Consider the following 120514-nt stretch of genomic DNA (forward strand, 5'->3'; position numbering starts at 1 on the left):
TTTGAAAAAAATGATGGCTAAAATGTGATGGGAAACACATCCAAGAAGTTCAGGGAACTCCAAGGAGGATAAATTCTACACATCCAAGAAGTTCAGAGAACTCCAAGGAGGATAAATTCTACACATCCAAGAAGTTCAGGGAACTCCAAGGAGGATAAATTCAAAGAGATTCACACCTAGACACATAATTAAGCTGTCAAAAGACAAAGATAATTTTGGAAGCAGAAAGAGAGGTAACTCTCAAACAAAAGGAATCTCAAAAGATTAACGACTGATTTCTCATCAGAAACCATAGGGAACAGAAGGCAGTTGGATGATATGTTCAATGTCCTAAAAGAAAAAAGAACTGTCGATCAAGAATTCTGCATCTGGCAAAACTACTCTTCAAAAATGAAGGAGAAATTAAGATATTACCAGATAAGCAAAAACTGAGATTTGTTTCTAGCAGTCTTGCCCTGCAATAAATACTAAAGGGAATCTTTCAGATTAAAATGAAAGGACACTGGGGTACGTGGGTGGCTCAGTAGGTTGAGCGTCCAACTTTGGCTCAGATCACGATCTCACAATTCTTGGGTTCGAGCCCCACGTCGGGCTCTGTGCTGACAGCTCGGAGCCTGGAGCCTGCTTCGGATTCTGTGTCTCCCTCTCTCTCTGCCCCAACCCACTCACATTCTGTCTCTGTCTCTCTCAAAAATAAACGTTAAAAATTTTTGGGGCGCCTGGGTGGCTCAGTCAGTTGGGCGTCCGACTTCGGCTCAGGTCATGATCTCGCGGTATGTGGGTTCGAGCCCCGCGTCGGGCTCTGTGCTGACTGCTCAGAGCCTGGAGCCTGTTTCAAATTCTGTGTCTCCCTCTCTCTCTCTGACCCTCCCCCGTTCATGCTCTGTCTCAAAAATAAATAAACGTTAAAATTTTTTTTTTAATTTTTAAAAATAAAAATAAAATGAAAGGACACTAGTTAGTAATTCAAATCCACCTGAAGAAATAAAGAGCATCTGTAAAGATACTTTCAAAGGTAACTTTGGTACTCAAAGGTAAATATGAAAAATGGAAAAATGTGTTTTTTGTTTGTAACTCATTTTTGTCTTCTGACTTAAAAGGCAACTACATAAAGCAATAATTATAAATCTATGTTGAACATTGTGTGCCCACACAATGCATAAAGATGTAATTTGTGGGGTGCCTCAGTGACTCAGTCAGTTAAGTGTCCAACTCTTGATCTCAGCTCAGGTCTTGAGCTCAGGGTCATGAGTTCAAGCCCCATGTTGGGCTCTGTGCTGGGCATGGAGCCTAGTTTAAAAAAAAAGATGTAATTTGTATCATAACAACTTAAAAGGTGGGAGAAATGAAGATACACAAGGGCAAAGTTTTTGTAGAATAATGAAATTAAGTTGGTATTAATCCAAACTAGATTGTTATATATTGAGATGTTAATGGTAATCTTCAGGAAACCACTAAGAAAATGACTAAAATATATATACAGTGAAGGAAATGACAAAGGAATTAAAACGGCACACTAGAAAACATATATTAACACAAAACAAGACAATGATGGGGGGAATTGAGGAACTAAATAGACATAAAACATAATTTGTTTTCTACATGATCAGTGATCACATTAAATGTAAATGGACTAAACTCTCTAAAATCCAGAGATTGGCAGAATGGATAAAACAATATGATCCAACCGTATGCTGTCTACAAGAGTTTCATTTCATTTTATTTATTTTTTAATGCTTATTTATTTTTGAGAGAGAGAGACAGAGACGAAGTGTGAGTAGGGGAGGGGCAGAAAGAGAGGGAGACACAGAATCCAAGGCAGGTTCCAGGCTCTGAGCTGTCAGCACAGAACCCAATGTGGGGCTCGAACTCATGAAGTGTGAGATCATGACCTGAGCCAAAGTCAGACGCTTAACTGACTGAGCCACCCGGGCACCCCTACAAGAGTTTCATTTTAGATTCAAAGACACAAATAGGTTGAAAGTAGAAGAATGGAAAAGGTCTTGCCATGGAAAGAGTAACCAAAAGACAGCTGAGGTGACTATGCAAATTTGAGACAGAATAGACTTTACGACCAAAAAAATTGTTACTAGAGACAAAGACATTTTATGATGAGAAAAGGGTCAGTCCACCAAGAAGATATAACAATTGTAAGCATACACACACTTAACAACACAGCCCCAAAATACATGAAGAAAAAGAGGACAGAATTGAAGGGGAAAATGGACAACTCAAGAATAATAGTTGGAAGGGCACCTGGATGGCTCAGTCAGTTGAGCATCCGACTCTTGATCTCAGCTCAGGTCTTGATCTCCGGGTGGTGAGTTCAAGCCCTGTGTTGGGTTCTGGTGGGTGTGAAGCCTACTTAAAAAAAGAAGGAGAAGAAGGAAAAGGAGAAGGAGAAGAAGGAAGAGGAGGAGAGGAAGAAGGAGGAGGAGAAGAGGAAGAAGGAGGAGGAGGAGGAGGAGGAGGAGGAGGAGGAGGAGGAGGAGAAGGAGGAGAGTTGGAGATTCCAATACCCCACTTTCAATAATGGATAGAACAACCAGACAGAAAATCATCCAAGAAAGAGAAGTTTGAGCAACACTGTAGACCAACCATATCTAGCAGACATCTATAGAACATTCCCCACAACGACAGCAGAATACACTTGCTTCTCAAGTGCACATGGAGCATTCTCCAAGATAGACTATACGGTAGACCATAAAGTAAGTCTCAGTGAACTTAAAAAAGATTGCAACCATGCAAAGTATGCTCTCCAACCACAATGCAGTGAAATTAGAAATCAGTAACAGAAGGAAATTTGGGAAATCACTAAACCGACGGAAATGAGATAACGTGTTTCTAAATAATAAATAGGTAAAAGAAGAATTAACAAGGAAAATTAGGAAACACTTTGAATGAAAGAGATTGAAAATACAAGTCACACTACTGCAGAGAAAAGACCATCACTTCTTCCATGTTGACTCATACCTTGAACGGCTTCTGTTTGATAATCTCGTCCTCAGGTCTCGATAGGCGTCCTGCCTGCTGATTCACATTTACCTCTTGCTTATTTTATGTCCCTCTCGCAATGCAATGTCTGAGGGATCATGGTTTTATTAGGAGAGCTTTAGAGTTGGTCTTTTGAGCCAGCCTACCAAAATGCAGGAAGAAAAACAGGACAGGACTGAAGGAAAAAACAAGTTCTCTCTGCCCTCTTCAGGCCTCTCTCCTTGTAGATTAGACATCTTGTGCTTCATAGGAGAATGAGACTTGTGACCAAGGGACTCTTTGAAGTTGTAAGCCTTTACATTTTTTAACAGGGCTTAACCTCCTAGCCAAGCCTTCCCTTTCTACTGGCTCCTAGGGTAAAGTCAGTAGGTAATTAAAAGCTCCCAGCACAATGCCAGGGACCTGGGAATGACTCCGGGTGGAACTGCCACCCTACCAGCCTGGCTAGCAGAGCAGGGATCTACCACCAAAGGTCTATTGTCCCCTTTCGGTTTTTTATCCAGTTTCAGAGAAAGGAAAAAAAATACAAATCTATTTATGAATTTAAATCCACAAGTTCCTTTTTAAAAATTAAATGCCATTTTTATAACTAGTGGAATATTACCTTAATAATAGTAAGAGGATTTAGAACACAGTTGACAGGAGAACCACTTGTACACGACACACAATTGTATCGTCAGTATCTCAGGCTCAGGGGCAGCTTGTCAGTCTTTATTCCAGCCCCTATTGATTTGTTTTAAGAATCTGAGGTGAGAGATCGTGATGCATTACTCTGATGTGAAAGAAAACCCATCTGGCTTTTGGCATGCCCCCATTTCCCAGACAGATGGATAATGTGGTTAGCTGGAAGTAACTGCCTTTATAATATTCACATCTGCTCAAGGATGTCTCAAAGATCAGAGGTCTGAACAAACATGGGTCGTATTTTTCTTGGCAGATGATCTAACCCGGATACAACTTTAGAACAGGGGGGCCCAGTATGGTCCCCAGAGCAACAGAGTCAGTGTTGAACCGGGGAGCCTGTTCAAAATGGAAACTCTCAGGCTTTCCCCCAGACCTGCTGGATTAGAAACTCTGGGGGTGGGGGACAGCCATCTGCATGTTAACAAGCCCTCTGGGGGGCTACCGACTGACACGCGAAGGTGAAAGCCACTGCTTTAGAAAGCTATAACCATATTTCTAAGAAAACAGAGAAAACATTAATTCTGTAAGATCTTTTAAATGCCTGTGATGTGCTAAGTACTGTTCTCCCAGCTCTGGGGGTTGCGGGGGGGTGCCTCCAAAGTCTCCAGAGAGCAGGGAGGGAATCTAAATGTGGGAAGCTTGCTGTAGGCTGACTGCAGCCTTGATAGGGCCCGGCAGGCTGCCTGGAGGCCCCAGTCGCTAGTGGCCAGAGAAAAAGGCAGACCAATGGTTGAGGAACACAACTTCCCTCTTCCCCAGGAAGCTGGTGATCCTGCTACGTGAAATCTCTCCTTTTAACTGTTGAACAACTTGGAAGCCAAATGTTGTGATTATTAAAAAATTATTATTTTTTTAACAAAAGAACAGCTCTATTGAAACGCAATTACATACCCCACAATTTGCTCTTTTTAAGCATATAATTTGATGACCAGTTGATGAACATTTGCGTTGTTTTCCACTTTTCGGTATTATAAATAATGATGCCATGAACATTTGTGTACAAGGTCTGTGTGCACTGCGTTTTCATTTTTTAGGGGCACATACCTCTAAGTGGTATCACGGGGTCATGAGATAACTCAGTGTTTCCATTTTTGAGAAACTGCCGAACTGTTTTCCACAGAGGCTGCCCCATTTTACCTTCCCAGCAGCCGTGGATGAGGGGAATGTCCAGTCCCACATGCTCACCAACACTAGCTATTGTCTGGCTTTTTAATTTTAGCCATTCCGGTGGGCGTGGTGGGATTTGTCACTTTGATTTCCATTTCCCTCATGACTAACGATGTTAAGCATTTTTTCAAGTGTTTATTGGCCAGCCACACATCTTCTTTGCAGAAATATCTATTCGTATTATTTGTCCGTTTTTAAATTATGTTGTTGTCTTTTTTACTATTGAGTTGGACGAGTTCTTTATGTTGTTTGAAGTAAGTCTCTTATCAGGGATATGATTCGAGAATATTTTCTCCCGTGCCATGGGTTGTCTTCTCTTAATTGTGTCCTTTGTGGCATAAAAGCTTTTAACTTTGATATAGTCCAACGTATCTAATTTTTTCTTTTGTCACTTGTGCTTTGGGTGTTGTGTCTAAGAAACCACTGCCTAACTCAAGGTCCTAAGGGTCTACTCCTATACTTTCTTCTAAGAGTTTCATAATCTTAAATCTTTATCTTTAAAGTATTCTTGTTAACCCTTCAGACTACTCAAAACACATCTCTGTGTGGATCTACCTTACAGTTGTGGAGTAAACGACTGTCAAGATTTGTCTGGGACTCAGGGCTTCCCAGGACCTGGAATTTCCAGTGCGAAAACTCAGGGTCCTGGGTAAACCAGGATGAGTTGGACACCCTACCAGGGCGCCTCCAACTTGCCACCTCTAATAGAAACCATTTCCCTGGCTTTCCGTGGCTTACAATAGATACTGAATCCCTACTCACCTGAATGAAAGATCAGTTTGTTTTCAGTTTAAGGAGCATTTATTGAGTGCACACAATGTAAAACCCTGGGGTTGAGTTTAGTGAGGGATATTAAATTCCAATTTCAGTGCCCATAAATAAAGTTTTATTGTTCTAGGCCCTTGGGGTGCATCAGCAAACCTTTATGGAGCTTAAGTTCTAAATAGGGCAGCTATTCTAGCAGGAAGGGAATGGTGAAACAGAGAGGGAGGATTTTTGAAGGCAGGGATTTGGTTTTATTAATCTTTGATTCCCCGGTGTCAGGGCTATAGAAATCAATAATGCTTGCCGAATGAATGAAGTGAGTGATCTTTGGCCTTCTCATATTTAACTTTTTTTTTTTTCTTGATTCATTTCACTGGACCTGGCAGCCCCCTGATGACAGTGACATGCCTAACTCGTCGTCTCGCATATGCCCCAGTGCCTGTTACAATGCCTGGCATGCAGTAGGTGCTCAATAAACAGTACCCTAACTCATGCGTACTGTCTTTACATTTTTCATTCCCTTCGTGTGCTATACCAGCCTGGGTTTCAAGAATATCGAACTGAAAACAACATAAACGAATCCCTACAAATAAACATTTAGAGAGGCGGTGTCAGCCGAAGAGCGCTCATTGGTACCTCGACAGCCATTTCACAGGCTGGTGTGCCCTATAGGCACCCAGTAAAACATCACCAACCACGGAGAGCCTGTAAATTCCTCTAACCAGAAGGGCTCTCCCCGCCCCCTCTCCCCGCGCTGCCTGCTCTGCCCTCCGCCTCCTCCTCTCCGCCCACTCTCCTGGCGGCGGCGGCTTTGTCTCGTGGGCTGGTCCCCGGCGGCTCCCTCCCCCGAACAGCTGCCGCCGAGGGAGGAAGCGGCGCGGGAGCTGTCCAGCACCCCGGTGCTGAAACCCCGACCGCGAGCCATCCACCAACACCATGTAAGGGCCATGAAAAGGGCTCGTCCTGGCGCAGCGCGGACATGGAGGAGGACTTATTCCAGCTCAGGCAGCTGCCGTGAGTATCATGGGGGCGAGTGCGAGGCAGACAGGCTTTCCTTTAAAAAATGAAAACCTGCAAGGGGGCATCTCTGCATGGCTTCTTGAATTGAAAAGGAACTGTTTGAGAGGAAAGAATTAGGCCCAGAGGAGACAAGCCATTTTCCTACTCCAGGAGCCCAGCCTCTGTATCTCTGATTCAGTTCTATTTTTCAGATCCGTCAGAGTCTTATGGGGAACAAGGGGTGTTATGTTTTCCCTTTTAATTGCTCGCGATCCTAAAGGGATTTTTGAGGTCTGTGTTTTAAGAAAGCGTTAGCTGCTGTTTTGAAATGTGGACTGAATTGATGAGTCCATATGCAATGACATCGGTTTTTCCCAGCCCTTCTCCAAGGCTGTGAAATCCCTAATTTTTCTGCAAGGTCTTTGGGAAGGGAATGATACCGATGTTGCAAAGTGGTGTCTAAAAAGCCGGAATACCTTCCTAGAGGGGAGGCTTGGGCAAAGTCTTGTTGTTTATGAAGTGTGTGAATGAGAGGGCTGTGCACGGTCGCTGAAACCTCTTGCCTTCTTCTGAATGAAAAGGTTTTTGTAACAGCCAGCTAGAGTGGGACTCGCTGTCGATGGCTATCCTCAAGAACATCAGGAATACAAAGCTAGAGGATGGGAATTTGTAAGGAATGTCAAATTTGCTCTGAGAATCTTGGGGGAATAAAACCAAGCAACGGAAAGGACAGGGGCCTTGTAGAGGGGGCTTACGGATTTCTCCTACTACAAGCCGATGGTGATCTGTTAAGCAAATCCCAAGACTATGAGATGGGGCATTAACAGGGATTTCTGTTTTAATTTTTAGAAGCACCAGCTATTTGGATGATACAAGCAGACATTGTTTGGATTTGTTGGAAAGGATACATCGTTGTTAGTATACGTGTGTTTTCTTGGCTTAAAAATTTTTTTCCTCTCTAAGCCACCGAGAAATTCTCCCAAGTGACTTTTAGTGTGACTGATACAGCTCTCTGAGGCTCTGAAACCTGAAGGGTACTGTAATGTTTACTTCTCAATCAGTGTAAAATTAATTTTCATTTAAAAATTTTAATTATTCTTTTACGTTTTTATTAATTGATCCACAAACAGGGTATCTTATGTAATGTAGGGTTATTTCACAAATGCTAAAGGATGCTCAGTGTTAGAATTTCCAGAGGTCAATGTATGAATACGTAAAAATATTCATACCTGAGTGTAAATCTCTTAAGGGAAACATACCACTTTCGTTGAAAATAAATAGGTCCAAAAACCAACCTATTATCGCAGAATAAAAAGTAATTCAGAAACTGAAATATGAAATCTAGTACCTAGAATAGGAATACAATATATATTGGATCTGCAGTTTACTGAGATAAATTTTCAAAAAATGTCAGAGCATGTGAACTTTGCAGATTACTCAGAGACTCAGGTATAGACATGACACTATTGTGACAATTCTTTCAATTCAAAAAAAAAAAGGCAAAAATAATCAGAGGATTTTATTTATTTAAAATTTAAAGTTAATTTAGTTTTTTATACTAATGTACAATATAAGGCACTAATAGAATGTGTACGGAGGATAAATAAAGTTCAAAAAGAAGCTCAAGAATAAAAAGTAAGTCTCTCTCTTCCCAAACTGCAGGTTAAGTTTCTTGATTGTTCTCCCTGATATTTTAACAGATAAATACATGTATTATCCATTAGAGAGGCCAAATTGTGTACCAAGATCGCTGGCTCTTGAGTGAGACAGCCTTGAGTTCAGATCCTGACTTTGCCACTTTCTGCTTATTTGACTCTGAGCAAGTGACTTAACCTTTCTGAGATTGAATTTCCCCAGCCATAAAATGGGGCTCATAATAGTACTTGATTCACAGAGTTGCTGTAATGATCCAGTGACATGACGTGTGCTGAATGCCTGGCAAACACAAAGCATTTGACGTATACTAACTGATATTATTATTACATCTTAAAAAAATCATTTATAAAAATATATAGAGGCTCCCTATGCTGAAAGCTTCAAAACTGTAATCTGCAATTTGAATGAAGTCAAAATTAGCCCTGAAATGTGTTGACCACTATTTATAAAAAAAGAAGTGAAGTAAAAGGAACAGCCACGTGAATCTGAGTGGGTTACAAATCACGACTTAGATGTTTTTTAAACCACACCCTGTGTATATTGTGCACAGATTGCAGGCAACAGATTTCCTGAGAGCAATATGGCTTAAAGAAAAAATCAGAATGCCTTGTAGAGGGTTGGCAAGAGTGAACTTTGGAACAGGCTCAGTCTCATGGGAAGCCAAGTGTTAATAGATTATAAGCCACTAAGTAGTTTACAGGGTTTGGGGAGGGGGAAAGGGGATAAGGATGCCTAAGAAAACAGTCCCGCCTTGCAGTTGGAAGCTCCTTCACACAGCTCTAGGATGGTTCATTTCAGGCTCCAAACAACCTCTGCTTTTCACCTGCTGTCCATTCAGGCGCAGCACCATGTACAGGAGATTCAGGAGGCTGAGATTTTATATCCAGTTCTGCGTTATTGCGTGTCCTTGTGCAAGACTTTTCTGGGGCTCTCCTTTCTAGGATGATTTCTTGAAAGCAACTTTTGCAGACTACATTGGTTGACTGGGTGATTGATTCACTCATTTTATTCATTTGGGCACCACCCTAGGTACAAGGGATTCTACGACTGAATAAGATAGACATGGCCCTTGCCATCAAGGAGGTGACAATCTAAAGCTGCAATGTCCGATATGGTAGTCACTAACCATATGTGGCTATTTACATTTAAACTTAAATTATGCAATTTGTACGTAAAATCATTTCTATAGTATAGTATATAGCATAAAATATAATTTGTAAATCAAATACGCGGAATTTGAAAAAGTCAGTGTCTCAGTTGCACCGATGACATTTCAACTGCTCAATAGCTACATGTGGGGACCCCTGGGTGGCTTAGTCGGTTAAGCATCTGACTCTCGATTTCAGCTCAGGTCATGATCTCACAGACTGCATCCCTGCGTTGTCAAGCTGCATGATCAACAGCACAGAGCCTGCTTGGGATTCTCTCTCTCGCTCTCTTTCTGCCTCCCCCCACCTCAAAATAAATAAATTAAAAAAAAAAATAGCTACATCTGGCTAGTAGCTACCATATTGGACAGCACTGGTCTAGTGCTAGGAGAGAGGCAGACCTTGAACACATCTTGCACAGTAATTATGAGAATTGTCTTTTTTTTTTAAATTTTTTAATGTTTATTTTATTTTTGAGAGACAGCGTGAGCAAGGGAGGGGCAGAGACGGGGCCCCTGTAGTGTGTGACAAGGAGTTGGAACTTCAGACTGTGTCTGCCCAGTTCACTTTCTTCCTCTCTCCTTTCTTACCAACTTTGTCTTCAAGATTAAACTCAAGTGCATTACCTCAATGAATCTTCCACTGACTTCTCCTGAGCTTCAGCAACAGCAGGGGTAAAAGTGTGGGCTGTGAGGTGGGCAGATGTGAGTTTGAACACCTGGGTGGCCTCGGGCCAGTGACTTCATCTCCCAAAAGCTGGGTGTTCCTCTGTCAAGTCAGGATAATGGCCGTATCTGCAGGGCAAGGCTGTTGTGAGTGAGAATCAGAACAGTCATCACTGAGAAGCTCTTAGCTCAGTGCCTGGCTCCGAGTTAGGGCTCAGCGAATGGTGCTGGCGTTATCTGTCTTCCTTCACTCTAGATTTGTTTCCCTTATCCTCAAATATCACCTGGAAGCCATGGTCTCTTTTCTCAGAACACGAAGAAAATGCTCCCCAAAGGGGGAGATTCCTGGCCAAGGAGGAGAGACGGAAGTTCATTATCTACTCACTTCAGGCAAAAAGCAGAGAGTTGTTTTAATAGCCTAGGGATCCTCAAGGTCAACCCACCGAAACCTTTTAAAACCTCAAGTTCAAAGCTGCTCACACCCCATCATTTCAAACACATGCCAGCCTGCCTTACCTCTAGGGGATATGTGTTTTAGTGACTTAAAGGGGAACAATCTGGAGGCCAAAGAAAGAATGTCCCCTTGCAAAGAGGCCATTGCTTGGGTGATCTTAGGTTTTAGGGAGGATTGTCGCAGGGTCTGCTGGCCCGGAGAGTGGTACTCCAGCCCCTGTGAATCTCTTCTCCGTCTGTCTTTTTTTTTTTTTTTTTTCTTTAATGTTTATTTATTTTTGAGACAGAGACAGAGCATGAATGGGGGAGGGGCAGAGAGAGAGGGAGACACGGAATCGGAAGCAGGCTCCAGGCTCCGAGCCATCAGCCCAGAGCCGACGCGGGGCTCGAACTCATGGACCGCGAGATCGTGACCTGAGCTGAAGTCGGACGCTCAACCAACTGAGCCACCCAGGCGCCCCCCTTCTCCGTCTGTCTTAAAGAATTATGCAGATCTGACTGTGAATCACTGTGTGATCTTAGGCAGCGTATTTAGTTTCCTGAGACCTAAGGGGTTCCCCTGGCCACCTTGAGAGGCATTCTCAGCTTTAAGATTCTAAGCTCCCTAGATGGGTGCCTGGTACCATCCTGGCTTATGGAAATTATTCTGCGATAATTACTAATCATATCTCTTTCACTCTGTAGTACGTGGTTTCTCAACTTTGACATTGTTCACATTTCAGACCAGATGGTACCTGGTGGGGGGGGCGTGGCTATGCATTATAGGATGTTTAGCAGCATCCCTGGCCTCTACCCACTAGATGTCACAACCTGTCCCCCCAAGTTGTGACAATCAAAAATGTCTGCCGACATTGCCAGTGTCCCCTAAGAGACTAAACTGTGCCCCGATGAGAACCACTGCTCGAAAGTGTTTTAGTTTAGGTAATAAATTATTCAGTGTCGCATCTTTGGGTCTCTCTTCCAACCTCATTTCCTCTGACCTTAGTCCTGTCAGGACCCTAGTACGTGCTCTTTATGCGCCTCCTTCCACCCTCGGTATACTGTTGGTAAAAAAAACCATGAGGTCCATAAGGACAAGAGCTCCGTCTGACACACAGAAGGTCCTTACAGCATGCTTGCTGGGTGAATGCATGAGTCAGTTACAAAGACAAACTACTTGGAAAGGTGTAGCACAGCTCTCTGCTCCCTGTCCCCCCTCCACTGAGGCCATGGCACAGAATGAGCAAGTGTGGGGGCTCTCGACTCAAGCAGACCTGGATCCAAATCCTGACTTTCCTGCTAAACTGGAAGGCCATCTTTTCTTCTCCAGGCCCCAGTTTCGAGTGCTTGGTAGAGTTACCTGCACAGAGTAAGGGCTAAATAAATGTTAACCGTTGTTTATTTGTGATCGTGGCCTTTTGTCCAGAATATAAGCTAGTGGTCCACTACCCAGGGAACAAAGTCAATGCTATTCAGGTCGATGGAGGTGGTAGGAAAATACAGAGAACTAAAATCCACGGAGAACTAAGCTTTCTTCTAATTATGGACGTCTAGAGATTCTGGAATGGAAGGGATCTTAAAGGCCATTGCATCCAACCCCTCATACCTTATCGCCCCAACCCAGGGCAGGAGGGCATCAAGCGGTGGCTTTCGAACATCTGTGGCCACCCTCAGTGGGTTATTAAAATTCAGATCCCTGGGCTCTACCCTGCAGAGATGCACAAGCCTTAAATCAGGAGAATGGCCCAGGAACTGGCATTTTAATCAGCTCCCTAGGGGTGTTCTTGGCCGCAGAGAAGCATCGGCTAATTGGTTAAGACTGTGGGCTGTGGAACTTCTCCGGCCAGGGACTGTAGTACACTATATTCTCTCCAGGGATCCTGAGCCAATTGATGTGATGTCCCCGAGCTTCTATTTACTTGTCTATAAACTGGGCATATTAATAACACCTCCTTCCCAGGGTTGTTGAAGAGATTATAGAAGATTGTAAGTATATATAGCATTTAGGTGTGCTGAAACGCTGCGTGTTAAATATCATTACCCTTAGGTCCACTCGTGGATACCCACCCACCTCTCCTAGACCGTCTCTCATAAAGGAGAGGCCCACTGCCTTCGAAAGCAGCCTTTTTCATCTCTGGACTTCTTGGCCTAAGAAGGCTCCCCATGCTGTGCTGAAATCTGCTTCCCTCTCCTCTATCCCCAGAAGCTCAAGCTCTGGTCTCAGGGTCCGAGTTGAACAAGTACCATCTTTCACGTGCCTAAATTTGAAATATTTGAAGACAGAGGTCCAGCTCCTGAGAAGACGCTTCCCGAATCGCACGGCTCAGGGAGTGCCCAGGTCTTATCTCGAAGGGAAACAAAAAGCGAGTCCATTTTTAAATAACCTCGGCAATCTCCATTGCACTGGGCCCACGGTATCGAATCCCATTGGCCAATAGGTCTCAGATTCCTAAGAAGCCCCAACGCCACGCCGCTGAGCACGTGGGACAAAACCGAGGGATGCTGGTCCTCAGCGCTGACCGACTGCGTTCCCCAAATGAGTGGACACTTGTTATGCCTTGTAGACGGGTCTCTCAGGGAAGGGGTCTTCCTCTACTCATCGGTGGGGGGTGGGTAGGGAGGACAAATAACAAAAGCTTCACCCCCACCCCCTTCCCCGGTTTAGTCCCCCTAATCCAAGCCACCATCACCTCTCACACAGCCAACTGGACAGCCACCTCCCTGGTCTCCCTGCTTCCTTCCTTGCCATCTTTCTGTGTTAAACATGCCTCTTATTTTCTATATTCTAGTGTTTTGGCATCTTGGGGCCTTGCCGATCCTGGAGGGATTGTCCCTTCCGGAATTAACTAGTCATGATTCATCTGCCAGTGCACTTTTCGTACACAAGGTAACCAACCCAGAGCCACTATCCACCTGTCCTAATCACCCCAAGGCCAAGTACCAAGCACCCCCTGTGCCCCAGGACCTGCTGAGATTATCCACACTGAAATTACTCAAACCTCAGCCCGCCTACCCGGACTCGCCTACTCCTTCCTGTGGAAACCAGGATACGGGCTCTTGCCCACCTTTCCCCCTCACCCTCCCTGCCTTTTTACCAACTCAGGTGCGTCCCCATATGGCGCCTGAGGTGTGGCAGGCTCTTCTTGTGATTTGGGAGAACAGAGTGTATTCTTTACCAACAGTTGTCTCCTGGTCCGTCGGTCTTGCTCTCCCTCAATAATATTATAACCTGTATTTTAAACCACCCTCCACAATCTGTTCTTCCTCTTGTGGAAACATGTGCCTGAGTGACCTTCTCAAAACTCAACTCTGATCATCTTCCACTGTCTCTTGCCTGCTTGAAACCTTTCAATGGCATCCCCTGGGTCTTGGGATAATGTGGAAAGTCCTCACTGTGGTGTCCAACGCTTTGCATGACCCAGCCTGTCTCTGCGACCTCCATGCCTTGGCCCTGCCTCTGGGCCTTTGCACCAGCCATTCTCCCTGCCCTCTCTCCAACTGTGCCCAACTCTCCTTGCCCTCTTGATCTCAGCCTCCTTAGGGAGGTCTACTCTGACTCCTCCTTCTGCCAATTCTTTACCTTCCCACTCCTTTCCTTTCCTCCTCAAGATCCATTCATTGGCAAATGTATTATAATTTCTTCGCTTACCATCTCCCCAACTAGAGCACCCACCCACCAACTAGAGCATGAGGGCAGGGACCACATCTATTTTGTGCCTTTGGCATCCCAGCACCCAGCACACCGTCAGCACTCAGTAAACACCGAAATTACCGAATGATTGTGCCGGGCTGTGCAAGACGCTCTTGTCTATATCGACTCCTTTCATCTCCTTGGCAACCCTGTGGGGTGGGGATTACCATCTCCATCCAATCAGGGAGGCAACCAAGACTCAGAGAGGTAAAGTAACCTCCCTAGGGTCACACAGCAACTAAGTGGCATGGACAAGGAATCCAACCACAGGTCAGTCTGCTTGCCAGAGTTGGGCTCCCTTCCTCCCTAGGACAGACCATGTCTCTTCATGACGGGACACTATCTGCCACCCTGTGAAAATCACAGTGAGGTGTAAGCTTCCTTTTCAGTCTGGTAGATTCGCTAACTCGGGGGATAAAAGCCCAGAAGCTCAGATGAAAAGAGAAAAAACTTCCGTATCTGAAATACCCTAACCAAGGCTCAGACCCTAATTTAAGGAACTAGAGTGAATTACATGATGGTACAAATAAGATTTTTGACAGCCATTTCCTCAAGCTCTTCTCTTCTTTAAATAGCAAAATTATGTGAAATAAATGTTCCCTGCTATTTTGGTAAATTACATGCTGTATATACACAACAAATGCCAAGAAATTTTGTAAGCCAACCTGTTTCCAAGCCCTCATACATTTAACATATGTCATTGCGATTTTCTTTATCTTTCCTATCACATTTCCCCCCTTGGGAAGTCTTGACTCAGAGAGTTGATAAATACTTTCAGGAACCCGACCGAGTCGAAATGTAGTCTGGTTTTCTGAGAGTCATTTAGTGTCAAAGGTCTCTCTTTATGTCTGTCTTAAAACAAGTTTTCATAAAGAAAGATGCGCTGGCTTCTTGGGGTTTGCCGGAGTGGGGATGTGAACAGATCCTGGTTTAAACCTGCGGGGAGCTAAGTCACTTTCTCAAGGTCATATTTCACAAGGGTCAGTGTCCTCTGAGCTCAGGCAGAAAGGCGATCCGAGCGGGACCAGGTGGAGGGAAGGTGGCATTTACTCAATGCCCGTGATTTTCCTGTTCCTTCCTCAAGCTCAGTTAACCTCTATAGCGGTCCTGCAAGCTCCTTGTCATTCCCATTCCACAGATGAAAGTGTCTGCACCGTGCTTAGCAGGTGCCACATTATCAACAAGAGCTCTGGAAAGAGTTGCTGTTGTTACTTATATTACAAAAGCAATAGATGTGCAGGTTTAAAATTGCAAACGTTAGAAAGGTCCAAAATGAAAAGTAGAAAAATGTCCTGCCCATCCAGAAAGTCCCCATTTCCGTGCAGTCCTTCTTCCCAGAAGAGACCAGTCTGTGGTTTCTTATGTATCCTTCCAGAACGCCCAGCACAGTGGAAGAATACTCTATAGCATCGTTTGTCCAACAAAGGTGCACACAAATTATCTGGGGACCTGGCTAAAATGCAGATAGATGCTGATTCAGTAGCTCTGGGTCAGGGCCTGAGACTCTGAATTTCTAACAAGCCTCTAGGGGATGCTGGGGCCCCTGGTTCAAGACCACACTTAAATCTTAGTAGCAAAGAACCTAGATCACGTAACCATATTCTAGCATATTTAATAACGAACCCTGACAATCTTTTCCTGTTGGCTCTTAGAGATCAACTTGTGTGTGTGTGTGTGTGTGTGGGTGTGTGTTTATTATGGCAAAATATACGTAAGATAAAATTTACCATTTGGACAATTTTAAGCATATGGTTAGTGGCCTTAAGTACCTTCACGCTGTTAGGTAACCAACACTACCATCGTTTCCAGAACTTTTTCATCTTCCCCAGCTGAAACTCTGTCCCCATTAAACACCAAATCCCCCTTCCCCCCAGCCCCTGGCAACTGCTATCCTACCTTCTGTCCCTGTGAACTTGACTATTCTAGGCCCCCTCGTATAGGCACACTCGTACAATATTTGTCTTTTCACGCCAGACTTATTTCATTTAGCATAATATCTTCAAAGTTCATCCATGTTGTAGCGTGTCAGAATTTTCTCCTTTTTAAGGGCTGAATAATATTCCGCTGTATGTCCAGACCACATTCTGTTGATCTGTTCGTCCACTGATGGACCCTTGGATGGTTGAGATATCATGATAGGGATCAACAAACAGAATTTTTTAAACATTCTCTTAAGTGGATGCACCATAATCTATGTAATTACTCCCCTCCTGATGATTACTGCACACAGCATGCCAGCACCAGAAGAGAATATAGCAGAGCGGCTGGGAGTGGGGACTCTGAAGTCAGATGGCTTTGCCAAAGTCTGGCTTAGACACCTGCTGGGTGACCTTCGTGCAGCTCCTGGCCCCTCTGGGCTTCACTGTCCTCATCTGTGAAATGGGGTTAGTGACGGTGAAAAGTACATAAGGTAATCAGTGCAGAGCACAGGCATGGCACCCGACACCCGGCAGGCTAACAACCCTTATCAGCCGTTGTTTGTATCGTAAGCCATTGCCTTCTCACGTCTGTCCCTGCAACGAACTGCCAGCAGCATAATTCTGTGTGGGAGCACAGAGCACTGAACATTTTGAAAGCTATCACAGAATACCTTCCCCAGAGTTGCAGTGGTCCCTTTAGTCACAGAAAGAAGTGTGGAGCCCTTGGATGGTCCTTGAGGAGAGGATACGATACAAGCAGGATCCCGAGGAGATTGTCGGGCTTCATGGTCATTCCCTCTGCGATGTTACCTCGGAGTCAAGGGTGATCCATTCATCTTCCCTTCATCCCTGAAAATGAGGTGATGACACATGTAAATGTCCATTTCCTTCTCGGGGAGCCTGGGTGGCTCAGTCGGTTGAGCGTCCGCCTTCAGCTCAGGTCATGATCTCACGGTCTCTGAGTTCGAGCCCCGGTTCGGGTCGCACTCTGTGCTGACAGCTCATAGCCTGGAACCTGCTTTGGATTCTGTGCCTCCCTCTCTCTCTGCCTCTCCCCCGCTCACGCTCTGTCTCTCAAAAAGAAATAAACGTTAAAAAAAAATTGTTTTAAATGTCCATTTCCTTCCCTTTTCTAATACTTCTCTATATTTCTATCTCCCATGAATACCTAGGGGACTGTTTATGTTTCTGATGTGGGGGTTGCTTCTTAGGGACAGGAAGTCCCACTTACTTGAAATTCCTTCCCATTTAATACCACCCCTTACTCAGAGGGTTGCAGAGTTGAAATGTTACCCCCGCACACGCCCCTAGCTAGCCTTTCAAAGGTGTTTTTTTTTTTTAAGTTTATTTACTTTTGTTAGAGAGACAGAGTGTGAGAGGACGAGGGGCAGAGAGAGAGGGAGACATAGAATCTAAAGCAGGCTCCAGGCTGTGAGCTCTCAGCACAGCCTGATGCGGGTCTTGAACCCACAAACGGCGAGATCATGACCTGAGCTGAAGTCAGACACTTAACCGATTAAGCCTCCCAGGTGCCCCCAAGGCATTAAAAAAAAGTTCATTTATTTATTTTGAGAGAGAGACAGAGAGAGAGCACAAGCAGGGGAGAGGCAGAGAGAGAGGGAGAGAGAGAATCCTAAGCAGGCTCCGAGCTGTCAGCATGGAGCCTGACACGGGGCTCGAACTCACAAACCGTGAGATCATGACCTGAGCCAACGTCAAGAGTCCAACAGTTAACCTACTGAGCCACCCAGCCGGCCCTCACGGCACTTATCTGTAGCCTTTCTCACAATGTGTAAGACAGCTACGTGTGGGCACACACACCTTTTTCAATGCCCGCCTCCCTCCCCAGCAGCAGACCATGAGCCCAGCAGGAAGGAACTCGCTACGAGGCAGGTGCTCAATAAATATTTGTTGAATAAATGAACAAATGGATTCCAGTAACATCGACGGCAGTATTAAAGATTGAGGGATTTGGGTTTTTTTGATGGTGAAATACACAAACAAAATTTATCGTTTTAATTATTTGTAAGTGTACATACACTCGCCTTGTTGGGCAACCGAGGACTATTTTGTCTTCTCAAAATGCAACTCTGACCCCCTTAAACACGAGCCTTCCATTCCTTCCCAGCCCCGCCCCCACCACCCCTGGCGATTGCTATTCTCCTTTGTCTCTGTGAAATTGATTTCTCCAAGCATCTCGAAAGTCGAATCATGCAGTATTTGTCCTTTTGTGACCGGTTTGTTTCACTTAGCATGGTGTTTTCAAGGTTCGTCCGTGTTGTAGCATGGATCGACGCTTCACTCCTTTATAAGACTGAATAGTATTCCATTGTGTGGCTAGGACCCCGTTTTGTTTATCCATTCATTCATCAGCTGAGAGACACTTGGGTCGCTCCCACCTTTTGGGGCTCTCATGACTCATGCGGCAGTGAACTTGGCATATATTCACAATGGCACGCAACAGTTACCTCTATCTGGTTCCAGGGAATTTCCACCGTCTCAAAAGGAAACCCGGTACCATCAGGCAGCCACTCCCCCTTCCCCCACCACTCCCAGACCCCGGTGAGCGCTAACCCACCTTCTGTCTCCATGCATTGGTCCATTCTGGATACTTCACGTAAATGGAATCATGCAATATGCGGCCTTTTGCGTCTGGCTTCCTTTGCCCAGCTTCACATTTCAACGTCCATCTGAGTTGTGGCAGGTGTTGGTGATTTGAGGACTCTTACGCAGCGGTGGGCTATCGACCACTCAAACCAGCCCTAAGAGCAGATTGACTGTTCAACGTTCAGAACATTTTGGAGCCTGTTATTTCACCATCGGCATGTTGAACTTGGTCGCATATACACCCTGGATATTGTCACATGTTACACATCCTTATGGCCTGGGGGGTTTTAGCTGAGATTCAGTCTATGGGCACACCACTGGCCTGAGAACAACCCCACGGTCTCCCTCAGCATGCCCCCCAAAGCTATCCCCAAGGAAATGCCTGGTCAGAAGAAAACAGTGTTCTTGCTGCTTCAGCAAAGCCCCAGACCCCAGCTTCTAACCAGATTTCCGGGCCCAAGGCCTTTGCTCCCAGGGGACACCTACCTCCCAGCTCCAGGCAGGGGCATCTATCTGTCCTGTATCACAGGGGTCCTGGGCCTCTCGGACCAGGTAGAGGGGCTGCAGACACCCACCTCCGCCGACAGAGTAAGGGCTCCGATCCTCGGCACGACTGCTTCCTGATCGGTACGGGGCAGGCGCGCAGCAGAATCGTTTGTTTGGCTCTGTGGCACGAAATCAGTCCGCACATCAGCAACGGCAGCACCACCTGGGAACGTGTCAGAAATGCAAAATCTCAGTTCCCAGCCGAGACCTTCTGAATCAGACCCTCTGGCCGTAGGGCCCCGCCATCAGGGTTGTGACCAGCCCTGTAGGGGTTCAAAGACTCCATTCAGCTAAAACGCCCTGCAGCAGTGTGATGACCTGGGAAGTGGTCAGCCAGGCTGGAATAGAGCTGTGCCTTCTGATTCCCGCTCTAGAACACATCGTTTCCCACTGCCTGGCAAGTCTCCTACATGTAGGCCAGCTCAGTTCAGGCATCACCTTCCTTCCCCAGACGCCTTCTCCCTGGGGAGAGAAACTGATGCCCAGTGATTAGGACCTAGGGCTCTAATACCAACGCCAACCCGGCTGAGGCCTCAGCTCCTTCAAGCTGTGTGACTTTGGATGAGAGCCTTCACCTCTCTGGGCATCGGTTTCCTCATCCGTGATGTGGGGATAATAGCGGTACCTAATTCATAGGCTAATGGTCAGGGTAACAGGCGAGAATGTAAAAGGCTTATAGCATAGCTCTTAGCACATAGCAAGTGCTCAGTAAAAACAGCTCTGTAGTTTGAGAACTAGTATCTAAGAAGCTTGAGGGAGGGGAATTTGAGGTGTGCACAGTGCTTTAAATTTGTTTGCACAATAACTCTGGAGGGGCTTATTTGTAGCAGATACCATTGGTGCCGGTCCCAGATCCCCTCTACCAGGCTGGTGAATCTCCCAGGTGCCATTAGGTTTGGCTGCTTATAGCTCCCAGCTGTGGTCCGCTCTGAAGAGTGCCCTCAGCTGAGGGGAGCCGCCTCACCTGGGGACACCTAGGAGGCTATGCCCTCCGCCCCTGTGGTGACGTGCTAATGACTGACGCGAGCCCAGCCTCCAGACCTCCGGGTGGGACCATCCTGGTGGCATAATTCCCACTCCAGAGCTCCCCAATGGATCAGATTTCAGCAAAAACCACATCCCCGCCTTGTCCTGCCTCCCTCACTTCCCAGTGGAAGTACTTCCTTAACAAATCATCGCGCAAGAATCCCCAGCTCATTTTTGCAGCGATCGAAGAATTCATCATGAAATTCATCCGGAATCCCATGGAACCCAGAACGGCCAAAACAATTTTGAAAACGAAGAACAGAATTGGAGGTCTCACACTTTCTGATTTCAAACCTCACTACAAAGCGACAGCGACGAAAACAACGTGGTACTGACCTAAGGAAAGACATATAGACCAAGGGAATGGAGTAGAGAGCTCAGAAGTGAACCCAATGGAATGGAGTAGAGAGCTCAGAAGTGAACCCTAGGGAATGGAGTAGAGAGCTCAGAAATGAACCCTCATGTGTAACGGTCAAGTGATTTTTGACGAGATCATTCAATGGGGTGAAGGGCGGTCCTCTCAAACAATGGTGCTGGGAAAACTGGATGTCCACATGCAAAATAAAAGCCGGACCCCCACCTTATGGCATATACAAAAATCAACTCAAAACGGATCAAAGATCTAACCCTATAAAAAGCTCTTAGACAAAAATATAAGGAAAAAGATTCATGGCATTGGAACCGGCTGGACCATATCACAATTAAAAACTTGTGTACATCCAAGGACACAATCAACAGAGTTGAAAAGGCCACCTGTGTAAAGGGAGAAACTATCTGTAAATCATATATCTGATAAAGCATTGATATCCAGAATATATTCCCAATACACCTGATTTAAAAATGGACAAGAGCCTTGAACATGTTTTCAAAGATATACACATGGCCAACAAATCGGTACTCAATTTTAGGGAAATTCAAATCCAAACCACAACCAGATACCATTCCACACCCATTAGGCTGGCTTTTATTTAAAAAAAAAAACAAAGAGGGGCGCCTGGGTGGCGCAGTCGGTTAAGCGTCCGACTTCAGCCAGGTCACGATCTCACGGTCCGTGAGTTCGAGCCCCGCGTCGGGCTCTGGGCTGATGGCTCAGAGCCTGGAGCCTGTTTCCGATTCTGTGTCTCCCTCTCTCTCTGCCCCTCCCCCGTTCATGCTCTGTCTCTCTCTGTCCGCAAAATAAATAAAAAACGTTGAAAAAAAAAAAAATTTAAAAAAAAATAAAAAAAAAACAAAGAAAAGAAAAAAGAAATAGTTAAGTATTGGCAAGGATGTAGAAAATTGGAACATTTGTGCATTGATGATGGAAATATAAACTGGTACAGCTGCTGTGGAAAACTATATGCAGGTTTCTCAGAAAATTAAACATAAGATTACCCTATGGTCCAGCAATCCCACTTCTGGGGATAGAACCAAAAGAAGGGAAAGCTGGGACTCAGATACACGCACACCCACGGTCCCAGCAGCGTTATTCACAACAGCCCGAAGGTGGAACCACCCAAGCATCCATGATGGGCGGATAAAAAAAATTGTGGTATGTCCATACCATGGAATATTATTTACCCTAAAAAAGGAAGGGCATTCTGGCACGTGCTACGACGCGAATGAAACCCGGGGACATGATTCTGAGTGAAAGAAGCCGGTCACAAAAAGCACAAATACCGGACGATTCCACTCACGTGAGGCACGTAGAAAAATTCAATTCATAGAGACAGAATGTGGGATGGTGGGTGTCAGGGACTGGAGGAAGAGGGGAACAGGGAGTTAGTGTTTAGTGGGTAGAGTTCCAGACCAGGAAGAGGAAGAGCCCTGGAGATTCACGGTGGTGATGGTGGGACAACAATGTGAATGGACTTAATGCCATACGATTGTACACTTACACGTGGTTAAATGGCAAATTTTATTTTATGTGTGTTTTACCGCAATCGAAAAGGAAGAGAATCCCACCGTAGGGTCTGTGTCTCAGGCATCTGGCTCATGACGCAATTATCACACCCAATTTATAGAGGAGGTAAACTGAGGCTCAGAGTGATTGTTATATCTTATCGGCCGGGGATGATAATAGTCACTGCCATTCAGGGTTTTGTGAGGATTAAATCAACTAATGACGCGTGTAAAGACCCCTGATCAAGGAAGAGAGTTACCTAGGAAGATGTGGGAGAAGGAAATCAGAAAGGAGTCACGGCAGCTTCCACTGAATTATGGCCAAACGTTGGCAATCTTATGTCGTGCAACCTGACAGTAATGTTCGGCCCTTAAGCTGGACAGTGGAGCAAAAATATTTCTGTCATTGTTACCTATACGCTTGCATATGTTTTAAATATTTCAAAATAAATTTTTTATGGAACGAACGTCAGAGTAGGTAGGGAGCAATAGAAGGGTTTGGAGAGAGAGCGTCCCGTCTTTGGCCGGGAATGCAAGGTTTTGATCTGACAGAAATGGGGTTGAACCTTGGCTCTGTGTCACTTTAGCCATGGCTGTGAGAGAGTCACGTGACTTCTGGGGCCACAGTTTCCTGGTCTAGTAAAGAGCTGGTAAGGATCCCAACCTCGACCGTTGTGCGGATCCGAGCGCTTGGAAAACAACACCCAGAATGAGGCACGGAACGTAAGCTCGGTGCTGCCAGCCGGGGGTGGTGATGCTAGACGGGATGGAGTGAGAGCTCCAGGCTTCAGTCAGACCAGACCAGCCTGCAAACCCTGTGTTCTAGGTCTGCCCCAGGCGAGCCTCACAGCTCAAGCTTTCCAAGCCCAGCCTTGTCCGTGAGTGGTGTTTCAGGTATTTGCAAACTCGCTGTGATTTCATCTGCTTTTTCTCTTCTCCAACTTCGTAAGCAGGACGTGTTCCCCCTGCTTCTATGCCAGAGCACCAGTTATTCTCGGTGAAATACAGGGGATCGTGCAACAATTAATAATGATAATAGTAACAGTATGTTTTACTTAGATATTTCTTCTTTTCTACCTCTTTATTTTTTTTTAATGTTTATCTTTATTTTTGAGACAGAGAGATGGAGCATGAGCGGGGGAGGGGCAGAGAGAGAGAGAGAGGGAGACACAGAATCTGAAACAGGCTCCAGGCTCTGAGCTGTCAGCACAGAGCCCGACGCGGGGCTCGAACTCACGGACCACTAGATCGTGACCTGAGCCGAGTCGGACGCTCAACTGACTGAGCCACCCAGGCGCCCCTCTACCTCTTTATTTTTTTAAGTTTATTATTTATTTTGAGAGAGAGAGAGAGAGAGAGAGAGAGAGAACCAATGGGGGAGGGCAGAGAGGGGGGGACAGAGGAGCTGAAGAGGGCTCTCTGCTGTCAGCACAGAGCCCGATGTGGGGCTCAAACTCGTGAACCATGAGATCGTGACCCGAGCCGAAGTCAGATGCTTAACCCACTGAGCCACCCAGGCGCCCCTCCTTTTTTAGCTTTTTAAAGCATTGCCCAAATTTGCCCTCTAGGCCTTCATGCTCATGACTTCCCAGACTTCTTTTTTCAAAGCCCTAAGAGCAACGGGCATTACTCATTCAACATCGCTCTCTCCCGTGACCCTTGGCTGAGACGCCTCTGTTCTGTCCCCACCGTGACCCCAAAACCCACCACAGGGCTGGCGGACGGTAGGAGTTTTGTGTTTGGGAGTGAGGGAGATGGAAGGACACAGGTAATTTTACTGCTGAGCCCCAGATGAAGAGATCGCCGCTCAGAGAAACCAAGACTTTTCCAGAGTAACAAGAAATAGTATCATTTGAAGGAATGTATTGCAGAGCGGAGTCTGTGGGTCTCAAACGCGAAAGCCTACAAGCCCAGACAAAAGGGACAAGTGCCAAGTAAGAGGAACAGAGAACGGGTACACGTGGCAAAAGACCCTCCAGGCTGGAGGTAATTTGGAGAGGAAGGGACTGTGATCAACCATGGAGTGTGGGTCCCATCTACGGGGAGCCCACTACCCAGATTGAGCCACATGGCTCCCTTACAGGAAGATGAGCCCCAGGTGACCAGTGCTCCACTCTTTTTTTTACCTAATCTCTCCACCCAACATGAGGCTCGAGCCCACAACCCCAAGATCAAGAGTCGCATGCTCCACTGACTGAGCCAGCCAGCTGCCCCAGACACTCTACTTTTTGAAGGGACATGAAGAATCTGGCTTTCTACAGTACTTCTCCCAATTAAAAAACTTGGGCATCCACTTTAACTATAAAAAAAAGACTGTAAGGGGAACTTTTTTGTGGACATAATGTCACCCCTTAGGTGACCACAAATTGTTACCCCTGACACAGAGAGAGGAGTCTAAATTCCGAAACACGTGTGATTCCAAACAGTATTTACATCTACAGCAAAGATATCCTCTTTCACATAGCCTAGCTCGTGTATAGGGTCCCCCTGGAGTTGTGCAGTGCCCAACCTGTACAAATGTACGTGGCAGCCCTGATACATTAACTCTTAAAGCTGTCACACACACACCCCCACCAGTCCAACTCAATGGAAATGCCACCCCCTACCTGCACATCCATTCGATTCTCCGGACCATGAGAAAAAGCCTTTCACCTGTCTTGGGCACAAGAGCTGTTCAGCAAGGGCATTGAAGGGAAGTTCTAGCCATCATGACCAGATTTGCTCTGTTCTCTAGGGTGGTGAAATTCCGTCGCACGGGCGAGAGTGCCAGGTCAGAGGATGACACGGCTTCGGGAGAGCATGAGGTCCAGATTGAAGGGGTCCGCACGGGCCTAGAGGCTGTCGAGCTGGACGATGGGGCAGCTGTGCCCAAGGAGTTTGCCAATCCCACTGACGGTGAGGGGGCTCTGCATTTGGGATGTCAGCCTGGGCCACAGCCAGGGGCTCTGAGGTGCCAGCGTTACCTCCCCAGATAGCACTCTCAGAGGTATCTAGGGAAGGGACAGTTAGGAGGGCCCAGAGGGCCCAGAGGTGACACTGGGAGTGTGGGCAGGCCTCCATGGCTGACTCCAGCAGATAAGGTTACATCACAATCCCTGCCAGTCCGCTTCATTGCACAACACTCAGCTGAGGACAGCAGCGACGATGATGATGATGGTGATGATGGTGATGCTAGTGGTGATGGTGATGATAGTGTAATGACGGTGGTGAGGTGACAGTGATGATGATGGTGAGGAGGAGGAGGGGGAGGGGGAGAATGATGAGGAGGAAGAGGATTCTGATGATGATGGCAATGATGATGATGGTGGTGATGATGGTGATGGTGATGGTGTTGATGAAGATGGTGATGATGGTGGTGATGATGTTGATGATGATGGTGATGATGGTGATGATGGTGATGATGGTGGTGATGATGTTGGTGATGTTGGTGATGAGGGTGGTGATGGTGATGGTGGTGATGGTGGTGATGAGGGTGGTGATGGTGATGATGATGGTGGTGATGATGGTGATGGTGATGGTGATGGTGGTGATGATGGTGGTGATGATGGTGGTGATGGTGATGATGGTGGTGATGTTGGTGATGATGGTGGTGATGGTGATGGTGGTGGTGATGGTGGTGATGATGGTGGTGATGATGGTGATGTTGGTGATGGTGGTGATGTTGGTGGTGATGGTGATGATGGTGGTGATGGTGGTGATGGTGATAATGTTGGTGGTGATAGTGATGATAGTGTAATGATGGTGGTGAGGTGACGGTGATGACGATGGTGAAGAGGAGGATGATAATGGTAGGAAGAGGATGATGATGGTGAGGAGGAGGAGGATGATAGTGATGATGGCAAATGATGGTGATGGTGACAACGGTGATGGTGGTGGTGATAAAGAGGATGGTGATGATGGTGGTAATTATGGTGATGGTGGTGATGATGGTGGTGATGATGGTGGTGATGATGGTGATGGTGGTGATGATGGTGGTGATGATGGTGATGGTGATGATGGTGGTGATGATGGTGGTGATGATGGTGATGATGGTGATGGTGGTGATGGTGGTGATGGTGGGGATGATGGTGGTGATGGTGGTGATGATGGTGATGGTGGTGATGATGGTGGTGACGATGGTGATGGTGGTGATGGTGGTGATGATGGTGATGGTGGTGATGGTGGGGATGATGGTGGTGATGGTGGTGATGATGGTGGGGATGATGGTGATGGTGATGGTGGTGATGATGGTGGTGACGATGGTGATGGTGGTGATCGTGGTGATGATGGTGGTGATGGTGGTGATGATGGTGGTGATGATGGTGATGGTGGTGATGATGGTGGTGATGGTGGTGATGGTGATGATGGTGGTGATGATGGTGGTGATGATGGTGATGATGGTGATGGTGGTGATGATGGTGATGATGGTGATGGTGATGATGTTGATGATGATGGTGATGATGGTGGTGATGGTGGTGATGGTGGTGATGATGGTGATGGTGATGGGGGTGATGATGGTGGTGATGGTGGTAATGGTGATGATGGTGATAATGTTGGTGGTGATAGTGATGATAGTGTAATGATGGTGGTGAGGTGACGGTGATGATGATGGTGAGGAGGAGGATGATAATGGTAGGAAGAGGATGATGATGGTGAGGAGGAGGAGGATGATAGTGATGATGGCAAATGATGGTGATGGTGACAACGGTGATGGTGGTGGTGACAAAGAGGATGGTGATGATGGTGGTAATGATGGTGATGATGGTGATGATGTTGGTGATGATGGTGGTGATGATGGTGATGGTGATGGTGGTGATGATGGTGATGGTGATGGTGGTGATGATGGTGATGGTGGTGACGATGGTGGTGACGGTGGTGGTGATGGTGGTAATGGTGATGATGGTGATAATGTTGGTGGTGATAGTGATGATAGTGTAATGATGGTGGTGAAGTGACGGTGATGATGATGGTGAAGAGGAGGATGATAATGGTAGGAAGAGGATGATGATGGTGAGGAGGAGGAGGATGATAGTGATGATGGCAAATGATGGTGATGGTGACAACGGTGATGGTGGTGGTGACAAAGAGGATGGTGATGATGGTGGTAATGATGGTGATGATGGTGATGATGGTGGTGATGATGGTGGTGATGATGGTGATGGTGGTGATGATGGTGGTGATGATGGTGGTGATGATGGTGATGGTGGGGATGATGGTGGTGATGGTGGTGATGATGATGGTGATGGTGATGGTGGTGATGATGGTGGTGACGATGGTGGTGATGGTGGTAATGGTGATGATGGTGATAATGTTGGTGGTGATAGTGATGATAGTGTAATGATGGTGGTGAGGTGACGGTGATTATGATGGTGAGGAGGAGGATGATAATGGTAGGAAGAGGATGATGATGGTGAGGAGGAGGAGGATGATAGTGATGATGGCAAATGATGGTGATGGTGACAACAGCGATGGCGGTGGTGATGAAGAGGAAGGTGACGATGGTAGTAGTGATGGTGATGGTGATGATGGTGGTGATGACAGTGATGGTGATGATGTGGTGGTGATGGTGATAGTGAGGATTATGGTGTTAGTGATGAAGAGGATGGTGATGGTGGTAGTGATGGTGATGATGATGATGGTGCTGGCGGTAATGGTGGCAGTGGTGATGAAGACGATGACGATGATGGTGATTATGGTGATGGTGATAATGGTGATGGTGCTGATGATGTGATGGTGGCGGTGGTGATGAAGAGGATGGTGATGGTGATGATGGTGATGATAGTGATGATGGTGGTGGTGGTGATGATAATGATATTAGTGGTGGCAAAGATAATGGTGGTGGTGGTGTTGATGATAGCATAATGATGATGGTGAAATGGTGGTGATGATGGTTGTGGTGGTGGTGGTGATGGTGATGGTGGCAATGATGGTGATGATGCTGATGGTAGTGATGATGAAAGTGGTGATGGTGGTGATGGTGGTGGTGGTGGTGGTGATGATAATGGTGGTGGTGATGATAGTGTAATGATGATGGTGATGACGATGGTGATGATGGTGGTGGTGATGGTGATGATAGTGTAATGGTGATGTAATGATGGTGGTGATGGTGGTGACGGTGGTGACGGTGGTGGTGGTGGTGGTGATGGTGGTAATCATAGTGTAATGATGATGGTGAGCTGGTGGTGATGACGACGATGATGATGGCAATGGTGATGTTGATGGTGGTGGTGGTGACGGTGACCATAGTGACAGGAGCAGTGGACATTGGCTGAGGATTACTCTGGGCCAGGCGCTGTAAGTACCTTGCCCAGGGTCACACACCCCAAAATGAGCAAAGCTGGAATGACAGCCAGGCAATTCCCAGAGCCCACCTCCGTACCCATGATCCTGTGCTCCTCTGAGTAGAGCTAGTCAAACAAGAGACACCTGAGGTGATGCTGTGGGACCTGGTCTCCCCTCACACACAATGCTGGTGGATGAGAACATCCCATGCATTCCTGGAAGGCCCGAGATTCCCAACATGAGAGAGGGCTCGTGACTCAAACCCAAGGCCTGTTGTTGGCAGATCTAAGGAGGCAATGACTGGGGAGGGGGCAGGCAACGGTTGGGAGCAGTGGCTTTACTCCCAGGCTGATCCGACTCAGCTCCAGGATCTACAGTGTGGCAGTCGCATGCCACTGGGCAAGTCCTTGTCCTGCTCTACAAAACGGAGCTGGGACTGGATCTGAATGGGTGAGACGGGGATGAAAAGAGACAGTGAACGTCAAGGTCTTCATGCAGTGCCTGGCCCGTGGTGAGCCATGAAACATGCACCATTATTCTGTTATTACTGTTCTTACTACTGACGATGCTGTAGGACTTACTCGCTTTCTCCTCTGTATTTTTTTGCTGGAGGAAACTCGATCCTGCCGGTGTGATAGACACCAGCTCACACTTCTGGAGAAAATTGTGATTGATGTAAGAGGCCCATGATCGAAACTCGAAAAACATGACAATCCCAGCAGGGGCTGATGAGATCCTCAGAGGCAGCCCACAGAAGGGCCACCCAGTGTGCTCCTTTAGTATTTTTAGTTTGCAATTAACGGGTTTTGGAAACCACTTTAGATTCACAGAGAAGTTGCAAGCGTAGTTCAGAGAGCTCCCTCAGACCCTTCCTGCAGCTTCCCTTGACATTAACATCTTACCGGGCTACGGTGCATTTGTCAGAACGAAGAAATGAACACTGATGCGATACCTTTTACTAAATCCCAGACTTTTTTTTAAGTTTTTAAATTTATTTTTTGAGAGAGAGAGAGAGAGAGAGAGAGAGAGAGAGAGAGAGAGCACGCTCAGGCTTGCCAGAACAGGGGAGGGACAGAGAGAGAAGGAGAGAGATAATTCCAAGCAGACTCCGCGCTGCCAGTGCAGAGCCCGACGCAGGGCTCGAACTCACGAACCATGGGATCATGACCTGAGACGAAACCATTGAGTCGGATGCCCAACCAACCGAGCCTAAACCCCAGACTTTTGATGCAGATTTCCCCAGTTTTTCCAGCCGTGCTGTTGCAGGGCTCAGTCCAGCCAACTATGTTGTCTTTAGTCTTTCCATATTTTTCAAAAACACTTACGAGCTGATCAATTATATCCTATTTTTTTCTGAGCACACAAATAACATATGCTGCTTTGGAGAGCATTTTCCACATGCTAGAAAGGCACAAAGTTGGAAAGTTACAAAGATGACTGTGAACAGTTTGTGGACACTCAATCTTACTGCTCTTGGAGAGCACACACACACATACCTAATTTTATCACAACCACAGCCCTTAAGGGTGCACACCTATCTCCAGTTACCTTTTTCACTTAAGCATATAATGCCGACACCTTTCCACCTGAGTGCAGCGGCATTCTGCTTTCGAAAAGTCTTTCTTTCCTGACTCTGGAAGCAATACGTTGTGGAAAAAAAAAAAAGCCTAAAATCTCAGAGGATTTCTCCCTTCCTCTCTCCAAAGACAACAAGAATGAAACCATAATGTAAAGTTTTGTATGTATTCCACGCATATACACATACCTACATTCAAATGCATACACATGCACACAGGCATGTGATTCCAAGAAGAGAATCACAATAAACATGTTTTCCATTTTACTTTGGGTTTTTTAAGTTTATTTATTTATCTTGAAAGAGAGAGAGAGAGAGAGAGAGAGAGAGAGAGAGAGAGAGAGGGAGAAGGCATGTGCAAGTGGGGGCAGGACAGAGAGAGGGAGAGAGAGAATCCCAAGCAGGCTCCGTGCTGTCAGCACAGAGCCCTACGGGGGGAAGGGGGGGGCTTGAGCCCATGAACTGTGAGACCACGACCTGAGCCAAAACCAAGAGTTGGACACTTCACTGCCTGAGCCACCCAGGCGCCCCTGTTTTGCTTTATTTTTAAAAAAATTAACAATATGTTGTGTGCATATGCATATTCTTTTTAATAGGCAGGTCATATGTCATAACGTCAATATATACAAAGGTATATACAATCATGATCTACATAATAGTTTATTTAACCAACCCCTGTTGGTAGACATTCTGGGTTTTCCAGTTTTCCTTTTTACAAACCATGCTGCAGTGGGCTTTGTGGCCAGAAAGCTCTTCATATTGGCTGGAATGTTTTTCTAGGATGACGTTTCTAGAAGTAGTATGTGCTGCCTTTACTAAGCTTGGCTGTGGACCCTCCCCCTTCCCAGACACCCCCACACGAGGACAACTGCAGGGTGCACTCATTCCTTCGTCCCCTCCCCTTTTCTCCTTTTCCAGATACTTTCATGGTGGAAGACGCAGTAGAAGCCATTGGGTTTGGAAAATTTCAATGGAAGCTGTCGGTGCTCACGGGCTTGGCCTGGGCAAGTATTTGTGGGCGTGGTGACCTCACCTTCAGTCTCCAAGACCCCGCCCCGGGCTGCTCAAGGGGCTGTACAGAAGGACATAGTTGTCTCCACCTGAAGCCTTTGCTTGAATCAATAAAAGTGTGTTGCATGAACTTGGTGATCTGAAGATCTGCCCTTGGGGGTAGTTTGGGTATGGTTGGCGCTGGCCCTCAAGGTGGCTTTGAAGCTTCTGGCTAAAGAAGTGGTTCTCAACCCTTTGGGGCTCGGGGTTGCTATAAGATTACGGTGTCATCTGTGGAGCTCACCCTAGGTAAACACACACAAATAAAAATGTGCTTTCTGCTTCGAGAGGCTCATGGTCCCTTGTTAAAAATCCCCTAATCTTCCTCTAGCACAGCGCAGCTAGACCTTTTTTTTTTAACGTTTATTTTTGAGGAGAGACAGAGTGCGATGGGGGAGGGACAGAGAGAGGGGGAGACATAGAAGCCAAAGAAGGCTCCAGGCTCTGAGCTGTCAGCACAGAGCCGGATGTGGGGCTCAGACCCACAAACTGTGAGTTCATGACCTGAGCCGAAGTCAGACGCTTCACCGACCGAGCCACCCAGGTGCCCCTGCAGCTAGACCCTTAACACAGCGGAAATGGATTTTTGTGAATGCTGCATGACCTATTTTTTCAAATGGATCTCTAATTTCCCCACCTCATTCCTCCCTCCTAATTTGAAAAGCCTCCCATATTATCCATCACATTCCCGTGGCTACACGGGGCTGCTTCTGAACTCTCATTTCTGTCTAGTCTCATAAAGGTACCATGGTGTGTGATCACGGGAGCTTCCTAGTATATGTTAATTATTAGAAGGTCATACTTGTTAACGAAACTGACAATTCTGCATGAACAATGACCTATAAACCAAAGCCAAGCTAGTCTTTAACTGAGCCAACGAAAAAAGATCATGGTCTGTCTGCCTCTACGAAAAAGTTTTTCTGGGATTTTAGAAGCATAATATTTCCCCACTTCATTTGGGGGGAGGGGTGCCTCTGTTTCTTCAACACAGAAACACGCAGAGAGAATGTTACACGCCCCTTTGTCAATTCCCACATGGTAACATTCTCTTTTAACTACCGGAGTTTGCAGTGTGTTTTGGTGCGTGGTGGGGCGCTCAGCAGCCGCCAGGGGAAGAGGGGTTTTCTACGTGCTCTCCTAGGGGTCATGGACTTGGTGAGGGCGCAGCCGCCCCGCCCCCCGGCGCCGGGCAGACCCGGGCTGGCCTCACCGTGATTGCTTCCTCCCTGCAGATGGCCGACGCCATGGAAATGATGATCCTGAGTATCCTGGCTCCCCAGCTGCACTGCGAGTGGAGACTCCCCAGCTGGCAGGTTGCGTTGCTGACCTCGGTAGGCAACCCCCCCCCCCCCCCCCCCCCCCCCCCCCGCCCGCGGGTCTCCTGTGGCCTTCAGGACACCCCCTAGGGTGCTCTGTGGGGTGAAAGGCTCAGGCTGAGCAGGAAAAAAATAAAACCCGGGTTGGAAATCACTGATCCCAGCTTCCCTAACTCCTCTGTGCACCTCAAACATCGGGGGGGCAGGTTTGTGGCAAATACTGCTCCCCCCAGGGGGTCCCACGACGTGAGGTCCCAGACATTCTGCTCAGTGGCTGGGAAGCTGGAACCCACTGGGGCATAAACCTTTTAAGCCTCCCGGCAAAAAGGAGATGCCGGTTCCTCCCACGACCAGGGAGATCTGCACATTGGAAGGACACAGTGCCTGACACATAGTAGGTGTTCCGTAAATGGTAGGGAGCGTTGCTCCCTGGAGGCTTGAAGGAGAGTGAGGGAGAACCCTCCGTATTTGTTAGGGGAGCTCAGCAGCAGCCCTCTACAAGGGAGGGGAACGGCCAGGCTGGATAAGAGGATAATAATGGCACAAAAGCTAATATTTATTAAGCTCTTGCTATGCAAAGGGCTTTACATATATTGTATGCAATCCATGCATACTATGTATTGTACTCTTTAATCCTGACAACCCTAGGAGGCAGGTACTATTGTTAGCAGAGGAAAATGAGGCACAGAGAGGTTAAGTCACTCACGAAAGGTCACACAGCCTAGCCACTGGCAAAGTACAGTAATTGCTAGCTAGGAGCGCCTCCAAGAATGCTATAACTGTTCTGGAATGGCCTGAGTGCCTTCAGCAACCAGGACTGGTCCGATACCAGCAGTAAAGTTGTACAGCCTTGTGGGAGGAGTTTATGAAACTCCTGTGTTTTGCGGTTTAGTCACCTAGACGTGTGACCTTGAGTGAGGCACTTTCCGGCTCTATTTCATCACCTGCAAAACGGAGGTGATAATGCCTGTTTTCCTGCCAACAGCAAAATGCGTACAGTGCCTAGCACACGGTAGGGGATGAATGATTGAGACTTCTTTCTCACCTTCCTGATTTTCACTGATTCCCCCCTCAAGCATACCCGCAGGTCTGTGTGTTTGCAACGGGGAGCCTTTCTCGTCTTTTGTCATTTGGTTCCGCAACAATCACCACTTACCGAGCTCTCATGATGCGCCAGACTCCGCGCTGAGGGTTTGACACGCGTTATCTTTTTAACCTTCTCAACCCTGTGAAAGAGGTGCTCTTCTCACTCCCGTTTCACAGATACGGAAACTAAGGCTCAGAGAGGTGTGGTGACCTGCCCAAGCTCCCACAGCCCGTAAGAGGCAGAGGCAGAATTGAAATCCAGGTCTGTAAAGTTCAGAGCCCCCCCGCCCCCCTCCCAGCTACTGCCCCGGACTACTTCCTAATGGTATAAAATTTAGGCTCGTGGGCTTGGTGAAGCTGTGAAGTTTCGTGGTCAAGCTTCTGTGGAAAAGTTTGAGCGCAGCAGGAGCAGATTTACCTGCAGAAGGAGGGTAAGAGGGGAGGGCATTGTTGTCATAGGAAATAAACGTGGGGTTACCGTAATTACTGTGATATAAACTAGTGCTCTGCTGGGCCAAGAGCGCTCCCTTGGGGGAGAAAAACCGGGGGAAATGTGTGTGTGGGGGGGATGCTTAATTCTTCTGGGGCACAAGGATAGCACATCATTAAGGCAGCAGTTCACCCCAAGACAGCTATCTTCAAACATTTTTTGCTCTCGGTCGTTTAGAAGAGATTTTTCTAAAAACTAGGCCGGTCCCGGGACTTTTATAGGTTTTAAAATTGACATTCCGTGTCTTTATTTTCTTTTTCTTTTTACTTCTTTTCAAAGTTATTTATTTCTCCTGAGAGACAGCACACATTGGGGAGGGGCAGAGAGAGCGGGAGACAGAATCCCAAGCAGGCTCTGAGCTGTCGGCACAGAGCCTGACCTGGGGCTCAAACTCAGGAAGCCACGAGATCAGAACCTGAGCTGAAACCAAGAGTTGGACGCTCAACCCGACTGAGCCACCCAGGCACCCCTACTTTTTTTTTTTTTTTTTTTACTTTTTAAAAAACGTTTTATTTATTTATTTAAAAAAAATTTTTTTTTTAACGTTTATTTATTTTTGAGACAGAGGGAGACAGAGCATGAACGGGGGAGGGGCAGCGAGAGAGGGAGACACAGAACCCAAAGCAGGCCCCAGACTCTGAGCTGTCAGCACAGAGCCCGACGCGGGGCTCGAACTCACGACTGCGAGATCATGACCTGAGCCGAAGTCGAACGCTTAACCGATTGAGCCACCCAGGCGCCCCAAAACGTTTTATTTATTTAGAGAGTGAGCGCAAGTCGGGGAGGGGCAGGGAGAGACTCCCAAGCAGGCACTGAGCTGTCAACAGAGCTCAGTCTCACAAACCATGAGATCATGACCTCAGCCAAAATCAAGAGTCAGCACTTAAACTACTGAGCCACCCACGTGTTCCACTTGTTTTTTGATTTTTGATTTTTGATTTTTTTACTTTTTTTTGACATGAAATGTTTTTGAATTGTAGGTTGCAGATGCTATGATTTCTGGTGTATTCGAAATATAAAACTAAATAAAATTTCAAATCACTCTTTCAAATGTGTCCAATGGAATTGAACTAGTTATCTGGTACCCACCATACCAGGTTTTAAAATAACATGAATAAGGCCTTCAGAAGCATTTGGAGGGGCGCCTGGGTGGCTCAGTGGGTTGAGCGTCCGACTTCGGCTCAGGTCATGATCTCTGGTCCATGGGTTCGAGCCCTGCGTTGGGCTCTGTGCTGACAGCTCAGAGCCTGGAGCCTGTTTCAGATTCTGTGTCCCCCTCTCTCTCTCTGCCCCTCTCCCTCTCGTGCTCTGTCTCTCTCTCTCTCTCTTTCTCTTAAGAATAAATAAATGTTTGGGGCGCCTGGGTGGCTCAGTTGGTTAAGGGGCCAACTTCGGCTCAGGTCATGATCTCACGGTCCATGAGTTCGAGCCCCGCGTCGGGCTCTGTGCTGACAGCTCAGAGCCTGGAGCCTGTTTCAGATTCTGTGTCTCCCTCTCTCTGACCCTCCCCCGTTCATGCTCTGTCTCGCTCTGTCTCAAAAATAAATAAACGTTAAAAAAAAAATTAAAAAAAAAATAAATGTTAAAAAAAAGAAGTATTTGGAGATTCTGCATTGCCTTGTTTGCTTCTCGAGCTGGCATTTCCCTTCCATTTCTCCCTGTTTTCTCATAGCCGTGTTTTGCTTTGCTCAAAAGCATATCATTTATCACCTGTCGGAATTTTCTGGGACAAAATCCATAAATTTTAAATTATTGTTTTTAATTTTTCTGAGCTCATAAGGTTCTAAGTATTGAAATTTTTCTCCTGCACTGAGTTATTGTGATAATTTTTAGTAATGTGCAATAGATCAAAACAAGAAGGAATTAATTCTGATAAATATTATTAAACACAAGTGATTTTTTTCTCAGGAATGTACCTCTTAATGAGGGGTACGGAGTATCTCCCCAGTTATGTCACATATTCTTGGGTGATTACTTTCTGCTAAAATGAGACAGGGCTTGGCAACAGTTTCGTTCCCGTTTTCCATTTTTACTGAATGGATGTAAATATGAAGAGCTTTGTTTGCATATAAAAATTGAGGGGGGGGGGCGCTGAAGGCCTTGTGGAATAATCCATAAACTAATGCCACCTGGTTTTTTCAACAACTTCCGAGCTACATGCTGACGAGCACACAGCAATCGCTCGTCAAAGATTATTTTTAGTGATCTAATTTGCTGACAGCTTGATTAGGCTCTCTTTCAATTTGGTTAAAAATAATAAAAAGGAATTGGAAACTGAATGACTTGCAAAAGCATTTGTAACTGTGTCATTGGTGTCCCTTTTGAGGTGTCCTGGGGGGTTTAACCTCAGAGCCCTGCGCTGTGAGGGGTACCGCAGAGGCTGGGGCAGCGAGAAGTGGGAAGGGGGTGCTTGAGAAAGGGAGGTGAGGCAGGGAACAGACGAGCACCCTAGCCTGTTCTCAGGAAAGAGTGTGTATGGAAGCTGAGGACCTGGAAGATATTTTCTTTAACGTAGCCATGGCAGGGGGCGGGGCGCCTGGGTGGCTCAGTCAGTTGAGCATCCTACTGCGCGGCTCAGGTCATGATCTTGTGGTTTGTGAGTTCGAGCCCCGCATCGGGCTCTGTGCTGACAGCTCGGAGCCCAGAGCCTGCTTCGGATCCTGTGCCTCCCTCTCTCCCTGCCCCTCCCCTGCTCATTCTCTGTCTCTCTCTCTCTCTATCTCTCTCAAAAATAAATAAATATTTTAGAAAATTAAAAAAACAAATAAAGTAGCCATGGCGGGGCACCTGGGTGGCTCAGTCAGTTGAGCATCTGACTCTAGGTTTCAGCTCAGGTCACCATCTCACAGTCCGTGGGTTCTAGCCCCACGTTTGGCTCTGCACTGGCAGCTCAGAGTCAGCTTGGGATATTCTCTCTCTTTCTCTCTCTCTCTCTCTCTCTGTCTCTCTGCCCCTCCCCTGCTTGCATTGTCTCTGTCTCTCTCAAAATAAAGAAATAAAACTTAAAAAAAATTTTTTTAAGTAAAAGTAGCCGTGTCTGCTCCTCCCTTGGAGTGCCTGCCTCTGTGTAGCCCCTGTTTGCAGCCCGCTGCCCGAGGACATGCCTGAAGGAGTGGCTTTTGGGTCAGACAGCACCGGGCAGTGCCCTCACCTCTTTGGGCCTCAGTTACCTTGTCTGCAAAATGGGGATGATATTGGCACCCACCTCGTAGGCTGCCGCGAACATTAGGTAAGACGTCAGTATAAAGAGGTTAGTGTGCTGTCCCACTCTTGGTGAGGATGAGGCATGAGAGTTTAGGGTTTAGGACCTGGCTCTCCCCTCTCCTCCCTGGGATACTGAGCAGGTTTCTTAACCCTCGGAGCCTCAAGCTCCCCGTCTGTAAAATGGGCATGATCATTCAAACCTCATCAGCTCTGTTCAACAATAAACAATGCAACAATGACTTTGCCGGGCACACCAGTGAGCGCTTGGTGAAGGTTCCTGTTGGGAATAGCCTACAGCTCTCATTCAACCTCCTGTCTTCTGTTGTTCATATCCTCCAAACCCTTGATATTTTCTTTTTTTTTTTTTAATTTTTAAAAGTTTATTTATTTTGAGAGAGCGAGCCAGTTGGGGGGGGGGGGGCAGAGAGAGAGGAGGACACAGGATCCCAAGCAGGCTCTGTGCTGACAGCAGAGATCCTGACATGGGGCTCAAACTCACAAACCGGGAGATCATGACCTGAGCTGAAGTCAGATGCTTAACCGACTGAGCCACCCAGGTGCCCCTACCTTTGATCTTTTCTCAGCAACAGGGTGACACATTTCTTTGATGTGGTGAGAGGTTGGTTCGATGCTAGCTAGCTCTACAGCTATACTGCCTGATTCCAGCCTGTCCCGCCTACACCTGGGTGACCCTGGCCAAGGGACCTGCCCTCTCTGAGTCTCGGTTTTCTCCTCTGTAAAATGGGGCTAATGGTATCATCCACCCCACAGGATTGTTGTCAGGCTTAAAGGGTCACATGAGCGCGTAGAATACCGTTCGCACCTTAACAGGCTCTCAGCTGATGTTGGCTCGTTAGTATTACGAGGATGTGATGTCACAGGTTCAATCCGTTGTTCCCTTTCTCTGTGATGCTCCGTGTCAGTGTTTAACAGAAGCTGTCTTTCCATCCACAGGTAGTCTTTGTGGGCATGATGTCCAGTTCCACCCTCTGGGGAAACATCTCAGACCAGTACGGCCGGAAAACAGTAAGGCGACCTCTCCTAAGCGCATGTCCTCCGGGTTAATCTCCATGGTGACGCTGACAGGTGGCAAGCCAGCGCTCTGCTTAACGTTTGGGAGGCCCGATTAGCTCTGTTGAAATGCAATGAGAAGACGTGGCTCTGAGGCCATTGAAATCCCACATTCCTAGTGGGGCCCGAGCGTGCACGTTTCAGAACGCAGAAGATGCTTTGGGTGCCCTCTCCGGTCCCCTTGGCACCCCCCGTTCCCTTACACCAGGCTGGGGGCAGGCAAGGGCTGGTAGATGAAGACCCCGACTTTCTTGCCCTCAAGTGAATCATCTGTCAATCCCAGCAGGATTGAGCTCTGGGGCCCACCGTGGGAACCTGCTCATGAAGGTACCCTGAATTGTCTGCCTGCCCCACCCCTCCCGGGATCACCACCCAAATAAACTAGAATTCTTGTGTCAGTGTCTGCTGCTGGGGAGGCCCAGCCTCAGGCACGGCATGAAATGGATTTGCAAGCAAGAAGCAAGAAGGGAACTTACAGGTCTGGCGTTGCCGTGAGCTCTTACTGTTTTATTTGTGACTTCACGGTCCCCTTTGTATTTTGTGCTGCTCATGTTTTGCGGGGCTTCGCGTGGGTTCTTTGATACCTTCAGTGTGTGCATGCGAACTTAGGCCTGATGGGAGAAAACATCTGTATAGATCCAGGCAGGCTTTACTTGGTTAAGTGCCTTGCTCGGGAAAAGCCGCCCCTGCGGTTGTGCAGTCCTGGGTGATCGCACCCCCTGGCTGCTTTATCGTCCTCTTCAGCCTGCAGTTTCCTCAGAGGCAGGGTGGTATAGTGGTTACGTGCTTGGGCTCTGGAATCAGGTGGACCTGGGTTTAGTCCCTGGGTTTAGACCCCTGCCACTCCTGGCTGTGTGACCTCAGGCAAGCGATTGACCTCTCTGAGCATCGATTTCCTCAAACATGTAAAGAAAAAATAACAGCGTCTACATTGGAGGGTTAATTGAGATCCTGAATATGAATGGCTTTGTAGAACGCCAGGCACATCAGCGACACAGGACACATGTTAGCTGGCATCGCAGTGATAACGTTTCTGACAAATTCCCAGGTGATGCTGTTGCCACGGCTTATCTGGGATCCGTACTTTGATAACTATTGGCTCAGACTAGTTTAGACTCTCTAAACCAGCTTAGAATTCTGTTAGGAAGGAAGAAGGGAGATATGGATGCCGAGTAGGTAATAGGCAGGGTCCACTGTAACCCGCATGCCATGAGCTGAAAAGAAAACAGTGACTTGTATGGCAGGCCCTGTACCAACCATGATACGTGCTTGGTGTTATTATTGTTCTGATTTTACAGAAGGGGAAACCGAGGCACAGAGCATGGGCAGTTTGCCCAAGGCCACTTAGTTTGTGTGTCACAGGGCCAGGTCTTACTCTTTCTGAGTCTAGACTCTTCCCTTAACTGTGATGCCAGTGGCTTGAATGTGTAGGTGCTCAATCAATAAATGTTGCCTCGATGAGTGAATGAATGAATGAATGAATGAATGAATAAGTGGCTGAACAGTGCAGTCCAGCTGCAGCCCCTCCCACTGTGGCTGAGCCGGAAACATGTGGGCCAGCAGGCACCTGGGAGACATTGACTAATAAAACCACCAAGAAGTGGCTGGGGCAGGACCAGAGGCAGCCAGGCTGGTAAACCAACAGCGGCCATTGTAGCTCGGGGACTCTTGGTTGGTTTTAGAGACTGGGGAGGTCAGTGGGGATGACCTCTCCAGCCTCCGGAAGAGGATAGAAGCTGGATTACTCTGGTCTCCAGGAAGTAGCTCCCTAAACTCTGCCCCATACACACCCTCCCACCCGCTTCCTTTTTCTGGAGGGTGTAAGTCATTGCTTTAAGGATTTTCTGGCTGGAAGATAGAACAGACCAGAGCTGGGGTGGGGGTGGGGGCGGAGAAAGGGAAAGATAGAGGGAGGGAGGAAGGGAGGGAGGGAGGGAGGGAGGATGGATGGAAGGAGCACCCCTTAAAATAAAACAGAGCCATTTCTTGGGCAGAACTGCAGCAGTTAAAGGAGCTGTAAATGTGTGGCTGAGGCTGCACCTAACATTGGCCCCTTGCACTTTTCAAATAATCAAAGGAAAAAGCTCTTCTAAAGTCTTCACGTGGCTTCTTCCTGCGCAGACTGGGCACGGGGTGGACGACCTGTCCCACTGTCTCTGGCTAAAGAACAGTTTTTATTTACTTGCCCCTGAGGCCAACAGGCATATGCACAAAAAATGCAGGAACCCATAACAAGGAACTTTCCTCTGCCCCAAATTCTGTTACTCAATTGCTGAATCACGAAGCCATGAGGAGTACAAGGGGAAAGAAGTGAAAATACCTGAATCTGGGGCCTGGGTCTGCCCCCGGGGTGACTCAAGTTATCCCGCCCTTCTTGGGGCCTCAGTTTCTTTATCTATGTCAGAGGAGATTGGATTCAGTAATAACTGACAGTGATAGCTACCATTTACGGAATTCCCCAAACTGAAGGGCAAATGGGTTTGTTGTCCCTTGTGTCTGTTCTAATCGCTCAGTAGGGGATGCCAGACGCATGGATTTGAGGAGTCAGAAGGCTCAGTGGGACGGTGCTGTGATCGATTAGCGATGTCTGCCAGGGGCACAGGACAGGAGGATGGATAAGTGGGTGCAGTATACCCCTTGAGGAAGGTGGCTGTGCCTGCTTTGCTCACTGGGGTGGGCTGGCATTTGGGACGGCCTTATAGCAACCACTCCTCGTAAATACTTCGCGAGTGGCTGAACAGGATGGATGAAAATCAAATCTCCTTGTTGCCACTTTCTGCTTCTCTCTCATCCTCTCCAGACCAGCAAGTGACTTTACTGATGAGTGTTTTTTCTTTATGGAAAGTCCACAAAGGTCATTAGCTTGTGATCCCTGGGAAGAGGGTGTTCACTCTGTCATTAATGTCAGTCGTGCCTATGGTGTTCCCAGGAGGTAGCCCTATAGGACGTAGATGTCTTCATTTTTCTGATCGGTCTCAGAGGAGAAAACTATGGCTTATATTTTAAAAAGATTTGTAGGGGCACCTGGGTGGCTCAGTTGGTTAAGCATTGGACTTCGGCTCAGGTCACGACCTCACAGTTTGTGTGTTCGAGCCCCACATCGGGCTCTGTGCTGACAGCTTGGAGCCTGGAGCCTGCTTCGGATTCTGTGTCTCCCTCTCTCTCTGCCCCTCCCCTGCTCATGCTTGCTCTCACGCTCTCTCTCTCTCTCAAAAATAAACATTAAAAAAAAGAAAATTAAAAAAAATTTTTTTTTTAATTTTAAAAGATTCGTAGGTGAGTTTTCAGTAATGCCATTTACTGAATCTTGTGAGTCCTGAACACATTTTGGCAACTTCTAGAACAGTAGTTCTCAACGGGGTTGTCTCCCCCTTCCTCCCAGGGGACTCTCAGCAAGGTCTGGAGACGTTTGTGGCTGTCACAAGTCAGGGGAGGGGTGCTCCTGGCATCTAGTGAGTAGAGGTCAGAGATCCTGCTCGATACCCCAAAGTGCACAGGACAGTCCACACCACGACGAATTGCCAAATCCAGAATGGGAAGGGTGCCAGGGTTGAGAAACCAGGCGCCCAGAGAGAATGCACGTATCGTGAAGAATTCATTCTTCACCGACTTATTGCATAGCCTGGGACTGCTCTGCCCTAATTTCCTGTTTACCTCCAGTGCTCACTGGGACACGTGAAATGCTAAGGTGACATCCCTGTGAGAGCACGGGCTCTGAGATCTGACTGCTAAGATTCAAATCCCGGCTCCTCCGCAGACAGGCTGCTGCGTGACCCCGAGCAAGTGACTCAGCCTCCCTGTGCCTCAGTTTCCTCCTCTCTTCATGGGATAAAAATAGCCTCTCTTCCCCAGGGGTGTTCTAGGAGTAAATGGGCCCTTGCACTGAGAGCTCTTGGCACAGAGGAAGCAACTCGTAAATGTCCAGCAGTGTTCCCATCATTTGCCAAGTTCAGGGTACCGATAAATGGCAGTGCCGGTGGTAAAAATGCAGCTGTGTCTGGCTCCAGAGTCCACATCCTTGGCTGCTGGGAGACATAACTGAGTTATCCCCCGGGATTCAGTTGACCAGTTGGACATTCATCCGTTCCAAAGAGGTGAAGCTTGGGTAGAGTGGTCCACGCAAAGCTGGCACGACCGGAGAGGAGAGAAAGCGCCCCCAGACTGCAGGGCCCCCTCCTCCCTGCATGGAATTCTGGCCCAACCGCAGGGAGGACGGATCAGGTTCTAATTATAAAGCCTCTGTAGAACTCCTCCAGAAACCGAGGGTGAGCCGGGCAGCTGGCAAGCTTTAGCAAGTGCCAAGAATCTCCTCCTAGCTCCTTGATCTGCCTCCGCCCAGCTGGGAGGCTTCTGGGAGGGCGTCTGCTCCATGACTTTGCAGGGGAATCACATAAGGGGTTCGGACTCAGTGGGCCACTTTGATTCCTACAGAAGTTTCTACACCCTGCGGGCCTGTGGCAGCTGCAGAAAGGAAGGGCAGCTGCAGGCGTGTGGCCTCGTGGGGATGAAGAGACACACCCAGGTTCCTAGTCCCATGCTTCACCCCCTCTGTCGAGCGAGGGAGGCGTAGGCAGGTTTTTTCACTTCTCAGAGCCTCAGTTTCCCCATTTTCCCCTTCTGTAAAATAGGGTTGACAAGAGGAGGAGTTCAGAGGATTGCAGGGAGGGTTACGTAAGAAATGTATGTAATGCACTTAGAACAGTATCTACTAACACATGGACAGCCCGTGATCCCTGGTAACTATTATCGGCTGTGACTCAAAGAAAACACAGTTTAGAATATGATCAGGTCACTCTCTGGTTCAAAGTCTACAGATCCAGCCTGGGTGGCTCAGTCACTTGAGCGTCCGACTCTTGATTTCGGCTCAGGTCGTGATCCTGGGGACATGGGATCGAGCCCCGTGTCGGGCAGGCTCCACACTGAGGGTGGAGCCCACTTAGGACTCTCTCTCTCTCTCTCCCTCTCTCTCTCTCCCTCTCCCTCTCCCTCTCCCTCTCCCTCTCCCCCCTCCCCCGCTGGCACTCACTCTCTCTCTCTCTCAACTAAAATGAAAAAAAAAAAAAAATTCAAAGGCTGTAGGTCCATGCCCTCTATGTCATTTATAGGTAAAGGGGGGAAGGAGGGTGACAGGCAGGCAACAGGCCTCTCATCCCCATATTTTGAGGACCCCCAGGCCCCTTTGCCCCGTGACTGTTTTCCCCGTCCTTGTACATGACTGGAGAACACCACCGGGGGCCGAGTAGACGGTCTTCCGAGGCTGAGCAGTGCTCATGACAATGACATCAGCATGCTCCTTTTGGCGGTCGCAGACCCAGAACCCGAGTGGCAGTAAGACCCTAAGCCTTGGGGCAGCAGCTTGAAGGCTTTGCAGGCTGCAGGTTGTAAACCCGTGAGCCATGAACCAAGTATGGCCTACCCAGGTGTTTCATTTAACCCGTACGATAGGGGACAGGATGTGGAATCGGTTGCCTCTGTTTCAAAAATGTATTTTGCATAAAAATAAGGAGTTGTTTTTGTTTGTTTGCTTTTTGTTTTTGTTTTTTTTTGCTAATTGGGCGATCTGGCAGCCCAGGGTCCACATTTCGTGATGGCAACTTTGGGCTAGAGCTGAGTAGAGGCCGACAAGACAGGTCAAGGTCTCTTGCGTTCACTCGGACCCACCTGGCCTTGCTGCATGATACTGTCACATATGTTCTTGGTCAGAGGCAATGGGAACCGTCAAAGGCCCAGGAGGCGGGGAGGGGCTCATTGGAAATACAACCTGGCATTGGGGGTTGGAAACCCTGACTCCAGTTTTGACTCTGCTGACCTTGGACAAATCGCTAGACTACTTTGACCCTCCCTGCGCTGGTTTGTAAAGTGGGAGTGGAAACAGCAGCCTCTTTCCACCGGCTGCCCGTGAGGACCCGGTGTTACGACGTGACAATGAATTGCAAAATGCAAATCCAAGTTCTGTGAAGTCAGAGACTCTGACTGCCACGTTCCCTGTAGCCTGGGACAAAGGCCCATGTTTAGCAAACAGCAGGCACTCAATGTATGCATGGCAAAGGGATGAATGAATGAATGAATGAATGAATAACAGTATCTTGACTGCCAGGCACGTGACAGGTGCTCCATATATGCATATTGAACAAATGAATGAATGATGCATAACAGTACCTTTAGTTCTGGGCACACAGCAGGTGCCCATTACATGTATATTGAATGAATGAATGATATATAGCATTATCTCTAGTGTCTGGCATACAGCAGGCACTTGATATACGCTTTTTGTTGACTGAATAATTGAATGAGCCAGCTAACGGATGAGTAATGTCTATACTTCTATCTGTAGAGCTTGGCATACGAGGGGTGCTCAGTAAGTGAGTATGGAAGGAAGAAAAGGAGAGAGAAGAGGGAGACGAAGGAGCCAACAATCCGAAAGGCGGGACACATGTTAGGGAGAATGACAAGTGAGGTTAATGAAAAGCTCAAAGGCCTGGAGACGTTTCTGCAGAGTCCCGAGCGGTGCTCGTGCCTTTGCAATAGCCCTGACGGTATTCACGAAGGGTTGCTGAGCCCTCATTTCCTGGCCAGCTGGAAAGCCCTTGGCGTCAGCGGGCCAGTGCAGAGTCAGCTGCAAGTGTGCTGTGACCCCACAGGACAGGTCAGCATGCAGGTCTTTGCTGCCTAGCATGGGGTCCCACGGTGACCCCAGCAGGATAACGTAGCTCCCAGGTCATCCCTAGAGGGAGGCTTAGCTTGCAGGTGCCAGCCTGGGTGCCCTTTTCTCTTACCCTCTCCTCTTCTCCTGCTGTTTTCCTTCTTCCCTTTCATTTTCTCTGCTGCTAATGATACCCTGTTTCTGATTCAAGACGCCTTGGGTTCCAAGGAAGCAAACCCCTCTTAAATTAGCTTAAGCCAAAAGAAAAGGAAGTAAGCCTATGTGTGGCAGGCACTGATTTCATACTCATGGGTTTTAGGGGAGCAGAAATGGGGCTTTATTATTGTTGCAATAGATCCAGAGCTCCCTAGGCTTTCCTAATTCCTATCCCACCTGTTTTGGTATGCACTTAATAGCGTTCTTTATTAGCAACTTTGTTTAAAAAAAAAAAACACCTCAAATGCATGTTTTTGGAAAAGGAAACTTTATAGAGAGTCTTAAATAGGAAATTTAAGTAGGCATAAATAGGAAATATCTGCAAACATGATTACAGTCAAGGGGCGCCTGGGTGGCTCAGTCCGTGAAGCCTCTGACTTCGGCTCAGGTCATGATCTCATAGTTTGGGAGTTCGAGCCCCGTGTTGGGCTCTGTGCTGACAGCTTGAAGCCTGCTTCAGATTCTGTCTCCTTCTCTCTCTGCCCCTCCCCTGCGTGCGCTGTGTCTCTCTTTGTGTCTCAGAAATAAATAAACATTAAAAAAATTAAAAATAAATGAATAAATAAATAAGTAAATAATACAATACAATGAAAAAAAAATCCAATGTTACTAAATTCTAGTCAGTTCTGGTAGCCCCCCGCCCCAGTCTGTTAAAAAGAGATTGGCAGGTGTTTAAAAAGGTGTTAAAGACAGACTAGCACCACGTGGATACTTTCTCTTGTACATAATCAGAAGAATAACGATGGAAACAAAAAGAAATCGCTTTCTTGCAAGGTAATGCAGGTTATTTAAAATATTCACCCACCGCTGAAAATCATTTTCCAAGAGACTGGAAATCATCTGGCAGACCTCCAGATTTCTCCTTTTAATCAGTTTTAATTTTTTTTTTAAGTTTATTTATTTAAGTAATCTCTACACCCAGCGCAGGGCTCGAACTCACAACCCCAAGATCAAGAGTCTCACGCCCTTCCGACTGAGCCAGCCAGGCACCCCTGTCCATTTTAATTTTAAAGCTAAAACCACTGTGCTTCACGCTTCCCCCCCAGGGGGACAGGAGAGTGAACTCAAACCTGAGTCTGGGAGAAGTGCTACAGAAAGAGACCTGCCTGGACCCCATGTTGCAGGTCTAAAATCCACGTAAAATTCTCCTTTGACTCCACAACGCCTTCGGTGTTGGTGTGATATAAAAATCCTATTTTGGGGCACCTGGGTGGCTCAGTCGGTTAAGCGCCTTTGGCTCAGGTCACGATCTCACGTTCTTGAGTTCGAGCCCCACATGGGGCTCTGCACTGACAGCGTGGAACCTGCTTGGGATTCTCTCTCCCCCTCTCTGTGCCCCTCCCTCACTTCTCACTTTCTCTCTTCTCCTCTCTCTCTCTCTCTCTCTCTCTCTTTCTCTCAAAAATAAATAAATAAATATTAAAAAAAATTAAAATCCCATTTTAAATTGGATTCATCCTTAATTTTTTCTCAGTTTCTAAGAGTAACATTCCCAGCAGATGCACTGTTTGTCTTACAGCATTGTGCACCTAGGTGGTTCTCAACCCCATCAAATACAATGTCCCCTTTACTCAGAAAGTGTTATAGGGGCACCTGGGTGGCTCATTTGGTTCTGAGGCTGTTCATGAGTTCTAGCCTCACATTGGGATTGCTGCTGTCGGTGCAGATCCTGCTTCAGAACCTCTGTCCCCCTCTCTCTCTGCCCCTCCCCCCCCTCTCAAAAATAAACATTTAAGAAACTTTTAATAAAAAAAGAAAATGTTATAAAAACTTTTAATAATGCCCCTTAATTATCCAGAAATAATTTCAGAAATAAAATAGCCACTCACATAATCTTGAAAAAGAAGTCGTGTATAAAAATATTAAAAGATAAAAGAAATCAGGTATAATTCCCCAGCTGTGATAGGAGAGAGAATTTGTTTAAAGGCAGCAAGTAATTAAATCGGATTTATTGTCACAATGGAAAGGTGCACGTACGACTGCCTAGGTAATAAAAGGAAGTGGTTAACATTTGTCCCTGGTTATAAATAAGCTTGTGTGTAATTGAATTTTGTTGCTGCTTTTCTCTTTATATTTGACATTTTGAAATAGGTTTAGATGGGTCTATTCATAGATACACATAGAAACCCAGTGAATGCAGACGGATACTGAAGTGTTCTCTCAGTGACTCAAATACCATATGGAGCGTTGCCACGGACAACTCGGCTTTCTGAAATGATGAACAATTGTGTAAAGTTCCAGATACAGCCACGTACCGACTTCCTTTGATTTACCTAGAAGCCTCGTTCCTGCAAAATTAAGTGTGTGTGCAAACTCTGTCCTCCTCCCCCCCCCCCCCCATCTTATTTATATATAAAATACAGTGACGGTCAGGTTGAAAGTTCAGCTTGGGACGGTGCAGGATACAGGACCGGAGTCACGGAGTCTCAGGCACGGGGGGGGGGACATCTAACGTCTCAGGGCCGTGTACATCAAATGCCGATCATTGAGACAACCAAGAATGCCCCACAGTTTCCCCACACATGCCCCCTCCCCCCAGGGGTTGGCCCCATCGCACAGAGAACCCCTTGGATCTCCCCGGTTGTGTGGGTTACCCTTTAGCATGACGTCATTGATGGCTTTTAACATGCTCGGGGCCGCGTGACCTGGAGGTATGGAGCAGCCCTGTGACTTGGTGTCTTTCTTCCCCACAGGGGCTGAAGATCAGCGTGCTCTGGACCCTGTACTACGGCGTCCTCAGTGCTTTCGCCCCCGTGTACAGCTGGATCCTGGTGCTCCGGGGCCTGGTGGGCTTCGGGATCGGAGGGGTCCCCCAGTCGTAAGTAAATACCCAGCTCTGGCCGGGCAGCCAGGCAGCCAGTCAACTACATTCATGGCCTCAGAGGGGTGCAGAGATGGCACACTAGGGCTTCTGTCAGGGAGGCATGACGTAGCCAGAGAATTACCATCATTAGTATGGTGATGATTGACAATATAAAAGCAACACACGAGGGGCGCCTGGCTGGCTCAGTTGCTGGGCCGCGAGACTCTTGATCTCGGGGTTGTAAGTTTGAGCCGCGCACTGGGTGTAGCGGGTACTTAAAAATAAGATTAAAAAAAAAACAACAAGAACACGGCAGCGGGAAAGTCGTAAATGTGAAATAATAGTAAAAACAAGAGATCTAGCATTGCTTGGGCGTTTCTCTTGGACGCATCACAACAGCCCCAGGAGAGGTATGCTATCAAGTGATGGCAGCCTCCGTTTTTATAGTTGAAACTAAGACTCAGGGGGTGAAACCATTTGCCCAAGTCATGTGGCGCGTGGTGGAGCTAAGACCCCGAGTCTGTCTGCCTACACCGCCCACGCTCTTAACCATCATGCGTGAGGCCCCCTTCCGCGCTTCCAACCGAAGCACGAGGTGGGGAGCTGGGCCTAACCGTGTGTGAATCGAGTGTTGTTTGGTTGGTGCTGTGGTTAAGGTACTGAGAGTAGTCACAGTTGTAGGAAAAAGTCCCTCTCCCCTGGGAGATTGGCAGACGATGGCCTGTGGGCTACATCTGACCTGCTGACTGCTTTTATAAATAAAGTGTTATTGGGACACAGCCACACCCATCATTTGCATATCACCCGTGCCCAGTTTCCCGTACAGCAACCAAGTTGAGTTATCTCTGCAGAGACCATATTTGTTATCTGACCCTTTATAGACAACGTACGTTGACCCCAACCTAAACGATGATAATGGCCAAAATTTACTGTTTACTAAGTGGCAGGTGCTATTCTAAATGGTTTACCATATTATCTCATTTAATTCCGTCAAATCGCCTGGGTAAATTCTATTATTTTTTGTTTTTTTATTTATTTTGAGAGAGAGAGCTCAAGCATGCATGCACAGACACTAGTAGGGAAGGGGCAGAGAGAGAGGGAGAGAGAGAATCTTTGTGTTTTTAAAATTTTTTAATGTTTTATCTATTTTTGAGAGAGAGAGACAGAGCATGAGTGGGGGAGGGACAAAGAGAGAGAAAGGGAGACAGAGAATCAGAAGCAGGCTCCAGACTCCGAGCTGTCAGCACAGAGCCTGACGCGGGGTTCAAACTCACGGACCGTGAGATCATGACCTGAGCCGAAGTCGGACCCAACCGAGTCACCCAGGCGCCCCGGGAGAGAATCTTAAGCAGCGCAGAGCCTGACGCGGGGCTCGATCCCACAAACCGTGAGATCACGACCTGAGCCGACATCAAGAGTGAGTGGCTCAACCGACTGAGCTGCCCAGGCACCCTGGTGAATTGTATTATTCATCCCATTTTACAGATTTTTACAGATTTTACTGAACCAAAGAGAGGTAGAGCGATTTACCCCAGGTGACACAGGCAGGAAGAGGCAGAGCCAGAGTCTGAACTCAGTTCCTCTAACTCCAGAGCCTGGGCTCTAACCATTGCATTGTACCGCCTTTCGATTAAGGATGCAACCATAAAGGCCTCTTAAATACAGAGAACAAACTGAGGGTTGCTGGAGGGACAGTGGGGAGAGGGATGGGTTAAATGGGTGATGGGCATTAAGGAGGGCACTTTTTGGGTTGAGCACTGGGTGTTGTATGTAAGTGATGAATCATTGGGTTCTACTTGTGAAACCAAGGCTACACTGTATGTTAACTAACTTGAATTTAAATTAAAAAAAAAATTATTTTTTTGAAAGACCCAGAGGCAGATTGGGGAAGATACAGGATATTTCATAGGAAGGGATCTGAAGGAAAAGAGGAAGCCGTACCTGAGAGTCTGAGAAAGGCTAATTCCTTGGAAGGCCCATTCTGGTTAGCAAGTTGGGGTGAGATATGTAAGAATTGAAAGCTGCGGTTGGACAGGTAGACCAGGGCAAGTTTGCTAAAAGTCTTGAATGCCAGGCCAAAGGGCTTGTCTACAGGCAGTGGGGAGCCACTGAGAGTTCTTGAGCGGGGGGGGGGGGCACTTTGGAAATGTTAATCTGGCAATGGTGGGTAGGATGGGTTGGAGGTAAAGAATGATAACTCCTGTTGCAATAACTTAGGGAAATTTCACACAAGGACCAGTTCATTCCATCCATTCAACCAATATTTCTTGAGCACCTACTATGGCGCCGGCCTGTACTAGATGCTGGGGATACAGCAGTGAGAGAGACAGACACGGTCCCTGTTACAAGTGGGGATCCCAGGGAACAGAATGTGAGATGGAGAGTAGTGTGCACATGGTTACTGAGACCAGCACCTGCAGGGGAGTGAGAAAACCGTGAGTGAGCAGAGGGAGGAGTTGAGTACAGCCGATCCTGCAGGAGTTCCAGAGCCAGGGTGGCTCCTTAGAGTTTCCCAGATTGAGGCTGGACCTCTGCCCCCTCATATCAGCTACGTTGGACGCGGGCTGCTCTCAAGGAGGGAGCACGATCTTGGGCAAGGCAGCTACTTTGGGCTAAGGCAATTCCTGCAAGGGACTCAATTCTGAGCTCTTAGCAGGTAACGTTTCTGGTCATTCCAGGGGATTGCGTGTGGCAGTCCCGAAGGGGGAGCCTAGGTGGTCACATCACAGCACCCACGACAGTCCACCCCTTGCACCTGTTAGATCCACTTGCTGCATATAATTTCACCCCATCTGGGAACAGCTTCTCCAGGATTCTGGTTTGTCTTTGCCCTGAAAAGACCGTGTCCCATGGCTGGTGGGACAACCTACAGTCATCTGCTATCGCTGCTGGCCTCACAGCTCCAACTGAGGCCAAGTGTCTCCCTCTCCCGCTACTCGTTGCGGGTTCCCCTCGCCTTGGGCCAGCACTTCTGCTGATCGAGATGGTTTCCCTGGCAGAGTGGTCCAGACCCTATGCCTGAGTCACCATGCCCGACCCAGGCCGTAGCTGCTGCCTGTCCATTTAATATCAAAATCGGGCAGGGGATTACCAAGAGATGTCCAGTGTATCTCCTGGGTGCCCCATCAGATAAGAGTAGCCATACCACCTCCCGATGCCCCATTGCTCAGGCAGAATGCTGACTCTCTTTCTTGACACAAGGAATCCAAAGTTACTAGGTGGCAGGCATTGCTTAAAGTCTGACGGGGTTCTTGTGGTGTCCCCCAGCGGGTGAAGCATGCCCTCTCTGGGAACCAGGACCTCTAAACCCACAGGTAGGGGAAGTACAAATTCCTCCTTCAACCCTTTGAGTTCAGAACGATGTATCCTTTCTGCATAGCACCATGCGATGGGCATCGATTTAAGGTTGTGTTGTGTCCTGGAAGACAGTAACCTATCCTCACCGGGCATCATCTCCAAGCCGATGCCTCCGTGGCACCTTCAAGAGGCTCTTCCATCCCTCTCTCAGGCCAGCAGCTTCAAGGTGGCACAAGATCTGACAGGACCCGTGGGTTCCACGGTCACGTGCCTGCTGCTACATCTTCTTTGATATGTATCAGCTTCCTAGGTCTCAAGCACTATTACATGGGATTCTGTGTCAATGAGTCAAATACCCCGAAAGCCCTCAGATAATGGTGCTGGCAGGAGAGGCAAGTCAATACCCAGAATACGTGCCAGTTCCAGTCAGGACGAGTCACTGCTCCTTCCAAAATGGGAGATGTCCACTATAACTAACTTTTATATTGTGACATGGGATGTGACACGGGATTCCACCCTGGGGGCTCTGCGTTGGTCTCTGCTGCTGGCCGACTGGCCCTTCGGCCGCAAAACTAGCGAGATTGGCTTTGGTGCGTGAGGGTGTGGCCATTGCCTCTGGTGGGTTAACAGTTCACTGGTTGACTCCTTGGGCCCGTTGAGTATCACGATGGGGGACGGCTGGGAGAGGGGCTCTAGAAGGGTCGTGCTAACACTGAAGTAGAACGGCTTAGGTCCTGGTCACCAGATTCGCATCCTGACTCTGCCGTGATAGCCGTGTGCCCCTAGGCAAGTCACTAGACCTTTCTACACCTCAACTTCTTCGTCTCTCAGATGAGGACGATGGCATACCTACCTCATGGGGGTCACTGAGAATATTAAATGACAACACATGTGAAGTGCCCGCGACAGCGCCCAGTAGAGCACTTAGTGAATGTCAGCGTGTGTCTGGTCTGCCAAAGACTTTGGTGAGAAGCTCAGGTGTCGGCGTGATGGATGTTGGGCTCACTGGGTACTTATGGGAAGAATAAATGGGGACAGAAGATGTGCCCACATGGGATTTGGCCTGGGAGCTAATCCTGAGACTCTTTCTGCCACTTAGTGGCTGGAAGGGCAGTGAGTGGCTCTCAGTTCTCAGCCCTTCCCTCCCTATTCATTATTGATCCCTCCAGGGCTCTGCGGAGTAGGCATTTGACATACACTCCTGGACCTCGGATGGGTTTCAAAGCCACTAGAGCTTGAGGCAGAAACCATTAAGCCAAGCCCATAAATCTGGGCCGGCAGGGGCTTGTGGCCAATGTCCTCCACGTCTGGGCCAACTCCAGGACTTTCTGCGGACGAGGCCGCTGCCCCATTCATGAGCCATTCGTTGACTAAGGAACAGTTTTCCCCCAGTGGCTGGAAGGAACGCACTCACACAGGTACACATTCAATTCCTTTCTCAGGGATGCTCGGGTAGATGATGGCAGAACAAGTCTCCAAATGGCCACCCGGACTTTCGTCCCATCAGAGGGGAGGGAGAGGAGCTAAGTATTCAGAACGTGGTTCTCGTTTGGAATGGTGGGCTGAGAGGCGCGCCGTTTTTCTCCTTCTCCTTCTCCACATTTTCCGGAAGTGTCATAAAAGGCGTGAGAAATAGAATAGATCCTTGACAGTGCTGGAAAGCAAGAAAAGGGTGCCATCAGCCGACCAGACATTTTGAGGAGCCTCTGGAAGACTGTAAGCAGACAGGATTCCAATGGCAGAGTAACTAGCGAGAGAAAAATCACCTCCTAAAAATGCAAAGGGGAGAGATCTTCAGGGAGAGAGGACAGGACACCAGGGGATAAAATTAAGGACACAGAGCAGCTGGGCCTTTACCCCTTATTACCCTTGTGTCGTGCGGGTCCTCAGATGGCCGGGCTGCTCCCGACCCCCACCCCCCAAATGTCACGCCTCCCGTTGAGCTATTCATTTACGTAATGCGACCACAGCCCTTCCGTTTGTTTCTTGGGCTATGACTCCTTCCCAAGCTCCAGACCATGTGCTTTTGCTCCACGTGACCATTTTATTTTTTTTATTTTTATTTTTATTTTTTTTTAAATTTTTTTTAACGTTTATTTATTTTTGAGACAGAGAGAGACAGAGCATGAACGGGGGAGGGGCAGAGAGAGAGGGAGACACAGAATCGGAAGCAGGCTCCAGGCTCCGAGCCGTCAGCCCAGAGCCCGACGCGGGGCTCGAACTCACGGACCGCGAGATCGTGACCCGGGCTGAAGTCGGACGCTTAACCGACTGCGCCACCCAGGCGCCCCCACATGACCATTTTAAAACTCACAGAACTTCAAAGCATAGATACTGTTATCCCCATTGTGCAGATAAGAAAACTAGGGCTTTAAAAAAACTGAGTAGCATGGGGCACCTGGGTGGCTCAGTTAAGCATGCAACTCTGGATTTAGGCTCAGGTCATGATCTCACGGTTTGTGAGCCCCAGCCCCACGTTGGGCTCTGTGCAAACGGCCCGGAGCCTGCTTGGGATTCTCTGTCTCTCTGCTCCTTTCCTGCACGCTGTCTGTCTGTCTGTCTCTCTCTCTCTCTCTCTCAATAAATAAAACTTTAAAAGATGATAAAGTAACCTGCCCAAGGTCACATAGCTAACAAATGGCAGGGCTCGTATTTAAACATCCCTTTAAAAAAAAAAATAAATAAAAAAAAATAAACATCCCTTTTGACGCTGCGAGTATATTCTCTTAAATACTCCACTCCATGGCTCTTTGGGACGTGAGGGGAGCAAAGAAAAAACAGAAACAAAATGACAGAAGAAATATTTAGTCACCCAAGAGAGCCATTGGCTTCCCAGCACCTTGGCTCTATCCATTTACATAAAAACAATCATGCCTTAATTATGCGATGCTCTTAACTAGTTCTAAAAATGTCTCCCTTACATTCATTATTTGGAAACATTTAGTTGAAGATTTTTTTCTTAGTTGAAGATTATTTTCAGTGTTCATTTATTTATTTGGAGAGAGAGAGAAAGAGCGAGCAAGTGCAAGCAGGGAAGGGCCAGAGAGAGAGAGAGAGAGGGAGAGAGAGAATCCCAAGCAGGCACCCGACTCAGGGCTCGATCCCACGAACCGTGAGGTCATGACCGGAGCCAAAATCAAGAGTCAGATGCTTCATCACCTGGGCCACCCAGGCACCCCCTCGTTGAAGATATTTTTACGTAATTCAGTGTAACTCAGAGTTTCCCATCGCTTAGGCTTTGCACCACCTCGCAAAACAAATGGGTAAGATTTTGCTGTGTAATTTTTAAAAATTCAACAAGCAGAAGTCCCTACAGCGAATTATTAGTGTAAACACAAATGATATTATTTGAGACTAAAAATTGTTTTTCTTTCGGTTTTAGTGAGGCATAATTGGCATCCAGCACTATATATATATTCAAGGCTTACAGTATAATGCCTTGACTTACGTATCTTGCAAAATGATCACCTCAATACGTTTAATTAACATCCATCATCTTATCTGCAGACTATATTATTAACAAAGAGCCCATCCCTCTGCCCTGACGTGTATTTTTTATATGCTTCCTTCTTTCCTTCTTTCTATTTTTATAATTTAAAAAAATTAATGTTTATTTATTTTGAGAGAGAGTGTGAGCGAGGGAACGGCAGAGAGAGAATCCCAAGCAGGTGCCCCACTGTCAGCACAGAGCTGGAAAAAGTACTCCATCTCACAAACCACGAGATCATGACCTGAGCCAAAATCAAGAGTCAGATGCTTAATCTACTGAGCTACCCAGGAGCCCCTAATTTGTTTTAAATTTTAGTCCCCAACCTGAGGCTTGAACTCACAACTCCAAGATCAAGAGTCACATGCTCTACCGACTGAGCCAGCCAGGCTCCCCCTCTCTCTTTTTCTTCTTTCTTTTATTCCTTCCCCCAAAGTAGGCATTTATGTTGGTCCTTGGAGATCACGTTACTGTTGTAACATTAATAACGACAATGATGATGGGACGCCTGCGTGGCTCAGTCGGTTGAGCGTCCGACTTCGCCTCAGGGCCTGATCTCGCAGTTTGTGAGTTCGAGCCCCGCGTCAGGCTCTGTGCTGACAGCTCAGAGCCTGGAGCCTGCTTCGGATTCTGTGCCTCCCTCTCTCTCTGCCTCTCCCCCGCTAACTCACTTTCTCTCTGTCTGTCTGTCTCTCTCTCTCTCTCTGTCAAAAATGAATAAACTTTAAAAAAAAAAAAAAAAAAGGAATGGAAAAGAGGTCAAAAGTAAACTTTGCCATTAGCCAACTTCTCTCAAAAATAAACATTTAAAAAACATTTTTATAAATGATAATGATGATCATAGTAATGTCCACTGAGTGTTTACCAAGGGCAAGGGACAGATGAGAAAACAGGCTTGGAGATCGAGATCCCAAGTGACGTGTTTAAGGCTAAATGGCTATTGAGGGGAGTATGAAGTTACTTCTTGCTTTGTAACAGACCACCCCAACATTTGTGGCCTAACGACAGTTTACTGAGCTCAGGGTTCTGCAGCCGGGCAGTTGGGTTGTTCAGGGCTCGGCGGGGCTCCCTCATGCGTCTCTAGTCAACTGGTGAATTGGATGGGGGCTGGCCAGGTTAGCATGGCCACAGCTGACGCATCGATGCTCCACAAGCCTCTCAAACTCCGGCTGGCCAGCCCAGGCACCTGGTCACGTGGTCACGTGGCACCTGGGTAGGGGTCCGAGCAAGGATGCAAAAGCCGTAAAGCGTCTTGAGGCCCAAGGCACAATATCACTTCTGCAACGTTCTATTGATCAAGAGCGAGTCTCAACGCCCAGATCCAAGGGATGAGGAAACAGACTTTGCATGGAGGTGATCTGCAAGGGAGCAAGACACAGGGAGGGAAAAGAGCGGCGGGGGGGGGGGGGGGGGGGGGGGAGGGGGGCGCCTTGTGCAAACCATCTGCCGCATGGAGAAACTGGGTTCAAATCCAGGCCCATCTAATGCCAGAGCTCTTACATTTCAACAGATACTGTAGAAGGATTCTGAGCTTGTACAGTCAGAAGATGCTGATAAATCATTAATGTCCACTGGGTCCGTGATAGTGACTTGGAGATGATTCCGGAGAGGTAGAACTGGAGGTTCAGAGAAGTTTCTGTTCCCTTTAATTAAGACTGGAGGGGGTGCCTGGGGGGCTCAGTCGGTTAAGCGTCCGACTTCGGCTCAGGTCATGATCTCACGGTCCGTGAGTTCGAGCCCCGCGTCGGGCTCTGTGCTGACCTCTCAGAGCCTGGAGCCCGTTTCCGATTCTGTGTCTCCCTCTCTCTCTGCCCCTCCCCTCTGCTCATGCTCTGTCTCTCTCTCTCTCAAAAATAAATGTTAAAAAAAATTTTTTTTAAATGATCATTGCCACTAATTGCAAAATACACAGAAAATACATGGAAGAGACAGGCTGGCCCCAGGATAGAACGTTTATTATTTCCAGCAGAGGGTGCTGTGTTATTTCCGTAGAAATGCCACTTAGCTAGGAGAATGAGCTGGACACCTGCCTTAACTGGCACCCTGCTTGTGTGTTAGCTGCTCTTCAAGATTAATACTCCAGGTCGCTGCCCATCTGTTCCACCTTGCAAGGTCTTCAGAAGATTCTTCAGATTCTTGTCTAGGTGGAACTTGCACGAACCCACCCTTAGCACTGCGGTTTCTCTTTAAGACCAAGCAGAAACGGCAAAGGGAGATCACAGGTCCCTTCTTTCCAAGCATGTGATCCAAATGGTAAATCTCTAACTTGCAAGGGCTATACATTGTGAGGATTTTCGGTGGGAATTTTTTTCACGCCACCGTCAACCGCTTCTTGGCATTGCTGCTTTCACTGCTCTGCTCGTTCTTTTATTTTTCAGTGTGCTTGCAATAATCCCTACACTTGGGATGGAGGTCAAACAGCTCATTTTCATCATGAACCACTATAAATAATGGCCAAATGGGGAGCACGACAATTACAGGAAAAGAGGTTTCTTGTGGCATACGAGGCAAAGACAAGAAATTGAAAACAATCAGAGCATTAATCAACCGGGTTGCCGCTGTTTAAAAATAATGCAGTAGACCCGCGAATATTAACATGGAAGGGTTTCCCAAATGTCTTATTGAAAGCAGATCCTGACACAGAGAAGCTAGAGCAAATAGTTTACTCTGGGAGATTCTGCAACCCACGTCTCCAGATTGTCCCATTTAAGGGAGAGGGAAACGTCATTTGTTGAGAGTTGCCCCTGGGAAGTTTAAATTCCTTGGCAAACTAGACTCCTAGTCTGCCACCGAGGTTGGCAGAGCAAGCCTTAATAACCAGAGAGGGGCGCCTGGAACAGTCATCTGAGCACCCACCCGCCTTCGACTCAGGTCATGATCTCACTGCTTGTGGGTTCGAGCCCCGCGTCAGGCTCTGTGCTGACAGCTCAGAGCCTGGAGCCCGCTTCGGATTCTGTCTCCGTCTCTCTGCCCCTCCCCTGCTCATGCTCTGTCTCTCTCTCTCGCTCTCACATATAAAATAAAACATGAAAAAAAAATTTTTTTTTAAATAACCAAAGAAAGCACTCAGGATAGAGTTGCAGGAAGTGGCAGGTGGAAAACTGTATTGACAAGGAAGTTGGAAAAGTCGGGCATTTGTATGGGTTGAACTTGGACAGTATGCTGCATGTGGGAAGGAAGGAAGGAGGAAGGAAGAAGGAAGGAAGGGGAGAAAGGGAGTAGGGAGGACAGAAAGGAAGGACAGGAGGGAGAGAGGAAGGGAGGAAGAGGGAAGGAAAGGAAGGGAAGAAAAAAAGATAACATTGCTTGCATTTATTTATTTAGCTAGAGAAGGGGCTGGAAGTTTGCAAAGCAGGCTCCCGGTAGTTATGGCTTTGGGGGGAATGGAAGGGAAGTAGGGGCAATGGGGAAGAGGAAGAGGCATCATATACTCTGTATATTTGTGTATTGCTAACTTGTCTTAAACGAAAATGCATTCGTGAGGTGCTGCTGCTTCAACTAAAAAAATGTAAAAAGAAATAAAAAGACTGTGTGCTGATAGCTTCATGATAAGAAGAAATCCTTGACATCGAAGGACAGGAATAGCTCTGCCCCCTGGAACACGCCACGGCACAGTTTCGCAGTTAGTTGTTGAACTTTCCTGTGACGGAGGAAAGGTGAACATGCTTCTCGCTTTATTAGTAGTGTTTATTATTATTGATTTTTTTTTTTTGAATAATGTAAGCACACCGTGCGGAGAAGAGCATAAGGTGTCAAAGAAATCATCCATGGTAACCGCTGTGACCTCTGCAACCACTGTAATCTGGGTCCCCATTCTCAGAGCTGAGTTAAATGAGATTCCTGATGGGTTTTGCTGAGCGAGGTACTTGTGGGCATATACACTGGAACGAGTTTGGGGGGGACCACTCTGGCAATATATATCAAAAGCCTTCAAAATACGCATAGGCTTTGACACAAATTCTATTTAGCAGGGGCCTAGCCTAAGGAAACCACGTGCAGACCAAAATGTCTTCAGCCTGACGACGTTCACTGAAGTGTTGTTTATCGTCGTGAAACCATCCAAATGAGGAAGTGGTTGGTGGGCTAGAAGCTATAGACAGATGTGGGTGAGAATTTTGGCTCTCCTACTTACTGACTTACTAGCTGCGTGATCCTGGTCAACTAACAATTTATCTAACGTAGATAGACCTAGAGATGAAAATGAGAGTCAAAAGTACGCACACCCAGGGACAGCCGGGTGGCTCGGTTGGTTAAGCTGCCGACTCTTGATTTCGGCTCAGGTCATGGTCTCACGCTTTGTGGGCTCGAGCCCCGCATCGGGCTCTGCGCTGGCAGCGTGGAACCTGCTTGCGATTTTCTCTCTTTCCTTCTCTCTCTGCCCCCCCTGCCTCTCTCTCTCTCAAAATAAATAAATAAACTTTTTAGAACTTAAAAAAAAATACGTACACACATACAGAGGATTATAATTATCTACCTCATTTGAGATGTTTACTGAGATAATCCATGTAAAACATCTAGAAGAATATTTGGCATATAGTAGGTCCTCAATAAAAGGTAGCTATTATTAAGAAAAGTATGGTTCAGGGGCGCCTGGGTGGCTCAGTCGGTTAAGCGACATTGGCTCCGGTCATGATCTCACGGTTGGTGGGTTCGAGCCCCACGTAGGGCTCTGCGCTGACAGCTCAGAGCCTGGAGCCTGCTTCGGATTCTGTGTCTTTCTCTCTCTCTCTGCCCTTCCCCCATTCACACTCTGTCTCTCTGCATCTCTCAAAAGTGAATAAACGTTAAAAAAATGTAAAAAAAAAAAAAAAAAGAAACGTATGGTTCATGCATGTGATGGAATATATGTGTGTAAAAGGGTTTTAAGTGGTATGGTAATGCTATTTATAAATCAATGAAAAGTAAGGTTTAAAATTCTTTTTTTATTTTTTTATTAAAATTTTTTTTAACATTTATTTATTTTGAGAGACAGAGTGAGACAGAGCACCAGCAGGGATGGGCAGAGAGAGAGGGGGACACAGAATCCGAAGCAGGCTCCAGGCTCTGGCTGTCAGCCAGATCCCTACGTGGGTCTCAAACTCACTGACCAGGCAATCATGACCTGAGCTGAAGTCGGATGCTTAACTGACTGAGCCTGCCAGGTGCCCTAGGTTCAAAATTCTTGAGTATGATCTTAGCTAGAGAGAGAGATTGAGAAAGAGGGATAAAGACAGAAGATCAAGACAGAATATACTAGAATACTTATACTGTGAAATGAACTAGATGACATTGCCTTTTCTTCATACTTTTTTCTAAATAGAGTGTATATACCTGAAGTACTAAAGCCCTAACCTTTCCTCTGAGGCTCCTAAGAATTCTTCCTTCTCTGGACAGAGGTATCCTTTTATCATTATCCTGAGAAGGACTTCTACTGGCGATAGAACTGTTCCTAAATCTCAGTGGTATTGCTAAGACCAACTTTCAAAATGTTAGATGTTATGCAGGGAAGGACGTCGTTCATAGAAGCAGAGGTTCCATAGAAGCAGAGGTTAATCAGAGATTCTTGTGTAAGTGATTTATTTAAGGAATGCTCTCGGAAGCCCGTAAAACCGTGAAAGAGGCAATAATGTTGAAAGGGAGAAGTTAAGCAAAAGTATGGTTTCTGGTGACGTCGAGACTCGGGCTGATCCCACAGGGAACTCAGGAGTGTTCTTTGTTCCACAAGGTCTGTCCTACCTTGAGGCAATGGAACGGGACTTTTGTAAGCACATACCAGTCTGTCCTCGGGAGAAGGGTTGTAACTCCTAGACACTTCTCTGGTGAGGCAGCCACAGTTGCTCCAGAGCAATCCCAGAAGAGGGTTGCAGCATTAGCAGCAGCAGCTGGGAGTTGGACACGAACTAGTAAAGGGGCATCCCAGGAGACCTAGATGGGTCACCAGCATCCATCTGCCTCCAAAGGGTTAATGGAAATGAGCCTCTGTCTCCCCGGCCTCCCTTATGAGAAGCCAGGAGAGTCGCGTGACGCTATCTAGTAGCCCCGATGCTTGACTTAGGTGGGAGATGTGGGGAAAGAGAAAGCCTGCTCTTCCTAACAAATGGAAGGCAGCATGGGGAAGTCATTTAGAAGTTTCCTTCTCTTCCCAACGTGGCCGGCGGCTGAGGAAGTGGAAGGCAGGGGAAGGGGCACGAATGTAGTAGATGGAGGGGTCGATGCAGTTAGGACGTTCGTTACATTCAGCAAACCAATAAGTTGATTGAGCAAATCAGAAATATATTGAGGAGAATGAGGCCCCCGTGTCTCAATGTCAGAGAAGGGAATTATAGACATGGAAACCCGGGAGGGTTAGAAAGAACCCTAACCTTCTGGTTGGACTGGAATTGAAAGTATCAGTAAGAACTCATTTTTTAAAAATATATATACACAGATAGATATTGAAACATATGGGTGTATGGAGTGCATGTGGACAGAGAGAAATGGAGAGACCAAGATAGATGATAGAGAGAGAGAGAGAGATCTCTTAGCTGCATCCACTGAGAAGGCCTAGAAGCAATGATAGCCCAGCAGCAATGAGCACACTGACATCAGTATTTGGTTTCTAAATACCGTCTTCTACCAAAAGGAACCAGAACCTCTTAGAAAAATGGCTGACACCGTGGCTGGGACCAGGAAAACACACCATGAGCTTGGACATCTTGTTGTGCCAGAAAGTAAAGAAGAGTTCAAGGAATGATGGAGGCATGTAAAAGAGACATAGGGATTGGTTTAAACGGTCTTCCAATGAGAGGCACCTGGGTGTCTCAGTTGGTGAAGCGTCCAGCTTCGGCTCAAGTCATGATCTCATGGTTTGTGGGTTCGAGCCCCACGTTGGGCTCTGTGCTGCTGGCTGAGAGCCTGGAGCCTGCTTTGGATTCTGTGTCTCCCTCTCTCTCTCCGCCCCTCCGTCGCTTGTGCTCTGCCTGTCTCGTGGTCTCAAAAATAAACATTTTTCTAAAAATTAAAAAAAGAAGTCTTCCAATGGTCAGATCTGGGACAGTCTGAGCATCAGAAGAATAATGGTAGTAGTGGGTTACAACCCACTGAATAAACTAGGAATCTACAAGTTCATACTGATTCGTTGAATGAATAGGTAGGTAGGTAGGTAGGTAGATAGATAGATAGATAGATAGATAGATAGATAGATAGATAGATACAGGGGAAAAGGGAAACTCCTCCTTACAGTAGAATATCCATTCTAAATGTAGAAGGAACAATGGAAATTTAAAAAAAAATACCACCTGTTACCGTCATAGTAGTGTTGATTCAGGCAGATATCGTCCATGGGTGGGATATCGAAGCTGATGGGTAGAGGTTCTAGGGAGAACAGGATATTGGCATAATCTCTGAATTTTTCCCCACAAAGTAATCCCAGATAGAAAAAGGATAACTTTAGGGTGGAGAAATCTGTCAGACACCATCTTGAGCCAGTGATGAAGGTTAAGGTCACCAGTGATGAGAGGAGTTGACACCATATGGCCCTGATGTGAGGCACTGGAAGGAGCTTAGTATCATTTCTGCGGGGTTCTTGCCAAGAAAACATGGCCTGAGTCTGGTCACAGGGAGACAGCAGATGGACTTAAGAGGAGGAGCATCCTACAGAATGAAAGGCCTGGACTCTTTAAGACTATTCAGGACGTGAATAATAGGGAAAAACCTGAATAATGTTCCAGATTGAAGTTGCCCATTGTCACACTACCCTATTTTCTCCTATATTTGCTGGGTTGTGGGTAGGGCTCCATGTCGGCAGTTCTAAATTTGAGAATCATGTGGGGAGTGAGTTAATGCAGATGCCAGAACCCCACCCCTGAGAGTCTGTTCCCAAGGGTTTGGGGTGGGGCCTAGGGATCTATGACCTTAGCCGTCATCCTAGGAAATTCCAAAGTAAGTGGTCCACAGACCACTCTTGGAGGAATATTCGCCTAGAAATTCAGAAAGCGGTGGCAGTCCTCTTACTCAGTCCCGACCTTAACTTTCTTCCTGTCTCTCTGCTTTCCCAGGGTGACGCTGTATGCGGAGTTCCTTCCCATGAAGGCCAGAGCTAAGTGTATTTTGCTGATTGAGGTAAGGAGGGTGGTCTGGGTTTCCCAAGAGCGCTCAGTCCCTGAGCAGGAGATTCTCAGGCGTCTTGAGCCACAGGATAAGGAAATGGGAGTTTAAGAGAGCTCTAACAGACTCAATGTGTGGAGACTTAAATGGGTCAATTATGTCAATTCTGACATGGTCTTTTTGCAATACGGATAAACTCTTCAATTGACAAAAAAAACCCACCAATCAATCTCTTAAAAAAAATGGCAGCAGGCAGGTGGTATTTCCTTCTTGGACTTCACGTGGCTTTTATCTGAGAGTTGGTGCCGAGAGTTGGTGCGTAAGGGGACCAAAACTCCTGTCCCCCATCCATATCATCACCCTCCACCCCTGTTTGTATCCAGGCTCACCTGTGTCTTGTGTGAGGGGCCACTTCTGTAGCCTAGAGGCTACCTTAAAACTCCCTCGGTCCAGGGGCGCCTGGGTGGCGCAGTCGGTTAAGCGTCCGACTTCAGCCAGGTCACGATCTCGCGGTCCGTGAGTTCGAGCCCCACGTTGGGCTCTGGGCTGATGGCTCGGAGCCTGGAGCCTGTTTCCGATTCTGTGTCTCCCTCTCTCTCTGCCCCTCCCCCGTTCATGCTCTGTCTCTCTCTGTCCCAAAAATAAATAAAAAACGTTGAAAAAAAAAAAAAATTTTAAAACTCCCTCGGTCCAGAGGCGCCTGGGTGGCTCAGTCGGTTAAGCGTCCGACTTCGGCTCAGGTCACGATCTCGCGGTCTGTGAGTTCGAGCCCCGCGTTGGGCTCTGGGCTGATGGCTCGGAGCCTGGAGCCTGCTTCCGATTCTGTGTCTCCCTCTCTCTCTGCCCCTCCCCCATTCATGCTCTGTCTCTCTCTGTCTCAAAAATAAATAAACGTTAAAAAAAAAAAACAAAAAACAAAAAACTCCCTCAGTCCAGCTCGTCCCTCCGAGCCTTGTTTCTGCCAAGGTTTTGTGACCCGTTTTCCAATCATGGTTCTGGAAGATCTCAGGGCCAATATGTAGCTGCCCAATGACCCCTCTACCATGCAGGCAGTAGAGTTTATTTGTCCTTTGGGACACTGATGCCCACAGTGACGACTATGATGCCACTCCAACGTCTCTAGTCACCATGACCACATTGACAATAGTAATCACATTGACTTCACTGCCCAACTTACCACCCAGACTGCATCTACCCCTGATCGATACCCCTGGTAGTCATCTGGTCCACACTGGTATGGATGAACCAGCTATTTAAATATTGAGATGCATTTATGCCAGCAGATCTTGGTCCCTGATTACCCCTCATCGCCTGACACCCTGTCCACTCTTAGGACCCCCTAGAACTTCCCATGATCTAGCATCTGAAGGGTTAACTCCTGGCACAGTCATGGTATATGTGTGTGTGTTGAGAGCGGGGGGTATATGGCCAGTGTCGAGTGTCTATCCTGGGTTGGTCCAGTTTGTTAGACATTTTGGCTATCACCCCCGGTTGCCGGCAACAGAAATAGACTGTGGTTAAGTGCAGCCAAAGAGGGTTTAGAAAGGCTCTCGGAGTCCCCCAGAACTGATGGAGAAGCTGAAGGGCCATGTTTGGCAATGGACAATAGTTGTAGGGCCTGAGCAGGAGACAGCATACTCAGGATAGTTTGAAGAGGGTTTGATAAAGGGACTATTTCTAAATAGCCCCAGGCCTGAAGTGCCAGCTGCCAGGCAAAGGCAGGAAGTAATTAATTAGCAGCCCAGAGAGAAAGAGAGACAGAGTTGTGTGTCCAGGGCTGTTGGACAGGTGCTGTGACCTGCTGAGAGATGCAGCCAGCCCATGACCACCGTGCAGGGAGGGAGCCAGAGGAATAAATGCCCCCACATCTCTTTCCTTTCTCCCTCCCTCCCTCCCTCCCATGTCCTGTGGGGCTCCCCATTGGCTGTAGCCAGTGGAAAGCCAGAAGACAGCGAGTCTGTGGATGCAGTCCATACAAAAAAAGCGAGGTGGGAAAGGATGACGAGGCAAACAGAAGATAGTCAGCCCTGCAGGGAAGAGGCAGTTGTGATAAAGGATACTAGGGGCCTCTTGGGCGAGAGAGATGGATGTCAGTAGACGAAACCAATATGTCCGTTACCGTATTGACCTCACACGATATTGATGGCATTGATCTCCCTAAACCAGAGCTGCCACATCGTACCCACTCCAGTGGGTACCACGCAAATATGACAGAGTGTGGATGGGCCCCTCAGGAGATGGGCAACATGATGGCCCTGCCCCCAACTATATGAAAAACAGGAAAGACGGCCATTCCGACGTGGCTGACCCCGAGGACCCTCCCCCGTGTCAGTAGCGTTGTCTGCAGTGACCCCGACATTGCTCATGTGTTGGCCACGCTGCTCCCATCGCTGATCCCGTTTTCCCCTGCCAGGTCTTCTGGGCCATCGGGACAGTGTTCGAGGTGATCCTGGCCGTGTTTGTGATGCCCAGCCTGGGCTGGCGCTGGCTGCTCATCCTCTCGGCCGTCCCGTTGCTTCTCTTTGCGGTTCTGTGTTTTGTAGGTATCCTTTAAGAGATGTCAACCTTTACGGGGCACCTGGGCGGCGGCTCAGTCGGTTAAGCATCCAACTTTAGGTCATCATCTCACGGTTTGTGGGTTCTAGCCCCGCATGGCGTTCTGAGATGTTTGGGATTCTCTCTGTCTCTCCCACATCCTCCCTCGTCCCTAAATGCTCTTCTTCTGTCTCTGTCTCAAAATAAATAATAATAAAAAAAAAGATCTCAACCTTGGCCACTTGGCTTTCTGCTGTTCAGCCGTTCACTGTGTTTCAGTGGGAGGAGGTAAAGGAGGACACTGTCCTGCAGAGATTCTTTGTAAGATGATGTTTTTGGAACTCTGCCAGCCACACCAATTAATAATAATAATAGCAACAGAAACAACAATCATTGCATGAACCCATTCCAGGTATCGTGCTAAGCACTTTGTCTGGATCCTCTCACTTAACCCTCTCGGCAACCTTTACGAGGTGGGATCTATCGTTATCCCCATTTTGTGGATGAGGAAATGGAGGCACAGAGAGGTCAAGTAATTACTCGAAGTCCCACAACCAGGATAATCAATGACAGAGCCAGGATTTGAAGCTAGCCCTCTGGCTCCAGAGCCCTAAGCTTAAAGACTCCACACCCCGCTGAGATATGTGGCTGGGACCCCGTGTTCTGTTCCACCCTAATCTGCCACACCTGTCCCCACAGTGGCTGCCAGAGAGCGCAAGGTATGATGTGCTGTCCGGGAATCAGGAGAAGGCCATCGCCACCTTAAAGAGGATAGCGACAGAAAACGGAGCCCCCATGCCGCTGGGGAAACTCATCATCTCCAGACAGGTCGGTGCCTGGCCCGCTGTCTGTGGCGTGTGTGTGTGTCCGTGTGCCTGTGCGGGAGTGTGTGCGTGGGTGGGGCGTGCTCTCCACGGAGGTGGCAAATTCTGAGACAAGCAAAAAGCGCACAAGCAGACTAATTCCCCAAAAGCCAATTTTCCTGAATTAACTTGCCAGTGTATCTTTTTTACCAAAAAATGTGTCAAGGATCTTTTTGAATATATGTAGCAAATAGGAGTATATTTTTCCTGTGTACGTATTAACACATTTAGTTCCTCGATATATGCTCTCTATAAATATGTTAATGAATCTATTTCTAAATATATTAACCTATTCCAAAATATAGTCAATAAATACAAACATTCTCAAATACATTCAATAAACCTATTTAATGGGTGTTGTGTTTTCATTCAAGAATATACTAAAAAATATATTTTTATTCATGAGGACGATTCACAGGGAGACTAAGCCACCTAAAACCCATAATCTTTTTTTTAAACATTTAGCATGGTTAAATAAGCAAGCGTTTCTCAAACTGCTAAGAAAAATGTTTTCGTTAAATATACCTAAGAAGAATATTATCACAGTCCTAGAATATACTCTTTTAAAAAAATTTTTTTAACATTTATTTATTATTGAGAGACAGAGACAGAGCGTGAGCATGGGAGGGGCAGAGAGAGAGGAGGAGACACAGAATCCAACCGGACTCCAGGCTCTGAGCTGTCAGCACAGAGCCCGACGAGGGGCTTGAACTCACCAACTACGAGATCATGACCTGAGTCTAAGTCAGACGCCCAACCAACTGAGCCACCCAGGCACCCCCTAGAATATACTCTTAAAAAGAACATTGTAGGGGTGTCTGGGTGGCTCTTGGTTTCAGCTCAGGTCATGATTTCACAGTTTGTGGGTTCAAGCCCCGTGTTGGGCTCTGTGCTGAGAGCACAGAGCCTGCTTGGGATTCTCTCTCTCCTTCTGTCCCTCCTTTATGCTGTCTGTCTCTCTATTGCTCATAAAAAGAAACTTAAAAAGAACGTTGTAGAGCAAAGATTCGATAAATTAGCAACTTATATGAAATTGGCAAATGGGTCATTTAACTAATCAACCTTTGACACATTGGCTTCTGGTGAATTGATTTTCAGTACATTGATTTTTGTGATCCTGACCTAGAGCTGGCTTGGGAGGGCATTAAATGGTTGGATGCCCCTTGGATTGACTGTCTGCTCCCTGGGTCCATGGCACTGCCCGAGAATCCCTGGGGGTACCAAGCCCAAGGAATCTGGATTGCAGAATGTTTCCATCCTTGGGGAACCAAGCCTGTGGACCTTGCTGGGTCCTGGCTGGAGGGCCTCACTGGGCCGGGAGACTTTGTGCCGTGGGATCGGGTCCTGGGTTCCCGGAATCTGAGCATGTAGCCCACCAGGAGCTTCCCTCCCTGCTGTGGGTGCCCACGGTCTTGGGCTGCCGGCTGGGGCCCATACTTCTCGAGGGGAGGAGAGCAAATTGCACATTCTTGTCTTGAAACAGGAAGACCGAGGCAGAATGAGGGACCTTTTCACGCCCCATTTTAGGTGGACGACCTTGTTGCTGTGGTTTATATGGTAAGAGCTGTTTCTTGACACCTTGATCCCCTTCATTCATGCCCCGTTTTGCTTTCTGGTTTTTTTTTTTTTATTTTCATTTATTTATTTTCGGGACAGTGCGAGAGACAGAGTGCAAGCAGTGAGGGGCAGACAGAGGGAGACACGGAATCTGAAGCGGGCTCCAGGCTCTGAGCTGTCAGCCCAGAGCCCGGTGCGGGGCTCGAACTCACGAACCGTGAGATCATGACCTGAGCCGAAGTCGGACGGTTAACCGACTGAGCCACCCAGGCGCCCCTTTGCTTTCTGTTTTTACGTGATGCACAGATAGCTCTTTGATCTTGGGCAGCAGTTGCAAAATAAAGTGGTTTGGGTATGACTTTCCTGATTTCTGCCTTATTCAGGTATCACCCGTGCTATTCTTTTCTTCGTCGTTTTCTTTAATTGGACTCACTTTTTACTCAGATAAATATCCTTTTTAACTACGTTTTTCATTTTAATTCCAACACAGTTAACATGCAATGTTATGTTAGTTTCGGGTGTAGAATACAGTGATTCAACAATTGTATGCATTACTCAGTGCTCATCATGATAAGTGCACTCTTAATCCCCATCACCTATCTCACCCATCCCCCCAGCATCCTCCCCTCTGGTAAGTTCTCTATGCTTAAGAGTCTGTTTCTTGATTTGTTTCTCTGTCTCTTTCTTTTCCCTTTGCTCATTTGTGTTGTTTCTTAAATTCCACATATGGATGAAATCATGTGGTATTTGCCCCCTGACTGAGATACTACGCTTAGCATTATACTCTCTCGTTCCATCCATGTCATTGCAAATGGCAAGATTTCATTCCTTTTTATGGCTGAGTGATATTCCATTGTATATATAGACCACATCTTCTTGATCCATTCATCTATTGATGGACACTTGGGCTTCTTCCATAATTTGGCTATTATAAATAATGCTGTAGGGATGCCTGGGTGGCTCAGTCAGCTAAGCATCCGACTTCGGCTCAGGGCATGATCTCATGGTCCACGAGTTCAAGTCCTGCATTGGGCTCTGTGCTGCTGACAGCTCAGAGCCTGGAGCCTGCTTCAGATTCTGTGTGTCCCCGCCCCCCCCCCACCCCACCTCCGCTCACGCTCTATCTTGCTCTGTCTCTCAAAAATAAATAAATGTGAAAAATAAAAATAAAAAAACAATAAATAATGCTGTAATAAACATGGGGGGGCATATATCCTTTCGAATTAGTGTTTTTGTATTCTTTGGGTAAATGCCCAATAGTGCCATAACTGGACCATAGGGTATTTCTATTTTTAATGTTTTGAGGAAACTCCATACTGTTTTCCAGAGTGGCTGCACCAGTTTGCATCCCCACCAACAGTGCACAAGCGTTCAGATAAATGTCTTTTAAAACATGAAAAAAAAAAAAAACAGCAGGCCATAGAGAGAAGGCCCTCCTCAAGAGAAATATAGTAAAAAGCAGCGAGATTGATGATTTGCCAAAGCTCTGAGTTACTGTACTTAATAGAGAGAGAGGCAGATGTTGAGGACTCATTAGCAAGTAAGTGAGACTAGGAAGCCATCAAAATACAGTTGACCTTCAACAGTGCAGAGTGGGGGTTAAAGGCACAGACCCGGAGTAGTTGAAAATCTTTTGATCCCCCCCAAACTTCACTAATAGCCTCCTATTAACCAGAAGCCTTACTGATAACATTAACCAGAAGCCTTACTGATGAACACATATTTTGTCTGTTATATGTATTATATACTGTATTCTTAAAGTAAGCTAGAGAAAAAGTGTTATTAAAATCATCTTCAAGAGAAAATGTACTTGCAGTATTTATTGAAAAAAAAATCTCCTTATAAGTGGCCCCTGCAGTTCAAACCTGTGTTGTCCAAGGGTCAACTGTAATTGAAAGGAAAATGATAATGCCTGCTCCCTTACTCCTCTTTTCGGGCCATACTGCCTTCGGTGTACCACCAGTGGCATGGGACCCCTGTTTGGGGAACCACTGATTTGGTCAACACGTGCAGCCTTAGAACTCTCAGTCCTGATCCTGGTCCATTTTCCTTAAAACGCGGCCATTCACGATGGCTGGATGTGGGCAGGGTGGAAGGGAGGGATTTGTACAGAGTAATTACCTGAAAATCCACAACCAGTCAAATCTCACCTATTCTTTGAACTCTCTACGAAATCATGTATGCAGCACGAATAGTGTGCAGAAGGGGCCTGGCTAACACTTTTCGGAGTTCTGGTGTAACCACTTATCCCTTTCCCTATGCACCTTTGAGGAGAGGTGCTAATTAGCAGGGGATCGTCCTGAAAAGTGGTCAATTGCAGGCAAGTGGAGAGGAAGGCCTTGATAATAAACAGAACTGGGCTCCAATTCTGCCCATGCATTCCTGAGAGCTGAACCAAGCATTTATTAAACACCTGCTGTATGCTCAATACAAGTGCTCAGTCTGCAGGATTTTTGAAAAGGGAGAGGAGGTGGTTGACCTAGTTAAGGGTGTCTGTCTTGTGACAGACTGTCTGACAGACAGTCTGTCTTGTGCATGTGACTCATTTGGGCCGACGCTACCCAAATACTGAAGCAATTAATTAGAGACTATTTCTTGCACCCAATAGAAATCACTAAATTTGCTAGCACATATTGTAACTCAAGGAAATTTATCACCATGGACTAATTATGACAGTTCCCACATAACTGTACTACAGGATGAGAATGTTCTGGTCCTACAGACTTGAGTGTTATGGTTCCTGGGACCATCGGGAATTCATTAACTGGGTCATTCTAATCTGAAATTTTAGGGAAGTCTGCTGACTCTACACTTGTATGGGGTACACAGCAGGTGTTTAATAAATGCTTGGTGAGTTGATTCAACTCTTAAGAGTTCAAGGGTAGAGCTGGAGCCCAGTTCTCTGTATTATCAAAGTTTTTCCCTCCTCTTCCCTCTCCACATTGACCAACTTGGCCCAGAAGCCCTGACGGATGTCAGCCATGACTGTTTTCTTCCAAATCTTGGTTCCCCAAACTTTTATTCCCTATTGCCAATTGTGAAAAACAGCCTGGTGTTCTCTGTGATGTAATACAGTTGTTGGTCTTTCAAAGGACACAGGATCACATACCTTTAACATACCGCTATGCTTTATACCTGCCATTTTCCTGCTCAATGGCCCCAGGAACCGCCCCCCCCCCAAAGCCCCAGTGTCACCCACGTCCAAAGACTGGTCCTCGCTGCTATAGACGCAAGTCCTTCCTGAGGGGTTGGGGAAAGGGGATCTTGCATTTCTCCCATCATTTCTTTACCTTTTTTTGCTTCCTTTCTGGCAGGTTTTCCAATGCGTTTTCTTACTATGGATTAGTTCTGCTCACCACTGAGCTCTTTCAGGCAGGAGATGTCTGCAGCAGTGAGTATCAAACTCCCTTTACCAGCTAGCCACTCCTACACCCACCATACACAGTCACACACACAGCCCCGCCCCTCGTTCAGCCCTTCCTGAGCCCGGCCACGCACAAACGCCAGTGACTTTGTCCCACAGACTCCAGGGAGAAAGTTTCTTCCAAATCTGAGCACAAAAGACCTGGGCTGCGGTCTCCGAGATTAGAAACCCGAACAATCTTGTCACGATAGAAGGGACATTATAGCAGAGTCACCGCTTATGTCACGCAAAGGGCTCGATGAAGTACAACACTGAGTTTGATGGCTATGACCCTGTGCGGTAATTCTCACGTGCATGTGAAGTCGGAGAACCGGGTAGGATCTCAACCCTGGCCACACAACGGAATCACCTGGGGCCAGTTAAACGATGCCCGGGTCGATTTACTCAGCATCTCCGGACCCGGGCGTTAGTGGCTTTTAAAAGCTCCCCCCCGCGATTCTCTTGTGCAGCCGGAGGTGGGAGCCACCGGACAAAAGGAACAGGCAGAAAGCAAAGACTATATGCACATGTCTGGGATTTCAAACAATTCTATCTTTAAAAATAGGTTCCTAGCATTGAGCCCAGGGTGGAGGATAAAGGGATCAGGTTCTCACTTGTCTGTAGGATTTACCTGGTTATCTTTTTCATAGTAAGCCTCTATAAGCTTAGTTAATAGTTTGGTTTATTGGTGTAAGTGAGGATTTAATGAGTTGGTGGCTCAGTCGCAGGTTTGGGATTTGGTTATTGACTACCGATCACATGCCCCCAACAGTGGACCCGCTTAAGCAAAACAGAGGAGGATCCAGGGGAATGTTACAAAGCAGGGGTTGGCAAACTTTTTCCAGAAAGGGCCAGCTAGTCAATATTTTAGGCTTTGTGGGCCATACAAAGAAGGAAAAAAGCTGTGGACAATTGGTTAACGAACAAGCATTGCTCGTGTTCCGATAAAACCTTATTCATGAATGTGAATTTGGGGCATCCAGAAGGCTCAGCCAGTGGAGCATCCGACTCTTGATTTCGGCTCAGGTCGTGAGCCCAGGGTCATGGCATTGAGCCCTGCATCGGGCTCCTTGCTGAGCATGGAGCCTGCTTGGGATTCTCTCTCCTTCTGTCCCTTTCCTCCCGCTCACGTGCTCTCGTTCTCTCTCTTTCCCTAAAATAAAAAAAAGTTTAATGAGTACGAATTTGGACTTCATATCATTTTGATGTCATGAAGTGTTATTCGTCTTTGGATTTTTAAAAATCACTTAAAAATGCAGGGGCACCTGCGTGGCTCAGTCGGTTAAGCGTCCAACTCTTGGTTTCTACTCAGGTCATGATCTTGTGGTTTTGTGAGTTCAGGCCCCGCATCCAGCTCCGCACTGGCTGCAAGGAGCCTGCTTGGGATTCTCGCTCCCTGCCCCACCCCCGCTCTTGCTGTCTCTGTCTCTTTCAAAATAAATAAATAAACTTAACAAAAAAATTTTTTAATGTAAAAACCATTCTTAGCATGCAGGCCAGGCAGAAACAAACTGGAGACCAGATTTGGCTTCAGGTGATAGTTTGCCAGCTCCTGTTAAAAGCTGTCTCTTGGGATGCCTGGGTGGCTCTGTCGGTGAAGCATCCAGCTTCGGGTCAGGTCATGATCTCATGGCTTGTGATCTCACGACTCATGAGTTCAAGTCCCACATCGGGCTCCGTGCTGACAGCTCGGAGCCTGGAGCCTGCTTCAGATTCTGTATCTCCCTCTCTCTCTCTGCCCCTCCCCCACTCGTGCTCTCTCTGTCTCTCAAAAATAAATAAACATTAAAAAAAAAAAAAAGCCCTTTCTTCTACCTGGGCAGGAGAAGTGATACCGTGGAACAAGCCCACGGCTGGAAATCAGGGAGCCTGGGTTCCAGCACTAAGTAGCTGTGTGATCTTGGACAAGTCATTTATTCAATATTTTCTGTAAGCCAGGTACTGATCTAGGTGTTAGAGTACATCAGTGACCACAAAAGACAAATATCCCTACCCTGTGAGCTCATGTTTTGGTGGGGAGAGAGAAAGAGAGAGAATAGCTTAATAAGTGAGGCAATGACATAGTGTGTTAGAAGGTGATGGCTTGAAGAAAAAAACTTTAAGAAAAGGTAAAATCATGCCTCTCATACAAATATATAATGACCGCATGTCAGAGATTTTAACTCATCGGTTAATGAATGAATTAGTTAAGAACTGTGAAAAGTCTGAGGATTTACCTATTTTCCAGCTAACAGGTTAGGCGTGCACAGCTTCCACAGATGCCTGCAAAAGACACAACACTCCTGGATCAGAGACAAAGGACTTTGCTACTCACAGTAATAGCAGTAGCTGGAGTATCAGCATTTCTTACACCAGTGAGGAGCTCCCATTCCCACAGGGTGATGTGAAGAGAGGAGGTCACACCTGCAAGAGCAGTGGGTTATGTTACAAGAGAGGATCTCTGAGCTTAGGGCACCCAGCTCTCTTACACTGGATGGTAAGCCTGCCTGCTCTTGCCCTGTGGGGAGACACTAGACCGTTGAAGGCCATAAGCAAACCTGTTCCTTACTCCAAAGGTAGACGCTCCCTGTCAAGGCTGTTGGTTAAACCAAGGTCCTTGAAAAGATAGTCCAGAGCAAAGAAAGTCAGTGCCTCTGCTTATAAACCATACAGAGATGTGAGCATCCATGGAGAATTGTCTACTAACACCAGAGGTCTACTAACACCACAAGAGGTTACAACTGGTTCAAAGGAGAGTTCAAAAGATACATGTATATAGGCAATCAGAAATGCAGAAATGGCTTTACAATTAGAGGCACAACTTGTCCGTATGCATAAGGCAGTAATCAATTGCATCACCAGACACAATTTGCATTTTGATGGACTAGAAGCATTTGCATTAATACCAATATTCTATAATGTGCATAGCTCAAAGATAACGAAAAGCAGGACGACCTATAAGGGTACACTAGACAAAACATTTTGCCCATTTCAAAATCTTTCACGCTGTTTGTTAACAAATGTGTAGGAAAAGGAGACAGTCAAGCAGGGCAAGGGAGGTCAGGAGGGCGGGGCAGAGCAAGGGGCAGTGGGTATGTTGAAGTTTTAAATGGGGGTGCTCAGGGTGACCTCCATGAGATGAGATTTAAAAAGATATAAAGGATGTGAGGAAATTAGTCATGGGATCTATAAAGAGCATCCCGGAAGAGGCGACAGCCAGTGCAAAGGTCCTGACGCAGGAGTATTGAAGGAAGAGCAAGGATACCAGTGTGGCTCGAGTACAGTGAGCAGAGCAAGGGAGAGAGAGAAGGTGAGATCAAGGAAGTCATGAGGGCCAGGTAATATTGGTGGGGATCATCGAGGCCACCCTGGAGTCTGTCTGCCACAAACGCACCTAGTGTGTGCCATTTCTGGGCTAAGCGCCCTCATATGCACAGCCTGCTTTCATTCTCCCACCCACCTTGCCCAGTGGTTTCATTAGCTCCAGTTTTGTGAAGAAACTGAGGCTCAGAGAGATAAAGCACTGCTGGTTGGAATTCGAACCTGAGTCTGTCGGACCCCGGAGCCTGGGCTCTTTCCACGGTGTCCCAGCTGAATCGTACCCAGGGAAGGAGGTGTGGGGGCAGGAGGGCGTGATTCAAGTTTCCGAGAATGGCTCTTCTTTCTCCTGTCGCCCACCTTCCAGTCTCCAGCCAGAAGAAGGCGGTAGAAGCAAAATGCAGCCTGGCCTGTGAGTACCTGAGTGAGGAGGATTACATGGATCTGCTGTGGACCACGCTCTCTGAGTTTCCAGGTGAGGGAGCTGTGGGAGGTGGGGGCGGGGGCAGGGGAGCCCGTGAACGTGGCCGCTGTGGATCTGGTGGCTCCCCCTGGTGCTGCTGCCTGGGAGAAAATCCCCTTTCTAGGGGAGCTGGAGATTAGTTTTTCAACCCTTAGCTGCAAGTTGTCAAGAACTGTAAAGGCTACTCTCACTGAAGGCTAACAAATGAAGCCTCCCGTGTCACGCTCGCTGGCAGAAGACATGAGACTCCTGGGTCAGAGACAAAAGACTGTTACCCATGGCACAGCAAACAACATGAACAGCGTGCTAGTGTCAGCTCCCCTTGCTCTCAAGTCCCACAGGGATGATGAGGGAGGGTCCAAGTGGATGCTACACACGCAGTGGAGTAATGGGTGTAGCTGCTGTGCTCTGACTCTCGTCCTTTGATGAGAACCCGGTCACTCAAGTGTGCACAAAAGCTGATAATGGATGATGGTTGCTACTTCAGGAATTACCTGAGCATTCCCGACCATGTCGTGAGTGATCTACTAGTCCCTATATTCTTGACTCTGTGTTCCACAGTTTTCCTTGGCTTCCCAATATCTTCCTCAGTCCCTTTTTCACTTTGCTTACCTAAGGAATCCCAAGCTTAGGGAACCCAAATCTTTTATAATGGGCTGCCAGAAACTTGTCCAGCTTTTGATCTAGAGAGATGCGTCATCTTTATGGACAGTAAAACAGGCTTGCTCTTTGCTCTGGAAGGAGACGGTATCTCTATCTTCGCAAGGCTGTTGGCTATCCAAACAGAACAAAGGGCAGCCAGTACACAAAAATATAAGAGATCCATGGAGAATTGTCCCCCATCAGCACTCGCACTGGAAGGACTGGTGGGGAGTCAAAAAATCCAAACCTGCACGTAAAGTGAAGGTACTTTATCTTTTTCCTTTAAAAAATGAGTAATTATTACAACAAGAGTGTCTGGTATTTATTGAATGCTTACTTTATGTATGTCAGGCTCTATGCTAAATGTTTTCTAGATACGTCTCATTTAGTCTTTTTTAAAATTTAGTTATTGAAATTCAAGTTAGTTAACATACAGTGTAGTATTGGCTTCAAGAGAACCCTTTGATTCATCACTTACATATGACACCCAGTGCTCAGCCCAACAAGTGCCCTCCTTAATGCCCTCACCCATTTAGCCCATCCTCCCACCTACCTCCCCTCCAGCAACCCTCAGTTTGTTCTCTGTATTTGAGAGTCTCTTATGGCTTTCTTCCCTCTCCGTTTTTATCTTATTTTATTTTTCCTTCCCTTCCCCTATGTTCATCTGTTTTATTTCTTAGATACCACATCTGAGTGAAATCATGTGATATATGTCTTTCTCTGACTTCTTTTGCTTAGCATAATACCCTCTAGTTCCATCCATGTTGTTGCAAATGGCAAGATTTCATTCTTTTTGATGGCTGACTAATATTCCTGTGTGTGTGTGTGTGTGTGTGTGTGTGTGTGTGTGTGTGTACACCTGTCTACAGGTATACACACACACACACACACACACACACACACACACACATCTCACATCTTCTTTATCCATTCCTCAGCTGATGGGCATTTAGGCTCTTTCCATAATTTGGCTATTGTTGATAGCACTGCTACAAACATTGGGGTGCATGTATGCCTTTGAATCAGCATTTTTGTATCCTGTGGATAAATACTTAGTAGTGCAATTATGGTAGGGTGGTTCTATTTTTAATTTTTTGAGGAACCTCCATACTGTTTTCCAGAGTGGCTGCACCAGCTTGCATACGCACCAACAGTGCCAAAGTGTTCCCCTGTCTCCACGTCCTTGGCAACATCTGTCGTTGCCTGAGTTGTTAATGTCAGCCATTCTGACAGGTGTGAGGTGGTATCTCATTGTGGTTTTGATTTGTGTTTCCCTGATGGTGAGTGACGTTGAGCATTCTTTCACGTGTCGGTTGGCCATCTGGATGTCTTCCTTGGAGAAGTGTCTGTTCATGTCTTTTGCCCATTTCTTCCCTGGATTATTTGTCTTTTGGGTGTTGAGTTCGATAAGTTCTTTGTAGATTTTGGATACTAACCCTTTATCTGATAATGTCATCTAGTCTTATGAAGTAGCACAGTTATTCCCATTTTACACCTGAAGAAACTGAGGCTCAGAGAGGTGTAGCAAAAACTGTCCCTGGCAACTTGCAGCTGCCAATATCTGCACCTCTGTGCCTGAGGGCTATCTCAGGAGGAATGGAAAGCTTCAGTATCTAAAAGCAAACAAACAAAACAAGGTGGCTGGAAGTGTCAGGGAGTTAACGCCTGGGAGCTGCTTTCAAACGGTAATTGCAGGAGTTGGTGGCGTATAAATACCCCAGCTTCCTCGCCCATCAGGCAGGAGAATTCTAAAAAGGATATTCCATACTGGCTCCCAGAGCCCCCCAGTGGAATTCGGTAGAAATGACCCACAGTGGTAACTTGGCTTGACATGCACTCTTGCCTTCCCTTCCGCATCTTACTTTCCCACCCTCCTATTGGTTCTTCTTTGGGTTGCCTCTCAACTAAACACTTGTACCTGGGCCCTTGTCCCAGGATCTGCTTCTAGGAAAACCCAGCTAAGACGCTAAGTGTCCCACACCCGGCAGGGCTAAGCGCTGTGGTCCCACCCCAGAGCCCACAGTCTTCACTCATTACTACGCCATCCATCTATCTTCCAAAAGCCTTCCCGCAAACAGCTCACAGTAAGAGTAGGGACTCAGAGTTAGACACCACGTTGCCAATAACCGTTTCCATGACTTCATGCACTCACCATGATTTTTCATGATTTCCATGGTATTGCCTTTCTGAAACTCAGAACAAATTCTTACTTATTACATTTACGATTTGTTGTTTCTGTTCACTGGCGTATCCCAAGCTCCTAGCGCAACAGTTCCTAACACAAAGATAGGCGCTTAATTTTTTAATGAATAAGTGTGGGAAGTGGGGCTATTGCGAGCATTTATTTTGGGGGGTTGTTTTGATGATGAAGCAAGATAACAGCTGTAAAAGTGCTGAGCCCACATTTAACAGTTATTATTAATAATAAGCACCATGCTGTACTGTCTCTACTGAGGTTAGGGAATCTTATTTTTATTTAGTCCCATTTTGCAGGTGAAGTAACTGAGGCCCTGAGAACGCAAGGGACTAACGTTCACTCACATGGTCATTGGCAGGATTCAATGCCTCCAGGGCTGTTGGACTGAGGGCCTCAGTTCCCCACTGGCTGTTGGCCAGAGGCCACTTTGTGCTCCTCGCCAGGTAGCCTTCTCCATTAAGACCAGCACCTAAGAAGAGTCAGGGGGCGAGAGAATGCCAGCAGAACAGAAGCTGCAGTCTTTTATAACCTCATCTCAGAAGTGACATCCCAATGCTTTTCTATATTCTAGTCATTGGAAGCGACTTGCTGGGTCCGGCACACTCTCAAGGGTAGTGATTATACGGGGTGTGAATACCAGGGGGTGTTGGGAGCCATATTGGAAGCTGCCTGCCATGGTGCCCTGCTCTCTTCCAGGTGTCCTTGTGACTCTGTGGATTATTGACCGCCTGGGCCGCAAGAAGACCATGGCCCTGTGCTTCGTCATCTTCTCCCTGTGCAGCCTCCTGCTGTTTATCTGTGTCGGAAGGTGGGTCGTGAAACCCCCTCTCTCTGGCCAGCAGGCACACTTCGCAGGGCATGGTCAGTGGCTCTTTGGGTCTGTAAGCTGTGGACTGTACTCCTGGTGGTCATCTGCGAGATCCCTCCCCAGCCCCTCTCTAGGACTCTTGACTCTTGACCACAGGATCGGGTTCATATTTGCGCCTCTGATGGGGTTAAGGATGGGAGGGCACTTTGGTTCAGGTTTCGCCCCAACACTGTCACTTTTAGACTTTTGACATTGTCCACCAGTGAGATCACGCATACAGCTCTTTATGTATGGGTTAAAAGCATTCCTTTGTTCAATGGAAATACTTCAAGGTCCTGGTTTATAATCCCCTTTTGGCGTTTCTCCATTTTTCCATCAAGAGCCTCAAAATATGGAAGTGGCTTGTGCCTCTCTTGCTCTCGGAGAGGCCCCAGACCATACCTGATGAATTTGTGGAAGGCCTGGAGAGGAAGCTTAGACCCTGACATGGGGGTATTCTTAGACATTTATGGAAACAATGGAACAGAAGGTCGGGGGTCAGGATTATCCCAAAAATACTGAACAGAAGTTTACTTTCACTGGCTCAGCTGGCACCTGACTCAATTCCTGCCCCTACAAGGTTCCATCTGGATTTTCAAGTGGTTTATATCACTTCTCTCTGACCTTGCCCCCAACCTGGACTCCACACGTTTGCAGCTCTTACCCTGGACTTTGGAGAAAGACAAAATTTATAAAGGCAGGCCTTCAGCGATGGCACTGGGATTGTGTGCCTGTGTGGATTGGGTGAGGGTGGGCTTTGCCCATTTCTAGGGCATAAATTCTGCCTGGGCAGATAGGACTTTGCTGAAACAAGTCAACAGAAGAAAGTACCTGCTCATCAACTTTTTTATTTCTCTCCCTAGAAATATGCTCACTCTGTTACTCTTCATTGCAAGAGCGTTTATTTCTGGAGGCTTCCAGGCAGCCTATGTTTACACACCTGAGGTAGGAGAGGTGTCTGGGAGCAGCCGGGTCGGGGAGGGAAGGAGCTCTGCTTTCAGAAATATCCTGCCTGGGATCCTCAGCATGAGATTTATCCTTGGGCTTGGGTCTGTCTGGGTGGGAACAGTGAAGCTCTTCATTATTTCAGGCTATCTTCCCGTCTTTTTTTTTTTTTTTTTGCTTTTTGCTTATGAAAGCCAATGTTCAAGGTAAAAGTTCTGAATGGTAGTGAACCGTATAAAACCAAAAATTAAAGGGCCCCACATTCCCCCTTCCTAGACACAACCTTTTTGAATAGTTCAGTTTTTTTTTTTTAATTTTTTTTAACGTTTATTTATTTTTGAGACAGAGAGAGACAAAGCATGAACGGGGGAAGGGCAGAGAGAGAGGGAGACACAGAATCGGAAGCAGGCTCCAGGCTCCGAGCCATCAGCCCAGAGCCCAACGCGGGGCTCGAACTCACGGACCGCGAGATCGTGACCTGAGCTGAAGTCGGACGCTCAACCGACTGAGCCACCCAGGCGCCCCTTGAATAGTTCAGTTTTTTTCAAAGCGTACACTAATTTATGTTAGTGGGTGTACCAGATTGGGTAAGCGAGCAACTGGGAAGAGTTTTAATACAGAAGCTAATTACAGTGGTGAGGGACAAGGCTGAGGGAAACATGAACGTGACATAGCAGTGTCCCCGAGCTTGCAGTGGGGTGAAGGTGGCTGGGGACTCTGCTGCCACCCAGAGTCGGTGGGATGTTGAGAGGGGAGTGTTCCAGGGTCCCAGGAGAGGGCTGCGTAAAGAGAAGTTGTGACCTTCAGCTGAGGGACGCACGGGACTGAGGCAGCCTGGAGGGGAAGATCAGGAAAATAAATACCCCGACCTCTCTCTTCTACCCCCTTCCATCTCCCGCTGGGGTTGCCCATTGGCTGAGCCTAAACAGAAGCCAGAAGGCCAGGGAACCCTTGGTGGTCCACATCGGCCAGCCCCAGGGCAGAGAATGAGGTGGGGAAATTCGGAGGGAAAGATGAAAGACTATGAGCCCAGGACATAGGAATCTACTTTGTTCTTTTTAACAGTTACTAATCTTTACTATATATTCAATATTTACTACGTATAGTATATCCTGTATACAATATACTAATATATACCACATATTACATACTATACTATATGGTGTATGTATAATATATATATATTTTTATACCTCCCTTTACTGTATTGTGTAGTATATAACTATATATTATATACTGCATTTTTTATACTATAAATACTATATATATTATATACTATACAATATAGTATATATACATATTTTTTATCCCTCCCTTTACTATACTGTGTAGTATATAACTACATATTACATACTCTTTTATTATACTATAAATACTATATATATTATATACTATGCTATATAGTATATATACATATATTTTTTTTAACATTTATTTATTTTTGAGACAGAGAGAGACAGAGCATGAATGGGGGAGGGTCAGAGAGAGGGAGACACAGAATCTGAAACAGGCTCCAGGCTCTGAGCTGTCAGCACAGAGCCTGACGCGGGGCTTGAACTCACGGACCGCGAGATCATGACCTGAGCCGAAGTCGGCCGCTTAACCGACTGAGCCACCCAGGCGCCCCTATATATACATATTTTTATCCCTCCTTTTACTATACTGTGTATTATATAGCTATATATTATATACTGCATTTTATTATACTATAAATACTATGTAGATTATATATTATACTATATAGTATATATATATTTTTTATACCTCCCTTTACTATACTGTGTCGTATATAACTATATTATATACTCTGTTTTATTATACTATAAATACTATGTATATTATATACTATGCTATATAGTATGTATACTTTATATTATATACTATACTTTATTATACTATATGGTTTATAATACATGCATATATTATTATATACTTTATAGTACAGACAAATCATAATTTTTTAAAGAGTTTATTTATTTATTTAGAGAGAGAGAGAGAGAGAGAGAGTGGGGGAGTCAGTGCAGAGCCTGATAAGGGGCTCGAGCTCACAAGCCATGCGATGATCATGGCCTGAGCTGAAGTCGGACGCTTAGCCGACTGAACCACCCAGGCACCCTGGACAAGTCATAAGCTGATAACAATTCTACAGATATTTGGCTTGTTTTCCAACTTTTCACTATCACAGACAGTGCTGAGGTAAACAGCTTTATATAGTCTTGGGCACACGTATCCTTCCTGTAGAATAAATGCCAAGATATGGAATTGTTGAGTGAAAGCCTATCAACGTTACAAACATTGAGATGAGTTGAAAAATCACTTCTAAAATGTTGTACAAGTTTGCGCTCCACACAATAGCGTCTCAGCGTGTCTCAGTTTCCCACACTCAGGGATATGGGTTGTTTATTTTATATCTATTGTATTTTATTTCATCTTATTTTTTCAAAGTTTAGTTAAGAGAGACTGAGACAGCGCGGGGGGGTGGGGGGCAGGCAGAGAGAGAGGAGACAGAGAATCCAAAGCAGGTCTGAGCTGCAAGCACTGGGCCCGATGCGGGGCTCGAACTCACGAAACCGTGAGATGGTGACCTGAGCCAAAATCACGAGTCAGGTGCTTAACCACCTGAATCACCCAGGTGCCCCTAGTTCATCTTACTTTAGATAGAAGCAAAGGGAGAAGGAGAATGCTATATACCAGATACTGTGCCAGGGGAAAGAGGGTGTCTGGATTAGCCCTCATTCCCGCAGCACCCCGGAGCCCTCGCTCTGAGTCATCGTCCTCACCCTGCTCCAGTCCTGCCTCCTCCAAGAAGCCCTCCCAGATCTCCCCCTCCCCTGACTTCCTCGTGCATTCAGTGTCTGTGCCCCTCTTCTAATACTATGTCTGTCGATCTCGTTTGAATGGTAAACTGTGGAACATCCACCGGGGAATACAGTTACGGCAGTTAATGATGAGGTGGTTATGAGCAGTGAAGAACGAGGTAGGTATCTATATACGATGTCAAGAAGATTTCAAGACATAGCGCTGAATGGATAAAGCAAGCTGCAGAATGGTACGCTATGATACCGTTTATATTTTAAAAACGATGCTGTGTATTTTGTGTACACATATTTTTTAACACATCTGGGTAGATACGTTCCACACCTTATTAATAGTGGGAACCTCTGGGGAGTATTTCCTAGGAGAGGTTGTAGATCCAAGGACGGCCGGGTGATTTCATTTTTGACAAGGGGAATGTATTTATATGTTGCTTGTGTCGTTGGGTGAATTAAAATATCCTCTGTAGGGGTGCCTGGGTGGCTCAGTGGGTTAAGCGTCAGACTCTTGGTTTCAGCTCCGGTCATGATCTCACAGTTTGTGAGTTCAAGCCCCGCATCAGGCTCTGTGCCGATAGCTACAGAGCCTGCTTGGCTCTCTCTCTCTGCCCTTCCCCTGTGGGCTCACTCTCTTTCTCTCTCTCTCTCTCTCTCTCTCTCTCTCTCTCAAAATAAATAAATAAACACTAAAAAATAGAAAAAAAATAAAATATCACAGGTAAATGCATATGGTATACACTCAAAAACTTTACTGAGCGAATAAATAAATGAACGAACGTAGATGTGTATACGGTCATAGAAAAACCTGGAAGGATATACATTCAAACGTGACAACGGTTTCTCTGAGTTTTGGGATCATGCGTGAATTTTATTTTTCCCTTCACATTCTTCATTCTTCCCGAGCTTCTGCACAGAGCATTGGAGTTGTTAGAGGCACGCTAGCTGCTGTAACAAATAACTCCTCAAAGGGAATGTATTGACCCAACAGCAGTTCCTCACTAATGAAACAGTCCAACATGGTGTTCCAGGTTGGTGGACAGCCTCCATTTCTACAGTGATTCAGGGACCCAAGTTCTTTGCATCTTGCAACTTCATCCAGTAATGATGAACCAAGGGTGATTTTGCCCCCCAGCGGCCATTTGCAATGTCTGCAGATACGTTGGGTTGTTACAACTCAGGAGAGCCGTGCAGAAGGTTCTCCTGCATCTAGCGGGTAGGGGGCAGGGATGCTGCTAAACATCCGCCGATGCCCAGGACGGCCCCTCATCACAAAGAATGACCCACCCCCAAAGGGCCACAGTGCCAAGGTTGAAAAATCCTGCCCCAGGGCCTTGGAGTCCTCCTTCCAGCCAGCGGACTGGGGAAGGGAGTGGAGAAGACACTGCCTTGGTCTGGAAGATGCACAGTCACTTCTCACTTTGCCCGAGGGAGAGCTAGGCACGGGGCCACTCTGGGTACGAACTGAGAAACTGTGTAAGCATTTCAACCTCTGTCTCAATGAAACGCCTTGAAAGGCTGGGGCCGGTGCTGCAGGGTGAACTAATGAAAAGAGGCGGGAGAACAGTATCTGGATGCAGAATGGGGAGTGGTTCCTGGCGGAGTCTTTGGAGGCCAGCCACCCTGGGCACCGAGGACCCCTAACTGGGTTCCCACCCACAGCTTGGCCTCTCGCCCTCCTTCTCCATTGAACCTCCTATCCCCTTTGAGATAAGAACCCCCACCTGGTCTCCCACCCCTCGATGGGGTCACCAACACCCGAGTGATCCACGCTAGCTCTGGGCCCGCGGGCGTCAGTCCTATCACTCCTGAGCCAGAGTGGGGCCGGGGGGGAGGATCCTGCGTTTTCTCAAGCCCGCATCCATGGCTGTGTTTCAGGTCTACCCCACGGCAACTCGAGCGCTCGGCCTGGGCACCTGCAGTGGCATGGCGAGAGTGGGTGCTCTCATTACTCCGTTCATTGCTCAGGTAGGTGTCCCCTCCAAATCCGGGGTTGGGGGGAGGTGGGGAGGGGCGCAAAAGCCAGAGCACAGAAAGCAGTTACACCACGTTCAGACGTCTGCAGAACCTTCCGTGCACATCATCTTCTTTTACCCTAACAGCCCATCCTATGAAAGGAACAGTGTTGCTTGCAAATGAGCAAACGGGCTCAGAAAGGCATGCGACTTGCTCAAGGTCACACGGCTGGGAAGCAGAGAAGCTGGGACTCAAACCCAAGTCTTTCCTATGCAGAAGACCCGGGGTGTGTGTGGGGGGGGGGGGGGGCGCCATCTGATTGGGCCAAAAACAAATTGGATGAAAACAAGTAAGAGGAAAACAAACTGTTGAAGACAACATGATTTAGTGGGAAACAGATGTCCCTGGCCATGGTTTCGGAGTTGGGATAATGAGGTGTTTTTGCAGAATTTTGCAGCCCCTTGTGTGTCTTGAAGCATTTCTATCCGTTTTTAGGGATCTTATTTTGAAGTCGTTTTGCTTTTTTAAATAGCCTTTATCGCTTTTTTTTTTTTTTTTTTTACCAAGGTACAAGTCTCATAACGTAAAACGAACCATTTTGAAGTGAACAGTTCAGGGGCGCCTGGCTGGCTCAGTGGGAAGAGCATGCGACTCTTGAGCTCAGGGTCCTGAGTTCAAGCCCCACATTGGGTGTAGAGAGTACTTAAAGAAATAAAGTCTAAAAAATTAAAGTGAACAAGTCAGTGACATTTAGCACATTCACAGTGCTGTGCAACCACCACCCCTATCTAGTTCCAAAACATTGTCATCAAATAAAAGTCCATACCCCCCCCCCGAAAAGTCCTATTCATTAGACAGTTACCCCCTTTTTCCCCCTCTTCCCTTGCCGACCCCAAGGTGCATTTTTTTAAGTTTATTTATTTGGAGAGAGAGAGAGAGTGCAAGAGCAAGGGAAGGTCAGAGAGAGAGAGAGAGAGAGAGAGAGAGAATCCCAAGCAGGCTTTGCACTGTCAGCACAGAGCCTGATACGGGGCTCGAACCCACAGACCGTGAGATCGTGAGCTGAGCCGAAGTCGGAGCCTAACCGACTGAGCCACCCAGGGGCTCCCAAGGTGCATTTTTTTTTTTTAAAGGAAGCTCTACACCCAACACGGGGCTTAAACTCGTGACCCGAAGATTAAGAGTCGCGTGTTCTACCAACTGAGCCAGTCAGGTGCCCCTGTGCGTTGTCTGTATGTACCTATTCTGGATTTTTCACATAAATAGAATTCCGCCACGTGTTTCAGCCAAGTAGCTCTGTTCTGGGCTGTTGTGTCTGGCCATTGTATGTCCCCACTACCTACTGTTGGTTGGGAGCTGGCCACGCGCCTGCAGGGGACCGAGTCGCCTTGGGGTTTCCTCTCACTCAGTTTTTCCCCTCTGCAAAATGGGGACACGTGCCTCGCTCTGTCGTGAGGGCTCAATGGGATCAGTGCAGAGAGCGCTTACAAGGGGGCCTGGAGTCATCAGTACCTCCCGAAGGGTCGGTGGCATCTGTGACTCAGGAGGGACGCCCTCACCGGCACGTGTCTCCCTCCCCCAGGTCATGCTGGAATCTTCCGTGTACCTGACGCTGGCAGTTTACAGTGGCTGCTGCCTCCTGGCCGCCCTGGCCTCCTGCTTTTTGCCCATCGAGACCAAAGGCCGCGGACTGCAGGAGTCCAGCCACCGGGAGTGGGGCCAGGAGATGGTCGGTCGAGGGGCGCACGGCACAGGCATCACCAGGTCGAACTCTGGCTCTCAGGAGTAGTGACCGATGCAGGGCTGAGCTGGTCTTTGGGGCTGTAGAAGGCAGGGAGCTGGTGGAACCCAGTTGGGGCACCGACCGTCACTGCCGACATCCAGAACTTACCCGGGGGGACAACCTGGACCAACAGGGTTTTGTGTCTTGACGCTGTTTGCTCATATTCATCGAGATCCACCTGGGAATGGGGAGGCATTTGCTCTGGGGGGTTCTCTGTGTGTGGGGGGGAGGTTTGTCAATAACCTGTGGACCTGCATGGGAAAACTGCCACATGAGGAGTGGCCGGTGTCCCCGAAGGCCAACCGGGCGCCACCCGGAGTCAGCCAGTCGCACCCTTGGTGAACAATAGCCAACAAATCTCTGTAGATACAGTCCAGGCCCAGAGCCCCGTTAAGACCTGCCACCCAGGGAGTCAACACCTGCCATCCACCAACAGTACCTGTTCAGTAGGTTCTCCTACACCCCCAGCCCCAGGCTTTCTTCTCTGAAATCGTGGGTGACCCAGATGTGGCTTGAACAGCCTTTTCCTGGGTCTGAGAGATGCTCTCTCAGAAGGGGCTCCTCGGTTTGCCTCCCCATGGCCTGCCTAGTGGACACTCTGGCAGATGGATGTGCATTTGAACTTGAGCCACGTGTCCCCTCCTGGCCCCTCTGGGGCTGCTCGGGGCACATGACCAAGGGGACAGCTGGGCTTAACCCAGATGACACCCCCAGAAAGCTGTCGTCCTCTCCCGCCCCCAGGAATTGGGGACTGAGGCCAGAGGAGGTGAGGATAAAGCCCAAGGCCAAAGCAGGGGCCTCCCCTTCGGAAGCAACGAAGGCCATGCTGGGGGCTTCTTTTCTGACCCCTTCGTCGATCAGGCTGGTTGGTGACTCTTGGAGAAAGAAAACAGTTAACTCAGGTTTCCGTACTTTGGAGCTGGAGGGTGGGTACATGGCTAAATGGGCAGAAAATGAAGGGATGCTACATCACCCACTCACTCCCACTGGGATCAGGGAACCAGGAATCCTTCCTCCCTGGTTTCTTCCTTTCTGCTCTCAAGGGCTGGCTTGGTCTTTACATACAGGTAGCTCCTGGGGTCCCAGCCCTAGTTCTCTGCCACCAGTGGGGAGGAGCGGGAGGGCCCAGACGTGTGACATGTGTACATTTTCAAAGGAAGAGAAGAGCGCTCGGTTGGGTTTGGGGTTGGCCTCTGGAGGAAGGGCTGACCCCGTGTCTCAGCAGACAGCATCCGCCTCCAGGATTTGGTTTACATGAGCCCCTTCCCCATCATGAGGGCAGGGAAGCCAGAGGAGGAGGGAGGAAGCTGCTGGATCCCATCAAAGGCCAGAGAAGACTGACCTTCTGCGTGGCGATGCCTGCTTGAAGCAAAACATTTTGAGGAAACCAAATGTGTATGTTCATCTCTTATTAAAACATGTTGGTGATGGACATCGTAAGGGTCCAAGTTTGTCCATGTGTCATGATGTCCTAGTGACAGTTCACCTTAAGGACCTTGCCAACTTAGTCCATCCAGGGTCATCGCAATGCTGTGGTACGATAATCTTTCCAATATGGTGGACAAGTTGCACAAGTTGGTGGCCAGTGTCATGACTTTGAGTCTGATGGAGACAACACTCTCTTTTGATGGTGTGGAGGTCACAGTGGGTGACTTTTGCAAGCTCAGGTCGTGGGTCAATGGCAAACAATCCCATGGGCCTGAAATACAGACTGCAGCCCCCTTGGCCTGGCAGCCAGAGAGGAGGTGGCTTGGCCACCTTGGATCTATCCCTCCCAGACACCCACATTTCCTTAAACCATGGGTGGCTATGCCTCTATTTCTGATCTGCTGAGCTCTCCTGGGTAACGCAGAACTTTTGCTTGTTTTTTTCTTTCTTTTCCTTCTTTCCCTTCTTTTCTTTCTTTCCCTTCTTTCCCTCACTCCCTCCCTGCTGTCCAGAGACTGCCAGATGTCCCCTTACACTCACCCTCAAATAACCTGGAGGAGTCAGGGGCCAGGGTGGGGAAAGAGTACTTGGTGGGCAGGAGTATTTTCCGGGCGCTGGGGCAGTGAGGCTTGCAGTTGAGGGCTTTCTCTTCTTGAGAAGATGAAATCTTAAAACTCTTTGCCTTCTAAATTGCCTGCCCTTAAAAAAGAGCTGCACAGGAGCTGTCCAAGCTTCTGAAATATACAAGGCCTTTAGCTGCAGACATTTGTATCTAACTTGGGACTATCCCAAGGCTCCTGCTTACATTAATGGAAATGTCCTCCCTTTCTCTTGGTGTTAGGAAAGATTTCAGAAAATGGCAAGAGATGTCCAGTGTAGCTAAGGCTTTGTAATTTCTTTCTTTCCCTTATTCCGAGTAGTCTTAGAACCCAGAAGTGAGATGTGTTGGCAATGACATAAGAGTATCTTAGGGATGGCCTTTGAAATGAATATAGATATTCATGATTTTTGACCACTAAGTTACAGAGAGCCTTGAAGGATAAGATCAAGAGTCTCCCTTGGTTACTACTAGTAAACGTCAAAGGTCTGGGATGACCTTGAGCTGCAAGCCAAAGTAAAACCAGTCGACAGTAGCTTACCCGTTTGAGTATCAGTTCTTCATTGAATGACAAGCCCAGGGTCAGGTGGTTCTAAGGAAGACTCAGCAGCTCAAAGATGTTATCAAGGACCCCGCCTCTTTTTGCTTCTCTTCTATGCCGTCCTCTGCCAGTTGGCCATTTGACCCTATGCGTGAAACCTTAAGATCACAAGATGGCTGCCAAGGTGCCAGGCATCACGTTTTTTTCAAAAGAGATAGAATGGGGAAGGAACAGTCACAGGAAGTTTTCTTTCTAAAAGGGCTGAGTCTAAAGAAGCATGTGTCTTCCTCCAGGGCTAGAGAAGGAAGGGCCTCCTTCCCATAGGATCGAGGGGTACACAGCTTCTTGAACACAAATTGGGGTTCTGTTAGCATGAAGAAGGAAGGATGGTGAGAGGGGGATGGTTGAGGGGAGCCTTGCCACGGAGTTCTCGGGGCCATTTTAACTGCAAGGAATAGAAATCGGACCCAGCTTAATTCGAATGAAGAAACACAGCTTTATTGTAAGGCTGGGACCAGGAGTTAATTTCCTCCCGTGGCACCAGGGAACGTAAGTGAGTGGAACAGAGGTGTGCGGAGTCCACAGCAACATGCGTGTTAACTCTTGCGTCTGTCTCTTGTAACTGTATTATAGATCATGTCCTGGCATGTGGTCAGTGTGCGTGGAGTACCTACCATGCAACTGTCAGGCATGATACTCAATAGTGAGGATACAAAAAGGAATAAGACACGTCCTTACCTTCATGAACTCACGGCGCAGTGCGGGGAACAGGCACAAACAAGGTCATTGTGATACAGTGTGATGTGAACCCTACTGGAGGGATGCACAGTGTAACGAGGCACACAGAATGCCAATCCTGAAGCCCCACGACATCCTGGAGCCCCTTCTCACTCTTCAAAGGTTCAGTGGTTTCAATCAGACTTTAGTCACTGGGGGTACTTTGCTACATTCTGATTCTTTGACGTTTAAGCGTACAGACACGTCACGAATAATCATTCTCGATTAATCAAGAATACTCGGTGATGAACCACTGCAAATCCCCCTGCCCCCATCAATGCCAGAGAACAGAGTGCTTTGCAGATTCAGCAATAAGAAAACAAAAATTCCACTCACAATACCATCGAAAAGGATAAAACACTTAGGAATAAATTGCACAAAAGGAGTACAAGGCTTTTACAGACTGCAAAACGTTGCTTAAAGAAACCGAAGATCTGAAAAAATGGAGGAACGTTCCTTGTTCGTGGACTTACAGTCGTCAAGTACGTAGGTACTCCCTAAATTGATCTATAAATACACAATCCCTATCAAAATCCCTGACTGGTTCTTCTTTTGCAGAAATTGGCAAGCTGGGTGTAGAATTCATATGAAACCGCAAAGGACTCAGAAGAGCCACACACAAAAAAAAAATCTTGAAAAAGATGAATAAATGTGGAAGACTCACACTTCCTAATTATAAAACTTCTTATAAAGCCTCAGTAATCAAGACAGTGGGCTACTATCATAAGGATACAGATACAGATCAATGGAGTAGAATTGAAGTTCCCCAAATTCACCCATATATTTACGATCACGATTGACTTTTTTTAAACGTTTCCTTTTTTATTTTTGAATGGGGGGAGGAGCAGAGGGAGAGAGAAGGAATCCCAAGCAGACTTCACACCGTTAGCGCAGAACCCGATGCGGGGCTTGATCCCATGGACTGAGCCCAAGTCAAGAGTGGGACGCTCAAACGAGTGAGCCACCCAGGCGCCGCTGTGGTCTATTGATTTTTGACAAAGGTACCAAGACAATGCAACGAGGAAAGCTAATACTCTCTAAATTCATCAATTCCTGGCCCGGAATCTCCTTTCTACCCCTTCCCAGCTGTTGACTGGGAATAACATGAATAACTTATGCAAGAATTTAGCACTGACGCCCAGTTAGAATGCAATCAATTTTAGGTATAATAATAATGATTTATTCTTATTCTAGGATAGGAACTCTACCTTAGCTCTTGGATCCCTCACTCTATTTAGCTCAGTGCCATCCCAAATCACGAAGACCCCAACTGAGCATGGGAAGGAGAAGACGGTGATGGCATGGATGTAGACGCCATGGCACGGGCCAGTCAAGACCTCGTCACAGCCCTAAGGGGGCCACGGGTCCCAGATGCAGGAAGGCTTCCTCCAGGCTCTGGTCTCCCCCAAAAGCCCAGACAGATGCAAATTCTGCCTCAGAGCCTGAGGCAGGTAATTAGGGACAGAGATGCTAAGGTGCCCTGTAGGTTCGTTAAAGGCTTTCAGAAACATCTGGAAGTCCATTTGTCATCTCAGAGGGGTGCCAGCCAGAAGAGAAGAAAGACATGAAATCTGCCCCCCCCCCCCCCCAACAAGGACTATGCGTGGTGAGTTCAGTTCTCTGTGAAGGGGTCCCTTGTGGGATGTTCCCTCCAGGGGGCCCTCCTCGGGGCTCACGGGGCCGTTCAGCAGGTTGCTGATGCTGTTGGGAATCCTGGATGTGGGACGGGTATCGTATGTGGCTAGTTCAATGCCTCACTTCTTCTGCCTCCCTATACTCCAGCTCTGGAGATCTATTGCAGCCTTCCCTCAAGTGCACTCTGTGGCATGGGTGCTCTGGGCAAAAAGGTTTCTGGAGCCAAATGCGTTTAGGAAGGCTGGGTGAAGGAACATCAGATAGATGTCTTTGCTGCAGGACTTCCCAGAACCTTTGATATGTTAGTAATTTGTCGTCAGGTCACCTGACCTAACCTAAATGGTCCTCAATTTTCTGCTTGCCCCTTTCATTTCCCTTTTTTAAAAATGTTTATTTTTGAGACAGAGAGAGAGAGAGAGAGAGAGAGCAGGGGAGGGGCGGGGGGGGGGGGGGCGGGCAGAGGATCAACAGTGGGCTTCGTGCTAACAGCACATAGCCTGGTGTGGGGCTCAAAACCATGAAGTGTGAGATCATGACCTGAGCGGAAGTTGGATGCTGAGCCACCCAGGCGCTCCGCCCCTTCGATTTTCTGAGCTTTCCTTTCTTCTAAGGACTTGCAGTATAATGGCCCCCAACTGCTCTTCAGACCGTCAGGCCCAGAGTGGGTGGAGAGACCCCAGTGATCAAAGGGAGCCCCAGATAGGGATGGACTCGCCTCCAGAAATGGGCCTTGTGATCTTCCTCTCCTCTGGTACTTCTTACAGAAAGGAGCCAGGGCTGAAGTGGAGAAGAGACAGCTTAGAGGGGGATACACTGGTTGGCCGAGGGGAGCGAGGAGTCCTTGGGGAGGTGGCGGTTACTGGTGTTTTCAGAGGTGAGGTGGCGGCATCTTGAGCAACTTCCTTTCTTCCAGAACTTTCCCAAAGAGCTTGGCTGCCTCCAGGGCACAGCCCCAGTGGATCGTGAGCCCGTAGCCTCCATGGCCATAGTTGTGGATGACCTGGGAGAGGTAAGAGAGACAGTAGCCCCGTGCATCCTGGAAGACTCGGGAGCTTCCTGCAGAGTTCTGGGTGAAGCCAGAGGGCGGCAGGGGGCCTTTCAGCTCCCTGGAGGGATGGTGGGGCCCCAGGAACACCAATAAAGTGACTGGGGAACTGGAGGGTCGACATCCTAGGTTCTCTTTTGCTTAGGAGATGGACCTGCTTTAGGCACTCAGCACAGGAAATGTAGAATCGTCTAGAACTTGAGGTCAGGGATTCCCCTCTCCCAAATTGTTTGAAGTTCCCTACATCACCTTTCTCGTCCGCATCCTGCTCCGGAATGCCAAACCTCCTGTATTAATAGATAGACTCTTCTACCTATCTCGGGGGTTGGGGGAGGGGAAGATAAGTGGGGCCAACATATGGGTGGACTCTGGTTAGCATGCTAATTCATCCTAGGGATAGAGGCAAGACCCCTGGGGACTTTTTTAAAGCCAAAATCATTGGCAGGGAGTTTGACTCTATACGTGACGCTTTCCTCTGTATGTGTGCACATGTGCACGCAAGCACGCACACACACGCACACACACACACACACACGCACAAAGGTACACACCACATGCCCGCGATAAGGGAGGAAGGATGACCTATCTACCTAAGGAGGATTCTTTTCCTTTGGGGACCCCAGCTACTCCGGTCAGTTCCTTCAGCCCGGGACAACTTCTGCCGCCTCAATAAAGCCCAGTTCCTACCTCATAAGAGGGAACGTGAAAGAGGGACCCCAGAGAGATGATGGGGCAGCCACAAATGGGCATCTGAGAAACGGCGCTGAAGTCAAACTCAAACCACATCCCAGCCGTGCCCCGCACTAGCTGTCTGATTTAGGCAGATGACTCTACCTGCTAGACCCCCGACTTCCTCATCTGAAGCATGGGGGAAACAGTCCCTATCCCCAATCCCCAAGAGCTGTAGAGGAGATTCAGTAAGGTTGTTCGTGTCATGAACACAAAGCAGGCTCGGTGAGTACCCACTTCTCTTCTACTTGACCACAGGTTTTGACACCCTGAGGCACACCGCCCTCTATGCAACCTTCGGCAGGCCCTTTCCCATCACCGAGCCTCAGTTTCTTTATAGAGGAGGGGATGTCAGCCAGTGTTGTTCTTTCCTGGCAGCAGGCCGTGTGGAGCCAGATGTCAGGCAAGACTGGAAATGCCAGACGCCCCCTTATGGGTAAGGGAGGCCCTTGCTTTCCTCATCAGGAGAGCATACCTCTGTGTTTGAAGATGCAAAACGAAGCTGTTCTCTTTCTAGCCGAATCTGGGGGCGTACTGGCCGGAGGCCAGTCAACTCAGCAACAATTTTTGCATCCTGGAAAAAAAAAGTGTTAGTAATTCATCTCCAGATATTTTTTTTTTCCCTGCTGCTATTTTTAGATGGTAGGGTTAGCTCTTGGAACCTCATTATCATCACCACCACCACCAGCCATCACCACGATGTCACGGGCCAGCCCCTCCTCAACATCATTATCACCATCCTGAGCATATTCATTACCAGTCAATACCACCATCACTTCCGCCCCCACCCTCGTCAATATCACGTTTGTCACTCCTACCATCAGGCAAATGTAAACACTGAGATCCCTACAAGGATACATCTGCTCCTTGTGAAGACAGACAAAGGTGGTTTTAGGGAAGACAGACCACTCTTTAGGGATCTGTCTTTAGGGAAGACAGACCCACAGAAGACAGCCACTCTTAGCCACAGACGGGTGTCAGCAGCTCACAGCAGGACTTCCTTGTACATTATCAAATTCTGGTGTCTTCCACGGTCCCTCGTTAGAAGAAGTTTGCCCAGTTATCCCAGTGGGAGGTATCTTCCCATACTCAAGGGGTCTCATGGTCGAGCTGCCCAGACCCGAGTCTGGCAGGACCCCTCCCACCTTACCTGCAGTGTGGGCTCCAGTCTGCAGCAGCCTTCCCAGATGGTGTTGTGGTCCTGGATGTTGTTTACCTCGCTCCAGTTCCCCAGCTGAAAGATGCCTCCAAGAGTCACTGCCTGGATCCTAGATAAAAGTGAAGGGCGTCAATGATGAGGGGAAATGAAGCCTTTGAGGTTAACGGGGGCCATGGGCATGCTCACCCTTAAAAACATCTCTCCCTACATCCCCGCCGCCATCCACACCGTCAACACCACTGCAATTGCCCCTGGCATCACCACCCACCAGCATCTGTGCCGTCACCACCAATGTCACTGTCAACATCGTCACCTTTTCCGGTGCACAACACGGTGGCTATAGTTAGCGATCCCGTATTATAGACTTTAAAGTTGCTGAAAGAGTAAGCCATACACATTCTCACTACGCACAGGGAAGATGTAATTGTGGGACCTGATGGGCGTGTCAGCTAATCATGTTGTAATACGTGCATATATCAAATCTTCGTGTACATCGTAAGTGTGCACAATATGTCAGTTATATCTTGATATCATCAAAAATACCAATCACTGCCATCATCACCGGCCTCGTCATCGACACCACGCCCCCCCCATTAATGTCAGTGCCTGACCATCCTTGTCCCAGTCACCACCCCCAGGAAGTGGCTTCCCCATCAGTGACAACACAGCCACCATCGTCACTAACGTCGTCACCTCTCCCCTGAATGTCATCATCACCTTTAACCCATATTCCCTTTCCTACCGGCCCTCTCGTTATTTCCAGTCACACCGCCTCCGGGGTCCCTGCCCTCACACCCACCACCTTCCTCTCCAGTATCGCCACGCCTGTCGTCCAAAAGCTTGTTCAAGATAGAGCCCAGTTAAGGCTGAGTCTTGCCTTCCCAGGGATTTAGTGGCTCGACCTCACTTAGAAAACACTGGGAGAAAAAGCTTTCAGGGACTTGGGGTGGGCAGCATAAAGAGGGCGTGAAGGTGCCCCTTGTTCTGTCCTAAGATGTCAGATTCTTACCCTGGGATGATGTACGGGGACTTGTAGATGCCTTTCTCTGGGTCATGGGTGATAATGAAGTGCTTCATCCAAGGGGCATCCACCTGTTGATTGAGGACAGACCAGTCTCATCAGGGGAGCTGGATCACTGGGCTTCCTTGCCCTTTTCCTCTCTGTGCCCAGAGGTTCTGACAAGGGTGGCGGAGCCGATTCCCAAGCCCTCTCCTGACCCCTCTGCCCCGCCTCTGCGCTGACTTCCTTGCTCTTGCGGGAAGAGCCACCCCTGCTCCCTGAAATTTCACACATTCTCGCCTGCATGACCACAGAGAAGCCCAGCACACGTGTGCCGATCCACGTACACATCAGCCCACATCAGGAACACATGTACACTCAACATGGCCGTGTGTACACACCCACACCCACGAATAGGCACCCTGCACGCATGTGCACACATACACAGTGAGAGGCAACGTGGATGATGTTGACACACACAGGCTCTGAAACCAGGCTGCCTGGGTTCCAATCCCAATCCCACAACTCTCCTCCGTGCCTCGTGTTTCCCCATCTGTAAAATAGCAATGGCCATGTGTAGACCCCATCTCAAAGGGTTCTGGTAAGCACTAAATTAAGAACACAATAAAGTGCTCAGGCCTGTACCTAATAACATTCCATAAACGTTTGCTCTTTTCATTATATTACAAGAATATGCAACTCCCGCGTATGTACAAACATTTACACCCATGCTTTGCCGTATTAAGGAACAACAACAACAGCCAAAGGGAATGTTTGGAGGAATCATGTTTCTTGGTCCTTCTTGTTTCTTTAAGAGATGCCAGTTGCCTGAAATCTGCGAGGCTCCTCTAACAGATGTCCCCGATGCATCCTCTATCTTTGGAGAGGAAATAAGCAGGCAGCTACAATCTCTCTATGAAGAAAAGCAGGAAGTTCCATCCCTCATCTTCACACTCACCTTAATGATCTGTCCCCGGCCTGGCTGCAGCAGGGGGTCCGGTTGCAATGACCCAGCCCACACCCCGGTGCAGTTGATAATTACATCGGCACCTCCTCTTGCTACCTGGCAGCGATGAACAGAGCAGGTGGCGTGGGAAGGGGTGAGGCCCCTGGTACCGCTTACCCCCTCCTTCCCCCTGCCCTTTACCCTGCAGCTCCCTGCAGAAAAGCGGGGAGGGGGCTCAGTGAGGAATCCATGGAACTGCCTCCAAATCTCCACTCTGCCATTTACCCGCTATGTGACCTCAGAAAGGTTCCATCACCACCTCAGGGCCCAGCTGCCTCCGCTGTAAAGCAGGGCTGGTAATATCTGTTCTTAGGCTGTGCGAGGATCCAATGTGACCCTGGATGTCAAAGTGCTTGGGAAGGAGTAACGTGGAAGGGGGGAGCCTTCTTGGAACCTCCCAGAAGAAGTCAGGTGCAGAGAGCGTTCTCTTCTTCCTTCTGACTCCTTTTGATTTTCATTCTCTTGCCTCACACCCTGCTAAGGCACTTTCAGAAGGCATGTTGGAGGCCCTGGCTCTGTGCATGTGTGGGATACTTGACAGCTCAAGGATGTAACCTCATGGGCACCCAAACACCCAGCCCAGCCCCAGTGACTCCCTTCACAGGTTTGTCGTGGGACACACACTTTGGAAGCATTGTTATTGTTCAAGAACCAGTTTTTGCTACACTGGCCTGTGAACTCCTTGGGAATGAGTGCTGTTTCTAAGTCAACATGGATCCCAAGTGCCCAGTAGGGCTCGATCCGGAGGAGGTACTCATTATATAATGCTGGTAGCTGCAGGTACTGAGCACAATTCTGGGTGCTAGGATTGAGTGAAGTCATACAGCAAAGCTCCTGGCATATAGCCAGTGCCTGATGAGGATAGCTGTTATTGATGGTGGTGTTACTCTGGAGCTGAGTCAGCTGAGAGCCTTGACTTTGCAGAAACATTAACCCTGATTTAGGTAGGAAGCAACCAAGTGTCTGGAATTCAAGAGTGGAGTGCAGCTGATACTGGTAAGAGGCAGCCAGCTCTCTGGGCCTAAAACCCTCCGTGGCTTAGAGGTAGATTAGCCTCCAATGGCCACCATAATCCCACTGTCCCTCTGTTCCTGCCGCCAACATCAAGACAGAATGCTTGAGTCCTTCTGGGATTGAAGAAAGGCCTGGTGACTGGGACAGGCCTCAGGGGATCCCGGGCGCCCAACAAGGAGCTCCCCAATCCAGCACCAGGAAGCAGAGGCCTCCCCTCCTCCCCTCCCTCCCGTATCCAGCCCCTTCCAGCCCTGCAACTCACCTCCTCAAAAGACTCCACCTTCTTCTGGAAGAATTTCACTCCCCTCTCCGTTAACCTGGGTGATCAGACACATCAAAAAACCCAGGACTCAGTTATTTGTCCCATCTCTCCAAGAGGATGGCATGGGAGATGTTTCCCAAAGAACCTTCTGTGGACATTAGTCCCACAGGTTGCTCCTGGAGAACATGGCTGTGTTGTCAGGTCAGTTCATGAGCACCTTGATAGACTGGTGGTCCATGAAGTGTCCCTTGGGAAACCTGAGATGGTCCAAGCCCCTGGTCGGCCAGATGGCGATGAAAGAAGGGCCTTGTTGAAGGTCGTACAGTGAGTCAGTGATGGGATTGGGACGTAACGTAAGCCCAGGCGTGTTAGCTCAGAACTCATCCTACTATTACCATATTGCTTTTATACCACTAAGGAGAGCGAGATGCGGGGTGGAAGCAGGGCAGGGTTGGACCAATGCTAAACGCCCCTTTGTCAGAAGCAGGGCACGAGGAGGAAGGTGGGCTGGGGACATCCACCCCTCCCTCAAAATGTCCCAGAGGGAAAAATATCTGTCATTGTTAGAGACGCAGTAGAAACATCAAAAGAACAGGAAGGAAATCCTGTGAAAAGTGAAGCATGACTTCAGGACTATTTTATCTACATAATTCCCTCAAGATAGACAAAGTGGGATGGGGTGCCTGGGTGGCTCAGTCGGTTGGGCGGCCGACTTCGGCTCAGGTCACGATCTCGCGGTCCGTGAGTTCGAGCCCCGCGTCAGGCTCTGTGCTGACGGCTCAGAGACTGGAGCCTGTTTCAGATTCTGTGTCTCCCTCTCTCTCTCTGACCCTCCCCCATTCGTGCTCTGTCTCTCTCTGTCTCAAAAATAAATAAACGTTAAAAAAAAATTAAAAAAAAAAGAAAAAAATGGGAACTTACTGTCTAGGAAGAGGCTAGGCAGGAGTCAGAGGTATCCTAAGGTTAGGAGAGAGAACTACGTTTTTTTATTGCTTTTTAGTTGTTTCCAAACCTGGCTGATAATTAGAATCACACAAATTTCTAAGCCCCCACTCCAGAGGATCTGATTCAATAGATTTGAAGTGGGGTCCTGAAATCTATATCTTTTAAAAGCTCCCCAGGTCATTTGATGAATGCTCCCATCCATTCTAGATTTTTAAAAATCTTAAAACAGTAATATATAGGAAATGTGGAATCTTCCTTAAGATGGCTATCAATATAAAAATGTCTCTCAAAGCTAGTGTTTGCTAATTTAGAACACTATAAGATTCCTGTTAACAGCAGGAACAAGACAGGGACACCCACTGTCCCCTGTGTTAGTTACCATTGTTCTGGAGGTACTGACCACAACAGTTAGACAAGAAAAAACATGAGGTATAAAAATAAAAGACAACTTATGTTTTGCGGGTGACGTAAACGTATCTGGAAACCTCAAGAGAGTCCATTAAAACTACTCCACAAACATTATGTATTTTGGGTGAGGTCAACAATAAATATCACATGTAAAGAGCTGCCCAGATGGTTCTGGTGCCCAGTCAGGTGTGGGAACCTTGGTTTTAGTGCACAAGAGTCATCAGAACCAAGGCTAGCTCCCACCAAGTCTGAGTTTTCTTCAACATTTGGGGCTGGTCGATACAAAGACAAATCCCATGAACAGTTGTCTACCACACCCTGGTCCCTGTAAGGTGCTTTCCTAAAACTAAAGTTGAAATTCTCACCTTTCAGTCAGCCACTGTAGATACCTCCTCCCTTCCACAATCAGGCTTGTGTTGAACCAGCCGTAGCTAGAGTAAGAACAGGTAAGAGTGGGAATAAAGAATCAGAATCAGAGCTATGTTAGAAGCCTTTCAAATGGAGCTGGGAGCAGTCTCTTTCTTTTGCCGGGGGGGGGGGGGGGTGGTGGCAAGGGTAGAGGCAGGACCACTGAGTGAAGTTCGAACAGGGACTGGTTTTCAGTGCAAGGAAAATTTTTCTATCAGAAAATCCATCCCCCAGGTGTGTTGTTTTGAAGGGGCACATGAACTCCAATATTTATAGCCAAAGTATGGAAAGAGCCCAAATGTCCACTGACAGATGAACGGATAAAGAAGATGTGGTGTGTGTGTGTATATATATACATATATATGTATATATATGTACATATATATGTACATATGTATATATATATGTACATATACATATATGTATATACACACACACACACACACACATGCACAGTGGAGTATTGTGGAGTATTACTCGGCAATCAAAAAGAATGAAATCTTGCCATTTGCAACTACGTGGATGGAACTGGAGGGGATTATGCTAAGTGAAATTAGTCAGAGAAAGACAAATATCATATGACTTCACTTATAGGTGGAATTTAGGATACCAAACAGACGAACATAAGGGAAGGGAAGCAAAAATAATATAAAAGCAGGGAGGGGAACAAAACATAAGAGACTCTTAAATATAGACAACAAACGGTTGCTGGAGGGGTTATGGGTGGGGGGATGGGCTAAATGGGCAAGAGGCATTAAGGAAGACACTTGGGATGAGCATTGGGTGTTATATGTAGGGGATGAATCACTGGGCTTTACTCCTGAAATCATTATTGTACTATATGCTGACTAGCCTGGATGTAAATTAAAAAACAAAACAAAACAAAACAGGGGCGCCTGGGTGGGTCAGTCAGTTAAGCGTCCAACTTCTGCTCAGGTCATGATCTCGCGGTTTGTGGGTTTGAGCCCCGCCTCGGGCTCTGTGCTATCAGCTCGGAGCCTGGAGCCTGCTTTGGATTCTGTGTCTCCCTCTCTCTCTGGCCCTCCCCTGTTCATGCTCTGTCTCTTTCTCTCAAATAAATAAATAAATATTTTAAAAATTAAAAAAAAAATAGATAAAAAATTTTTTTAAAACCCATCCCTGACATTAGAGTGTGCAAGTGGAGATTGGACGGGCATTTTTAGAGGGGATTCAGGCATGGGGTGGGGTGAGGGGAGGACCAAAGAGACATTATGCTTCAAGGAAAAGAACAGAGGTGTTGGGGGTCACGCAGACTGGGTTGGAATCCCATTTTGGTCATTTGGCTGTGTGACCTTGGGAAGCCGCTTAGACTCTCTGAAGCTCCGTTTCCTCATCTAGAAAAGAGGGTGGCGATAGGGAGCTTCAGGGCTTCAGTTCTGTGACTCCATATCCTCCACCGCCCCAGCCCAGGGCCCCGTTGAGGGGGTGGCTTCTCCAATAGAGCTGGACAGAGCACCAGGAGTCTATGGTGCCGGTGGCTCTTGGCCCGGGATGGGACAGGAAACTTGGTGTCTCCATCTCTCGCTGCCTCCTGGACGGATCCGTCTGAATCGTGGGACCGTAGCCCCTTCGCCCGTGACAATAACCTCACCTGTAATCAGGGAACATGTCCAGGTCTCTGGGAGTCAGCGTCCGAAATCCCAGAACTGTGTTCTTCCACGAGGGATCCTGCCGAGGAAGGAGAGAAGGAGGCACAGGGATGAGTGAAAGGCAATAAAAACGGTAACAAAACTTAAACGACGCGTATACTGCGTGGAAGGTGCACTCCCAAGCATTTTGTTTATACCACTCCCTTTAACATCCCCAGCAATCCACGGAGGCAGATACTATTCTCCTCTCCGTTTTCACAGATGGGCCAGTTGAGGCTTAAGGAGGTGAAGTAACTTGTCTAAAGTCACGCAGCTAATAAATGATTGACCTGAGGTTGGAACCAATAATACAGTTAGGCTCCAGAGTCCACGGTCTTAACCGTGACGCTATACAAAGGAAAGGGGAGCGTGAGGCTGAGGGAGGTGATAGGGTAAGAGTCAGAAAGAAGAGAGAAAAAGAAGGTGACAGGGTTCCCAAGGGGTGAGAGTGTGAGGCAATAGGGAATAGGGTCAGACAACTTGGTGGAGGCTTGGGCCTGACTACAGACCACCTTGAATTCTCTGAGACTCCATTTTCTTGTCCGTAAAATGGCGTCAGTAATCACGCTTGGTCCCACGGAAGGTAACAGACGACGCGGGTAATGCCCTTAGCTCGGTGCTAACCATTGACTAAGCCTTAGAGAGCTGGCCTGGGGTTCCGGGCATCCAGCCAGACTCCCCTCTTCCAGCAACCTGAGGACATCCCCCCAAGGCTGTGCCCTTCTTAGCACATCGGGCACCACGGGGGTCACAGAGGGCCTGGGTTCAAATCCCAGTTCTGCCACTTTGGTTGTCTGGCTTTGAGCAAGTTACTGCTCCATTCCCCCGAGCCTCTATTTTCTCATCTGTGAAAAGAAGGCAGTGCTAGTGCTGACTTGCCGGTGATAATGAGAATGAAACCAGTCACTAGTTGTAACGTAATTAGGACACGGCCTGGTACATAATATGCGCTTCAGAAGTTTGCACCACGCTGTTTTAATCTATCTTAGTGAAAAGTCCCGGGACCTCCAGGGACCCAGGAAGCCTTGCGGCTGCCACACGAAAGCACCACCACTACAAGACGTGTCTGGGTTTGACTCAACCAGAGACCAGGTCCCCTACGTCATCAGAAAATTCTCTGGCCTCTGCCACCTTAATAGCCAAATTGGAACCAGAAATAGCGTTAAAGCAAAAAGAGAATTTAAAGTAAACCCGATTTGAATGCAAGAGTTGGCTCACCTACAAGGCTCAAAGTAACTCCCTGACTCGGGTCCCCAGCCCTGGTCTGTGATCGAGGCTCTGCCCCACGGTCAAGGACTCCTCACTCACCGGAATAGCTTCATGGAAGAGGTTGTAGCCTGAGACTAGGGCCAGGCCCACGTTTGCGGCGTTGGGAGAACGGACGCGGCTCAGGAGATACTCGAAGGTCTGCTGGTTCCAATCCCTGGAAGGATCCCCCAGAGTCTTGGTCACCTAATACCCTGAGCTGGACAAGAAAACTCTGAGGCTTGGCTTGTGTGGAGTGATGCTCACGCTGGTGGAGATGTGTCCAAATCGAGAAATCTACCAGTCCACTTCAGCGGCCCAAATGCCTAAGGGGTTTTCCCCACCCCCGGACTTTCTAGTATTTCCCCATTCATAGGAAAGAGAAGGAAGGAACCATTTGGGGCCCACCTTGGGCCCGGGCTCGTGTAGCTGTGAGTTTAAAAGAAGGCTTTGGGGACGCCCACGTGGCTCGGTCAGTTAAGCATCCGACTCTCGATCATGATCTCACGTTTCCTGGGTTCGAGCCCCGTGTTGGGCTCCGCACTGACTGTGTGGAGCCTGCTTGGGATTCTATCTCCCTCTCTCTCTGCTCCTCCCCTGCTCTCTCTCTAACTCACTCTCTCGAAATAAATAAATAAACACTTAAATAATAATAATAAACGAAGGCTTTGACCTGCCTGAGGCCTTCGAGCCCCACAGTTCAGGCTCACTCTGAGCACCCCCCATGTAAATGCCGACAGTAGACTGTGGCTCGTGGCTCCCAGACATTTTCCTTCTCTTCTTCGTGGGCACAGAGCCCAGGTCCATCTCCCGGACTCCCGTGCAGCCAGCGTGGCTGTGTGGCTGCGTTCTGGCCAATGGACTGCACGTGCGGTCCTTATGCTGTGCTCCTTCTGGAAGCACGGCGTACTGATATCAGAAGGCACAGTGGCCACGTCACAAGCCACAGAGAAGGACAGCAGAGCTATGAGATGCAAGGAGCCTGGGCCCCTGAATTGCCACCCACTGATCAGGAGCGTTGGTTTTGGAATTTATGGGAGAATGTAACTTCGGTCTGAGTTGTTAACGTACTTGTGGATTTCTGAAGCTGCCAGCAGTTTCTAAACAGACATGATAACCTTTGCAACGTCCTTGTTAAACCTGAGCATCCATCCACCCACTGACAAGTACTCCTGATCCAGAGGTTCCTCCAAAAGTTAAAAATAGAACCACCCTATGATCCAGTAATCACACTGCTATTTCCCCAGAGACTACAAAAACACTAATTCGAATGGATACATGCGTCCTGATGTTCATGGCAGCATTATTTGCAATCGCCAAGATATGGAAGCAGTCCCAGTGCCCATCAGTTGATGAATGGATAAAGAAGATGTGGTCTATATATACACAATGGAATATTACTCCGCCATAAACGAGAACGAAGTCTTGCCGTTTGCGACGACACGGATGGAGCTAGAGAGTATTATGCTAAGTGAAATAGATCAGAGAAAGACAAATACAATACGATTCCACTCACATGTGGAATTTACGAAACCAAACAAGTGAGCAAAGAGGGAAAAAGAGAGAGAGAGAGAGACAACCCAAAAAACAGACTCCTAACTGTAGAGATTACGCTGATAGTTGCCAGACAGGAGGGGTGGGTGGGGGGTGGGGGAAAGCGGTGATGGGGGTTAAGGACGGCTTGTTGTGACGGGGGCCACATATTGTATGAAAGTGTTGAATTACTATGTCGTACACCTGAAACTAATGTAACACTGCATTTTAACTACCTGGACTTAAAATAAAAACTAAAATAAAATATATAAAATAATATATTAATTATAAAAATTATTAATTACAATAATTTTAATTAATATAGTTTAATATAATATATTATATATGTAATTTTAATTAATATAATTTTAATTATAATAAAAAATAAAATAAAATAACCCGCTAAATAAAAATGACTAGTAAGTGTCACAATGGGCAAATTCAGGAGAAACAGATCTATAACCTATTAAATCTAGCTAAGAGACTATTAAAGATAGCAATTAGAAGAAGTTGAAAAGAATTGAAAGGCCCCCTTATGAATTTATATATGGAAGAAAATATGTCTCTGAGGGCAAAATTGTTCCCTACAGCACTCAACATCAAAAATTTTAGTGAATTTTGTCCTTTGTAATTATTGCTGGGATTTGAAGGCTCTGTTTTCTGTTAGCCACTGGGGAAATCAGATGAAAGTGACCTTTAAAATTTTTTTTAATGTTTTTTTTATTTGTTTTTGAGACAGAGAGAGACAGAGCGTGAGCAGGGGAGGGGCAGAGAGAGAGAAAGAGACACAGAATCCGAAGCAGGCTCCAGGCTCCGAGCCGTCAGCACAGAGCCCGACGCGGGGCTCGAACCCACGAACTGGGAGATCATGACCTGAGCCGAAGTCGGACGCTCAACCGACTGAGCCACCCAGGCAACCCTGGATGAAAATGACCTTTAAATAAATAATTATGAACTAGGGGGGAAAAAAAACACCCAAAAGTATTCCTGATCACACGGATCATGTGAGGAATGGAGGAAATCCTCCATTGGGCACACAGTAGGGCTAAATGCTTATTGGTATTTTCTTCCAAGTCTTGACAAGGAGCTTGTTCTCGGTGACGGGAACCCGGAGCATCCCCTCATCAGAGTCAGCCCCTCCAGTCCCGGGGCCAGTCTCTGGGACCCTCACTCACGCCTCCTGTGGGTTTTTGGGGTCCGAGAGGTAGGGCTGACAGAGGCCGGCCGCCACGTCGGTGTTGGTGAGCGGGGTGAAGCGATCTGCGTAGACCCTCATGTCCAGGGATGGCAGGACTGATCGGTAGCGCTCGTGGATGCAGAGGGCGGTGGACAGCCCGATGACACCCGCTCCGATCACTACCACGCGCATCGTGCCGGCCTGCGGGACGGAAGGGTTGAAGTGTGCCGTTACCGCCATTGCCACGATCCCCTGAAAGCTTAGAAAGTGCCAGACACCACCAAGCCCCTTCTGTACCTGACCCTCTTGATGACCCTCACGAACGGAAAAAAGTTGAAACACAGAGAGGCCAAGCAACTTGCCCCAGGTCACGCAGCGGGGAAGGGATGCCGCTCTGGCTGGGGAGCCTCCCCGGATACCCTGCCCCAGCCCGGGAACATAAAAAGGACGGAGCAGAGGGCCTGGCTGCGGGCTGGGAGTCTAGCCATCAGGACAATGGGCTCTAGCTTCCAGTCTCGTACCTCAACTCTGCCACCTACTGGCCGTTGACGATGAAATGAGACTTCAACTTCTGATAAATGGGAAAAACAACCCCTACCTTGGACAGTACGTGGGAGATTTAACAAGATGGCCAATGTAAAAACCCTTAACACAGGGTCAGGTGCAAAAGTGGCTTTACTGACTTTTGTGGGACACCTACGGTGTGCCAGCCCCGGTACTAAATGCTTCCCATGCGTCATTTCTTCTAAGTCTCCCCACATTGTTCGGAGGCAGGGGCTGGTGTTATTGGCCTCGTTGGCCGGATGAGGAAAGGAGGCTCAGAGAGGTGCGGTAAGTTGCCTGAGGTCACACAGCCAGGAAGTGGTGCTGTTGGGATTCAATTTCGATCCAAGCACACTCAACATCGACTTCTGGCACACCCACCGGGCACCGAGCTGGCGGCTAGCGGGGTGTAATGTCTGGCTTTAGAACTCAGATCTTGCAGCACACACACTCAGTCAGGGCCGGCCTTGGGGGCTGGGCTGGCTGCGTCCTCAGAAGTTTAAAAGGCCCAGCAGCTTTTGACCTTGAAGCTGCTTGGGCCCAGCACAGCAGGGAAATACTGCGTCCGCTCCTGCTGGGGCAGAACAAGAGGACTTTTTGTGCCCGGAAGGGCCAAGTTCAACTTTCCCTCCTCTACACTCACAGCCCTCCTCCCTCAGACCAAGCCTCCTGGCAACCCCGTGGCCCTGATCCGCAGGACATTCTCAATATGGCCTAGTTTTGCAAAAGGGAAAAATGGCTCCAGCCCACAAAAACTGGACTCCGTCGGGGTTTCAGCAGCCAAGTTGGAGATAAAACCACAAAACGGAAAGGCATTGCTCCTCTGGGCCGTTCCCCTTCCGGCTGCAAGGCTTGGTTACAGGGGCCGACCCTCTTGGGGATTCCTAGCCTCCTCCCACCCCTCCTCCCCCACACTTTGCCTCAGGAGATTCAATCTCCTCATCTTTAAAATAAGAGTCACCCTGACCTCGCCAGGTCGTCCTGAAAATTAAACCACTAGCCTGGTGGAGGTTCCTAGTACGGCACCTGGCACAGAGTAGGCCCTCAATACGTAGTGACCTCCTTCTGTCCCCCAGCGCCTTGTAAATAACAACAGAAAGAACACTGGGGGAAGGAGTAGAGGAAGAAGGGCGAATCAGATCTGGCTTTAGTTCTGACTCTCTGTGTGGCCTTGGCCAAGTTCCTTCCCCTCTCTGGGCCTTCTGACTCTCTCTGCAATAACTCCTTAGAGTTGACCACTTTTGTGCACTGACAATAAGAAGGCACAGCACAGGGGGGCGGCAGTAACAGCTCAGGCTGGGGGGCAGACGTACGAGGCTCACAGCCTGGCTCGGGCGCACCCCAGCTGTGTGGCCGTGGGCAAGTCGCTTAACTGAGCACGGGTGATCGAAGTCCCAGTTTCCCAGGACTGAGGGTATCCCCAGGATGTGGGCCTTGAGTGCTAAAACCGGGAGAGTCCTGGGCCAGACCGGAATGAGTTGGTCACACTGACTTAAGTCTCTATTTCCTCTTCTATAAACTGTTCAGGGTTCACAAAGCTCCCTGCTTATAGTCTCCCCACCAGAATATCAGCTCCAGGAGGGCGGGGACTTTTATCTACTGTTCTACCCACTGGAGGGCTCATAAAATGACAGCAGTGACTGTCACCCAGTTTACAGGTGAGGGAGCTGAGGCCAGAGAGAGCAAGGTAAATTATTTGAAATCATAACAAGAGTTGGAGGAAAGGTGGAGTGTGAACCCAGCTCTGCCTTTTCCAGGGCCTGTTTTTTTTTTTTTTTTTTCGTCATCTCATCACCTAGAAAACCAGCAAAGGCTGGAGGAAAAGAGGAGTTGCTTATATAATAGAAGTGGTAAAGCATGAGAAGGAGAGTGTGAAAACCCCCCAGAGGTCTCTGGGCAAGGAGAAAGAGGCTTTGCACCAAAGCAGAGCTGGGATTCGGCATGTCTCCTATAACCAGGCTATTCAGGTGTGTCAAAGCCTCTGGTTAGGAGCAGGGGCACACACCTCAAAGAAGAGCATGAAGGGGCTCCTGGGTGGCTCAGTCAGTTACGCTTCTGACTTCAGCTCATGTCACCATCTCACAGTTTGTGAGTTCGAGCCCCGCATCCGGCCCTGTGCTGACGGCTCAGAGCCTGGAGCCTGCTTTGGATTCTGCGTCTCCCTCTCTCTCTGCCCCTCCCCTGCTTGCGCTCTGTCTCTGAAAAATAGATCAACATTCAAAAATTAAAAAAAAAAAAAAAAAGCACGAGGGAGGCCCAGAGCAACGTCTCAAACCAAATGGCCAAGAGAAAGAGGGGTAAGTAACATTGTTGGGCTCAGTTTCTCCAGAGTGTCAAATTCTAAAAATGAGTTAGACATTGTTATACAGATGGGGAAAGGGAGGCGCGGAAACAGAGGAGAGACTCAACCAAAATGACACATTTGTGACAAAAGGGTTCGTGGGGGTCTTGGGGTGAAAAGAGCTGTTCGTGGGGGTCTTGGGGTGAAAAGAGCTCTGTAAAAGGCAAGAATAGGTGGAGTCAGGAAAAAACTGGCAACACAGAGATCACAACAAGAGCATGGCTGGCATGCGACTGTCACGGCGCTAAGAACTTCACACACTGTATCTGTTTTCAGCTCCTAACAACCCTCAGCGTTATCCTTCTGCCCATTTGACAGATGAAGCAAGTAAGGCTCAGACACCCAGCTGGTGAGACGCAAAGCCCGCCCAGCGCAGCCTGACCCACACAAGTCCACGCCCCCGAGCACCAGGCACACTGGGCTGGCAAATCACACTATGTGGAAAATCTGAGGGCTAAGCAGGTGAGAAATAAACAGCCGATGTTTCAGGGTCCCGCACTGAAAAACAAAAGACGTAAACTAAAACGTTTGTAGGAATTTTTAGCGTGTCGCTGGCAGGCGTAGAATTGAAAAGGGAAAACGTGTTCCCGAAGCCAGTCCTCTTGAACTACGTGAATCCAATCTGATGCTGATTAGAGCCCCTGTGTGCCTGCGTGTGTGTGTGAAAGTGCAGGGTAAATGCAGGAGGTTCTCTTGAGAAGCAGGAGCTAAAGCATGTGGCTAATGAAGTTTTAGACTCACATGCACACAGCTCGATCACTAAGTCAACCATTTGCTCGTTGTTGCTCGTGTTTCTATTAGCACTGCCTTTCTCCAGGGTCTTGGGCCATCCCTTCAACCAATCATGCTTGGAGTGTGCATCCAGGAAGATGCTGAGCTTCTTACATCTATCTGCGTGTGTGTGTGTGTGTGTGTGTGTGTGTGTGTAATTATAACGTCTCCGTAAGTGTGCAGCAGGAAGGGAATTTTGGGTCTCTGCCGCTCACCACATACATGTAGATTTAGTACCAACATCCTCTTACTTAATCCTCTCAACCGGGAGGTTCTACAGACACGGGACTGAGGTTCAGGGAGAAGAAGTCACTCTCCCAGCGTCACGCGAACAGTGTGGGACAGCGCTGGGACCTGGAGCCTGTTCTAGCTGAGTTTTCTCTGCCATGCGGCAGGCAGGAAGTGAGCACCTGACGCTTTCTGCTTGTTTTTCAGTCTTGGTGCGTGTTGGCTTATAACCCTCCTTGTCCCTAGAAAGGAATTTGGGCCAGCTTGGGCCTTTGATTGCTATTTGCATCTACCAAAAAAAAAAAAAAAAAAAAGGAAAGACTTCTAAAACAAATCAACAAGTCACAGACAAGGTATCTGAATAAATATAATGGGGTTGTGCCCTATGGCTACTTCTTAGGAAGCTGACATTTTCACAACTGATCTTGAAAATGGAATGGAGGGGCGCCTGGGTGGCGCAGTCGGTTAAGCGTCCGACTTCAGCCAGGTCACGATCTCGCGGTCCGTGAGTTCGAGCCCCGCGTCGGGCTCTGGGCTGATGGCTTGGAGCCTGGAGCCTGTTTCCGATTCTGTGTCTCCCTCTCTCTCTGCCCCTCCCCCGTTCATGCTCTGTCTCTCTCTGTCCCAAAAAAAAAAAAAAAAACGTTGAAAAAAAAAAAAAAAAAAAAAAGAAAATGGAATGGATTCTATAAATGCTTGATAACCAGGCTATCGGCTCCCTGCCCCCAAATAATAATTACCGTTTATTGAGTACTTGCTATGTGCCCAGTCCGTGCTCAGTACGTTCTGTTCATCACCTCTTTTGATACTCAAGTTAACCCCGTAAGAGGTGATTATGATCCCTGTCTTCCAGATGAGGAAAAGGAAGCCTGGAGAGGCGAAGGCACCTGCCTGCGTTCCTGCCTTGGCTCCAGGGCTGTTACCTGCCTTGGGCTCTAATGTGGAGCCTTCTCCTTACCGCCCGGAGGACCTTGGGTCCTGGTGCACCGCCGCCCCCACTCACCTGGATTGCCAAACTTCTGAAGAAAGGAGACAGCTGGGCGCAGGATTTTACCTCCTGAGAGGAGTCTCCTGATTCTGAGGCGTCCTGTCCTCAGCCCTCTGCCCGCCAACGGGGACTGAAGCTCAGGGTCAAAGTCTGGATTTGTGGACAGGACACAGCGAGGGGTAGGGCTTGGCGCTGTTGCTTCTCACAGGCTGGGAGACTCCCCTCCCCTCCCCTCCTTCTGGTCCCTGAAAAGTTGCCTGACTTTTCTGGCCGATCCCAAGCCCCTGCGGACAGCCCTCGGTGGGGAGGGAGGGCGGCAGGGCTGATGGGGACAAGGAGGTCTGTCTCCTGGGCCAGCTGGAGACGATCCTCTTTCTTCCCTCTTCCTGCTGCCACCCTGGGGGAGGGGAAGGTTGTTCCCTGAGCCGCTGTGGGCCTGGTCAGCCTGGGAGCCCTGCGGGGGAGGCCAGAGATACAGGACAGGGGCTCCAGGGGCCAGCCGGCCAGCCTAATGCCATTCTGGAATGCTGGGTGCATGAGGCCAAGGAGAGACTCAAGGCAACGCCTGTTTGGGTGGCTCTTTGTTCCCGTATCCCAGAGACACGGGCGGCAGGACTCCAGGTCCCTCCTCTGCCAGGGCTAGACCTGGAGCTGCAGTTACTGGAACCAAAAAATCATCAGGCGCCTCACTATGTGGATGGGGAAACTGAGGCCCTGAGAGAGGGACTAGCCACCCCTGAGTAAGGCATCCTTTGGGTCAGCTTTGAAGATCCAACCTCCCCTTCCCTATCTTGCATCAAATGAAACAGTTTGGATAGGGGGCGCCTGGATGACTCAGTCATTGAGCGTGGGGCTTGGGCTCAGGTCATGATCTCACAGTTTGTGAGTTCGAACCCCACATCGGGCTCACTGCTGTCAGCATGAAGCCTATTTCTGATTCTCTGTCTCCCTCTCTCTTTGCACTCCCCATCCCGCTCAAAAATAAATAAACATCTTTTTAAAAGTTTGGATAAAATAAGAAAATGCATATATTTAGTGCGTGGGGTTTTTTTTTTTAGTAATAATTTTTAAAAGGATGGGGTGAACTCCACCCTTTATGTACTTTAACTTCTTTTGAATTTTTTAAATCATCTTCATGCTTCACTTTTATATCACATGACCTTGTGCCCCAAGTTCATGGCAATAGTTATTTATTTTTTAATGTTTATTTTATTTTTGAGGGGGAGGAGGGGCAGAGAGAGAGAGGGAGAGAGAGAATCCCAAGCAGGCTCCACGCTGTCAGCACAGAACCCAGTGGGGGGGCTCGAACTTGTAAACCGTAAGATCATGACCTGCGCCAAAGTTGGACACTCAACCGACTGAGCCACCCAGGTGCCCCGTTGAGAAACTATTCTGAATACACAAAGTTTGCTGATCATAATGACAGAAGGTCCCCAAAAAGCCCTGAAGGACCTTTGGAAGCAATTTCTGTATATTTGGGTGGAGTTGTAGGAGTCAAAGATCCTTCTGTTGCCGTGGCTGGTTGATAAACAGCATGGCTCCTTGGAGCTCTGAAATACACTTGGTTAGGGCAAAAGGATCATTCACCGGGAGAATTCCCTGCAGGAGGCAGAATTCTGGGTGCGGCAGGTAAAGTTATAGAATAACGAGTCAACGCGCGCCTACTCTCCTTCAGATAAAAGCAGTTTTATTATAACTTTTCTAAGTGTTAAGGTAATCATAACCCCCGTAAATGTATACAACACAGGAGGTAGAAAGATGAAAGTACTTGGGGCACCTGGCGTCTCAGTCGGCTGAGCGTCCGACTTCAGCTCAGGTCATGATCTCTTGGTTCGTGGGTTTAAAGTGCGAGTCGGGGCGCCTGGGTGGCTTGGTCGGTTGAGCGTCTGACTTCGGCTCAGGTCATGATCTCACACTCTGTGAGTTCGAGCCCCGCGTCGGGCTCTGTGCTGACAGCTCAGAGCCTGGAGCCTGTTTCAGATTCTGTGTCTCCCTCTCTCTGACCCTCCCCTGTTCATGCTCTGTCTCTCCCTGTCTCAAAAATAAATAAAACATTAAAAAAAAAATTAAAAAAAAAATAATTTCAAAAAAAAAAAAGAAAGATGAAAGTACTCATCACCTGCAGCCAATCCTACCACCAGGAAATAGGGGCTGTTAACATTGGGTGAATATCCCAGAGACAAAATGGGACCGTGTTATACGCGCTGTGTCTCCCGTTCTGTTCACTTACCAATATGGTAGGTCCTGAATCTCTCTCCATACAATTATAGGACAGCAGCCTCCGTTTCACACAGGGTACTACTGTCTATGGATATAACAGTTTTTCCAGTTAGTCCCTCAGGGGGGTGTCCCTAGAATTTTTTTTTTTTTTTTGTATGTTACCAACAAATATCCCGAATGTGTTCCTTGGCACACTCGTCTAATTATTTCCTCAGACTCGATTCCTAAAAATGGAATCTTTGTGCCAAAGAGTTTGCACATTTAAAACGTTCATCCGTTTTGCCAGACGGTCCTCCAGAAGAGCTGTGTCGACTGATAAATTCAAAGGAGCTGCCCACCGTGTACTTGCACCATCTTGAGAGTGAAAGCCTCCTTAAATTTTGCACAGCCCCCATCCACCTAGTTCCAGCCCTGCTGATGACATTGCATATGGTCATGTGGTGATGCGCTCTTTGGGAGTTCTTTATAAGGTGTCTCTGTATGTATGTATGTGTATGTATGGTGTATGTATGTATGATGTATGTATTTTTAAAAATTCTTTAATGTTTATTTATATATTTTGAGAGAGAGAGAAAGAGCTCGAGCAGGGGAGGGGCAGAGAGAGAAGGAGAGAGAGAGAATCCCAAGCAGGCTCCGCACTGACAGTGCAGAGCCTGACACAGGGCTCGACCTCACGAACCGCAAGATCATGACCTGAGCTGAAACCAAGTCGGACGCCTGACTGACTGAGTCACCCAGACGCCGCATGATGTATGTATGTATTTAGCTCATCTTTCCCTTGAAGTGAGTTGGCTATTTTTCTTTTTGATTTGGAAGAATTGCTTTTATGTTTATGGGTTTCCTCCTTCTGTTGCAATGTTTTCCCCAGTGTGTTCGCCATGAAAAGATTTTAAAACTTTTTTGTAGCCAAATCTATTCATCTTTTTTTTCCTTCATGGTTTCTGCCATTAGTATCATATTTAGAAGCCTTTCCTCCCCTCCCCTTCCTGCCCCTTTTTATAAATTACTCGCACAGACTTTTAAGAACTTGTGAGGGTTTTTTTTTTTTTTTTTTTTTTTTTTTTTTACATTTGAATATTTGATTCATTTGGAATCAATTTCAGAGAATAGAAGCAGGGTATGGGGGCACCTGGCTGGTTCGGTCAGAAGAGCATGTGACTCTTGATCTCGGGGGTCATGAGTTCAAGCCCCACGTTGGGTCTAGAGCTTACTTTTAAAAAAAAAATCATCGTCATAAATGCCAACTACAAAATTATTCAAAAGAAGGAAAAGAGGAAACCAGAGAACAATCAGGAGGCCACATGGCAGGACATCTAAGGGCATTATTTTAGTATCAAACATGCCTGGCTTCACCCAGCTCCACCCCTCATGGTCCTCAGGATCTCAGACAAGCTCCCCCTGAATGCCTCATGTAAAATAGGGGAGGGGGCTGATAACAGTTCCTTACTAGTGGAAAAACTAAATAGCTAGGGATTTTTCCTGCTGTGGACTTAAAATGAAACAGTGATTGTCACAGGACACAATGCACACTATGTACCCAATAAATGGTATCTCTTATCAGGATCCCCTACACTCCAAAAAATTAGGTTGGGATTTTCACTGGAATTGCATTTATTTTAGTCTAGAAAGATTGATAATCTTACTATAATGAGTCTTTCCAACAAAAACAAAGCATTTCTAGGACACCTGGCTAGCTCAGTTGGTAGAGCATGCGGCTCTTGGTCTTGGGGTTGTGGGTTTAAGCCCCATGTCAGGTGTAAAGAAAGATGACTTAAAAATAAAATCTTTTTTTTGAGTTATTTGGGGGGTGGGGGTGGGCAGAGAGAGAGAGAGAGAGAGAGGGGAAGGGGCAGATAGAGAAAGAGAGAATCCCAAGCAGGCTCCACGCTGTCAACATGGAGCCTGATGCTGTCTTGACCCCACAACTGAGATCATGACCTGAGCCGAGATCAAGAGCTGCTTAACTGACTGAGCCACCCTGGTGCCCCAAAAATAAAATATTAAAAAAAAAAAAAAGCTTTTCCATCTCTCCATATATGTCTTCTTTTTTGTTCTTTGGTAGTTTTCTAACTCCTTATACTTTTCTTCCAAAACTCGGATCTTGTCATATCCTAATTTGTGACCTGCTTCCCCCCGATGCTTAATTTTTTCTGAAAATCTTTCATAAAATACAACAGTGCATTGTTTTATAACATTTTTATATGGCTGCTGTATTCCTTTTCTGTTACCGTATAACAAACTACCCCAAAATCTAGCAAAAAGAAAATCTTTTTTTTTAATGTTTATTTTTGAGAGACAGAGAGAGAGCGCAAGCTAGCGAGCATGGGGGGGGGGGGTCAGCAGAAAGAGAGGGAGACAGAATCTGAAGCAGGCTCCTGGTTCTGAGCTGTCAGCACAGAGACCAATGCGGGGCTCAAACCCACGAACTGCGAGATCATGACCTGAGCTGAAGTCGGACGCTTAATCCATTGAGTCACCCAGGTGCCCCATGGCTGCGTCTTTCTTAAGATCCAGTCAGGATGTTGGCCATGACTCTAGTCTCACTGGGGGCTTCAATGGGGCCAGAGGACCGATCCACTTTCAAGGTGGTTCGCTCACATGGCTGGTAAGTTGGTGCTGGCTGTTGGTAGGAGGCCTCCGTTCCTTGCCATGGGGACCTCTCTCCACAGGGGCTGCGGGAGTATGTCGTCATGACATGGCAACGGGGCTCCCTGAGAGGGAGCGGTCCAAGAGAGAGCAAAATGGAAGCCACAGCGTCTTGTATGACCTCACCTCAGAGGTCACACACTGTCACATCTGTGATTATATAGTAGTTACACAGGTCAGCCCTATGCATTGTGGGGAATGGTCCAGAAAGGCAGGAAGTACCAGGAGATGGGGATCCGAAGGACCACCTAGGAGGACCATCCCATGCATATAGCCGCATTTACGCAACAAATCCCCTCTCTTGGAACATTTAACCGCTCCATCTCACAAGCTGAGATTCCAAGGCCCAGCAAGGGTCACTGTATCACTTGCAGACATGGGGTGAGTTACAGGCAGGGTCAGGCTAGCCCAAATCCTGTGAGTCAACCCACCAGAGAGGTGAGGGGATGCCTGGAGGCAGGCAGAGCCCCTCTCCTAGCAGGGGAAACCCACGAAACCAGGTTAAAGCAGGGAGTGGGCAGAGGAATGGAGACTTTAGCCAACATACAGGAAGGAACACAGAGCTCTGAGGCTGCCTGGCTGCCCGTGTCCATCAACCGGCCCAGAGAGATGCCTCGGCAGGAGTCCTGCATACCAACGCTCCCTCCCGGGACACCATGCCCAATGACTCAGGTTTTCAGTCCTCTGAACACCATCCCCCCCGCACACGGGGGCTCATCCAAACTGTTGCCTCTTGGGCTAGAAAGGCTGACAACCTGCACCTGGGCCTTGGGGTCTGGTTGGCTTGGGTTCAAATGCTAGCTCTGCTCTGAGCCTCAGTTTCTGCATCCAAGGCGACGATCGTATCAGGTGTATTCGTTTCCTAGAGCTGCTTTCAAAACTGCGTGGTTTCAACAACAGAAATGCAATTGCCTTGTGGTTCTGGGTGCCAGGAGTTTGAAATGAGGCTGTGGGCCCTTCTGAGGGCCGTGGGAATCTGTTCCACGCTTCTCCCCCAGTTTCTGGGGGCTTGGCTGGTGACCTTGGGTGTTCCTTGGCTTATGGCAAGACTGCAGTCTTCACACGGCAATTTCCCTGCACGTCTGCCTCCGTGTCCAAATTTCCCCTTTTCATAAGACACAGCCAAGTCAGACGAAGGCCCACCCTCATGATCTCATCTTAATTTGATTCTCTGCCCAGACCCTATTTCCAAACAAGGTCACGTACACAGGGCCTGGGAATCAAGACTTAAACATCTTTTAGGGGGACACAGGTCAACCCGTTACACTAAGTAACACGAATGTGTTGGACAGCTTGGACAGCAAGGACAGCTTGCCATCCCTTTGATGGGCGTGGTTGTGTTCAATCCTCACAAATGACCCATCAAATAAGTGCTCTCGTTCTCCTCTCTGTCTTACAGAGGAGGCAGGTGAGCCTCAGAAGAAGGAAGTGTCTGATCTGGAGCTCCACAGCTCCTAAGTCGGGACGCCCGGTTGAACCAGGCACATCCCAGCAGGTCTATAGCTCCCCGATGGGGTTGCCGTGTGTTTCTTCTGCCCGAAGGTCACCTTGTCCAGAGCTTTCCCTGACCACTTGCCGAAACAGCCCTCCCCATCACCCTTCTCCCCTTGGTCTTCCAAACCTATTTCATTTCTCTGACGCTAATCTGATCTTATTCGAAGGACTCTGACAATACCAATTTATTGAAGCACAAGGGATTTCGCACGTATTATAGTAAATATATTTGCTTATATGTCGTTTGACTAGGTCCCCCACTGGATGCCATCCAAAGGCAGTGACTGTTTCCTTCACTCGTGGACCCCAAATTCCTATGGAGAGCGTGGGCACTCCAGAAATGTTTGTTGAATGAACTGAGTGAAGGAGAATGTGATACAATGTCCCAGAAGTGTCTGGAATATATTGGACTATGACATTGTGATGGGTTTTTTTTCTTACACTATGTGTGCAGGTTGGTTTTTACATTCATTTTCTATGGCTGCTATCACCAATTACCAGAAAAATAGTGGCTTAAAACATCAGGAATTTTTTCTCTTGTAGTTCTAGAGGCCGGAAGTCTAAAATCGAGTACGGCTGAGTTCTTTCCGAGACTCTGAGTGGAGAATCCATTCGCTTGCCTTTTTCTGCTTCTAGAGGCCCCCGGTACTCCTTGGCTCATGATCCTGCTTACATCACTCCAACCTCCTGCTTTCGTTGTTACGTATCTTTCTGCTTGCTCTGATCCTGCCACCTCCCTCTTATAAAGACCCCTGGGATTATACAGGCCCACCTGGATAAAGCAGGATACTCTCCCCATCTCAACAGCCTTAATCACACCTACAAAATCCCTCTTACCATGTCAGGTGACATGTTCCCAAGTTCCAGGGATTGGGATACAGACATCCTTGGAGAGCCATTATGCAGCCTACCAAAGCTTTATTACCTCTCGGTTTCATTTTCGAAGAGTTACGGAGAAATTGCAAATTGGTTGCTCTAAAAAGGGAACTCTCCATAGAGTTCTGAAGAACCTCTGTCTTTTGCCTGAATTCTAAAGCAGAAAACCTGGTCTTGTATACCAGCCTCACCACTCCCTAGCTATGTGACCTTGGGCGTGTGACTTAACAACTTTGCGAGTGAATTTCCTCATCCGTGAAATAAGGATCACAACAGTGGTGACAAGAAATAAAGAAAGCAGCCCAACCCAGGAAGGAACACTGGGGCCATAGGAGCACAGAGAAGGGGCACCTAATTCAGCCCTCGGTCAGGGAAGGCTTCCTGGAGGAGGTGAGCCTGCGGCCTGAGTGGGGGCATTCCCATATTAATAACCTTGTCTCCAGCACACTCACAAAGCATTTTGCATAACACCTGGCAGACTGCAAATTACTCCATAACCTGTAGTGTGGTTTTTTTTCTTTTTTTCTTTTTTCTTTAAGTAGGCTTCAGAAGCCCAGGGTGGAGCCCAATGCGAGGCTTGAACTCATGACCCTGACCAGCCATGAGATTAAGACCTGAGCTGAGGTCGACTGAGCCACCCAGTTGCCCCCTGTTGTATTTATTGATTTATTGATTTATTTAATGTTTATTTATTAACGAGTGGGAGAGGGGCAGAGAGAGGGAGACACAGAATCTGAAGCAGGCTCCAGGCTCCGAGCTGTCAACACAGAGCTGGACATAGGGCTTGAACTCACGAGCCATGAGATCATGACCTGAGCTGAAGCTGAAGTCCCACGCTTAACTGACTGAGCCACCCATGCGCCCCTCCCTGTTGTTTTTTGATAGTTGAAAAAGTAAGCTTGGAATACAATGACCAGATCAAAGACGATTAAATAAATTTTGATGAAAAAAAATTAGGATGATAACGAACGGAAAGGGCTTTACTGGATAGAAGAAAACTTTGGAGGTGCCTCCTCTAGCTGAGTCCCCTCTTCCACTCCTGGGGTCCCTTGAAACCTACAGACTGACTCCAAGTGGGGGACTTTCACTTCTCCTATCCCCTCCCCACCCCCCTGATGGGCCCCAGCGGAGTCAGGGCCCCAGCCATTTGCACAAGAGTTTAAAATAACCAGGATTTGAAATCAAGCAGAATCAAAGCAGGATGGATCTGTGCCTTGGAATCTGGAGACAAAAGGAAAAATCAGTGATACGGTAAAAAATGTTAACATTTTGTTCATCATGGATTTAGGCATTAAGTTTGATTCCCTAAAATGTTGCATGAAAATATTTCTCTGGTTACTTACTGGGGCGGTTGTTGGTTTGTTTTGGAGGTCCCTGAAGTTTTGGGCCCTCACCCTGGTCCCAGCCCTGCCCCTGAGATTTTTCTTAGGGACCATGTGACAAGACAGAGATACTTACGACAAAGTCCAGTGACACTTGCTGTGTCTCTGGGGACAGAATGGAGGTGACGGGATCCTGGAAAGGACCAGGCCCGGGGGCTTTTTGGAGGGGGTATCAGGCAAGAATTAGTTGTGGGAGGGAAGAGGGCCTCTCTTGAGGAGGAAGTGAGAAAGCATAGAGATGGTCTCTGGAAAGGGGGGAGGTGGGTTTAGTGCCACCCAGACAACAGATCAGAGCTTGGTATGGATTTCTTTCTTTCTTTCTTTCTTTCTTTCTTTCTTTCTTTCTTTCTTTCTTTCTTTCTGTTTATTTGAGAGAGGGGAGGGTCGGGGGGGGGGGGGATCTGAAGTGGGCTCTGAGCTAATGGCAGAAAGGGCTCCAAGCTAACATCAGAGAGTCTGGACGCAGGGCTCAAACTCACGAATGCTGAGATCATGGCCTGAGCTGAAGTCAGACGCTTAACCGACTGAGCCACCCAGGCACCCAGGTTAGGATTTCTTGATTGCAGAGGAAGAAACTAGAGGCAAGAGCAGAGGGGTGACCTGGCATTTGTGTAGGTAAATCTGTAATCCCCAGACCAGGACCTTTAGCATCGTCAGGGAATTATTAAACGTGTAAAAATTTCCAGCTTGCTATTAAATCAGTGAATCAGAAACTCTAGAGGGCGGGGCCTAGTTGTCTGTTTTCTCCAGGGGATTTTCAAACACTTGAATTTGAGAACCACTGGCCTAAGGTTCTCGGCCCTAAAACCCCACACCCATTTCACAAATACTTTGTAATGATTACTAACTGGGAACAAAATTTATAGATTATAAAGCCCATGTACACATGTAGTCTAAAAACCCCAAATCCGTGATGCACTGATGTAATGTAGACGTAAAAGAAAAATAAATCATAACAAAACATGCATTTCAGTGTGTGAATACTTGGGCACAGCTCTCTGGAGGGCAAAGGAAAGTCTCAGAAGTTTGTGTCTGTTTTTAATGAACGGGTTTGGATTTGAGAGTAAGATATTCATCATTCAACTGAAATTTTGTCCCCAATTTTGTCTTATATTTGGATACTTATTTATTTTTGAGAGTGAGAGAGACAGAGCGTGAGCGGAGACACAGAATCTTTTGAGAGAGGGGGAGACACAGAATCCTAAGCAGGCTCCAGGTGCCGAGCTGTCAGCACAGAGCCCGACGCAGAGACTCAAACCCAGGAACTGCAAGATCGTGACCTGAGCTGAGGTGGGATGCTTAACTGACTGAGCCACCCAGGAGCCCCTATATCTGATATTTTAAAATAAGTGCTAACTAAGTATGACTGTGGACCAGGATCACAGGTACAAACGCAAATCTGTTTGGTCAGCTACTCTTAATATTAGGAGTGGCGTTGCCATTCATAAACTCTTCCCAAATGGTGACCAACTCCCCACAAAGCTCTCAAAGTATATTTTCCCGTCTAGTTAAACACAGTTGCATTTCTGAAAATTCGTGAAAGAGCCTCGGCATTGATGTATAAAATGGAGTTAAGTCCTGGCTTCAGAGAATTTTGAATGGGTTTCTCACCTACACAGGTGTTTGTGGGAATGGAACAATTCTTTGGGAAAGTCTCCAGTACCTTGCAGGACATCTCGTATTCCTGGCTCCTGCCCTCTAAATGCCAGTGGCTCTCTAGTACCCATAAGCAAGACAACAAAAAATACGCCTACAATTAAAAAAAAAAAATGCTCCATAGGGGTTACAATGCCCCCACTGAGAACCACCTTTAAAATGAATGGTGCTGAAGGGTGTCTGGGTGGCTCAGTCGGTTAGTCGGACATCGCTCAGGTCATGATCTCCCGGTTTGTGAGTTCCAGCCCCCAGCCCGGCTCTGTGCTGACAGCTTGGAGCCCGCTTCTGTGTCTCCCTCTCTCTCTGCCCCTCCCCCATTTACACTCAGTCTCTCCCCCTTTCTCAAAGATAAACAAACATTAAAACAAAAAAAAAATTTAATAAATAAAATGAATGGTGCTGAAGAGTCAGATCCCAGGAATATGCAGGAGGTCCCAGCCCCTGGATTTGGGGGAGGGATCCAGGAGGCTGCGTGGGGTTCTGGCGGGGGGGGGGGGGGGGGGGGAGGGGGGGAGGGGGCGGGGGGGAGGGGGGAGGGGGCGGGGGGAGGGGGGCGGGGGCGGAGCCCTTTGCTGAAATGCAGGATTGGACCAGGCCATGTGGGGGGTGCTTGTGCAGTGTGCACGCCAGAGACAGAAGTGAAGAAGGGCTTTTTGGAAATGAAAGAGAAGCTTCCCTATCATTGAGTCAAGCCAGTACTGATTGCTACGGTACTCCACCTCTCCTACATCTCCATACTGGTCACATCTTCCCAGGAGGACAGCAGCA

At 47.7% G+C, this 120514-nt stretch overlaps 2 protein-coding genes and 1 long non-coding RNA gene across 9 annotated transcripts; 1 reads left to right on the forward strand and 2 right to left on the reverse strand.

Moving 5' to 3' along the window:
• The first annotated feature begins 6304 nt into the window (after positions 1–6304).
• SVOP (SV2 related protein) lies at positions 6305–87474 on the forward strand. Its single transcript, XM_058691043.1, has 16 exons — positions 6305–6624; positions 24915–25075; positions 30936–31021; positions 32300–32398; positions 38118–38189; positions 47787–47911; positions 62696–62759; positions 65158–65283; positions 65979–66107; positions 67626–67699; positions 71014–71090; positions 74767–74874; positions 78398–78509; positions 79412–79493; positions 84182–84271; positions 85842–87474. The coding sequence occupies exons 1-16, from the start codon at positions 6590–6592 to the stop codon at positions 86046–86048; spliced, it is 1647 nt and encodes a 548-aa protein (XP_058547026.1). The 5' UTR covers positions 6305–6589; the 3' UTR covers positions 86049–87474.
• LOC131489184 (uncharacterized) lies at positions 9890–24929 on the reverse strand. 4 transcript variants are annotated; one of them, XR_009250423.1, is made up of 5 exons: positions 24787–24915; positions 19303–19436; positions 16792–16969; positions 12117–12218; positions 9890–10423 (listed from the first exon to the last, which is right to left on the reverse strand). It is a non-coding gene; the product is annotated as an uncharacterized LOC131489184 (long non-coding RNA). The 4 variants fall into 4 exon arrangements; XR_009250424.1 differs by lacking the exon at positions 12117–12218 and having other exon boundaries at positions 9890–10207; positions 24833–24929; XR_009250421.1 differs by lacking the exon at positions 12117–12218 and having other exon boundaries at positions 9890–10207.
• A 4166-nt stretch (positions 87475–91640) lies between the features above and the next one.
• DAO (D-amino acid oxidase) lies at positions 91641–109793 on the reverse strand. 4 transcript variants are annotated; one of them, XM_058691045.1, is made up of 12 exons: positions 109488–109685; positions 107872–107983; positions 104600–104802; positions 101955–102069; positions 100610–100686; positions 98955–99020; positions 97237–97291; positions 95913–96017; positions 94964–95046; positions 93946–94063; positions 93271–93369; positions 91641–92021 (listed from the first exon to the last, which is right to left on the reverse strand). In XM_058691045.1, the coding sequence occupies exons 3-12, from the start codon at positions 104791–104793 to the stop codon at positions 91890–91892; spliced, it is 1044 nt and encodes a 347-aa protein (XP_058547028.1). In that variant the 5' UTR covers positions 104794–104802; positions 107872–107983; positions 109488–109685; the 3' UTR covers positions 91641–91889. The 4 variants fall into 4 exon arrangements, with proteins under 4 accessions (XP_058547028.1, XP_058547027.1, XP_058547029.1 ...); XM_058691044.1 differs by lacking the exon at positions 107872–107983 and having other exon boundaries at positions 91642–92021; positions 109488–109669; XM_058691046.1 differs by lacking the exons at positions 91641–92021; positions 93271–93369; positions 107872–107983 and adding exons at positions 95399–95507; positions 95679–95831 and having other exon boundaries at positions 93950–94063; positions 109488–109781.
• Between the last annotated feature and the right edge of the window lie 10721 nt (positions 109794–120514).

This window comes from Neofelis nebulosa, chromosome 11 (genome assembly GCF_028018385.1).
Source record: "Neofelis nebulosa isolate mNeoNeb1 chromosome 11, mNeoNeb1.pri, whole genome shotgun sequence".
NCBI lineage: Eukaryota > Metazoa > Chordata > Mammalia > Carnivora > Felidae > Neofelis > Neofelis nebulosa.

Excerpts from the sequence above, each read along its gene's own strand:
- SVOP (XM_058691043.1), top strand. The coding sequence starts at position 6,590 with ATGGAGGAGGACTTATTCCAGCTCAGGCAGCTGCC. Across the intron at positions 38,190-47,786 it reads ACCAGTACGGCCGGAAAACA|GGGCTGAAGATCAGCGTGCT; the intron begins GTAAGGCGACCT and ends TCTTCCCCACAG. Across the intron at positions 79,494-84,181 it reads CCTATGTTTACACACCTGAG|GTCTACCCCACGGCAACTCG; the intron begins GTAGGAGAGGTG and ends GCTGTGTTTCAG.
- DAO (XM_058691045.1), bottom strand. The coding sequence starts at position 104,793 with ATGCGCGTGGTAGTGATCGGAGCGGGTGTCATCGGGCTGTCCACCGCC. Across the intron at positions 100,687-101,954 it reads TCTTCCATGAAGCTATTCCG|GATCCCTCGTGGAAGAACAC; the intron begins GTGAGTGAGGAG and ends CTTCCTCGGCAG. Across the intron at positions 99,021-100,609 it reads GACATGTTCCCTGATTACAG|CTACGGCTGGTTCAACACAA; the intron begins GTGAGGTTATTG and ends TTCTTACTCTAG.